Source organism: Rhinolophus ferrumequinum, chromosome 6 (genome assembly GCF_004115265.2).
Source record: "Rhinolophus ferrumequinum isolate MPI-CBG mRhiFer1 chromosome 6, mRhiFer1_v1.p, whole genome shotgun sequence".
Taxonomy (NCBI): domain Eukaryota; kingdom Metazoa; phylum Chordata; class Mammalia; order Chiroptera; family Rhinolophidae; genus Rhinolophus; species Rhinolophus ferrumequinum.
This window is the reverse complement of record NC_046289.1, coordinates 71714715-71857454: the sequence shown is the minus strand read 5'-3', so window position 1 is coordinate 71857454 and position 142740 is coordinate 71714715. Positions and strand designations below refer to the sequence as shown.

At 42.2% G+C, this 142740-nt stretch overlaps 8 protein-coding genes and 6 non-coding genes across 20 annotated transcripts in view; 5 read left to right on the top strand and 9 right to left on the bottom strand.

Moving 5' to 3' along the window:
• The window catches only part of LOC117024074 (non-secretory ribonuclease-like), a 22202-nt gene extending 2829 nt beyond the window's left edge, over nt 1-19373 (bottom strand). The window contains exons 1-2 of the mRNA XM_033109427.1: nt 19249-19373; nt 18508-19040 (exon numbers count right to left, since the gene is read on the bottom strand). Coding sequence (XP_032965318.1) covers nt 18547-19035 — 489 coding nt within the window. The 5' untranslated portion in view covers nt 19036-19040; nt 19249-19373 and the 3' untranslated portion in view covers nt 18508-18546. The remainder of the gene's footprint in view (nt 1-18507; nt 19041-19248) is intronic.
• Nucleotides 19374-36782: 17409 nt separating this feature from the next.
• On the top strand, nt 36783-41582 carry RNASE1 (ribonuclease A family member 1, pancreatic). The gene is made up of 4 exons (XM_033109428.1): nt 36783-36843; nt 37051-37108; nt 40040-40192; nt 40849-41582. Exon 4 carries the CDS (start codon nt 40879-40881, stop codon nt 41347-41349), a length of 471 nt encoding a protein of 156 aa, XP_032965319.1. The 5' UTR covers nt 36783-36843; nt 37051-37108; nt 40040-40192; nt 40849-40878; the 3' UTR covers nt 41350-41582.
• Nucleotides 41583-49594: 8012 nt separating this feature from the next.
• Nucleotides 49595-51651, bottom strand: RNASE6 (ribonuclease A family member k6). The gene is made up of 2 exons (XM_033107025.1): nt 51403-51651; nt 49595-51021 (listed from the first exon to the last, which is right to left on the bottom strand). The coding sequence occupies exon 2, from the start codon at nt 51014-51016 to the stop codon at nt 50552-50554; it is 465 nt and encodes a 154-aa protein (XP_032962916.1). The 5' UTR covers nt 51017-51021; nt 51403-51651; the 3' UTR covers nt 49595-50551.
• Nucleotides 51652-64023: 12372 nt separating this feature from the next.
• EDDM3B (epididymal protein 3B) lies at nt 64024-68030 on the bottom strand. Its single transcript, XM_033108800.1, has 2 exons — nt 67831-68030; nt 64024-64793 (listed from the first exon to the last, which is right to left on the bottom strand). The coding sequence occupies exon 2, from the start codon at nt 64773-64775 to the stop codon at nt 64335-64337; it is 441 nt and encodes a 146-aa protein (XP_032964691.1). The 5' UTR covers nt 64776-64793; nt 67831-68030; the 3' UTR covers nt 64024-64334.
• A 2249-nt stretch (nt 68031-70279) lies between these two features.
• Nucleotides 70280-88569, bottom strand: RNASE4 (ribonuclease A family member 4). Of its 4 annotated transcripts, XM_033108007.1 has the most exons (3): nt 88431-88569; nt 88102-88212; nt 70280-71544 (listed from the first exon to the last, which is right to left on the bottom strand). In XM_033108007.1, the coding sequence occupies exon 3, from the start codon at nt 71525-71527 to the stop codon at nt 71090-71092; it is 438 nt and encodes a 145-aa protein (XP_032963898.1). In that variant the 5' UTR covers nt 71528-71544; nt 88102-88212; nt 88431-88569; the 3' UTR covers nt 70280-71089. The 4 variants fall into 4 exon arrangements, with proteins under 4 accessions (XP_032963898.1, XP_032963897.1, XP_032963896.1 ...); XM_033108006.1 differs by lacking the exon at nt 88102-88212 and having other exon boundaries at nt 88431-88567; XM_033108005.1 differs by lacking the exons at nt 88102-88212; nt 88431-88569 and adding an exon at nt 83607-83689.
• On the bottom strand, nt 77024-83694 carry ANG (angiogenin). Of its 4 annotated transcripts, none has more exons than XM_033108001.1 (2): nt 83607-83694; nt 77024-77678 (listed from the first exon to the last, which is right to left on the bottom strand). In XM_033108001.1, the coding sequence occupies exon 2, from the start codon at nt 77655-77657 to the stop codon at nt 77199-77201; it is 459 nt and encodes a 152-aa protein (XP_032963892.1). In that variant the 5' UTR covers nt 77658-77678; nt 83607-83694; the 3' UTR covers nt 77024-77198. The 4 variants fall into 4 exon arrangements, with proteins under 4 accessions (XP_032963892.1, XP_032963893.1, XP_032963891.1 ...); XM_033108002.1 differs by having other exon boundaries at nt 77024-77675; XM_033108000.1 differs by having other exon boundaries at nt 83585-83676.
• Nucleotides 88570-89773: 1204 nt separating the features above from the next.
• LOC117023367 (olfactory receptor 6S1) lies at nt 89774-114363 on the top strand. The gene is made up of 5 exons (XM_033107998.1): nt 89774-90936; nt 94945-95052; nt 106724-106788; nt 111838-112135; nt 112865-114363. Exon 5 carries the CDS (start codon nt 112877-112879, stop codon nt 113870-113872), a length of 996 nt encoding a protein of 331 aa, XP_032963889.1. The 5' UTR covers nt 89774-90936; nt 94945-95052; nt 106724-106788; nt 111838-112135; nt 112865-112876; the 3' UTR covers nt 113873-114363.
• On the bottom strand, nt 90279-90368 carry TRNAY-GUA (transfer RNA tyrosine (anticodon GUA)). Its single transcript is given in 2 exon segments — nt 90279-90314; nt 90332-90368. It is a non-coding gene; the product is annotated as a tRNA-Tyr (tRNA).
• TRNAT-UGU (transfer RNA threonine (anticodon UGU)) lies at nt 91518-91590 on the bottom strand. Its single transcript has one exon. It is a non-coding gene; the product is annotated as a tRNA-Thr (tRNA).
• LOC117023370 (pterin-4-alpha-carbinolamine dehydratase 2-like) lies at nt 94062-94412 on the bottom strand. Its single transcript, XM_033108008.1, has one exon. The coding sequence runs from the start codon at nt 94374-94376 to the stop codon at nt 94065-94067; it is 312 nt and encodes a 103-aa protein (XP_032963899.1). The 5' UTR covers nt 94377-94412; the 3' UTR covers nt 94062-94064.
• A 5568-nt stretch (nt 114364-119931) lies between the features above and the next one.
• TRNAY-GUA (transfer RNA tyrosine (anticodon GUA)) lies at nt 119932-120023 on the top strand. Its single transcript is given in 2 exon segments — nt 119932-119968; nt 119988-120023. It is a non-coding gene; the product is annotated as a tRNA-Tyr (tRNA).
• An 11993-nt stretch (nt 120024-132016) lies between these two features.
• Nucleotides 132017-132089, top strand: TRNAT-UGU (transfer RNA threonine (anticodon UGU)). Its single transcript has one exon. It is a non-coding gene; the product is annotated as a tRNA-Thr (tRNA).
• Nucleotides 132090-133307: 1218 nt separating this feature from the next.
• Nucleotides 133308-133389, bottom strand: TRNAL-AAG (transfer RNA leucine (anticodon AAG)). The gene has a single exon. It is a non-coding gene; the product is annotated as a tRNA-Leu (tRNA).
• Nucleotides 133390-134295: 906 nt separating this feature from the next.
• Nucleotides 134296-134367, top strand: TRNAP-AGG (transfer RNA proline (anticodon AGG)). Its single transcript has one exon. It is a non-coding gene; the product is annotated as a tRNA-Pro (tRNA).
• The last annotated feature ends 8373 nt before the right edge of the window (nt 134368-142740 follow it).

The following is a 142740-nucleotide window of genomic DNA, read 5'->3' as shown; positions in this document are numbered from 1 at the left end:
TTTAAGTTTCATATAGTCCCGTTCATTTATTTTAGCTTTTACTTCCATTGCCTTTGGAGTCAAATCATAAAATGCTCTTTGAATCCAAGGTCCATAAGTTTAGTACCTATGTTTTCTTCTATGCAGTTTATTGTGTCAGGTCTTATGCTTAAGTCTGATCCATTTTGAATTAATTTTGGTACATGGTGACAGATAGCAATCCAGTTTCATTCTTCTGCACGTGGCTATCCAATTCTCTCAGCACCATTTTTTGAAGAGGCTGTCTTTCCTCCATTCTATGTTTTTAGCTTCTTTGTCAAAAATTATCTGTCCGTATTTATGTGGTTTTATTTCTGGGTTCTCAATTCTATTCCATTGGTCTATGTGTCTGTTTTTCTGCCAATACCATGCTGTTTTGATTATTGTAGCCCTGTAATACAAGCTAAAGTCAAGGAGTGTGATACCTCCAGTATTGTTCTTTTTTTCTTAAGATTGCTTTGGCTATTTGGAGTCTTTTGTGGTTCTAAACAAATCTGATGATTTTTTGTTCTATTTCTTTAAAAAATGCCATTGGGATTTTGATGGGGATTGCATTAAATCTGTATATTGCTTTGGGTAATATGGCCATTTTAACTATGTTGATTCTTCCAATCCATGAGCACGGAATGTCTTTCCATTTCTTTGTGTCTTCTTCAATTTCTTTCAAAAATGTCTTACAGTTTTCAGCATATAGGTCCCTCACATCCTTGGTTAAGTTTATTCCTAGGTATTTTATTCTTTTTGCTGCAATTGCAAAAGGAATTGTTTTTTGTATTTCTTTTTCTGAGATTTCATTGTTAGTATATAGGAATGCAATGGACTTTTGTACGTTGATTTTGTAGCCAGCAACTTTACTGTATTCGTTGATTGTTTCTAATAGCTTTTTGGTGGAGTCTTTAGGGTTTTCTATATATAGCATCATGTCATCTGCAAAGAGTGATAATTTAACTTCTTCATTCCCAATTTGGATGCCTTTTATTTCTTTCTCTTGCCTGATTGCTCTGGCAAGGACTTCCAACACTATGTTGAAAAGCAGAGGTGATAGGGGACAGCCCTGTCGTGTTCCTGAACGTAGAGCAAAGGGCTTCAGTTTTTCACCATTAATTACGAGGTTACCTGAGGGCTTGTCATATATGGCCTTTATTATGTTAAGGGATTTTCCTTCTATACCTATTTTATTAAGTGTTTTAATCATAAATGGATGTTGTATCTTGTCAAATGCTTTTTCTGCATCAATTGATATAATCATATGATTTTTGTCCTTTATTTTGTTTATGTGATGTATCACATTGATGGATTTGCGGATGTTGAAACATCCTTGTGCCCTGGGGATGGACCCCACTTGGTCATGATGAATAATCTTTTTAATGCATTGTTGCATTTGATTTGCTAGAATTTTGTTTAGGATTTTTGCATCTGTATTCATCAGAGATATTGGTCTGTAGTTTTCTTTTTTGTGTTGTCCTTAGCAGGTTTTGGTATCAGGGTAATGTTGGCCTCATAACATGAGTTAGGGAGTACTGTCTCTTTTTCAATTTTTTGGAAGAGTTTGAGCAGGACTGGTATTAGATCCTCTTTGAAGGTTTGGTAGAATTCACTAGTGAAGCCACCTGGTCCCGGACTTTTGCTTTTGGGAAAGTTTTGGATGACTGATTCAATTTCGTTACTGGTGATCGGTCTGTTTAGATTTTCCAGTTCTTCATGGTTCAGCCTTGGAAGGCTATATGTTTCTAAAAACTTGTCCATTTCTTCTAGGTTATTGAATTTGATGGCATATAGTCCTTCATAGTATTCTTGGATGATCCTTTGTATTTCTGTGGTGTCCGTGATAACTTCCCCTTTTTCATTTCTGATTTTGTTAATTAGTGTCTTCTCTCTTTTTATCTTAGTGAGTCTAGCCTAGCGTATGTCAATTTTGTTAATCTTTTCAAAGAACCAGCTCTTTGTCACATGAATTTTTCCTATTGTCTTTTTGTTCTGTATTTCGTTTAGTTCTGCTCTGATTTTTGTTATTTCCTTTTTTCTGCTGACCTTGGGTTTCACTTGTTCTTCTTTTTCTACTTCTTTAAGGTTAACAGGGGGTTATTTATTTGGGATTTTTCTTGTTTCTTGAGATAGGTCTATAATGATATAAATTTCCCTCTTAAAACTGCTTTCACTGCATCCCCCAAATTTTGGTAGGATGTATTTTCATTGTCATTTGTTTCTATATATCTTTTGATCTCTCCTCTAATTTCTTCTTTGACCCAGTTGTTCTTTAAAAGTATGTTGTTTAATCTCCATGTATTTGTGTATTTTCCTGCTTTCTTTTTGTAGTTGATATCCAATTTCAAAGCCTTGTGATCAGAGAATATGCTTGGTATGATTTCAATCTTCTTAAATTTGCTGAGGCTGATTTTATGTCCCAATATATGGTCTATCCTTGAGAATGTTCCATGTACACTAGAAAAGAATGTATAGTCTGATGTTTTAGGATGAAGTGCTCTATATATGTCAATTATGTCCATTTCATCTAATGTGTCATTTAGGGCTGCTATTTCGTTATTTATTTTCTGTTTGGATGATCTATCCATAGCTGTCAATGATGTATTTAAGTCCCCTAGTATAATTGTGTTTTGGTCAATTTCTCCCTTTAGTTCTGTTAGTAGTTGCTTGGTATATTTCGGTGCTCCCTGATTGGGGGCATAAATATTGATGACTGTTATGTCTTCTTGTTGTATAGTCCGCTTTACCATTATGAAATGTCCATCTTTGTCTCTTGTTATCTTTTTCACCCTGAAGTCTGTTTCATCTGATATCATTATGGCTACACCTGATTTTCTCTGGATACCGTTTGCTTGGAGTGTCAATTTCCACCCTTTCCCTTTGCTTGTCCTTGTAGCTGAGATGTGTCTCTTGGAGACAGCATATGGTTGGGTTTAGTTTTTTGATCCAATATGCTACTCTGTGCCTTTTTATTGGTGAGTTCAGTCCATTTACATTTAGGGTGATTATTGATATGTGAGGATTTCCTGTCATTCTATCTTTAGTTTTCTGGTAAGGCTGTGTCTCCATTGTTTCTTTGCCTTTTTGTTGTTCTCTATTATTTCTGTGTGGTGGTATTCTATGATGTTTCCCTCTGTTTCTTCTTTTATTACAGTATATATTTTAGTTCTGGATTTTTTTTTTTGAGTAGTTACCCTTAAGTTTATGTAAAAGAAAGTTTGATATTTAGAGTATTCCATTTTCTTCAGCACGCTTACTTTCTCCATTCCCATATTCCAGTTCAGGCCTTTCTCTCCCCCTTTTTATGTTTTGGTTGCCACAAATTGTCCCTGTTGATGGTGGTTGAATAGCCTCCTTTAGTATTTCTTGTAGTGCAGGTCGTGTATTAGAAAATTCCCTCAGCTTCTGTATGTCTGGAAAGGTCTTTATTCCTCCTTCATATCTAAAGGATATCTTTGCTGGATATATTATTCTTGGCTCATAATTTCTCTCTTTCAATAGTTTGAATATTTGGTTCTACTCCCTCCTGGCTTGCAGAGTTTCTGCTGAAAAGTCTGCTGATAATCTAATGGGCCTTCCTTTGTAGGTTACCATCTTCTTTTCCCTGGCTACTTTGAGGATTCTTTCTTTGTTGTTGATTTTAGACAGCTTCAATACAATGTGCCTTGGAGAAGGTCTGTTGGGATTGAGGTAATTAGGTGTTCTATTTGCTTCTTGGATTCGAGGATCTGGTTCTGTCCACAAGTTTGGGAAGTTCTCATCAACAATTTGTTTGAATATAGTCTCTGTTCCCTTCTCTCTTTCTTCTCCATCTGGTATGCCCATTATTCTTATATTGCTCTTTCTGATGGAGTCAGAAAGTTCTTGTAGAATTCTTTCATTTCTTTTAAGTCTCAAGTCTCTTTCTTCTTCCATCTGTGTAATTTCCAGGTTTCTATCTTTGATGTCACTGATTCTTTCCTCCATCTGGTCAACTCTACTACCTAAGCTGGTTATTTCTTTCTTGATTTCTTCGATTGAGTTCTTAATCTCCAGAAATTCTATTTGGTTCTTATTTAAAATTTCAATCTCTTTCGTAAAATACTCATGTTGTTCTTTGATTGTGTTTCTGAGTTCACTAAACTGCCTTTCTGTGTTTTCTTGCATCTCGTTGAGTTTTTTCAGAACTGTAATCTTGAATTCTCTGTCATTTAAGTCACATATTTCCATATCTTTAAGTTCCTTTTCTGGAGACTTTTCACTTTCTTTCTGAGCTGTCTTGTTGCCTTGGTTATTCATGGCAATTACTGATTTATTATTTCTCTTCCTAGACATCTACAGGAGTGGCTTCTGCAACAGGTTGATAGGAAGAGGTCTTTCTTTTGTTCTTTTGTTTGTTGGTAGAATGTTTTATTTTTTCTCCGACTGCAGCCTTTTTTTCCTCTCTCACACAGTAGTGCTATGTTTTCTCTGCACTATTCCATCTTCTCACACAATGGGGGGATTCCCTGGGAGACGGGCTCCTCCTCTGTTAATAGTTTGCCTGGGTCACAGGGCTCAGTGTCCGTGTGGGTATGCGGAGAGCTTTTGAAGTTCCAAAGCTCTTCCTGCACCAGATTCAGAGCCCGTATGTTTCAGCAGTTCTGTTTATTCCTGCAGGGATCCGCCCAGATAGGTGGGGCCAGGGGCGGGGTGAGTTGTGAGAGGTGGCCCAGAGCAATGGCAGCGACCACCACCACAGCCAGTCCCGCTTCCACAGCTCCCTCCCCTTTGCCGAAACTAGTTGGGCTGGGAATCTGTGTCTGCGATCCACAGTTCTCAGAACAGCAAATATTCTGTTCTTTTGATCTGACACTGCCACTGCTCCGCTTCTAGCACCGGGCAGGTGGGGGCGGGGTGAGCTCTGGAAGGGTAGGAAGGGGGCGGCTAGTCTCAGTGCCTAAGGCTTCCGTTCTCTGCTCGGCAGTGAGGGCTTAAAGCACCGTTTTCAGCCTTCTCCCCTCAGTCTTTTCTCCGAGGTCTCTGCTGTGAGCGTTGGGTTCAGCCGTGTTATATGCTGCCCCCCTCAGCCCTGTGGGCCATAAGTGGAGCCCTAGCAGTCCGAGTTCTTCCCTCCCCTGCAACTGCGGTAGTTCCAGGATGCAGCGAGCTCAGAGCACTGAGCTAGGTCTGCATCCTGCGCCCGCGCGGCTCCGTCTCCGCACTTCTCCCTTCCCTCCTCCGCTCGCGAAATTCGCCCACCTTTAGGTGAATTCAGTAGTGGGCCTCTTCGTCTTGCCTGTCTGCTGTGCAGGGAGTACTTTGTGGAGCTATTATTGTTCGATTAGTTGTAAATTCCAGGGGAGCTTCACAGAGGCTCACCTCACGCTGCCATTTTGATGATGTACTACCAGGGCACTATATTCTTGAGAGTATAGAACTTTAGTATATAGTCTGGAGACATGAAATATACTCTTGGTCTCCAGAAGCAGACAAAAATAATTATAGAGACTTGATTTTGCTACAGTGTGATAGAGGTAATCACACTGTGTGAACATGCTTTTATGGAGAGAATGAAGAGTCCTTCTTGGCCTCCTGGGGCAAGGAAGACTTCCAGAAAAAAAGGTCCATTTGATCATGGTCAAAAGGATAAGCAGAGGTTTGCAGGGATCTGAGGGAAGAGATGAGCATTCTAAGCTGCAGAGATGGTGTGGGACATTGTACAGACGTGGACCTGTATGATGGTGAGGTCCCTTATATCTCTTGTGCTTAGAGATATAAATCTCTGGTTCAGCTTCTAGGTGGAAAAGTCGATTAGATGCTTAAATGGTATACAACCTCTGAACAAAATTAATCCACACATTTCTTACTACCTTTCTATATTCCTGTTGTCTGGAAATATAATAATTTCACCATTGATGTTCTTATGTAAACACAATGGTGATGTGGTCAGAACCCAGCGCAGACCTAATAGCATCATGTCTTGAAATTCTGTTTGACCAAATTACATTAATTTCATTTTCATAAGGGAAGGTATTTTTTTCATGTCTATTGTGTAGAAAGCATTTTTATAGGTGATGAGGACGTAAAAATGAATTATGTATAGGTTAGTCCCTTTGTGATATTGCCCTCCATTTTGGGTGGAAAGACCTGTCCTCAAGTGTCTATAATATGCAGCAAAAACATATACTGTAGTCACGGGGAAGGAGATCTGGTGAAAAACCTGTTCTGTTCAGCTTACACGGTGTTACTTCTAATATTTGGACCTTGATGCTCAGGCTTGAAATTAGGAGAATTGAAGGAGACTATTTGCATTCTGATGGAATCTTTAAAAACCCTAAGATGTTGGCTGGCTCATGGGACCTCCCTTTCCTCAATTTATCAGTTAGCAGAGCTGAGTACAGCTGCCTCTGTTGAAGGGCAATAGCTCAGCGGGTCTTCACTGACTCCCCTCCTCACTTCCGACTCCCAGCCTGTCTGTTCCCTCAGTGATGGCACCTGCTGGCTCCTGTAGACATTTGTTTTATGACCCAGAATGCTTGTGGCAGGTGTCCTGACATTCATCTCAGACAATATCCTGTCTTTTCATAGACATGACACTTTGTGATGATTAAATTCAAAACATATCCTCTAAGGTTTGGTTCTAATTGGTCCTCATGCAGGTTCCTTTTGCACACTGAAAAACTTCTTCAGTGCTGAAGAACTAGTAAATAATGTACAGGAGTTTGATATTTCAGTGTTTGGGAGAGGACCTGCATATACGAAGGAGGAGTGAACGTAAGCTTACAGTAATCATAAAACACTGGAGCATCAGCTTGATTTGGTCTTTAGTTGAAAGAGGTTGCTTCTCCTGGACTCTATCTGTCATTTTCAGCATATCCTGTCTTCTTCTTAGCCAAGAGCTTGGAAAATCTCCTCGATGTAGTCCCCAGACTCCAGTCCAAAACAAATAGGGCCACGGGGAGAACATGATATTTAGAATAAGATACCACCTCACTCCCATCCTGTGACTGGGTCCATTTTCAATAGTTAGTTTATTAATCTATCTGCCCCTTTTCACACAGTTGTCACTTCCTCCTCCTGTGATGACCTGGGAATGAGCCTTCTTGTGACAGAAACAGGGATGAAAAACATGGTGATCTCATGGTACCCTGAAGGCAGATTGTCAGGCTGCCTCTTCGTCTCTAGGACACCACTATCTCCTGGCTTGTCCCCCACCTTACAGAGCTTTCATTCTCAGTATCCTGAGGCAGTATGTCCTCTTCCCCCACCTCTGGTTGTTGGAGCTTCCCAGGGTCAGATACTGGGCCTTTCCTCGATCTCACAAAGCCTCTGAGTGATATGTGGTGGGATGGGGTGTTGAATACCATGAACTCCAACACCCCTTTCCTTATCTTCAGCTGAGCTCTCTCTGTCCTGGTGCCCTGAAGGCAGATAGTCAGGCTGCATCTTGATTCAGGACAAGACTGTCTCCTGGCTTGTCCCCCACCCTACCGGGATTTCATTCTCAGTTTCCTCAGACAGTCCTTCCTCTTACCCGTGGATTTCTGTTGTTGGATCTTCCCATGGTCAGATATTAATACTCGGCCTTCCCTCAATCTGAAGAAACCTCTGAGTGGTGTGTGGTATGATTAAGTGTTAACTATCACGGACTCCAACATCCCTCTCCTTATCTTCAGCAGAGCTCTCTCTGTTGAACTCTAGACTCATACATTCAACTTGCTATTCAGTATCTCCAGATGGATGTCTACTATATGTCCAAACTTTCTATATCCCAAAGGGAAACTCTGATCTTTCCCCCGGCGACCTCCACCTGCTAGCCGCCCCCCCGCCCCAACAGCATCCCCATCTCAGATAAAGACAACGCAATCCTTTCCAATGTTAGGCAAATATGTTTAAGCAATCTTTCATGTTTCTTTCTTTTACTTCTCAGCTAATCCATCATGAAAGTCTGTTGTTTCTACCTTCTACACACATGCTCAAATCTGACCACCTCTTGCTGGTCAAGTGCTACCAGCTAGGGGGAGACACCATCACCTCCCATTGGCATTACTTCAAAAGACAGACAGGCATTACTGCTTCCCCTTCACCACCTATGGAGCCAGAATGTTCTATTGAAAGCATCATTGATACCACGTAACTCTGCTCAGAACCCTCTAGAACGTCTTCATTTCTCTCTGAACAAAAGCTAAAATCACGCGAAGCTGACATGCCCTTACATGATCTATCCTCCCATAACCTTTCCTTTCAAATTTACCCCTCTGCCATTCTTCATCTACTCATGCTTCTCTAGTTCCCCGGCCTCTACTGTTCCCTGACACTCCTGGTACAGTCTATGGCCACCTCAGCCCCACCTCACTCCATATATACATGGCGATTTCCTTATCTTTTAAAATCTTTGCTGAAAAGTCATTTTCACATGGAAACCTAGGTTGACTGCCCTACTTTAAAATGTTAGTAATGTGAAAACAAGTAAATGAAACACATAGTTTTCTAATGTTAAATACACTCTAATGTTCTTTTTGGTTTTCAGTACCTCATAAGCTCCCCTCTCTAGGTCTTTTCTGATGGCTTAAGGACCTTAAGGGACAGTTAAACTGTCCTAAGCAATACAAAATTGTTATGGCTTTAAGGGCAGCTTATCAGAACTCAGATGATGAAAACTGTGCCTAACTTACATCTCTTTCTCCATTTCCCTTTTTCCTCTGTCTATCTTGGTTTACTCTTCAGGCAGACATCTCTCCCACATTGGTAAGGAAACTGCAGCAACTCCAAAACTTCTATTTTCTCAGGAATAAATGTCGTAGAAAAAGCCTTTGCCTTTATCCTTCACCTTGCGTAGCAAGTATCTCTGATTGTGTCAAGGGCCGATGTCAGAAGGAGCCAAGTGACCTGAGAAATAGACTGCACGCACCCAACTCCTTTAGTGTGCTCTCCTCTTGCTGTTCCACAGGGAATAAGAGCTTGATTCTCATCATACTTTCTTGCTCCTTTGAAACCCCATTTCCTCTGTGGAGTCTTGGTTACATCTACAGTTCATCTACTGTCACGGTTTGACAGCTTCTGGTTTTGATTGTTCACACCTCTTCCCCTGGCTCTTTGTCTATCTGAGGAGTTCAATGTTTCTTTATTCATTCGCCCAGTGCAGTTTATTAAGCATGTGCTCAGTGCCAGGCACTATTCTAGGCCCAAGGGTTAGAACAATGTGCCTGAGCCATTTTGTTCCATATAGGGGGCCTCAGCCGAGCCCTTCATATTTTCTTCCTACTTTTAAGTGGACAGTGTTACAATGGCGTGATTGGTCTGTTGTTTATACTTGGGTGTCAATTAAGGGAACAGAAGCCTAATGTGAGGGTATAGATGTTGGGTCAGAGGTGTGTGTAGCTGGCATTGTCTTTGATGCCCAAGCAAATAGTATCCCTCTTCCTCTGCCTTGGCATAGCCCCAATACCAAGACATTCCCTATGTTCATCAAGGCTTCTGCAATTGGGCTCAGATGAAAATGGATCCCAAATTCCAGACTGACAACAGACTGTATCAGAACCACCTGGGGATGGTGTGATGAAGATAGACCGTTGGCATAGAATTTGGATATATCTTGAGGACAGAAACAAACAGGAAACTGTAAGGCATTGCTTATTTAAATTCTCAGGGCTCATACTTTCAACTGTAATGCTTTCTATTCTGACATAAATATTAGGTTAAGTAATGCAATTGCTCAGAATGAGTTATATGTGACAGTTTATCCAAGTCCTCTTACAATGAGGAAATTGGGGAGAACTTCACATCAAGGAATCCTGAGAGCCGGCCTGCACGATTAAGCCTGCCTTAAGCAATAAGTGACGGTTATGGCTTCACGAAGGACTTACGTCTCAGAAGATGAAAACAAAACCTAGGTTTCTGTGTATTTTGTTCCCTTCTCCTTTGTTTTGGCTCTATTTCAGGCAAACTATCTGTAGGATGGGTCCAGTAACTTCAGCCCTTCAATTGTCTCTTGAGGAAATCTAGCACAAACTTGCAATTGTTCCATCCCTCTACATTCCTACTAATATCTCTGATTGGGCCAGTGCTTGAGAATCCAACCCCTGTGGTCCTAGAAATGAGATGCAGGCATTGATTACCTTATGCCTAGAGCTGGGCTGGAGCCAGTTCAGACAAACCACAGCTTATGGTGCAGGGTAGGTTTCAAAGAAAAACAACTTGATACCATTTCAGAAAGAGTGAATGAAATCTGACTCATCCCCAGAAAACACGTACTGCCTACCCTGTACATCCTCAGGCAGTCATAGCGCCCGGCACTTTCCCTACCTCCACACCTGCCAGCCTTCACCTGGCCCACAAGGACCCCTGTACAAAACTGCCTGAGGGCCAGAGCATACCCCTAATAATCTGTGTCCCATCTCACATGCAGCCCCTCCACAGCACTTACTAGGCTTTCATAAGTATGTGTCCCATCAAGGGTGTTGGTGGTCTGTGTCTAAGGGAGTCGATATACCCCTGAGGTGATCCCATACAACTCGCCATTGCCATGACCCTGAACACCCACTGTGTGGTCATCAAGATCCCTCTCAAACGTCATCCAAGCTCTCTCTCCTCCCTAAGAGCTTCCATAGAGGGCACTGAAAACAAGCTCCTGAGAAGGTGTCTGGAGGGGACAACGGCCTGGATACATACAGCCTTCTTTACCAAAACAGTCATGTTAATTTGGATTAATTGTAACATGCGCGGCCAGCCTGGCAAGGATCCTTGTCTGCTAGAGACTGCTTGTGGAGTAGGGCCCACTTGGAGCCCCTCAGAGCCTTTGCCCTTCCAGCCTGGCTCCCGCGGCCACCGCAGCCCTGGCCGGCAGGGGTCGCTGCGCTAAATGGGGCCCGGGAAAGGAGGAACCAGAACTTTCCCTCCTGGAACTTAGTTGACTTGACCTGGAACTTTTCAAAACGCCGTTTGGTAGCTACCAAGGACAAGCTCAGGGGATTAAGCACGGAGGATTTCAGTATCACAAAGCAGCTCAGCTCCAAAGCACAAGGTTCTTACACTTCCTCAGCTAACTGTTCCAAGCTCTGTGTCACTCTATCTGCTGCCCTGGGATAGTCACACTCTTCTCCAGAGTGAGAGGGGCAGAGACGGACAAAATGCTGAGGGCCAGCTGTTCACCAGAAACTCTCCCCCGCCATGTGGCTGAGGTGGAGAAGGAAGAGAGGAGGGTGTGGAGTGAGGGGATATCTGCAGCCATCTCTTATTCTCTGTCGAGGGATGAAGGATGAGGTTTACTCCAACCCTCAGCCTACAGGTCATCAACTGTTGCATTAATGTGACAGTTTCAGTTTACACTTGATGAGTTCCTCACTGTTTCAAGTTTCTCCTATCAGAGATTCTGTTTTTGACATACACACGAAAGATCAGACGATTAAGTTCGCGAACTTTCCAGAGTGCACGTACACGGTGGAAAGTTCGCGAACTTGATTGTCCGACTCGTATAATATATATGTGTACATATGTATATATATTAATAAATATGCATGCGTGGTATGCGTGTACATTCAAGTGGTTATAACAAATTCAAACACAAGGAAAGGTTATCTGGTATAGAGGGTGTCTTCTCTGAATTTTTGTCGATTTGGCCTTTTTTCTTTTTCTAGAAACAATAATTACTCAGGATCTTTTTTTTTTTTTTTTTTGTACCAATCCACAACGTGTGCATACAATGAGACATTCAAACAAAATTTAATGTCTTCACTTGTAAATTTGTGTCTCATTTCTCTTTTATTTCACCACAGATACTGACATTCTATGCACAGTGTTCTTCACCACACTTCTTTCTCACTAACAACATATTTTGGTCATGTTCCATGGTAGTAATATTCAAGGTTCCATGAATCTCATTCCCCTTAATGGGACCATAGAATTCCATTGTTGTTTAAACCATCAGACTTTACCCATTCTATATGGAGGAATAATCTATTTTCAAACCTTATTCCCTAGCAATGCCTAAATGTGTACCCTGAATAAAAGAGCAACAAAACCCCCATGAATTTATCTAGAGTGCATGTGTGGTGACAAACTCACTGCCATGTACTATCAATCTTCCTTGGACCTGCTGTTTTGAAACTCCTATACAGGTGTGGGGTGGTAGGAGTTGTGGTTTGACAACACCAATTACTTGCAGATACACACATGTGTCAGTGGACCCATGGAAGCCTGGGAAAGTAAAAATTGCCTCCACAAAATATCACCCGTAGTGGAAGAATGTGTCCATTTTTTTTTTCTTTTCATATAATGATAATATGGGAACATTGCTCCATGTAGAAATCAGCAATATTGAATAAGCTCCGATTTTTTATAACAAAGGTGAACTTAATACCTATTTTTAAATGTGGACACTGGGAGAAACAAGAAACTGTTTCCTTTACCTTGTAAATATTGTAGAGCAAGTTGAAAGCCAAAACAACTTCTAGGCAACCTCAATGGGGAAATTAGTTAATTTAAAAGGGCTTGTGTAACCCTCACAATTGTCTACAAGGCATTACTATCCCCATTTCTGAGATGAGTACACCAAGGCACATACAGTGAATTAATAGCAAGCAATGGCAGAAATACGAGTGTATCCTTTCGGAGCCTGTGTGCTCTCCTCATTTTGGTCTGTGTCTTATAAGGCACCAGAATGCACGGTAAGTTGAAGGTAAATCTTGTCCATCCTGTTTGCCTGTGATTCCTCATCTCTAAGATGGGGACCACTGTCCAGGGTGACTGATATGCACTAACATGGTTATGGTATTTAGTGCGTAACGTTCTTTTATGAATAAAATATACTCATAAAAGATGTGAGACGGAAGGGGCCTCAATTCTGGTGGCTCTTACCCTTTACATCCATCCCCATGAAACCCATGTTTTAAAACACACCATAGAAACTATATTCAGGAAGTATTAAAATATTTTGCCATTTTTATTGATAACATTGCATATATTGCCAAGTTATGGTTCCAGGTGCCTGAGTTAAGTATTATAACAATAGAACAGATGTTGTTGTGCTGTTTCGTGTGGTGTTGAGCTGTTTCATTGGCCTTTCCTTTTCATTCTTCACAGGGTAAATGTGTGTTTCTATTTAAGTTTTTGGAATCTTATGTAATATTGTGGTCATACCCCACAGAAGCGATTGTCGAATTGCAGTTGCAGGACACTGGTGATCCTGATGACCACTGATGCGTCTGTGAAAACCTCATTTGTCTGAGGCAAGGTATTCTTTCTATAATTCAGCAAAACAACATAGTGCGACTGATGATTGAGTGCAAAAGCAGATGTGAGAATCCAGCTGTCTACTGTGACCTAGTCATGAAAGAATTTTCAAAATGAAACAAATGCTGCTTTGTTGCTAAATTTTCTTTAGAAACAAGGACTATTTTTCATAAAAAGATGATATTTATGTTAATCTATAATAGGTGCATTATTGTTATGACAGAAACTAGTGATAATCTATTCAAGGCTTTTCTGGTTTATTTCTTATACACCTAATAGAGCCAATGTGAAAAGATAACACACAGAGAGAGGAAAGTTCTTTGGGGTTCTCAATAGTTTATATTAGAAAGTGATAAGAGGGCTAATGTGTGATTCCTATGGCTGCAGAATATTTGGCAGAAGTTGGGAGTGTAGATGACGTGGAATTTGTCCCCCACTGACATAAGAGTTCCCACCCACTCAGCAGCTGCCCTTGCATGGACAGGTTGTGAGGCTAGATTTACAAAACAGCCTGCTGGTTCAGGTTGTTATCCCAGGAAGTGGGAGGGAATGTTGGTTGGGGGGGTGATCTATAAATCAAAACATCCATGTTTAGTTACCCCAGGCATGACTCTGCCGGAGTCTCAGAATGGGAACTGTTGTACTGAGACGTCAAATAAAGTTGAATTCAGTGAACACTTTCCACAGTCTCTATTGAGATGCCTTAGAAGAAACGAAGCCCACGTGGGCATCACTGTTATGCCATTCTCGTGTTCCACTGATTCATAGCTAAATCATGCCTGAGCCTTCGTTGCGTGTAGAAAACTTCAGTTTGAGGATAAGGAAGCATGTTCAGTTGTGGCCGTGCCCTCACTGAGAAGGCACAGCAACTGCCTTTATGAAGCACTATTGTTCTGAGAGTCTAGATTTCAACAGTGACAACAGCACCAACCACGACTTCTAAATTTGGAGGGGTCGGTTAGGCCACTGCACAATACATGTGTAGTCATGACAGAAATGTAATTTGTAGGACCCAGTGCAAAAGGAAACTGTCCAAATTGTTTAAAAACCATTCAAATTGATTAATTAATGACTTTAGTTTCTACTTGGTTTGGGTTACCTTTGATTTGACATTACTGCTCATGACTAAAAGGTTGAAGCAAATTGCTCTCTCATGTTAAAAAGCCAATGAAGGATTCATTCTCATTCATTATTAGCGATGCCCTGACTCTTGGCTCCACTCCAGACAAACTTCACTTCACAGGTGAGATTGACTTTCTGGTTCATTCAAAAATGCACTGACCTGGTTTTTGTGGGTCCTGGTGTCTTGTGCCAGATTTGATAATGTCTAGATGCAGAAACATGGGTCACATTTTCTAACTCAGTGGGAATTTGTGATGTGGGTTTAATCTACTCAATGTTTTGGTTTTCATGGTGATCACCCTGCTACCCTTATTTACGAAAGTCTCTCATATCACCCATTTTGAATTCAATATACCTTTGAGGGGCCCACCTGGTGGGTCAGGTGGTTGGAGCGCTGTGCTCCTAACACGGAGGTTGCAGGTTGGATTCCCACATGGGCCAGTGGGCTGTGCCCTCTACAGCTAAGATGATGAACAATCTCAGGGAGCTGAGCAGCCGGAGGTTGGCGTGGGCTGCCTTGGGCTGCTGTGAGCTGCCGTGGACTACTGTGCACCGCCATGAGCGCCTAGTGGCCAGCACGCGCGGCCAGCAGCCGGTGAGAGCTGTCTTAAGCTACTGTGAGTGTCCCACCCACGAGCGGCAACCGACTCCCTCAGCCGGGGGGAGCGCAAGGCTCATAATACCAGCACGGGCCAGGGAGCTGTGTCCTACACAACTAAACTGAGAAACAATGGCTTGAACCAGAGAGGGGGAGAGGTGGAAGAAAGGGGAGAAAAAATATATATATATATACCTTTGAAATGCTGAGAATGTTGAAATAGGCATTAATCTTATGTGATTATTATAACTCAGGTCTGAGACACGAATGACATTTTAATCGGCCATATTTCTATGTGCATTTCAAGAGAGAAACTTATTAACCTAAATAAAATTTTAGATCAGGAAAAAGGCTATTCTCCATAGTTAGTTTGAATTACTGATGGGAACAGAATTTCTGTGGTCCTTTTCTTACTCATTACCTCACTGCATTATGGAATTCAAATGGAAACACAGTTCCTAAACTCTCAATATCAGGCAAAACCCAGTCACAATGATTTGCTTAGATTTCTCTCCTCTAGTGTCCTCTGACCTGATGGTGGTGACTTCTCTCCCTGGTCTGAATGTCAATCTAGACAAGCCCACGCTGCGTGCACAGAGGCAGGTGCCCTGCAATGTTCCTGATATTAAAACATAAAACAAAGTGAAAACAATAGCGATGTTGAGTGAAAACTCTGGTGAGATGAGTCTCTTCCTGGTGAGCTGCCCTTTCACTTTATGCTGGACTTCACGGAATGTGATACAACCATTAACTGCATTTACTCCCCCAAAACTTTCTTGGAGGGTATGGTAGTGTTCTGAGCATTTATAAAGTCAGGAACAGAGGCTTTGGAAGGCAAGTGGACTCCAAAGAATGTGTCCTTGAAATACGCTGACATGACCAATTAACTTCTGTGACAGTGGTCACGATGGTGTTGGCCCCTGGTTCAGTGTAACCAGAAGATCTCTGATGTGTATTGCTCAGGGTGGTGTGAGCCACGTGTTGGATTCCTCATCTCTGAGCACAGAACCCACCTTGCTCTGTTTTGAATCATCGACCTGCCAGGGAGGGAAGAGCGGCCTCTGAGCTCTAGGGCCATCAGATCCCTCTGACCCCAGCCAATTCTTCAGCTGGCTCTTGCAGGACCGGGGAAGAGGAGGAACATGGGATCGGCAAGAGGGTGGGGAAGGCATGGTGTGGCAGGAGGCAGGGTGTGGCCACGGGGAGGCGAATAGGATGGAGCTTAGACTGAGAGAACGACTATGCGCTTTACTGAGATGAGAAGCCTCCTGTGTTTCCCTCTTCTTCCTCTTCTAATTTGTCAGTAAGGCCTGATGATTCAAACTTGAAAACATTTCCTAAATCTGCACCTTCTCTTCTGTTCCATTGTAATTACCCTCATTCAAAGCATCTAGTATCTGTCCTGGATTCTGGGAGCTCCTGACTGTTAGCGTCAATTCCACTCCTGTCTCTCAAATTGTCGCAGCTAGACTGACTTTGGTCACATTATCTACTGTTAGACATGCTCCATTTGTTTCCCATAGGAAATTACTCCATACCTGCGTCTGCACAGGTGTGAAGCATGTGAACCTCATTAACCTTATCATTAACGTCCACAGTTATGATGCTCTTGTTCTGCTAGTTTCACTGTTGTTCTTCTAACATGCCCTGTCTATATTCACGGCAGGACCTTCGATCTCTCCATCTCTCCCTCTGGTTCCCGTCCTCACTCTGGTGAGATGAGTCTCTTCCTGGTCTCTGCATGACCAGCTGCTGCTGTTCATGTTCAGAATTCATTCCCCTACTGGGTCCTTCCTGGTCCCACTTTTCAGAATCACCTTCATGAACTCATGCAGACCTTCTGCATTGCATTGATCTCTGTAATGTTTCTCCTGACACATCACCTGAGAAAATAATTTTATACTTTTATTCTCTTCCTGGTAAAAAAGGCACCATACGGGAGGAATGTGTCCTTTTCACTTAATGTCATGACCACATCAGAAGGTGTGTCTGCAATACAGTATCAGCTCAATAGATCGCTGCTGGATGAATGAATGAATGAATGAATGAATGAGTGATTGAGTGAATGATGAGACAGGGGATGAGGACCCGAGGCAGAGGGAGCTTGGCAGGTGTGTGAGTGATCGCTCTAGCGTGTGGTGTTGGAGATGCTGTGTCCACGTCTGGGAAGAGACATATTATCTGGTAACAGGCCAGGAGCATTCACTGCATCAGTCTTCATAGGACAGGTGGCTCCCACCTCCTCTCTTGCTCCAAGGCTATTGGAAGAGGGAGCTCATTTCATGCCACTCGTCATTAACCTGAAGTCAGTGGATTCTGTGGAGCACCGGAATTTCCCAATCCCAGGGCCCCATGCAACTGTTTGAGTCAACAGATGCACCTAGAGGAGCAAAACCCCGATGACTCCTCCAAAGGAGATGCTGGAATGTAGCTACTGTCCGAAGGAGTACAGAGCAAGAATTTCTAACCATTGGGGATGTGGGAGGGATGGAAATTTCTACACTTTCGGGCCTGGAAGAGGAGTTGAAAAAAGGACATTGGGAATCCTAGAGACGTAGTGTTTGATGACATGCCTGAGTCAGACACTCCTGTCACCCAATCAGTCACTTGAATGCTGGTCCTGACAACGTCAGCAAGGGGCTTTCACTCATGTCCCTCACTGATTCATGGGTGCAGCCTTGTGGTGGAGGTGTTGCAGGAGATCTCATTACCCAGCCCTTCTTTCTGTGGCTCCACAATTCTCTAATATTGGAGCTCGTGCCCTTCCCTGACCTGAGTGTCAATGAGCCACTGACTCCCCCTTGGGGACAGCTGTGGAGGTCAGAATGGGCAAGAACAGCCTCACCCTGATGAGATCCCCATTTCATGCCTCCTCCCTGCCCTTCCAGCATCCCATGACCAGCTGCCCCCTTCTCCAGGACATGGAAATGGCCAGGAAAGATCCCACGTTCTCCAGGCACTATTAGAACCTGCCCATATACACCTGAACAACTGATCTCCTTTCACATTTGACTAAACCCCAGATCCAACTTAGTGTAACCACTAATACCTTCAGACTTGATATACTCATTTACAGGAAAACAAATCTGAGGCCTCAATTTTCTTTGTCTGTTTTGGGCTCATCACATATGGTGTATTTTTCTTTTCCCCTCCTACTTTTTACAACAAAAGTTCACATCTATAATAAAATTTATAATTCATCAATCAGACAGAATCAAAGACATTTGTTTCCCACTTATTCAACGGTGGTCATTGATGACTTGGGATGAAATACGCAGACATCCGTGGAATTCTCAGGTTTTCGACCTGAGGCAGAGAGAAAAGTCTGTGTCGCTTCTTTTTATCAGAGCCCCTTATCCTCATGTCTCTCTGTTTCCCTCAAATCTCATATTAGAGGAAGGAAAAGCTTTCCAGACCAGACTGTGTGTACTTGACAACAGAGGGGCCCAAACAGACACACCAGACTTGTAGGTGATTCTGCAAAGAAGTTTATTGCAGGAGCACAGGAGTTTCAGCTCAGCAAAGCTTAAAGGGGGTTGGGGGCTGGTGATAAGGACTGATGCTGACATCCAAGGTACACGGTAGGATTTGGCCTTGGCACAAGAGCTTGACACAAAGCGCTGACTCAGAGCTTAGATGAGCCAATCCAGGAGAACTGGAACCTGCATGAATGCAGAACTGTCCTGTTGAGTTCTGCAGTCACAGGCAATAATGTAGATCTTCTGTGCTTGGCTTGTGCTGTATATGCAGTTTTTATAACTTGATGAGGGACTTGTGAGGTTGCAGTTGGTTACCGTCACTTGAATTGAGCTATTATGACAATTTGTATAGTGGCTACTAGGGCAGGTTACATTTGGGGTGATACAAAGATTAGCTACAGTAGCATACGTTGTATGGAGGAAAGCATTCGTGGGTTTGCATGTCCCATAAACACTAAAATAAAGACGGTTAATCGACTGCATTGCGACAGTGCATTGAGCGGTGGTCATATTTATGTGCTGAACATAAAACCACTGAGTCGGGGTTAGATTACCGGGTGCTCCATGGAAGGAGATTGCCATCCCCAAGAGCCCCAGCAGGAGAAGCAGGCAAAGCTGGGAATCCCGCTGTGTTGGAATCATGTTTGCTGTAAAAAGAGAAGAATCTCCTGCATCCAGGCCCAGTAGTGACACACCACCTCATCTCTCACCCTGCAGACACTGAGGTCCTATTTCCTTTTCCCTCAGCTTCCCCAAGTCTGTCAAGTACTGGGCATTAACTTCAGCTCAGCCCTCCCTCAGTAGTTGCCCCATCGCCAGCCCTCCTGTCCCGGTTCCAGGGACTCATTGTCTTACCCAGTCTCTGTGCTCTGTCTGCTGTGAGAACAGATCCAGCCGATTGTCCTGGGATTCAGGGGCAACTGGTCTCCCAGTCCTGGGGACTGGATATATAGAGCATGCCTTGTGGGTGGGGCCAGCAGAGCCAAGAGGGGTCCGAGTTTAAAATTAGAAGAAACCCACAGATTGGCCTTTGACCTATTTGTGCAAGGAACCTCTTGTTTTGTCATTTGCTAATGACATTTGCAGACCCAACAACAGACCTCTTCTGCTTCTGCGGCACGACTGTAATTGCAGGCATCCCGTGAGGGCAGAGGTCTGCCAATGCGTCGGGTGTCTATTGATGAAAACTGCACACTGGCTGCAGAATGGCCAGAGAGTTTATAACTGAACTTGTGGCAGGCACTGAGGGACGAAGTACAGAAAGTCAGGCCCAGTCCTTGGAACACATAGAGCCTGGAGGGCTGTCTGCACAGGAGGAATCCGGGTCCCCTTCACTTGTTTGAGCTCCCTGGTTTTCTCTCACCTAAACGTTCTCCATCTCATCAACCTGAGCTCTTGATGCTCAAAATCCTGGAGGTACATAGTGATTTCTTATGTATCTTTGAGGTTTTTTTTCTTGCTCCCTTTGGATTGGATTCACTTTCACTTCTTTTAATACTGGTTTGATTTTCCCTTCACTTTTTGGGAAGTTGCATAACTTGAAAACACCCAGAGGGAAGTCTTTCTGTAAGATCTGCCACAGAATCAACATGTTGTGTCATTTAAAGTCAACTGTGCTTGGGGGGAGGGACAGATATCCCAGTGGGGTAGGCCTCGAACTAAGAGATGTTACATTTCTAGTCCCCCTTCTAGGTTTGAAAACTGGATTAAACCCTTACATGATATCACATGATATCATAAGTTTCCAACAAAAATAATTTACATCATTTTTCACTACATTTCTATATCTCTGTTGTCTGGAAATGTAATAATTTTGCAGTTGATGTCCCTATGTCAACACGGTCACAGTGGTGACCTGGTCAGGACCCAGGTGCAGAGTTAAAAGCACTTTGCCTTGAAATCCTGTTCTTGTTGAAATTCATCAATATCTTTCATCATGAAACAAGTTGTTTTTTAAGTGTCTGCTTTGTGGCAATCATTTTTACAGGTGATGAGGACATAAAAATGAATTAGATGTAGCGTCACTCCTTTGTGCTGCTGACAGCTACACTACGTAGAAAGACCTGTAGTCAAGTGTCTAATACATGAGGTAAAGAAATACTCTGCAGCCACAGGAAGTGTATCTGGTCAAAAAACTGTTCTATCAGCATATGCAGTGTTACTTCCAATATTGGGTTTTGGATGTTAACTTTTCAAATTGGGGTCATTCGCACAAAAATTGCATTCCTATCTTCTTTTTAAAACTCCGGAAATATCGATTGGTGCACTGAATCTCCATTACCATAAGGGATCAATTAGAACTGAATAGCTACTGCCTCTGTCAAAGAGGCAATAGTTCAGGGGGCTCCACTGACTCCACTTCTCTCTACAGATTCATGTCCCATCTGTTCACTCACTGATGGCACTTGCCTGGCTCCTGCAGACGACGTGTTCATGATCTATCAGGCATGTTACAAATGTCCTGAGAAGCATCTCAAATAAACCCTGCCCAGTTTCAAAAAACTCTGCCAGTTGCTTTAAAATTGCACTTAGAGCACACCTTCTAAGATTTTTCTGATTGTTCACTCTATAGATTTCCTCTGTGCATTTCAACTGCCATTCTTTGCCTCTAAGTCTAGGGCAAATTATCCAGTTTGATATTTAAGATTTAAGATTTTTGGAGAAGACTTCTTTATGTAAAGCAGGAATAACTGTACGCCCATGTTAATTAAAATACACTGTAACTTGGGTGTAATTTTGTCTTTCATAGACAAAATAAATTTTTCCTGGGCTCTTTCTCTTTTTTTATGAGCACAACCTCCCTTGCAGACCAATTTAGTGCATATTTCTGGACCTCCTCCATACTTCCACTGAGAGGAATAACAGAATTATGCCCTAGTATTATTAAGTCACTTTTTGAAATCTAGAAACATTGTAAGCTATTGTCCCAGGGAAAGACTTCTGCACTTGTGGTGAAAACCACTGTTGAGAACATTGGCCTCAGCGTTTGTCAACGTCTCCTTTAACATGGGCCTATGTGCAAAGATATGATATTTAACGCTTGCAATTTCATCAGCCCAGGGTATCCTTGCAATGTCTATCCTTAATCTGCTGATAGGAACATTCTAACTGTCAATACCTTCCTGCACATGGTTTTCCTAATGCAGGAGTCATGTATGGGAACAACAATGTACACCGCTTGCTGGTACCGCTGAAAGGACCGTCATAATAACATGGGCCAGGTTAAGTGAACTTCAGTGAACAGAGCGACATTTAACAATTCCTCAGTTTCAAAGACATGTGGTGTGCTGGGCTCTCCCTGGTCTTTTGGAGTCAGCAGGGTGGCCCCAGGCCTGCCTTCTTTTTGTGTAGGAGCTCGTACATATCTTCTCTGAAGTCCATTGAACAACAGCACAACTTGTCCTCTGTCATCAAGTTTCTGGAATGACATAGGAAAAGAATGAACCTTTCTTCTTTTTCTCAACTATAAGAAGTTCTTTCTCTCCGTGGAGAAAGAGAAAACAGAATTATGGACAGGTGTGTCTGAAGAGGGACGATACAAAGTGTTTTCCTGAGGTGGATGGGTGGCTCAGTTGGTTAGAGTGCGAGCTCTGGGCAACAGGGCTGCTGGTTCGATTCCCACATGGGTCAGGGAGCTGCACCCTCTGCAACTAGAATGAAGACAACGAGCTGTCACTGAGCTCTGGGGTGGCCGGGTGGCTCAATCGGTTGGAATGCTCTGCTCTCAACCACAAGGTTGACGGTTCGACTCCTGCAAGGGATGGTAGGCTGCACCCCCTGCAACTAAGATTGAACACAGCACCTTACCTTGAGCTGAGCTGCCGCTGAGCTCCACAAGGTTGCCGGTTCAACTCCCCCAAAGGATGGCTCCCCCAAAGGATGGTGTGCTGCGCCCCCTGCAACTAACAATGACTGCACTTGGAGCTGAGTTGCGCCCTCCACAACTAAGATTGAAAGGACAACTTGACTTGGATGGAGCTGATGGGTCTTGGGAAAAACACACAGTTTCCCAATAAAAAGTCCTGGGAATACACACTGTTCCCCAATAAAGTCCTGTTTCCTTTCCCCCAATAAAATCTTTTAAAAAAAACAACAGTGTTTTCCTAAAAAATGGGAAGGTTGTGTTCTGTTGGATATTTAGCACATGGAGGCATTAACCCTGAGATCTCAGGGCTCACAGAAAATTTATTAATTACGTATGTAGGTTGGCATCTTTGCAAATAAAGTGATAATATAAGTTTTGTGGTACAGTGATGAACAGTGTAGATTCTGAATCACTTTTTCCGGTTTCCAGTAGCGACTCTCTATCTGAAACTCTTACTCTAATAAGAGTTGGTCAGTCACTATTCCTCTCTATGACTCTGTCTTATCCACAAATACTGATAACAGTGATACATAAATAACAGCTCTGTAAGGGGACTTTAATATAGGATATGTGTATGTATGTAAAACATACAACACAGAACATTGTACAAGGAAAAAATTATCTTAATAAGAAATACTGATTCTACTCATCAAAGTGTCAATATGGCACCTAGTTCTGCTCTAACCCCTCTGTAATGTTCACGATGAGACAGAACATGCTTGTTTGTTTTCCTTACTCCCAAAGATGAAGGCGTTAGGATTAGAACTCAGAGTTTCATCTCTTTTTGACCAAGTCCTACTTAGGTGGACAACTCATATTGGAAGCTCCATGTTTTTCAGGGACCCTTCCCCAAACTGAAAGAGAAGAAATCACCTTTGAACATCTTGCTTTACTCATGAAATCAGCACAAAGAGAAATAGGTGAAAGGTGAATTACACCTTTCATCAGTTCAGTGGTAAATTTGAGGAACTATCTGAGTACTCTTTCATAATGCAAATACAGTACCTGCATGATTCAGTCTCTCTTTTGTGTAGAATTTGATGACTATCGCCATTTATTTCACCTTGGACTTCATTTTTCTATTGTCTTTGGGTCCTTTATCCTTCTGTGAAAACATTTTTCCAGGTAGTATTTTTCAAGTTACAGCTCTAGATATTACAGCGTACAAATTAAAAAATCTGTACAGCAGGTGGAAAATGAGATGATTGAAGGCATGCAGATAAATATTTAAGTGTTCGTTGTCATGAGTTTTGTGAGTAATTAACACATTGATCCATAATTTCATGTATATTATTGCTTAGGATCAAGTTGGTAAAAGCATGAGTTGATGAAATGGATAATATTAATTAATAGTACAGGTGAGATGTGACGGTGGTGAGGAATACTTGACGTCTAGAAAACCCTGAGATAAACAGTTGGGTTTGGCCAAGTCTACACTCTACTTTCCTGAATTTCTCAGTTTGTGCAAATCTACTTATTTCTCAACAATAGTCATCACTGCTGATATTTTTGGTAAATGGTGCCTTTCCTTCGGAGGGATCCTTGGCCTCTTACATTGTCAAGTATGTTCTTCCTCCAAAGCCAGGATATTTTCCTGCATGGAGCATCATCCCTTACTCCATCCCAGTCTCCTACTTGCCTCACATCTTTTCCTTAATTGGGACAAATGTGGTTGTCCGTTAAAGTACATGGGCTTAAGAAAGACAGATCAGAGTTTGACTCACAGTTCTGCTAGTTACCAACCAGATGACAAATGTTTGTTTGACTTGGGCGTATTATTAAGTTTATGATATCTAACATGTTCCCAGTGGAAATGCTAATCATGTCTCCTACACTTCCTCCAACCTGCTCCTCCCTCAACATTCCTCATCTCAGCTGAGGGTGACTCCATCCCCTCCAATTTTTGAATACTTTTCCTTTCTTTACAGCCCACATCCAAACTGTTAGCAAAGTCTGTTGATTCTACCTTCACAACACATGCAGAATCTGACCACCTCTCGCTGACTTACTTCACTGCTACCCCCTCACTTCTCACTGGGATTATTGGGCTTCCTGCTTCCACCCTTGACCCCTACTACTCAAGAGCAGCCAGAGTGATGCTTTTAAAACATAACTCAGATCATGCAACTCTGCTCAAAATTCTTCATTTTTCCAGGTAGTATTTTTCAAGTTTCTTCATTTTATTTTAAGTAAAAGTTAAAATCTCTACCAAAGCTCATGTTCTCTTACATGATTTAGCTTCCCACGCCTGTCGCTTTTCAGAATGAGTCCCCTACTGTTCTCCCTCTTATTCAGTCTTCTCAAGTTTCCTGGCCTGTTTGCCATTCCTTGAAAACACCAGGCTAATCCCCATCTGAGAGTCACCCCAGCCCCATCCCAGCCCTATGTGCATGCTAACTTCCTCATTCCCTCTAAGTCTTTGCTTATAAGTCATTTTTCAAGGACACCTACTTTGACTATTTTACTTAAAAATGCTACCCTTGCAGAAATGAATAAATATCATCACCTGGATTTCTAATCTAAAATTCACTATAATCTTCTTTCTGTCACTTAAAGCCACTTAATCCCCTTTCCCTCCAAGTACTTAGTCTTTCTGGTGTCTCAAGAACCTGAATATATGGTTAAACCGTCCTAAGCAATAAAGATAGTTATGGCTTAATGAGAAGCTTATCGGAACTCAGATGGTGCAAATAGAGCCCCGTTTATCAGTTTTTTACGTTTTTCTTTCCTCTATTATAGCTTACTATTGGGCAGACATCCTCATATACGTATAAGATGGCTGCAGCAACTCTAGACCTTGCATTCTCTCAGGATTAAGTCCAGCAGAAAATAGCACCTGCCTTTATCCCCTAATATTCACAGTAAATGTCTCTAACTGGGCCAAGTGCCCATCCTAGAAGCAACCATTGTGTCCTGAGAAATGAAATACAAGCACTAATTAGCTCATCATGGGAGCTGTGGTAGAGCCAGTCTACACAAACCACAGACTAGGGCAGGGTGGAAGGTTAGTTTTCCAAAGAAAACTAGGATAGTTCCCAAAAGAGGAAACGAAGACTGGCCTGTCCCCAAACAATCAATATTCCCCACCCGGCTGCGTGTACTTGGACCATTCTCCATTGGTCACAGCTCTGTACCCTTTTCCCACCTTACATCTGCTATCTTTCCTGTGTGGTACCAGGACCACCGGACTGAAAGTTCCTGAGAGAAAGAGGCTAAATCTTTGTTATCTTTTTGTTCCAACTCCCAGCTCTTCGCTAAGTACAGAGTAGGCTTCCTTAAATGTGTACTCCTGTGGTACTTTTACACTGTCCAGCATGATAGAGGTTCTTCTGGTACTCAATCTCGTTTGAACAGCCACGACCCAATTATCACAGACTTCCTAAGACTCATTTCCAATTCCCACATTCCACTTCTCTGGGCTATAGTTCTAAATATGATATTGTAGGGTAGTATTTTTAATGTGGTTGTTTTCCAATGAGAAAATAGAATGTTTTCAGTCCAGTTTTGAGGTTGACTTTTTTTCTGCTTGTAAGGTTGTTGACACCAGTGTCTGTCACTGATAAGCGTTTGTTAATGTTTCTGGGTTTCATTTAACTAATTTTTGAAGACTCTTTGCGACATCTCTCCCTCTCTACTTTATGTCTTAATTTTACTGCATCTGTTCTTCTTCCATCTTTGAGAAAAATGGAAATCAGCAACACCACATGTATTTCTACCTTCATGGTGGAAACACACTCTTCAACATTCAATTTATTAAAATACATTTTAAGATAAACAGATGTACCTTAAACTAAATTTCCTCATATAAATTTTTGGTGGCTAAGCTATATATTGTCCAGTAATGGCACCTAATCACAACTACTAATTTTAGATAATGTGCTTTTTCTTCTTGGTTGTCTTCCAAGGAATAGGTTAGTCTCACACTACAAAAGTACCTTTCTCCTCGTATAAAGAGGAGTGGTTTAATGGAGGATAAATTTCTAAATCTTTTCTTTTCCTGCTGCCTGCCACATACCCTCTTCAGAAAGTTAAGGTCCGATAAAGGACATTGATGTGAATCAGAGCTCTGCCACTTATGAGCAATGAGGTCCTACACATACTACTCAGCCAAGGGGAACATCCCAGAGGATTGGACACTTTAAGCCTAATAGTCAGTTAGGAAGGGCCATGAACACATGAAATTGTGAAATCTGTAAATATTCACATGCACTTGTTAGAATTGTGTGAATTAAACAAAAATAACTGAGCATAGTAAAGTTCAGAAAGAGGTAGTACCTCTTTTCTTGGCCAATTATAAAGCAGATGGAAGTTAAAGGATTTTGAAATCTAGGTATTATATCTCAACTGAGTTTCTTGCCAGAGATTAGTCAGCCAGAGATTACTCTTGCCAGAGATTTTGTCCAGTTAGACAAAAGGCCTTTGAGGAAAAACTGCACAGAAGGCCTATCAAAGCATATGAAATCTACTTACCTGACAACTTGTTGATTGATTATGTACTCTACCCACCACCTTCATTAGCAGGTTCCCTAACCTAGTTGATTTTGGAGTTCTAGGAAGGCATATGTACTGATTTCTTCCCTTCCCTTACTGAAATGGGGATCCAAGTCTCAGGCAGCTTCTCGCATAATGAGAACACTCAATTTTAATTGTGGAAACAAAACCAATGCAATCTTTACATAAAAGTGATTAGTTTTCTTTTTTCTTTTCTTTTTTTTTGCTTGCCTAAATTCACTAACAATTGCTTTTAAGAAAAATTAGATTCATTGGGTTAACAATTCTCAAATGGAAACCCAATTTGCAAGCAAAATATTTCTCCTTACCTGAACACACACACATACACACCAAATCACGCAAGGAATCATACACACAGGAATGTATAACTAGGGAGTGAAAAACAGAGAATGACAGAGTTGAAAGAGATCTTTAGGCTGATCTTCACTTCAGAGATGAGATGCAGAAGGATGAGGTGACTTGCTGACTTCCAGTTGTAAGCTTGTGACAGACAGGGACAAAACAGCAGGTTTCTTTCCTCATGTTTATAGTGATGTCTTAGGCACTCTGTGTGATCCTGGTAAACACTCTAGATGTGAAATGGTAAACATTAAATTAGTCTTACTCGGCAATCTGTTTAAAATCATTGACAGGCCTGAGAGTTTGATGCTCCTTCCCACACTTCTTCATAGTAAACTTGTGTGATTGATTACAAAGCACTAAAGATAACTGCCACAAATGATTAGATTTAACACACCCACCAGTCATCTAGATCTAGATACTTTTATCGCGTTAAAGAAACATCTCTCTGTTCCTTAGCAAAATATCAATATATTTGGTGACTTTTGTAAGCTAGACACTTTTATGCCCATTATACCCTCTATGTTTATTACCATGCTGTGTTCTCAGTAACCGCAGCAGTCTTTGAAAAGATTCAGCCCTGTTCAGCCTTGCTTGCTAAGAAGAATCAGGTGAAAAGGTTCTAATACCTTCTTGGCCCTCTGGATCCAGGAGGCGTAGCGCCCCCTGCAGGCCAGCGCAGTGGCAGCCTTGGGAATTGATCTGAGCCCACGGAAGGTAGAGTGCACCCTCCCTTCTTGGTAGGGCCTCCTTCCCACAATGTTTTAATTTCCTCCCCCAGACCACCCAGTTTGTTTGTTTTTCCAGGTAATCGTTTTAGAATCCCCCTGCTTAACACCAACCTCTTTTTTGCTTACATTTTTGTGTAGTCCTCTAGTGGAAATCTAGATATCTCTGGCATATGGGAGTCAAGTGTCAAGTATCCAAAACTCTTCAAAGTGAGATACCACATTCATTTCAGAACTCTGGGAAATAAGTCGTCAGAAATATCTGGAATTCCACCTGGCCATGATTTAAACAATGGCTATAAAATAAACGATAAAAAGAAAAAGAAATTCCATTCTTCTCCTCCCTCTGACTCCCCAATCCAGATATTAAAAACCTTCCTCCAGCTGTAAATTTTGAGAAGTGGGATATTTACACAAACCAGGACCAACTGTATTACTTTAAGATGAGTTTGCTTTTTTTCTGAGGATGATGTGATCCTGGGACTTCCTAATCACTTGAAAGAATTCATAGATAATATCTGTTAATCTGGTACTACTTACAGTGTTTTTATCAAAGGGGGAATCTCAGAGAACCTAAGTCATACAGGGTATCATAATACAACCTAGCCCTACCCAGAATACAATTTCAGATACTATTACCAAGCTATTGTTTTGAGGGAGAAGGACAGTGAAAAGCTAGATTGATTTAAACTATGGCTATTGCCAGGTTTAATTGTCTAATGCATCAGTTACCTTGGACTTCTTATCTTTACCATTGAGTTTACAGGCAAACTTCAGTTTAAGCTGACAAAATTTTTTACCTGCTTTGTTCCTAGAACCATATTTGACCCATGTGGGAAATACATAGTTTGGTAGAAGACTTGATTCTTGAGTTCAAATGCAACATAAGTAGCTATATGTCAAGTATGTATAGTAAAATTTCTTTCCAAAAACAAAAAATCATCGGATTTGTATGGAATCAAAAAAGACCTCGAATTGTTACTGGAGAGTGGGCTCTTCTCGGTATGGTGTCCAGGTTCTTGGCATCTCGAGCAAAGAATTGAATGAGACACAGAAATAAAGTGGTGGAAGAGCAATTTATTAGCGGACCTGAGCAGCAGAGAATGGCTAAGGAGGGGAAAAGTACACTCCAAAGCGTTTGGAGTGGGCCCCTGAACAAAGGCAAGGCTCAAAAGGCTCAAAGGGCCTGGACTGGCAAGGACTTAGAGTTTTTATCCTTTTGTTCTTTAGAATGGGCTGTTCCTTTTCGGATATGGGACCCCTTGATTGACACCTGTGATTGACAAGAGGTTATTACCTCATCTTTTTAGACTGCGCATGTTCCTTCCCAGAATTCAGTCTGTTATAATGATATTAATGAGCTTCCGGGCATATGTATAATATTATAATGATGGCATAATGAGGCCCAGGTGAAATGAAGGTCATTTCACAGCTTTATTGCACAGGTGTGAGTGGCCGGTATAATCTACTTGGGTATTTTGTACCCATTCATTCCTCACAGGGATAGATAATTACAATGAAAATGGGAAGTTTTGGGCGGAGAGGGGAGGTCTTTTGGGTAGTCGCATTCTGTGGATTATGCAGGAATGCAGAGACCTGATGTCTATCTCTAACTGCCTGTCTTGTTTTCCCCTTGAGAGACAGGATCCTCATAAAATCTCTACGGGCAGTTGAGGGACAGAAGGTCTTTTCTTCTATGTCTGCTTCCTGCTGGGCAGGGGCGTAGAGTTGTCCCTACCTATTGGGGGATCATGAAACTCTCACCCTATCTGATCTCAGATGAGAGGAAGGGGTCTCAAGATCCACCTGGAAGACTGCATTGTCTTCTTTGGTTGCAACTGGCAATCTTGCTGGGGTATCCTCTGTATTCGCAAGACCCCTAAATGAGGAAAAATAGATTTTAATTAATAAATCCATTAGCTCTGTAGAGCCTGTGGCCATTCAATTAGTCATTCAGGTGTCGTTAGTTGTCCAGGAGTTAGGCCCAGAACGGGTAGGAGAAAACATTAGGCTTCAATGATTATAATCAACAAATATGAATCACAAGTTTTAGGGTAATTATCTAAAGCAGGGGTAGGAGCTAAAAAACTGGAGGAAAGGAAACTTAAGGAGAAAGAAATTTAAAATTCCTATAGGAAAGAAAACGTAAAAGTTTTTCCGTTGGGGGCGGGGTGGGGGCGGGGTTTACTCGTTAGCCCCTATCAGAATAGCCAAAGCAATCCTAGGAAAAAAGAACAAGGCTGGAGGTATCACACTCCCTGACTTCAATTTATACTATAAAGTGACAATAATCAAAACAGCATCGTATTGAGAGAAAAACAGACACACAGACCAATGGAATAGAATTTAAAACCCAGAAATAAACCCACATGTATAAAGGCAGATAACGTTCAACAAAGGAGCCAAAAAAATACAATGGAGAAAAGAAAGCCTCTTCAATAAATGGTGCTGGGATAATTGGAAAGCTGGGAAAATTGTAAAGCCATGTGCAAAAGAATGAAACTAGACTGCTATCTGTCGCCATATTCCAAAATTAACTCAAAATATATCAAAGATATAAACATAAGACCTGAAACAATAAATTGATCAGAAGAAAGCATAAGTTCTAATCTTATGGACCTTGGGTTCAGAGAGCATTTTATGGATTTGACTTCAAAGACAAGGGAAATGAAGCAAAAATAAGTGAGTGGGATTATATCAACCTAAAAAGCTGCACAACAAAAGAAACCATCAACAAAACAAAGAGGCAACCAACTGAATGGGAGAAAATATTTGCAGACAATGCCTCTGATAAGATCTAATACCCAAAATATATAAAGAACTCATACAACTCAACAACAAAAAGACAAACAATCCAATTACAAAATGGACAGAGGACTTGAACAGACACTTCTTCCAAGAAGACATACAAATGACCAACAGATATATGAAAAAATGCTCAACTTTACTAGCTATTAGGGAAATGCAAATCAAAACCACAATGAGATATCACCTCATACCTATTAGAATGGTTATCATCAACAAGACAAGTAATAACAAGTGTTGGAGAAACTGTGGAGAAAAAGGAACCCTCATACATTGTTAGTGGGGAATGTAAATTGGTATAGCTACTATGGAAAACAATATGGTAGTTCCTCAAAAAAATTAAGAATTACCGTACAACCCAGAAATCTCTTTTCTGGGTATCTACCCCAAAAATCTGAAAACATTTATTTGTAAAGATACATGTACCCCTATGTTAATTGCAGCATTATTCATGGTGGCCAAGACATGGAAACAACCAAAGTGTTCTTTGATAGATGATTGGAGAAAGATGTGGTACATATACACAATGGAATATTACTCGGCCATAAGAAAAGATGAAATACTGCCATTGGCCACAATATGGATGGATCTTGAGATTATCATGCTAAGCAAAATAAGTCAGACAGAAAAAGTCAAGAACTGTATGACTTCTCTGATATGTGGGATATAAACTGAAAGCAACAAAGGAACAGGCAAACAAAGAAACAAAAACTCATAGACATAGACAAGAGTTTAGTGGTTACCAGAGGTAAGAAGGGGGAGGTAAAAGAGGGAAAAGGGGGTCAAATTTATGGTGATGGAAGGAGAGCTGACTTTGGATGGTGAACACAATGTGCAATATATAGATGATGTATTGTAGAAATGTATACTTGAAACCTATATAATTTTACTAACCAATGTCACCCCAATGAATTTAATAATAATAAAAAAAGAAATAGTACCCATTAAGAGCTTTGAGTAAGAAAAATACATTTAAATACATTTATTTTTGTCTTGTTCTCACTGGCCATGAATCGTTTTCATTATGAAAGGTCTTTATGCACCACCGAAAACCTGTTTTCAGTCTTTTCTTCCATTAAGCATCACAGCCTCTACTGCTAGTGTCATGGAGTCTTGCATGGTTCTAAGGGGGAAATGCAGACACCTGCTCTGCTGTGGTAAGACACACTAAAGAAAGGAGCTCACTTTTCGCTCACTGAAGTACTCTGGGAGCTAGAACCTTTGTCAGATCTTTCTTCGAAGCGCAGCGTCCAGGTAGCTCTCTAGATCTGGGGAGTTTTCTCATCTTTGCTCATTTAGATTCAGAGAATTATAGAACAAATGAGTTGTAAGAGAATTTAGTGATAATCCATGCTAACATTCTCATTTTATTATTTTATTCCCTCTCTTATTTTATATATGAGGAAATTTAGAGGTAAATTAAGTTGGTTGAAGAGGTTTTCCAATTGTGGCTGAACATTTCGATTATCAGGAGAGATTTAAAAATAATGATTATCAGGTCTACCCAAGGCAAACTATATCAGAATCTCTGGTGGTGGGATGCAGGCATTACTATTTTTAACAAGCATCCAAAGGGATTTATTGAAATATCCCTCAAATTATAAGAGACAAAGCTGGGAAAAAACACTTTTTCACTGACTTCTATATTACCTGAGCTGTTTCTACTACACCATTTCTCTGTTTTTGATAATTCACCCCTCTATAGTGGCAACCACCCATTGTTGCCTCTTTATTGGAGAACTGAGCTTTTCATTTGTTTTTTTATATGATATTATGAATATTAAATATCATGACATCCTCCTCCTCCATGAAAAAGACATTCCATTTCTTCCACATCACCTTTTGATTGTGTCCTTATAGCAGATATCTTTTCTAAGGTATTCTCTCTCTTTCTAGTCAGTGCCCTTATGGCAGATATCTCTGGTCTCTTGAGACCCCCCAGCCCTCTACAATTAATTCATTTAAGATGTATTTATTTGCACAAGGTCACAAGACATAAATATGAATAAGACATGGTTTTTGCCCTTGTAAACACACAGTATAATGGAGGACACTGAGAAGAAAGAATTCCTGTGGAACTTGGGAAGTGTTATAATCGAGGTATGTATGAGATGCTGTGGAATCACAGATAATGGAACGGGCAAGGACATTACAGAACATGTAACATACTGTTTTTTTGCAGAGGAAAAATATGTTCTCTTGATCTACTATTAGAATTGAAATATTCATAACCTTTATAGAGGACAATTGATAATATCTAATGCCTTATCAAAAGCTCATGACCTCTGAACACATCTAGAGATTTATGCCAAGGAAGTAATAGGACAAGGTGTAGTGGATGCTGTGGTGTGTGTTGCAATCCCCCACTTCAGGACCAAGGCACTCATTCCCCAGCTGCTGGAGTGGTAGTGACAGCTCTCAGCCAAGTCCCTCTCAGGGAATCACCCACAGTGGCCTCAGGTAAAGCCTTCTCCCCCCGAGGCAGTCCACATCTCGTGAATGGACAATGAGGGGGTACAAAGGTCTGGCCCCTTTACCTTAATTTGGGACAACTCTGAAGGATCACTCTAGCTCTAGAGCTTCCTGTGGGATTGGCTGAGACCTTCATTGTGACTGCATCAGAATTCAACTGCCCAGTTGTGCCTCCTTTACTCCCTTATTAAGTTTGGTCCCAAGACCACTCTCCAATAAACTTCCTGAATGCAAATCTTTCTCAGTGTCTGTTTGCTGGGGAACCTGACTCATGACATAAGAGTATAAATGCAAATGTGGATTGGTTTTTATTTTAGAATGTGTACATGTAAAAAGTTGTAAATATTATGAATGTCCAACAATAGAGAATTTGTTTAATGTATTAATGATACATCCATAACATGAAATATTATAGAGCCGTTCAGAATAGTGTAGATATTTGTTGACTTGGAATAAATGTTTAGGATGCATTTTTTGAATAAGCTTTTTGGTTGAAATATAACATACATGCAGAAAGATGAACAAATTATGTAAGTATATAGCTCAATAAATTAATCCAAAGTGAACACATCTTTGTTCACCACTATTTAAAATTAGTTTATTTTTAAATAGTCATGACAATTGTTAGTAAAATTACATAGATTTCAGGTGTACAATCCTGTATCACATCATCTATAAATTACATTGTGTGTTCACCACCCAGAGTCAGCTCTCCTTCCATCAACATATGTTTGATTCCTTTAGCCTCATCTAAGATCCCCCCGTCCCCTTTACCCTCTGGTAACCACTAAACTATTGTCTGTGCATTTTAAGAGAAAAGCAGAATCTGAAGCAGTATATATAGTATCCCAAATTATATAAAAACATATACATAGCATTAAAAAAAGTGTGGAGAATTACACACTAAAATGCTAATGTTTTTCTAGATGATGAAGATACAAATAATATATTTCTATTTGTTTATCAGGAATTTTAATAATTTGTATCTTTTTAAATACTTACCATCCACTTGGTAACTTGGAGAAATATATGCTAGAACTTCCTAATGAATAATTACTGACTGTTGAGTTGTTCCCAAAATTCATTAAAATTCATTAGAGTACCCTCTAATTCTATATTATAAATGCTATTACTAGATGTATCTCTAATTTCTGGGTCTCTGATAAGATTATATTCCTGAAACTTTCTATTTACCCAATGAATTGATGATGGAACCACAGAAAGGTCACCATTGTTTTTTCTTACTATAGGAATTAACATATAATAAATTAGTATATTAAATTGCAATGCTTATTCTTTATGCCACCTCAGCGATACAATTAAAAATTTAAACTTCTTCAAATGTGAATACACAGAACACATTTAATTTTTTTCATAGAAAGATAGGAGTTTGTATATTTTATTTAATATGAAAATATACAAAGTCCATATTGGGATAAAAATCCATTTCTTGCTGGTCTTTTGACAGGAATTCAGGAGGGTGGAATGGGGGGAAGATGAGAATTTTTCTCTCCCTTTCTGTGTATCTGTGTGAATGAGTTTGTTTTTTAGTTAAACCAAAGGCACTTAATTGGCGAATACAGCCACAAAAGCAATTTTGTCTATGTGAAAAGGATAAAAGTCTTAAGGAAATAGATCTTATATTAAGATCCAATCTTTCTTCCTGGGAAGTATTGAGAGGAAGATCGTTAGAAGAAGAAACACTGCAAAAAACAAAATGTTTTAACTGGGCGGGATCTTACAAAGCATCTTTCTTCACTCTTTCATTTCTCAAAAAACAATACTAAGGCTCAGAGAGGTCCCATGATTTGGCCACAGTCACTGCATGATCTACTGATGGAGGCCTCATGGCCCAGCTTGGGGAGGGGGCTGGGTTGCCAGATCAGATTGCAGTGCGTGAAGGCATCAGGACTGTTTAATCCAAAACTCAAAGCAGGTCAGCCAGTGGGGTCAGGAAGTTGGACTTTGTGACTCAATAAAAGGCTCCGCTTAAGCAGATGTGAGACTTGTCCCCTAAACTGGGTAAGGCTGGACTCTCTTCACTCGATATGCCTGAATGGACTTCCCCATCCATGTGCTTTGTCCCTTGACAATGTCTCCCAGCTTTGGGAAAAGAAGAACTGTTGTGCTCATTGCAACAGTCCTAATGATTAACACAAGGTGGAAAGCAGGAGATGGAAGACGGAAGATCCAAAAAATTTCAAAGCAAATGACTTTTCTCAAGACCTTGCTTCCTTGATGTGAGGAACTGACATGTGAGGCCTCTTAAAGAGAGGGAGGGATGCTGCTAAACTCCTGGGGGCTTCTTCCTCCTAAACAGGTTCCTCTTCTTCCAGGACCCCCAGTGGAATCAACAAATGTGTCTCAGGGACTAGAGAGCTGGGAGCCTGGACCACTCATCCTTCCTTGCCTTCTGTCTCCTCTGAAAGCTGCTCCAATGGAAGTGCCTCTGATTGTGTCTCAGTATGAGTTCCCAGTTCCTCTAACTCCACAGGTGGGGGAAGCAGCAAAGCCATCCCTGCCTTTTCCCACCACACTTCACAGCAGGAAGAGCGGTGGGAGAACTCTGGGGGAAATGCACAGCTAGAAGAGATCAATTTCACAACAAGATATTGCAGACCTTCGGGAGCACATCCCGGGGGCTGTTCCCTACCTATGGCACACCAGGCAGCATAGTGTAGTTACCACACTATCCTGGAACTCGGGGACCACACTATCCTGGAACTCGGGGACCTGAGGCAGGTTTCTGTTTCTGCTGCCCAGGTGCTGTCTGACCTTGGGCCTGCTGTGGCCCTCAGGCTCCTTCAGGCTCCTTGTGTGTTTATAGTGGGAGGACGAGAGGAAGGTCCCTTACCTTGCTTTTGTCCTTCCATTCCTTGAGTTCAGGGTAATTGACTATCTTTTACACAATGAAGTCTTTTGCAAGGCATTCAAGATACTTCTTTCTCAGGCCTACACTTTTCTCTTCTGTGCCATCCCCCACCTCCTCCTAGTCACATGGAGGAACTTGCTATTTTCTTTTTTTTTTAAAGATTTTATTGGGGAAAGGGAACAGGACTTTTATTGGGGAACAGTGTGTACTGCCAGGACTTATTTCCAAGTCAAGTTGTTGTCCTTTCAATCTTAGTTGTGGAGGGTACCGTTCAGCTTCAAGTGGTCCTTTCAGTCTTAGTTGTGGAGGGAGGGCATAGCTCAGCTCCGGGTCCAGTTGCCATTGCTAGTTGCAGGGGGCGCAGCCCACTATCCCTCGAACCGACAACCTTGTGGTTGAGAGGACGTGCTCCAACCAACTGAGCCATCCAGGAGCTCAGCGGCAGCTCAGCTCAAGATGCCATGTTCAATCTTAGTTGCAGGGGGCGGAGCCCACCATCCCTTGTGGGACTCGAGGAATTGAACTGGCAACCTTGTGGTTGACAGCCCACTGGCCCATGTGGGAATCGAACCGGCAGTCTTCAGAGTTAGGAGGACGGAGCTCCAACCACCTGAGCTACTGGGCTGGCCCGGGCTATTTTCTAAACATAGTGTTCTGCCACCAGTGTTTACTTCTCTTTCTGGACTTTTTCTTCTGTCTGAATTGCCCTCCCCTTACCCCAGTGAAAAAACTATCCTTCAAAGTCCTTCCCAAGGTAATCTTTGCTCTGAAATCTTCCTGATCCCTCCCACTCCACCCCTTTTCTCCCACTGCTTTCTAATAACCCTGTCCTTGTTTGTACCGGAGCTCTTATCAAGGTCTGGTTTGTATTACAACTCTAGGGGCTGCTTCTGTTGGGGAGAATTCTCAGCACTTGGATCTAAAATAAAGTGCTTGATTTAATTGCTTAGCTCTTCTTAGGAGAGGACAAGGTCTGTGGCTCTGATGGAGACTGCAGATTCCAGGCTCCCAGATCGCTTAGGTGCCCTGCCTTCCTCTCTTACCAGCTGTTTTCTTTCACACAGGAGTCCTGGTCAATAATGAATGCTATCAGAAGAGCTGGCACAAATGGACTGCTCTTAGGTAAGGGGTGGGGGCACTGGTGCTTGTCCTAGAAGGGAAGGGTGGGGGACGATCTCCTAAAATGGAGGAAACCAAGAGACCACTGAACCACCCAGGAGGACAAGTAATTAGGTCTTCTCCTGTCAGGAACCGTAGACACCCAAGTCTCTGTCTTTCTTCAGACACCGTGGGCAATATCTGACCTCCACTTAAGAAGACCCAGGGCTTGGAGAAGAATGTGCTCTGTCCTTGGGACTGAAGAAAACAGTTCTAGTGTCAGGAGGCTGGGAGGGGGAGATGGGAGACCAGGGCCATTCTCTGTGTGTTCTGGAGAACAGGCTATTGACTACACCTGGTAAGCTCACACAGACGTCAGGGCTGCCCCCTGGGAAAGTACAATCTGTTCCTGGTTGGCCTCAAACAAGGGCTCAGATGTTGGAACCCCTTTCTTTCCCAGTTAGATGTATGGAGACAAATGGGCTTGGAAAGAGAAATGAGAAGTCTTACAAAATGGGGATCATCAACAGGAGTGATAACCTGCACAGTCTTGAAAGCTTTTTGCCCTTGTGTAGTTGTCATGTGAGATGAAATGTTGGGGTGTGGGCAGGAGGCATAAATTGGGAGAAGATTGTACAATGTTTCGCTGGGGAAGGGGTTTCTCAGTTGAGGCCTATAAATGCATAGCTTGTGACAGGCTTGAGGGGCCATGCTGTTTGTCCCCTAAGAGATGTTTTAGCTTCATAGGATCATAAAGTCTCCCAAGTTACTACAATACAAATTGAACTTGGTCTCCGTGGAGTTAGCTCCAGAGCGTCCAGAGCCTCACTCCTGAAGAGGAGTCAGGGAAACGGTGCTTAACTTGGGAGAGGAGCAGATAGCTGCTTGAGAGAAAATGGGAGGTGTGAGTGGACCCTTGCCACACAGCCTGTCTCTAAGGAGACTCTTTGGGGCTCAGAGCCCACAGATGCAGTGTAGTTCCCATCTTACTGGACTGCCTTTGGCTCTAGGAAGATTTCAGAGATTAATTTCCAGGCATTCTGTGGAGGGGACAAAAATGCACTTCCCTTCACTTTCCTCCACACCTGGGATCAGGCCAGTCACTGATGTGTCTTTGTGATGTGATGCGATGTGATCTTGAGACCCTGCCTTGAACACTCAAGTTTGCCCTCTCTCCACACTCTTGTGCTTCCTCACATGCACATGAACAAACTTTGTCTAGTCTCCTGATCTGTCTTTTGTCAGTTAATTCTCAGGCTCCCTGATATGAACCTAAATGGATAGGAAAAGTTTTCCTCCCAGCACCCCTTAAGATGATAAGAGTACAAGGACTAAGAGACAAACGAAACATACCGTGTTTCCCCCAAAATAAGACCTAGCCAGACAATCAGCTCTAATGTGTCTTTTGGAGCAAAAATTCACGTAAGACCCAGTATAATATAATAATATAATATAATATAATATAATATAATATAATATAATATAATATAATACTGGGTCTTATATTAATTTTTGCTCCAAAAGACACATTAGAACTGATTGTTGGGCTACGTCTTATTTTTTGGAGAAACAGGGTAGGTGGAGGGTAGGGTAGTGGGTGAATTATGGGAACATTAAACTAAAAACTCATGCCATGCTATGTCTTCCTGTGACCCACTTCCACTTCAAAATTCGTACACATCAGCAAATAACATTGACCTGACTAAAGATTTTTTGGATATCATGGGGTAAAACAGTTTTAAAATTTCCTTTTAAAGAATTCTGTTCTTTCTACCAAGGTCCCTCTCTTCTCTCCTCTTCCCCTTTCCTCCCCTCCCCAGGATTTTAAAACTGCCCACTGTTTTCAGCTCAGGTTTTTATCAAAACAAAGGTCTGGAAATTATTTGACTCCACCCCCCTGTAAAAAAAAGATCACCCAGTGTTATTTAAATAGATTCCTTTGGGGGGATCTGAACAGCACCCCATGTGAATAATCACAGAACTACTACCATTTATAGATTCTTTCTAAGCACTACTTTAAGCACTCTGCTCATCTTACCTTATTTCATCCTAATAGTAAATCTAAGAGGTACATATTATCCCCATTTTAGAGACCTGGAAACTGAGGACCAGGGTAATAAATCAAGTTCTGTAACTTGCCCATTTCTTAAGATGCTAAACCAGAATTTGGCCTCAGATAGTCTAAATACAGAGCATGGAGGGAATTTTGATAATTTTCACTCAAGAGGTATCAAAATTGTCACCTAGCAAAAACAGATCTCGCTCTAGGAGGAAATTCTGCTGCTAAGAAATGTGATGCTCTCTATTTTTTCTTCAATAGGGATTTGGGATTTTGGTTTATCTTTAGTTCCTCTACTAAATTCTGACCTACAGGATGAATGGTCACTGTAGATAAGAACTGTCACAAACTTACCTTCAACATCTCAGGAGTATTAAAGTGGCCCAAACAGGGTCAGGTCACATAGAGACTTCCTTCTTCTCGACCTGTTCAAGCACTTGCCCCTTCCTTCTCCAGCTCTGGGAAGCCTTCCAGCTAGAGACGGCTGGGTACCCCTCCCTGCTCCCCCCAGGAGAGGTGCTGTTGGGAGATGTGAAATTCTGGTCAAAGCCACTCCAGGACTCCGGGGGAGGGACAGGACCTCCTTTTCCCTCCACCTCCTGTGATCCATGTTATGTGCCCTTTGCTAACTTCCAAGGGCTATTTGGTGAAAATGAGATAATAAGGAGCTGGTTGGGGTTTGAGCATCAGTGCTGTAGTGGCTCTCTCTGCTGCTCCTTGTGAACCAGCAGACAGATGTGATTCACATGGTAAGACAGGTCCCTATCAACAAAGACTCACCCTCCCCAGCAACCCTGAGAAGAGGGTGGCCAAGGTAACTCCCCACTCCTTCCTCACAATGCCCTTGTTTTCCTCTGGACTGAAACCAAGATGCTCCTCCCACCCTTCCCTTCTAGGAAGCCAAGCCGCTTTGTAATCTCCATAAAGTCCACAGTCCAGGGATCCAGCGACTGCAGAAACTGGCCTTCCACTTGCTCTCTCCTGGAATCCGAGCTAGAGACCCAGGTAGTGGTCCAAGAAGTGGATTCAGGAGCTGCTTTTGCTTGAGGGTTGGAGCGAAGGGAGCTGGGGTGAGCGAGGATAGCACTGAGAAAGCTTGGATTAGGCAAACATCAGCTCGGGCAGAGCTGGAATAGGGGATGGAGTGCTAGGGCTTCGGAGAACCCATGGGGCTGGAGAAGGATGGGGGGAGGCGAACATCTCTCTTTGGACTACAAGGCGTCCCTTTATGATGCCAGTGTCAGGCACTGGGTTGAGTTTCCTTTGTGTTCTACGACAACAGGGCTCTGTCGGCCATGATCCTCTATGTCATGGTGGTGTCAGGGACACAATTTGGCTCATGGTTTATTCAAAAGATCTTCTATTGAGCCACTAGAGCACTGAGTACAAATATATTTTATTTTTTAAATGTATTTTAGATAAAAAAAAAAAAAAACCCTCCAGTATTCAAAGACAGGACTGCCAAAATTTAGGTTACTTCCAAGGTCACCACCCAGAGGGGAGGACCTCCTCTCTGTAGCTAGTGGGAATTAAATGCTCTTGGAGAAGAGTATATGCGAGTATTCATTACTTGGAAAATCTTGCAGGAATAGGGGCATTTTTCTGACTAACCTGAAGGGAGATTGTAAAGCAGGGAGGCCACAGGTAGAGCTGGGGTTCTCTTTCTAACGTGATGCTTTTCCTCCTTTCTCCCTTTCCTGGCTAGGTAGGTTCCTCTTGGGGGAGTGAGGCCACCATGGCTCAGGAGAAGCCCCTCTTCCTGTTCCCACTGCTAGTCCTCGTGCTGCTGGTGCTGGGGTGGGTCCAGCCTTCCCTGGGGAAGGAATCGCGGGCCATGAAGTTCCAACGACAGCACATGGACCCGGACAGCTACCCCAGCAACAACCCTAACTACTGCAACCAAATGATGAGGCGCCGGGAAATGACGAAGGGATCATGCAAGCCGGTAAACACCTTTATCCACGAGCCCATCGTAGATGTCCAGGCCGTTTGCCTCCAGGGAAATGTCACCTGTAAGAATGGTCAGCCCAACTGCCATCGGAGCAGCTCCAGCATGAACATCACGGATTGTCGCCTGACGTCCGGCTCCAAATATCCCAACTGTGTGTACCGGACCAGCCAGAAAGAGAGGCACATCATCGTGGCCTGCGAGGGGAATCCATATGTGCCGGTCCACTTTGATGCTTCAGTAGAAGTCTCCATCTAAGACCAGAACAGCAAGATGCCTCGCCTCATTATTGCGTTACCTGCCTCTCCCTTCTTCCTTCCTTGCCCTAAGAGAAATAATTCAAGTTAGGGCTCCTATCCAACACAACTTGCTTCCTTGGCCTGAGGCTTGCCCCTGTGTGGTTTGGTAGGTGAGGAGTGAGTTGTGAGGTGGGCCCCATGTTAAACCACTTCACCTCTTCTTTCAATAAAACTCAGTTGCAACCACCTGAATTCCTGAAGGTGTCCTTATCCAGGTTACTGTTCATATGATTGCTTTCCTGCCAGGGGTGAGAACTGTAAATCTGGTTAACTTTGGTGAGCTGCAAATGGAATCATTAAATGCCTCCTCTTCTGACCTCAGATCATTCCTTTCCTTGTAGATTCTTTGATGCCAAGTATGAATTTTTAAGTGTTGTGGAGGAGAGACTGTTCCATGATGGGACCTGCAAGCTGGTCCCAGGTCAGAACAGAGATTGCTTCCCACAAGCCCTGCTTAGAAACTGTCTGACCATAATCGAAATTCATTCTGATCCTAATCAATGTTCATTCTGAAATAAATCAGGACCCCCTCACTTGCCTCCTGTGACTTGCTAATTCCTGGAGCGGGCTGTTGTCCTGACCTGGTCAGGCGTGTAAAATAATTTCTGTACCTGGTAGCATTCACGTACTAGTAGTACCTGTGACTACCCCCTCCTTTTACCCTGTATAATTCTTTGGCACCTGTCAAGTGCCGCAGTGATCCATTCTGTCTTGCAGCCACCCAAGGCATGATTTTATGTAAGTGTTCCTTAATGAACTTTATTATTTAAAAACTGGAATGCCCAACCTCTTTCTTTGATCTTTCCCTGCCCTCACCGTAGGGAGGTACATTTTCTGTCCCAGGACCTTTCCATGGGTCTGTGTGTACTAACAAGTACGGGCTGTTTTAGATAAAAGGGAGCTACAGAGGACCTTGTCATCCTGGGTGAACTGATAAAAGGTGAAGCTCAAATCCTAAAATCGCTGACATGGAAGGAAGGACAGCGTGACCTCAGGAGGACCCTGCTCAGCCTCAGTGTGGAGAGGAAGAGTGTATGAAATTGTGATTCTAAATTTCTATTTTGTTTTTGTTTTTTTCTGAGGGAGCTATTATTAAATCAGAAAATTGGTCGTCTCTTACTTGGAAAGTTGAAATCTTCGATTTAGGAGCTAGAAGGGACTTTTGAGGGAGACTGAGTAGACTTCAGCTTGTATATCAACTAATTGGAAACGCCTGCCTAGACTGCTGCAGAAAAACTTGTAAACAGTGATGTGGTTGAAGAGTAGCCTCTACCACAGGCATGAGAGAGGTAAGAGCATATGTGCCACCCATTTGCCACCCTTGACCTAACGTAACCCCCACCCTTTACAGAGGAACAACCTGAATCTCAGAAAGGTTAAGTGACTTCCTCATGGCTACTGTTACCGGTGGTTCCCCGAAAATAAGACCTAGCCAGACAATCAGCTCTAATGGGTCTTTTGGAGCAAAAATTAATATAAGACTAGGTACTTTATCATATAATATAATATTATATTATACTATACTATATTACATTACTTTACATTACATTACATTACATTATATTATGTTATATTAAAAATTACATTACATTATATTATATTAAAGACCCAGTTTTATAGTAAAATAAGAACAGGTCTTATATTAATTTTTGCTCCAAAAGATGCATTAGAACTGATTGTCCAGCTAGGACTTACTTTCCAGGAAACACGGTAGTTAGTGGCACAGCTGGGAGCAGACCCTAGGTCTGTTGGCTTCCGAGTCTTCCTTCTTTCTGCCACTAGAGTCTCCTCAAGAAGAAAATTCCCATCTCCCTGCTTCACTACATGCTGCAGAGTCATGTCTCTCTTTCCTTGAGCGGCTGTCACAGGTTCCCAGACTACTTGGCCTGTGAGTCTGCTCAGTTCTTGGCAACTCGTCCTTACAGCCATAGAAAAGACTAGACTCGTCTTCTGTCATCACTTAATCATTTCACATGACCCTCTATTTACCATTGCATCTGACTCTAGACAAGGTCATAGGAGAGAAAGTTCCTACTTCCAACCAGTTTGACCAGCTCTGTCATTGTCTTTACTACATTGATAAAGGTTGGGAGTGACTTTTTCTTATGTAAAGTGAATTCTTAGTTCTGGGTGCTTCTGTATGAGGAGGAAAGTGTCAATATAAGAAACATCCAAACCTGTAGAGAATTTTATGAGTTTATTTGAACCAAACTGACGACAGTTGCCGGGAAGCAAAATCTCAACAAATTGAGAAAATGCTCTGGAGAATGGCAGTTTTGCAGCTTCTTTACACAGTAGAATTAAAGGAGGAGACATGAAATCCATTGGTGGGAGATTTAGGGGGCGGGAGAAAGCACAGTAGGGAAATCTCTGGGATTGAATAAAAAGTAAAACGGAGAGATACATACTTCTTTTACATTGGGTACGGGATAGTTAATAATTAACATTTACAGGACGTAGAGATGGTATTCAAAGAACAAGGTAACAATGAGGGGTTCTGTGGTCTCCTGCTCTGGTGATGTGGGTGTGCCCTAAAGAGTCTGGAAAAGGAGATTATGCTGACATTTCAAAGATATGTTATCTTAGATGCAAAAAGAAAATAGACAGGCTCACTTAAGGTAAAAAGTGATCTTTGTCCAGGAAGCTAGAGACCAAGCATGTGACTACCCACCATGACCTGCTTTTACTTATGGAATTTCTACAAGTCATACCATCCTGTGTGGTGACTTCTGGTCTCTGAGTTTGTAGGGCCACCATGCTGGCCTCCCCTGAGCTTTTCTATGTGCGCCCTCTTTTGTCCACAAAAGCCTACAGGTGAGAGGGGCCAGATATCCCTGCATTTCTAGGGTAATGGGGATCTCACTCTTTACCACCAGTGAGTATTGAAGAGGAAAAAAGGGAAACTTTTTAGATATGCTTTCTAGATCTGCTTCCTTTTAGCCAGGATTTTTCTCAAGATCATCTCATCCTTGTTCCTAAGCCCAACTTTTCCCTCCTGCTAGTGCTAAGAGAACACTTTAGTGGAGCTTCTGAGAATCCTCACTTGGAGTTTTGCTGCATCTATAATCTGCACATTCACCAGTTCTGGCTTTTGGTTCCCTGCCCTTTCCAGGTGTTAATCGAAAAATAAAAAGCAAAAATGAGAAGCAATAAGCATTTATTTGGGATCCAAAAGAATTGCAATTCGGAAGAACAAATTCAGGCAGTGTCGTGAAAGGGACGTAGCAGTCTCACACACGTTTGTGTCTTTCAACAATGTCAGACTTTATTAGAATAAAGTCTGGATCTAGTCCTACTGACTCCATTTACTACAGTTATTAACCAAGGCTCTGGCCAGAGTATAGCCTCCAATAGTAAAGGTAGAACCGTTTCACGCAAGAGCGTCACAAAGGTTTATTGTAAGCAATAGGGTTAGGCAAGGCGAGCACAGTCATATGAAAGAAGTATGAAAAAGAGAGAGAATCTGGTGTTCAGCCAGAGTCCCTATGGCGCTGGGGTCTGTAGCGTTGGGCGTCAGGCCTGGCTGGTGAGTCCAGGAGGCAGGACTTCACGTGCTCCATCTGGGAGGAGTGCAGGTGCAGCTGTCAGCTCATTAGTTGCAGCCTGATTGATGAGCTGTCAGAGAGCTCTGATTTTATGCTCAAGACTGGGTGCGGTGCACCCAGCTGCACTCCGATAAAGTTCATCTGCAGTCCTATAAAGCCGTCCAGATGGTCACACTCCACCTGCATCTGGAGTTATCTGGTTAGGGCATTCACTAGGTAGGACTTTCACGTGATGCTCTGGCATGGCTGTCACTTTGTGACTGACATAGCTATCAAAATTATTAGAGTCCATTTTGTGTTCATAATTAATGCTCTATACAGGCAGAAACCCAAATAGTGTTTTCCCTTTACAGGAGAGGGGCTCAGGGTTTATAAGTCCCACATATATGGGGAAAAGGGAGGAAGATGAGGTATATTGTACTAAAGAAGAGTTTACTGGTGCTAAATGAGGTAGGGTTAGATTTGTACTTCATGGATTGGTTTGAGATTTGGCTAGAACTGTATTTCATTGATTGGTAAGTGATCAACAAAGTCCAATTTCATCAGTCCTTCCCAACAGGATATTCTCATTTTCACTGGCTTCTTGGAGTGATTGTGGTTTGGTCCAGTTTGGAAAATAAAAATAAGACATGCAGGGCAGTTCCTCTGAAATGGTTATTCCAGATCTATTTTAATATTGCTCCACTCGTGTTATCTTTCACACCATCCCACGGGACCACTGGGAGACTCCATCTGGGAAATACCGTGATAGGTGACAAAGGATGGTCCAGGTGTAAACTTGCACAGCCAGGGAGACAGTGGGGAGGGAAAGTGCTCTGAATAAGAGGAGACTAGGAGAGGAAAGATGGAGTCCTGTCTTGGAGGGGTCAGGCCAGTCAAGGAGAGAAACACTCATCTGGAGAAAAATCAGGGGTCTCTGTTCTGTGGGGAGACTATTGCTACCCCACAAATAAAGCAGGACTAACCCCTCCCAGGAGACTAATACAGGCAGATTAATCTTAAAATGGAGGTAATAACATGAGAAGATGGGTATCTTCTTGAAGGCAGAAATGGCCATATCCAGTGAACTGACTGACGGTTACTGTTGGTGTTACACTGACACAATGACCATTGGTTGACATGAGCTTTCTAACTGTGAAACGAAAGCCTGCTCTTAATCTCCACTCTTGCCTTCGTAGACTGATTCAGACCTCACAGAGCAAGTGGGCACACTAGGAACTCTGAATCTATTCACCCAGGGCAGAAAGCACCTCAATATTGCTTCTGGGAATTGATCATGAATGTGGGATAGCCCTCCACATGCATGATTCAATGATTCATAATGGAGGTCCTACATACAAGATATGTCTTCTCAGCACAATGGTCAACCACTCCCCTTTGCCTACAAAAGAAATGCTGAATGTCTGTGCCTAGCAATTAATGACTATTTGAACAATGAATGACTATTCTTCGCAAAACTGTCATGGCCGTCAAAAACAAGGAAAATTTGAGAAACTATCATAGTCAAGAGGAGCCTAAGGACACATGACAACTAAATGCAATGTGTGGTATCCTGGATGGAACCCTGGAACAGAAATAGGACGTTAGTGAAAACTGAGGAAATATGAATAAAGTATGGATTGTGATTGATAACAATAATAAAAAAATAAATAAAACAACCAAAACACCCCCCTACCTTACTCTGTCCTTGGTAGTGAACACTCCGGGACTCCCTCATGGTGAGCTCCTTTGATTAAAACAGAAGCTGAAACACAGCGTTAGTGGAATTCCAGACACTGACCAGCAGCCTGCACTGAGATCGTGCCTAATGTTAATTTAACAACTGTTGTTCATTAACTGTCTCTAGAGGATCCTATAAACCACAACCACAGAAGGGAGAAGAGAATATTTCTGTATTTGTCGTAAAAAATGGGGCCATAGGCTGTTATATTGCTCAATAGTTTCCTTCCTAGATTTGTATGACAAATTTTCCTCCCTTGGGTATTTTTGTGATAAATGAGGGAAAATTTTGAGTTTTAATTCAACCAATTCTGGTTTTAAATCTTAGGTCTGCCCTTTACTAGTTTTGTAATTTGGGCAAGTTTCTCTCTGAACCTTAGCTTCTTCATCTATAAACTGACAATAATAAGTGTCTTGCAACAACATGGGTTCTTCACATCTCAAATTCAGTAGCATCATTTCCTTAGGAAGTCATCCCTGACCCCTCACATTTACTCAAACTCCTTGCTAACAGAGTCTCATAATATGTCTTGGCAATCCCACATCTATATATACTTTGGCAAAAATTTTATACATGTGCACACAGAAAAATGTACAAAGATATATATTGTAACACTACATGTTAGAGTGAAAATTTGGAACCATCCCAAATATCCATCAACAGAAGACTGATAAATAAATGGTGGTTTATTAATACAAAGGAAACAAACTAACACATCAGTAAAAATAAAGGAACAAGAAATACACATTCTGATGAGTCTTAAAAACACTGTTGAGTGAACAAAAATAGCAAGTTGCAGAATGATTTATACCATATGATAGTATTTATGTAAATTTATTTTAACATTGCACACAGAAACACTCTATTTTGTTTATAAAATATATATATATGATGTAAAAGCGTAAAAGTAGTACTGGATACACTCCAAACTTTTGCCTGACCAACTGGTTACAATTGTCCATAAATCTGAAATATCCATGATCCCCTCCTTGGGTTTGATTAATTTGCTAGAGCAGCTCACAGAACTCAGGGAAACATTTACTTAAGCTTACCAGTTTTATACCCATAAAAGATGTGACAAAGGCGACAGATGTACAGACAGATGAAGAGATAGATAGGGCGAGGTCTGGGAGGATCTGGAGCATTAGGAACTTCTGTCCTGGTGGAGCTGGGGTCCATCACCTTCCTGGTATGTGGATGTGTTCACCACCTGAAAGCTCTCTGAACCCCATACTATTGGGATTTTATGGAGGCTTCCTCATGTAGGCAAGATCAATTATTAACTCCATTTCTAGCCCCTCTCCCCTTTTCGGAGAACGGAGGGTGGGGTTTGAGGCTGAAAATTCCAAGCTTCTAGTCATGGGTTGGTCTTTCTGGTGACCATCTCCCATCCAGGAGCCATCCAGGTGCCCACCCAGAGTCACCTCAGAACAAAGGATGTTCCCAGAGCTCTTATCACTTAGGAATTTACAAGGCTTCCAGGAGCTTTGTGCCAGGAATGGGGGGTGATGGGAGACAGAAACCAATATATATTTTATTTTATCTCACAGGGATCTAGTCCTATATTTTTCTAAAAGCTCCTAGGTGAATTTAATATGAAACCAGCGTTGAGAGCTGCTAGGACATTTGCTGAATTTGTTTCTAAGCTCTGCCTACTTTTGGACCATTCTATCAAGTCTGTCAGGTTATTTAAGCTGATTTAGGGATACAGCTAAATGAACTTCTGACTTATCTTTACTTTACTCTCCCACAATACAAAATAGCATGTAGAGAAAAGCAAACCTGGGAGAGTCTCCATCTCAGTGTAATCCATTTATTTAAAACTAACACCTGCTAAGAGTTTGGGCTTAAGAGATTGTCCCAACATTACCCTCATTCTTACTCCATCCTTGAGTGATGACAAAGTGATTACAATGTTGGAGGAGGGAGGAGTGGGAGAGGGGAGGTGAGGATTAGACATTGTTCTAAGTCTCTAAACGATAGCACTCATATTTTTGTTTTTAATTTTTTGTTGCAAAATATTTGCAGTGGTTTTAAGGTCACAGAAAAAAATGAAATGAAACATATACCTCACATTTAATTTTGCTATTTTTAAGTTATATTTCACGTTCTCTAATGTTTCTCACTATCCAAAATGTCTGTAGCACATATTTCTTCAATGCACGAGTTCCTTTAAATGTGTAAATAACAACAATGTAATTGAGCTGTTTGATTGAAAAAAATTCAGTCTTTTACTAGGTTATTTTCTCAAATAATCTCTGGACATGTCCAGTTAAGGCTTATGTGGTACATAGATCCCTTCTGATTACCACTCAGGTCAACCCATGCCATCTGAAAACCCCTTTTTCCTGCAGATGCTGCTACTTTTTTACACTGGTTCACGCCAAACATGAACACAGATCCTTCCCATCATTCCCCACGGGCTTTACTTTAAGACTCAGAAACTATAAAGTGCAAATGCAGTACATCTTAAAGTTGAATACTATTTGAGAGCAGCTCTAAATTGGAGAACTCAAGTCCTACTATAGCGTGCTGCATACTGGGTACCAACATTCTCAGGTGCCAAGTTGCTATGGCCTGTTTCTCTTCCCAACTGGAGGGCCCTTGAATATCCATCATGCTTGGAATCCAGGCTCCTGAAATCTGAAATGTTGTATGTCATCCTTTGTTTTTAAGACATGACATTAATGTGTGGCGTAAACAAATGTGAGCCCAATAGCCCATCTATTAAAGGAATAGTCTGGTTTGGAAAGAATCATTCTTTCCAAGCACTGGTTTTTGACAAAGGAATAGCACTGGTAATTGACATACTTGTAACTACTTCAATATGTGGCCTTTCCAATATGCATTGTCTTTGGCTGCTACTCAAAGACTGTAACTCTACAGAGCACTTTGACTTATGTTGGCCTTCTAACTCTATAGTATGGTTATTGGCCAGAGGTTGACAAAGAAACTGAAACTCCCTCTGTGAAAGTGACCTATGAAGGGGAACAGAGTATGTCATCCCAAAATATGCCCCTTTGGCATAAGGATTATTTTGAGCTGATTATTTTCAGGAACGGCAGACACAGGAGAAGCTCTGAAAACAGAGTGGAAGTTACCCTTTTATAAGGGAAGTTTACATTAGACAGGAGGCCTGTACCAGGAAGAAAGGCTTTACCAGAGATCACTTCTTCTGGGAGACTTGTCTCCATGGCAGGGCAAACTTTGTTTACCATACATTTATTCTTCTCTCCTTCCTGTGATTGCCTTCCTTCCCTTTGAAGCCCTAGACCCCTATCCTTTTCCTCAGCTCAGGATGGCATATAAGGCTCAATCCTCTGGCCACCTTTTGAGTCCCATATCTTTATGGGGCTCCCGTATATACATACATAATTAAAATAGTTTTCTATTAATCTGTCTTTTTTATTATAGGGGTTCTCAGCCAAGAACCTAGAAGAATAGAGGAAAAATTATTTTTCCTACCCTACACCTAGAGCCAAAATAGTGCTCCTTGGAATACTGGCATAGGCAGGTCTAGATCTCTCCAGGCTGGCAATAGTGTGAAAGAGATCTCAAACAGTCATACTCACACTCATTAGAATGCAGGAGAAAGTGGTTTTATTGCTATGAATACAGTGCAACAAAGATTGATAGGAGTTCCAAGGTTAAAAATATGGAGGTCTGGACCCTTGTTTGCCCTCTTCCCTATTGCTTTCCTTTGAAATACACAGAGCTCAAAAGCAGAAAAGAATCCTATTTCTTTTTGTCCCAACTCTGGTCTTGAATCCTTGGCACGCTAATCCTTCCAACACTTTCCCTTTTTCTTCTATGGGAATCAGGGAAATCAACAAAAGAAAAGGCAGAAGAGATCATAATAGAACCTGTATCAAGTGAGAGGAAAAGTGACGGAAACTTTAAACAATCTTATCTAAGTGTACAGGAACCAGCTGATAGGGAGGGTCGCTCTTTTGAGGGGGGTCACAGGCAATAATGAAGAACTTGTATTGGACAGCACCGTTGTAGCGGCAGTCAGGATACTTCCCTGCAGTGAGATTGCAGTTGGTCATGCTAACAGGCTTTGGACTCTGGTGGCAATTGTTCCAGCCATTCTTGCAAAGCATCTTGGGCAACTCACAGGTAGCAGCCACGCTCTTGAAGGAGTCATGCAGAAAGGTGTTTTGAGGCTTACAGTGCTGAGTATAATTATTAACAACACGCATTGCCTCATTACATTGGAGAGGGTTTGGCTGTATATGCTGAATTTCAAACCAACGAGCCTTGGTAAGATTCTCAGGCAAAGCCCAAAGTGGACACATTGGCCCCCACAATCCCAGCAGCAATAGGAGGACAGGAAAGCCGTCCAGGAGATCTAACACCATCTTTTCTGTGTAGGAAGAGGAAAGATAATGGTAGTAGTAGAAGCAATAAGAACAAAATTATTATTAATAAACACTTAGATTTTTATTGTGCCTTTTAAGATTTCATAGCTCTTTTGTTTTCTAACCATCTTCTTTCCCACTTGAGTCTCACAATTTTATGATGAACCTGAAGCCCAGTGAAGAGCAATATAAGGTAAGAAGACCTTTCTTCTGGTTGGCAGATCCCATTCTTCTCTCTCTCCTGCGTTTGATGGCCTCCATGTCAGAAACTTTGTCTCATCCATCTCTCTTCCCTCCTGAAATATTTACCCTCCATCTATTTGACCTGGACCTCCCAGCCATCTTCACCGCCCTAGTTTCCCCAGCCCTGAGGCTTCTCCTCTTACCAGGTCTCCACACCGGGGCTCCCACTGAGAACAGAAGCAGTAGTTAGGTGCAGGCTCAGAGGCTTTCGTAGGCTGCTCCTCTCCCAGGCATGCCAGAACTGCCTGCTTGCGACAAGGGAAGAGTTCTGAGCCCGTAGGAAAGAGAAACCGAGGGAAGACGAACTTTTTGTGCACAGTGTGGATGAGATGCTCAGACCTTCAAACTCGCTGATTACAATAGTATCGCTCTCACTGAAGACACAGGAAGAGATATTTAAAGAAACAGTATGACTCAAAACTCACAGTTTTGAGGAACTGATCACTTCCTGATCTGGGTTTGTTACCGGAAAGTGGTCTGTTCTCGGCGCGGTGTCCAGGTTCTTGGCGTCTTGAGCAAAGAATTGAACGAGACACAGAAATAAAGTGATGAAAGAATAGTTTATTAGAAGAGATAGTACACTCCAAAGAAATAGCGGACCTGAGCAGCAGAGAGTGGCTAAGGAGGAAAAATACACTCCAAAGGGTTTGGAGTGGTCCCCCGAGCAAAGGCAAGGCTCAAAAGGCTCAAAGGGCCCAAACTGTCAAGAACTTGGAGTTTTTATCCTTTTTTTTCTTTAGAATGGGCTGTTCCTTTTCAGGCATGGGACCACTTGATTGACAAGAGGCTATTACCTCATCTTTTTAGACAGTGCATGTTCCTTCCCAGAATTCAGTCTGTTATAATGATATTGATGAGTTTTTCCAGGCATATGTATGATATTATAATGATGGTATAATGAAGCCCAGGTGAAATGAAGGTTGCTCTGGCCTTTGCACCCATTTGTTTCTCATAGAGGTAGATAATTACAATGAAAAGGGGAAGTTTCAGGTGGAGAGGGGAGGTCTTTTGGGTGGTTGCATTCTGTGTAGGAATGCAGAGACCTGATGCCTATCTCTAACTGCCTGCCTTGTTTTCCCCTTGAGAGACATGATCCCCATAAAATCTCTATGGGAAGTGGAGAGACAGAAGGTCTTTTCTTCTGTATCTGCTTCCTACTGGACAGGGGCTGTCGTGCGGGGTATCAGGCAGGGTCTCAGCTCCCGCTCCCTACACAAGAAAGCAGGACACAGTGAGGCCAAAAAGGAACACCCACGGAGCCATAGGTAGGGAGTAGGAGTCATCTCACTACAGTCTCGCTGGAGGCTGGATTCACACGACGTGTGACCTGCTCTTTGCTTTTCTGCCAACTGACTGACTCCCCTCGCTAGCTGCAATCCGCCGTACTAACTGCAATCCGCTCTTGCTAGCTCAGCCACCATCTTCTTGCTAGCCCCCATTTTCTGCTAGCCTAGCCACAGCAGTTATATTAGTGGCCAATGGCTCACTGGTTACAGCTGACGGCCAACTAGCCACAGCTGATGGCCATCCAATCACAGTTGACGACCATTTACTACCTGAGCCAGCACCTTTCCACATGAGGCCGAGAGCCTGGAAACTGCACTCCTGGCTCTGTCCCCACAGGGGCGTAGAGCTGTCGCTACCTATTGGGGGATGCACAGAATTCTCGCCCTAGCTGATCTTAGATGAGAAGAAGGGATCCTGAGATCTGCCTGGAAGACCGTGTTGGCTTCTTTGGTTGTGACTGGCAATCTTTCTGCTGTATCCTCTGTATCCCCAAGGCCCCCAAATGAGGAAAAATAGATTTTAATTAATAAATCCGTTAGCTCTATAAAGTCTGGCCATTCAATCAGTCATTCAGTTGTTGTCCAGGAGTTAGGCCACGAACGGGTAGGAGAGAACATTAGGCTTCAATGATTACAATCAACAAGTACGAATCACAAGTTTTAGGGTAATTATCTAAAGCAGGGGTAGGAGCTAAAAACCTGGGGGAAAGGAAACTTAGGAAGGAAACTTAAAATTTCTGTAGGAAAGAATACTTAAAAGTTTTTCAGTGGTGAGGGGCTACTCGTTGGCCCATATCAGTTTGAGTGCTTCCTTCCTGAGCTGAAGTTTCAGTTATTTAAAGCTCTATGATTTCAGTTCCTTAAGAGAAAATATACCAGCTAAATCTGATATAACAGCTACCACATACTTGGTAATGTTGTGAGTTCTAACAACAGACTTGGATGAATTATTCATTCATGTGTACATTTATTGGACAAGATAGTGGGCTACTCAGATTCGGGAGCTCATGATCTAATGAAAGAAATAATCAGGTAAATAGACAAATACATTATATTTAATAAATATAAATAGCACTTACGGCTGTGATGGAGAAAACTGCAGGGAACTGTGAGAAGATAGTAGAGAGGGGGATTATTGGAGGGCACAACACCTGAATTGAGTTTTGAGGATAATTAGAAGTTAGGTGAAGAGCATGGTAAGGGCATCCAAAAGAGGAAACCGTGTGTGAACAAGACCCATACACATGAAGGACAAGGGAAAATTTCGAGAGGGGGGGAGGGGGGAGAAAGCGGAAGAAAGGGGAAAGAAAAACAAATAAACAAACAAACAAATAAATAAATGCAGTTTAAACCTCTATCAGAAACATAATCTTAATCAACCAGTATGGAATTTTCAAATCAAGCACCTGTAAGGTAATCTGTTGAGTAAGCCCTCTCCATCCCCCATAGAAAAAAAGGCATTCTACATAATAAAAATCCTTCCCCTTCTTTTCCCCCAAAGAAAAGATGTTCCAGCCCCCAAATAATCCTTTCTTTTCTTTCATTAATAGCTCTTTTGCCCCACCCTGCTTCCTATAAAACTTTCCAAGTTGTACAACTCCTCAGAGCACCCTTCTAGTTGCTATACAGGATGCTTCTTGATTTGCTTAATGAATTGCTTATGAATTGCTTAATAAACCCAATTAGAACTTCAAGTTTATTCAGTTGAATTTTGTTTTTTATCAGATGGGAGGGATCGCTATGAACTGGAGCCTACAGGCTTCTCGATGGCCATGGAACTAAACTGGGATGTAAACATAGGACAGACTTTCACCAAGCAGCAACAAGTAAGAAAGAAGTTTCAATGGCAGTGGCTGGAATATGTATGGTATGTTCCTGTGAGATGGGATACTCCTTTGGACTTGGGCCCAGGGTGGAAGGAATGCTGGATGGTCAGAAAGAATGCCGAATATGCTGACCACAAGAGTGTCACTACCTTATCACCTCCTACACAAAAATGCAGAAGTTGCTGATTATTATCTCACTTCCAACCATTTACTCCCTTGCAGATGCTGGAACCACAGTTCTGCATGTGCGGTTGGTCAAGGTCAAGTTATATGACCTTCCTGGGGTGTTGATAATGAGAGTCTGCCATATTGCCCCCACAGCACAGGTGGTATGGAAGAGCCGCCTCACTGTAGAAACTTTAAATCTCCTTTTCCTTAGTGTCTTAGCTCCATTGCTCTTGGTTATAATCATTTTTCAAATCAGTTTCTTAATCATAAACAATAGATTGTTTTTAACCTGAATCATAGAAATCTCCTACCCCCTGCTTTAGATAATTACCCTAAAGCTTGTGATTTATGCTTGTTGACTATAGTTATTTTAGCACAGCGTTCTTTCCAGGCCTAGCTCCTGGGTGAGCAACAACTGAATAACTGGTTAAACCAGAAGAAAGTCCAGGCTCCATGAAGCTGAATAAAGTTTTCATCACACAGTCACCCTGCATCAGTGGCTTTGAGTCCTGCTTCTTGGGCCACTTGGGCCACTAATTTTATTAACTAAAATCTATCTCTCTTCATCTAGGGGCCTTTAGGATACAAGTGATGTCCCACCAAGACTTCTAGTACATCCTGACCACAGAGGTCAACATGGTCCTCCAGGCGGATCTCGAGATCCTTTCCCCTCATCTAAGATCAGATAGGATGAGAGTCCCGTGAATCCCTAATAGGCAGGGACAATAGTCACATTCAGTAGGACAGGAAGCAGATACAGAAGAGATCTCCTGTCCCTCAACTTCCCATAGCGACTTATGGGGATCATGTTTCTCAAGGGGGACATAAGGCAGGCAGTTAGAGACAGGAATTGGGTCTCTGAGATGCCTGGATACATCAGGTAACGTTCCTACACGTCCAACATTGTCTACGGGAAATGACTGCCCAAAAGACCTCTCCTCTCCGCCAAAACTTGTCCTTGTTTACCATAACCATTAGTCATTGTCAATCACAGGTACCAATCAAGTTGCCCCACACCTAGAGAGGAGTAGCCCATTCTAGAAGAGAAGGAAATAAAAACTCCAAGGCCTCACCAGTCAGCGCCTTTTGAACCACTCTTTTGCGCTGGCTGCTTCTATCTCTTTGGAATGTACTTTACTTCTAATAAACTGCTCTTTCATCACTGTATTTCTGTGTCTCGTTCAATTCTTTGCTCAAGGTGCCAAGGCCTTGGACACCACACCAAGAAGGGTCTGTTCTCCAGTAACATAGGCACAAACATAGTTACCAAGCAACGTAGCCCATAAAGAAAACCTGCCTTTACACGGGAGCCTGCTTTGTCCCCCGCTTATAAAAGCAGCCAAGCAGAGCCATGCCCCCAGGTCAGTTCCTAGGACCGTCCCCTCCGCTGTGCTGCCTCCCTTGTCTTCGAGCACATGCTTAATAAATTCTGGGGTTTCCTCTCGATTTCTAACTTGGAAAACCCAAGAACCCAAATGCCGGTAACATCTGGAACTGTAAGTGGCTAGGTATGACTGCTGTTAAGAGAAAAGTGAAGTGAATGATAGGAGATGAGGCTAGAGAGGTGGGAAGAAGTCAGAATACGGAGGAGATTATGTGCTGTGCTAAAGAAAGGTGATATGCCTTATAGTATAGGCACTTAATTTACATAGTAGATCCCAAAATTTGGATGGCATAATTATGCTGGTGATTTTGAGGATCACAAAAGTTGCAGATAGAATTTATCCATTGAAGTTTTTGGTTGCAAGCAACCCAAACTGTTACGGATTCCAGGACCGGAAAGAACCCAAGTGGCACTCAGAGAGTTAGGAAGGTCAGCTTTATTACACCGGCGGGCTCAGCGGGATCTTTCCCAAAATACTGAGCCCCTAACAAGGTTTTGAGCAGGTTTTTATGGGTTGGGGACTTCCTGGAGTCGGGAAGGGGTAGGTGTCTTTGGTGATTGGCTCGGGGTGTGGCTTGGAGGGGGTTATGCAGAAGTGGGCTGGGGCTTAGGCTGGGGATTTCTCTCTGCTCAGGCCACCATTTTAGGTCAGTTACACGTGGCAGGGAACCATTTTAGGTCAGTTTCTCCGTCATGTCCCCCCTGTTGATGATCGTAAGTAGTAACAACTTGGAGATCATCATATTGGCTAAGAGTATGATAACGCCATAGGGCAAGGATCTGGGCTGTAGCCCGACGGGTGACAGAGGTCTCTATGAAACGTATGACAGCGTTAACTATGCATGGCCCGATGGTAACAAGGAGGAGGATCGTGAGGAGTGGGCCAGCTAGGGGTAGGAGTCAAGAGACCAGCAAATGCTAGAAATAGTAGGAGTCCAATGACAGCAAAAATGGAGGCTGGGCAGACGACGGCGAGGCTCACCCAGGTTTTCTTGAGGGTCAGATGGAGTGGATGGGCCGGGTCAAGCTGGGCGATCCAGGCGACGTCCTCTGGCTGGGCTCTTTTAACCCGAGTGTGATGGATCCACAGAGCGATGCCTGAAACTTTCAGAGCGGAGAGAGTAACAAGCATGACAGCGTGAGGGCCTGTCCGCCGGGGTCGGAGGGGCTCGCGCTTCCAATCTTTGACCCAGACTTGATCTCCCGGGGTAAAGGGGTGTACCGGGCCCCGAGAGACTCATATAAGGGCCGGGCTATTGCCTAAAAGCCAGGAATCCAGATCCGGCAGAAGCTGGTGGCCCCGAGGAACTCACAGAGCACTCCCCAGTTGGTGGGCCGAGGGAGGGAAGTGATGACTTTCTTCTGCTCGGTGCTGAGGGCCCGCTGTTCTTTGGAGATGACAAAGCCCAAGTATTGTACTTGTTCTCTGCAGAGCTGGGTTTTCTTTCAGGAGACTCTATACCCCGTCTCGGCTAAGTGGGACAAGAGTGTCTGTGTCACGGTTTGGCATTCGGTTTCAGTGGCACAGGCTAAAAGCAGATCATCCACATATTGCAATAGAGTGCAGCGGTATTCTTCTCGAGGGAAGGTGGCTAAATCTGAGGCTAGCGCTTCCCCAAAGAGGGTTGGGGAGTTTTTGAAGCCTTGTGGGAGCCAAGTCCATGTCAGCTGGAGTTGCCAGCTGGTATCAGGTTCAGTCCATTTGAAGGCGAACAGTGATTGGCTCTGGGGCACCAACCAAATGCAGAAGAATGCATCTTTCAGGTCCAGGCAGGTGAACCATCTGGCCTCCAGGGGCAGCTGACTGAGGAGAATATACGGATTTGGGACTACGGGGTGTAGGGAGACTGTGGCTTGGTTTACCGCTCTTAAATCTTGTCCTGGCTGGAATTCTCCATTAAGCTTCCTTACTGGCAGGAGGGGCGTATTCCATGGCGACTGACACTCTACGAGTATCCCTGCTGCTCTGGGACGGGCAAGGTGGTTTTGAATCCCTGCCTGAGCTTCCCTGGAGATGGGATATGGGCGTAGCCGTTGGGGTTGAGCTCCGGGTCTCAGTTCCACCAAAACTGGGGCCTTATGTTTTGCTAGCCCAGGTGGGTTATCTTCAGCCCAAATCTCCAGAAAATCGGCCTTGTAGGCTTCTGGGTTCTTTTCTACACTGCCGGTCCCATAGAGCCTCCATTCTTCTTCCCTCGGGGTGGTGATAGACAGAATAAGACCTTCTGACGGGGGCTGAAGTGACATGGTGGCTTGACCTGATGGTTTGAAGGAGATTTGCGCCCCTAACTTGGTAAGGAGGTTACGTCCCAGGAGTGGAATTGGGTAGTCTGGTAAGTAGAGGAACTCGTGTGACATGGTGTGTCCTCCTAATTTACAAGTCCGAGCCTGGCAGAATGGTCGGCACTTAGCTTGATCACCAGTGGCTCCCATTATGGTGATGCTGTGGTCCCCGATCGGTGCCACCAGCGTGGTGACTATCGAGTGTTCTGCTCTGGTATCTACCGTAAGTCACTGTGTGGCCCCCTACATCTAAGTCAAATGTGGTCTCGTTGGGGCCGAGTTCGAAGGAGCCCGGTCCTCTTCAGTCTGACTCGATTCCTGCTAATCCTTTGAAGTCAGGCTCCGGGCTGGTTGGGTTGGGACCACAGGGAGGCCGAGGCTGGAAGTGGCGGGCCGTGCCAGCCATTGGCTGTGGTGTGTAGGGAGGTGGTTGTGGCTCTTCGTTGGGGTCTCCCTGGTAAATGGTCTTAGTCATGTCTTTCTGGGCTCGGCCTTGTGGGTTCCATGCAACAAGGACTCACCCAAGGAGGAAGGGTTTGGACTATTTCCAACCATGAGTCAATGTAAGGGAACTGGTCTGGATGTCCTGGGGTCCCGGTGACAACTATGTAGACTCGGCAAATCATGGGAGGTCAAGAGTGCCTTCTGGGGGCCATCCCACGTCAAAACTTGGCCACTCCAATTCACATAAAGTGCGGAGATGTCCGGGGGTCATTTTGACCCCATAGTCGCCTCCGAAACCTTTCCTGAAATTCTTCAACATACAGCCTAGAACCATGGGCTTCCTGTGACTCCCTCCCATGATGTTCAGTGTCGTGTAGACAAGGGAAGGGTCTTAATCAGGTGGCCGCCTGGCCGTGTCCCTCACGGGAACTTTGGGTACATCTTGGCTAAGGTGTGCCCGTATAAGCTCTTGGCCTGGTCGCACTCCGAGAGTGCGAATCTCCGTTATGCCGCACGACGCTACCACGGAATGCAGTTTGGGGCTCACTCGGGCTCCGTAGCGACAGGCTGTGGATCCACACAGAATCCCGTTTGGGACCAGGCACACACACATATGCATTCAGGGAGGAAAGACACCCTCCCCCAGAACGGCCCTAACAAGAGTTTGAAGTGGGACTCAGCGGGAGGTGATCAGGGTCCCCCTCTGCCCTTAGGCAGGCCTAACTGGGTCCAGGCCCCGGGGTCTTACCGTGTCCGATGTCCTGGTTGACGGTCAGTCCCTTCTCTCTACTGGGGGTCCGGCTGGGAGTCGCAGGCCAGAGCCAGTGGGAGGTCGCCCGTCCCCTGCCTGCCGAAATCAGCAGGGCGCGCCTAGCCCTGTCTCGGCTCTCCCGCCACCCTACGGCCAGCTCTTGCCCAAACCGGTGGCTCAAGGGGCCAGCACGGTTGGGTTTCCCAGTCAGGAAACCAAGAATGTTATGGATACCAGGACCGGAAAGAACCCAAGCCGCACTCAGAGAGTTAGGAGAGTCAGCTTTATTACGCCGGCGGGCTCAGTGGGATCCTTCCCAAAAGACTGAGCCTCTAGCAAGGTTTTGAGCAGGTTTTTATGGGTTGGGGACTTCCTGGAGTCGGGAAGGGGTAGGTGTCTTCTGGTGATTGGCTTGCAGGGGGTTATGCGGACGTGGGCTGGGGCTTAGGCTGGGGACTTCTCTCTTTGCTCGGGCCACCATTTTAGGTCAGTTACACGTGGCAGGGAACCATTTTAGGTCAGTTTCTCCATCAAAACCAATTTGAGCTAACTTAAGGGGAAATTTTTCAAATGGTGGTGGGGACTTATTGGAAGAATCTGGGAGAGATTACAACATGTAAAACTATAGCAGAATGATTGATCTTTGGAAATAGCTGGAACCCAAGAAATTTAGGTGAGCTGGAGATCAGGGCCTAATGAGCATGAATCCCCTTCATTTTTTTTTCTTTTTTTTAATCCTTTCATCACTACTTGAGATTCAGACCCTGAGGCGGGCGGAATCTATTTCTTCTTTCCTTCTAGAGTCTTAGCTAGGGCGTCTGTAACAAAAGGCAGGTTAACAAGAGAAAAAGAAACTGAAGTTATTAGAATGAATACTTCATATTTACATGCGAGAAACTCAGGAATGAGTAATTCAAAGAGATGGCTAGAACTTGGGCTTACATACCATCTATACCTAAAACAAAATATGAGTGAGGCAACTTATTGAAAGGTGGAAAAGCATAGTAAACTAGGATAAGATTTGTTATGCAGATGTAACACTTTACCTTCTCTATTAATAAGAGTTTCTTGTGACTTAAAGTCATCTTTTTCTTCCTGGTCCAGGGAGGGAAACACCCTTACAAATAAAGATTTCCTTTGTAACTGTAAATTTGCACTACAAAAGTGTCAATGTGAGAAACATGTGAACCTGTAGAAAGTTTTTATAAGAGTTTATTTGAGCCAAAATGATGACATATGCCAGAGAGAAAGATCTCAAATGCTCTACAGAATAACAGTTTTGCAGCTTCTTTTGTGCATCTGAAATTAAGGAGGGAAAGTAAGGAAGATTATACAAAGGTTGGAGAAAACAAGGCTTGGATTATAAAATAGTTAACAAGATTATGTGCTCTTTTGAGGGTGGTTACAATTTATTTCAAAGATATGTTAGTTAACCTAGATGCACAAGAACAATGGGCAGGGCTTGCTTAAGGCAAAGGTAAACCTTTGACTAAAGAAGTTGTATGCCTGGGGCGTGACTACCCACCATAACCTTCCCAGTTAGGAATTTAGGATCAGATCACCCTGGGACGTTACTTTCTGTAGAAACCTCCCCCCTCCCCCTTTTTTTAATCCACAAAAGGGTAATTTATACTCTGCTTTCGGAGTTTCTCCTTGTTCTGCTGTTTCTCAAAATAATCCTTAAGTCAGAGAGGCATACTTTAAGGTGGTGATATAGGGATCTGACGAGCCCCCAAATGATATAGGATGCTGGTGTCTGGTGCTTGGAGATCTTGGTATAATGTACCCGAAGAATGAGAACGTGGACTCGAAAGGAGAGGTAGAGGAACAAAGATTTTTACTAAAGCCAAAGTACAGCTCTCTTGCGAGAGGAGGCACTCGAAATTGGGATGCCGGCTGGCTAAAGCAAAAGGCTCTCATTTTATACTTTCTCTGGCATGCTGGGGGAAGGGAGTTGGCGCCTTCTCATGGATTTTGTCTATCAGATTCCCTCTGTTTGTCCAGCCTAAAGGGATTTACGAAATGACCCGTTTATCCCCAGAGTGCAATTGCATTGTTGCCCTGGAGCAAATGAGTCATTTCAGGACCTGGAGTTCCAAGATACGGCTGCCTTTGTTTATTCTACCAGGGACTTCTCTTTACCTAACAACATGCTAGCTGGAGTGTCAGTGGTATATTCCGGTCTCCTACAAGAGAAGGTCCAGTCAGCTTAGCTTAGCTCTCATGGCCATCATTTGGCTCAGTAGAGGAGGCTGGCAAAACCTTGATGGACAGCCTCACCAATATTGCACATGGAAAGGGAAAGGATAATTCCCTAAGGGAAGTGAAGATGCTGCTATTCAAATGTGGGGAAGTGGATATGAGAAAGTCCAAGCAACAATACAAGGTTATTTATACTAAATGCATTTAAATACATTTTCCTCATACTGTTTTGAACCACCATCTTTTAACCCTTTAATAAAAGCAAATTTTAAAGAGTTTTGTTGTTGTTGTTGTTTTATTTTTTTTCCCCATAGGTATTTGTGAAAATTTACTGCAGGAGACCATAATAGACCACCCTAAAATATGACTGTAGGAGATCAAAACATGTCACCTCAAAATATGCCACTACATTTTGAAGCAGCATTTATCAAGTGAAAGATACAATCGGTATTCTCCATATGTAAATTGATCATTGGGGAGGAACTGGTTTAACACCAATGTCTTAAGAGTTTGGTTGGTACTGGTCATCATCTCTCAGGTGTCTGCTCATCCCCAGGTACACTAAAAAATTGCAAAGTTGAGGAGCTGCCCTTGGAACCTGATGACGAAGTTAGATTTATTGGCTACTCATTGAGGCCTGAGTTATAGGAAGGTGTGAAGTCACTTAATTGAACATGTTGATACCATGGCCTTTTCTCTAATTGTTTCAAGGCTGGAGTCATTCAACAGTGCAGGAGACTGAACACAGGTACTGTACTTCATATTTGGTATTTCTCCTCTCCATACCTGCCCGAGGCAAAATTATATAAAGTGAATATTTCTCTTACTCTGTATCTGTCTCCCCCCATTTAGCAAACAGAATTCTAATGGACTCTACTTGTGTCCTCAACATTTTCTCCTCCATTACTTCCTCTTTTTTCCAACAGAATTTAAGTCTTAAGCCCCATTCTTCAAAAGAGGTACATTTTAAAGTCCTCCAACCCTACTCTATTTCTCTCCCAAGTAAAAGTGATTATTATCAGAGAAACTCAGTTGTGCTAATATCTTTTACGTAACATATTATTCCTCAGGAAACATAATGCCTTAACCCATCTAAAATGCATTAGCCTCCTGTGGTCACACAACAGCCTAGACGTCTGTCCCCCATGCCTTTCCCTAGGAAAGGAAGGATTTGTGGAACTGTGCCTCTCTGGGATTGAGTTTGTTACACCTTGTGTCTCTCGGCCTGGTCTTCAGATGAAGGGTTTGCAGTCAAAGACAGGTAAGATTTCTCATGGGAGAAACCACCTCAGCCAGATGGGACCCCGTTGAGACCCCGATGAGCTGTATGAAGATTGATGGGAAGAGGCTTTGTCACTCCTTCTCCCTGCTTGAGAAAAGCTGCTGCTGACTCTTGCCTCTCCCTCTCACCTAAGTGTGAGAGAGGATCATTAGAGCGATAAGATCAAGCTCTTTCTGCTCAGCTCAAGGTGTTGTTTTACCTCGAGAGACTTTCCCCACCCCAGGGAGGTACATACCACACCTTAGTTATCATGGGACTGGATGCCTCGGCTGTTTTGGGACAAATAATTGGATTTTGAGATCATTCTTTCTATGTGGTGTAAGAGTTTCACAGACCTTGCCTTAAATCCTTAAATCCTTAAATCATGTGACTTCTTTGTCTAAAATCAATAAATACCGACAGTTGGCCCGATTCGGGCCGGTCTCTGATATTGCGGGTCCCCTGGTCCTCTGTAATTTAACTGTATTAAGTCTCTGTTTCTTTATTATACCTTAACCCAAAGCCTCCCCTTCTCGTTTCCCTTCAGCCTTTGTTGCGCAGGATGCAACAGCCTCCTTAGAAACATTCTTAACAAATGAGTCCAGGAGGGATCTCTGTTATTCTGTGGCTAGTGGAGAAGGTCCTTTATAATTCTGGGAACTTACAGCTTTCATACAGATGACAGCCTACTGTACTTTCACATTAGAAATCTCTATCTCTGGAGCAAGGGAGAGATGATTAATGGGTACTCATAATGTTGGTTTTACCAAAGTCAAAATTAAAGTACCAAGCTAAACGACGGGAAAGGAAGAAAAATGTTGACTGAGCACCTACTATGAGGCAGGACCATGCTACATGTTTTATACCCAATCAGCTCTGCCAACGCCCCCCAATCTGGGTGGAACTCGCATGTCAACACAATCAATGCCTAGGTAACAGCTATTCCCCAGCTTAGCACATAAACATTTACACTCTCATCAGACATAAGCATATTACACACATATAGCACACACCTTAAACCTACACATGGCACAAACTACATCTAAGCATAATCTGTATCATACAGACCTCTAACACTTATACCAATCACGCAGCACATACTCTACACGTATAACATAAATGTCACACATATTGGAATAATATAATTCATTTAGGGAAGGGAAAATCATTCAGCATTGATAGGCGTAAGGAGTCAATATCAGGAAAATTTCTGACATAGTCAAAAAGAGATGCCCTATGAGCTGAATCTTAAAAAAAAAAAAAAAAAGTAGGAATAAATCTGGTAAACAAGGACAGAAGGATATTCCAGGCAGAGACCCAACAAGAAACAAAGTGATACATAACTCTAGTTGGGAAACATTGACACATAAATGCAAAGTGGGGAGTAGCAATGGCTATTGATGTAGGCAGGGGCCAACACTTGGGAAACACTAAACACTCTACTAAAACCTGGTGGTGTAGGCAGACTTTCTAGTTGCTGATAACCTCTAATAACCGGATGTCCTCTATGCTATCAACAAACCCATTCATGCCACAATGGAATTCAATGTAACTGTAGCTCCTGTGCTCTTTGTAGCTCTTTTTGTTATTCCCCAGGTAGCACTTGAGTATTTTGAAGGGAAACTGGGCCCACATATACACATTCCTGTAGCGATCCCTCCAGTTCCTAAAGCATATATGCTCGATTCTGTGCCATAAGGTATAGATGAAGATGTGATAGTTCTTGTCTTTTGGAGCTTCTCTTTCCCTCATGAGATCATCGCATCTGTACTCACTGAATTCCAAGCTTGAGCTCAGGTGGTGCTGTTTCATGAAGTCCCTCCAGGAAAGGTTCTGGCTTTGGAAAAGGAGCCCACATAGGGTGAGCAGCAGGACCAAGAGAAGGCCTATGACCTTTAGAGAGGATGACATCTCAGTCACCAGGGCCACCTGTGGGTCCACAGGGAAGAGAGAGGAAAGCATTATTGCACCATTGTCCTAGGAGCTGAGTTCCATCTTAAAATTCCTTTCCCTGCCAATGTAGACACTTGGGCCTAGTTTTACCATTTGGTTCCCAGACTAGAAGATAAGTCTCATTAAACAATAAAATTTATAAGAATTGAAAATATGCTAGAGCCCAAGCGAGACAAGTGCAAAATTGTAAAATATAGATAAAGTTTATTATGAGAATTCCAAACATCTCCAGTCTGCCCTCTCTTCTACCCATACCAAGGAACCAATCACCCTCCAGCAAGCTCTGTTTTACAGTCCCTATCAGTTCTCAGAAAAGCCTGTGTCCATGTTCCGAAAGAGAATGGCATTTTAACGGTATCCGTGAAGTAGAAAGAGTTGTCACTTTTTAAGAGAATGTAGAAGATGAGTAAAGACTTGGGAGATATTTCCTAAGCAGAAAGACTTTGGTTCCCTGAAATCCTAGGCTGCAATTAAACGGACTCTGCCAATGGTACTTATCTAATCTTGACTTCCTTAAACATTTCCCCGAAGCCTGTTTGAAACATGTCTCTTCTGACTACCCACTTTCCTTCTGAGAAATCATTTCCCTAATCACCATCATGATAAATGATCTTGATTTGTCATTAAGAATACCATTATAAAGTGTCACTGGGAATGACGTTGTATGGTAGTTCAGCTCTTCGTCTTCTTAAGGGAAAGAATCCAGTCAAGAGACAGTTTTTTTGTGCAGCATAGGATAGCAAGAAGTTTATTAGTACAAGAAAGCACACTCCGAGACATGGGGTGGTCAGACCCAAGAGAGGGAAGCAGTCTCACCTTACAAGGTATAAAGGTTATTGCTATGAGTAGAATTGCCTCCCCCATCCCTTCTCTTATCTTTTGCCCAATGAGCTGCCTAGCTCTCCCTTCTCTGGCATTTAGCAATGCATTGGTTTGATTCAGAAGTATGTGGAAGCCTGGAATTCTGCTGGGCAGCTATTATACAAAGGTTCTTCAAATCCATCTTAATAACACCTCCAGTTCATCCTCTATGTCCAGGGAGGGGGCAAGAGGTAGATGAGGGCTCTAGACAGCCAGGTGCCAAAGAAGGGCACGAAATCTCCAAATCTCTTTGTTCCCAGTTGATCTGTTGACCCCCACGGATCTGAGTTCAGCCCTGAGGCTCCTGCAAATCTTTCATAAACAGTCATTGTTCTGTACTCACTTCCCACCTCTTCAGGAGAGGTCCCTTCTGACAAGGGCCTATTCTACAAAATACTCAAGCAAAATAGCCAAGCCTCAAGCAGAATTTCTCTAGTTAATTAACGTACCTATAGCAGAAGCTACTTAGCCTAAGTCAGAGGTAGGGAAACAGCATTTCACTGTTACAAGGTTAGAGATTCTGTAGGGCCAGGTATACTCCTCAAGGTAACAGAAGACAGAGCTGGTTTAAAGGGAAGACCTTTTCAAACATCTTATACAAGGAGTCTTAACTCAAGTAGGAGTTGCAGCAAGGGGTTTTCTAAGCGGGCTAAGTCTCTCCTCCTGCTCATTTCTATTTACCTACCCTATCAAAAGGAACTCGTTTTGACATATTTTTCTAATCAATCAAGGTACCAAGATTGAAACTGCCCTCACAGGACCTACACTTGTCAAAATCAAGATGTTTGAAAAGGTCTTCCCTTTAAACCAGCTCTCTGTCTTCTGTTACCTTGAGGAGTATACCCGGCCCTACAGAATCTCTAACCTTGTAACAGAGTGAAATGCTGTTTCCCTACCGATGACTTAGGCTAAGTAGCTTCTGCTATAGGTACGTTAATTAACTAGAAGAATTCTGCTTGAGTCTTGGGTATTTTGCTTGAGTATTTTGTAGAATAGGCCCTTGTCAGAAGGGGCCTCTCCTGAAGAGGTGGGAAGGGAGTACAGAACAATGACTGTTTATCAAAGATTTGCAGGAGCCTCAGGGCTGAACTCAAATCCGTGGGGGTCAACAGATCAACTGGGAACAAAGAGATTTGGAGATTTCGTGCCCTTCTTTGGCACCTGGCTGTCTAGAGCCCTCAAGAGGTAGCTCTTGCCCCCTCCCTGGTTATAGAGGATGAACTGGAGGTGCTATTAAGATGGATTTGAAGAACCACTGAGAGCTCCCATGTTATCTAACAGTACCTTCTCGAATAACAAACCTTTCTTTATCCAAATTGATCTATTGAATATTGGCATTTTGAAGTGTAGGCCACATGAACCTTGAACAGGTAACAACTTGATTCTCACCTCTCTCAGCATTGGTGCTCTCAAATGGGCCTAATAATAGCTCCCTCAGACCTGTGAGAGTCAAATGAGATTCGTATGGAGAGCATGTCTGAGAGTATCAAGTGCTTTATCAGGCACAGAACAAGGGGTAGGCACTTTATCTTTTGTGGCACCTTATCCCTAGCTCAGATGGTCTAAACAGGATAAGAAGACCAGGATTCAAGCTGCTTCAATGTATTATGCTTTGAAAGATTAGGGAAGAAGTGGTGTGAGGTGGGGGGGGGGCGGTATCAGTGAGATTAATGCTGAGTTCAATTCAGGTCTTTGCTTCTTACAAGTTGGATCAGTTTCCATTCTTAACCCTTTTGCTGCAATGGTTGGATACATCCAAATGAATATTTCCATCCACTGACTGAGGATGGAAACTTCCAGAAAGGAAATTTAGGAAAGCAGATGTACATTTTTCTATAGTTTTGCGTTTTTCAAGAATGAATAACAATAGGAAATTTTTATACATAAAAATAATGTCATTTATATACAAAGCAGCTCAAATTGTTATTATTAATGCATAAAATAAGTCAAAATATCAACTTCTTGTTTTTTTTGTGTGAATTTCTGACACATTTTATAAAAAGAACTTGAAATCAATTAATGCAGCAAAAGAGTTAACTGTAATCTAGAAATTCAATCATGCCCCTTCCAGTGTTCCTGGGCCTTTTCCCACAAGTGCCCTCAGCACAAACCCTTCTAATTCTGACTGACTCTATTCAGATCTAGTACTCACGTCACTGGTCGTAGCGGCGATCAGTAGTACGTGGATCTGAAGAGTAGAGGGTCTGTGTTCTTCCCCTTTTCATAGAGCCAAGAAGTCTGCTGCAGTGAAGAAAAGGAATAGATGTGGGAGGTACAGCACTCCCACATGGTGGTTGGGGAGAGGGGACAGGCTTACTGTGTGAACCTGTTTTTGTATCTTTTCATCTAGAATATTTGGGTCCACTCTGAGAATAGCCTGGAGCAGAGGTGTCAGATTTCAAAGACTGACTTTTGGGGAAGTCATAATGCATAAAATAAGTAAGGCCCTGGGAACAGGTGTTGAAGAATAAAATCCCACCAAGTAAGTTGGAAAATCTAATTGTCTTTATTAAGCAATTCATGAATCAGGCAATATGCCATCTAGCAACTAGAAGGGTGCTCCTATGAGTTGTACAAAATGGAAGGTTTTTATAGGCAGAAAAAGGGTGGGACTAAGTTCAAAGAGTTTATAATTTCAAGCCAAGACACCTTCTTTTAGGGGAAGGGAAAGGGTCTTATCAGGTAGATTACCTCATTAGTGTTGATCAGGAAATTCCAGACTGGTTGAATATTCCACTTCTAGAAGAAGTTGAAACTGCAGTTCCATTAATTATTAAGTTTTATTTTGGTGTTGTGGCTTAGCAAAAGTGACTCAGATTTTACTTATGATTTTTCGTATTTAGGATTTTTTGACTTTATGATGGTGCGAAAGCGATCTGCATTCAGTAGAAACTGGTGTGGCTAATTTATGATGTTCAATAGTGTTAAAAAAAGAAATAGCTGTCAAAAATGGAGTCACTTTTGGTGACCATGTGAGGTGATAGATATGATAATTAGTTTGATTGTAGTGATTATTTTACAATGCATATCTATGCTAAATCAGGTTGTACATTTTAAATATAAACTATGTATATGTATATAAAAGACCCGGTATTTTTTGTATTATATATTATATTATACTTATACTAAAATAAGACGGGGTCTTATGTTAATTTTTGCTCCAAAAGATGCAGTGGAGCTGATTGTCCGGCTAGGTCTTATTTTCGGGGAAACACAATATATGCTGTAATTCAAATATTTTCAGTTTAGTCCTTTCACACACACAGACACACACACACACGCACACACACACACACTCACAAACATACTTTCCTTCTTTAGCTGCTAGCATCTCTGTTGCCAATTTATTTCTAAATATTCAAAAGGAGAAGGGAGGGCTGTGAGAATTGTCTTTGAGAGGAATCGTTCCCTCTGGAGTAAATGAGACAAAGGCTTTTGTGTTGCAGTCATCAATCTGATAGGCTTTAGTCTTGGACCAGAGTTGATGAGGATATTAAGGTGTATGTGTTACCGTAGGTAGGAAGAATAGTGCCACGAGGGAAAGGGGAGAAAAAGAAGGGGGAGGCAATGTCAGCAGCTAAGGAGAAAGTACTACTACAATCTGGCCAGAATTGGATTTCAGTGGCTGAGAGAGAATCGAGGACGCCATCTTACCACTTTGCATCTTACCATTTTAGTGGATTATAATAGATTATAAGGCTATTACCATGGCACCCAAAAAATATCTGCACCACCTGTGTCACCACGACACTTCCAAGAGAGCCAATAAGGACAAAAACGCTCCCTTCCTTGTTAGGTAGAAGTTAGAAAATGTAGGAGAAGGGGGAAGGATGGAAAGGGATAATGGTACCTACAGGAAAAGCTCATAGATAGCTGTGATTAATTGCCTCAGCCACTATCTGTTTTTACAACAACAGATGACAAAAGGTGGTCTGGAACAAGGTAAGGATCTTAGTCAACAGACCTCCACTCATCTTAAGACGTCACAACCTCCTGTGGAAGAGCATGTACCACCTTTTCCCGCCAAATCAATATGTAACTCCCTTACCCCACCCAGCAAACTATATGTCCTCAGGATAAGGAGACCAGGGGCCTATGCCTCTCTCTCCCACCTTGGCTATGCCTGTTCTCTTCCCTGAGAAGGTATCACTAATAAACCCTGCTTGCATATTAATCAGCTTGCTGACCTTTGAATCTTCACTTTGTCATACGGAAGAACCAAGAGACTCCCGTATCATCCCTCCAGGAAGGAGTGGTCAGCAGAAACCTGTCTAGGATATGCCTACAACACCATCCTTAAATCCTGAATATTTCAGCCCTTCATTTTTAGTGTAATAAACTGCCAAACCCCACTTCTCTTCGGGGCAGCTGCTCTTCTCCAAGGCTGCCCATTTTCGCCATCTTGAGAGAATACTATCCTTTCCTCATAAGTCTACTTGCTTGGCTAACTCGATGTGTCCTTGAATTCTTTCCTGCAACTAACACCAAAAACCCATTTTCTGGCAACATACGCATGTTTATAAACTAGAGAAGAATTAAAAGAAGATAGAGGAAAAGATAATCCCTCACGCAAGAACCAAAGCACAGTCTTCACAGATACCTGAAGTTTGAGTTCTTTATTATAAGAAATACATGAAAAATCTTGCAGTCTGGAAGACTGAGTGAGTCTTAATGATCTAGTACATTCTTAATATTGTGATTTACTACAGTGATTCAAAAGTCTGAGAAGCAAATAAGAAAATTCCTTGTATAGTTTCTTGATCTTATTAGACCCAATCATAAAAAAGTTGCCAAATTATACAGATAGAGTTCCCATTTTACCAGTATATATTTCCAAATTTTTAATGCTTCCCCCAACAACTGACTTTTGGGGATCACAAAAAGCAGATACTTTTGAAACACTCCTTGTGACGCAGTGGGAAAAGCCCTGGATTAGTAGTAGCTAGTTGAAGTGGAATTTTGCCTCAGCTTTTCCACTAACTTCATGGTTTTCAGCAAATCCCTTAACTTTGGGCTCCTGTGTATAACAACATCAGCATCACACGGGTGCTGTAGTTTTAAAATGAGATAACTGAGATGAAAGAACTTTGAAATGCTTGAAGTGCTATAGAAATACATATAATGACTAAATTTCAGAGGCTAGGATCTGAGAAAGCTAAGCTGACCAGTATTATAAAAGGAAGCAGGAGAGTTTACAGAAAAGTTTATTACAGAAAAGCCCAGTCTCATTATAGGTTTATGTCTCCATTTCTCTTTGATGCAATGTATGTAACAAAATGGGTTTATAGAGAAAAAAAATAAGAAATAAGCAGAGGAGACAGAGCCTGGGACAGCTCAAATGCATTACTCATTGCTATTTAAAAAGTAAGTTAAAGGCCAACCACTGAGCCATAACACCTGCAGGGTGGCATCTATCTGTCAAAGTGCACAGGCACCTCTGGATCACCCTCACAGGCAATAACAACACGCCGAGTTCTGGCTATAGCTCGGTATCTGCAGTTGGGGGCCCTGGAACTTCCTGTATCCCTGCAGTCTGTGACATTCACTACACCCTCATGGCAGTTCATGTTGCCATTCTTGCACGGGATACTGGTGGTGCTGCAGATACTACGAATGTTCCAGATGTCTTCATGGATGAAGGTGTTGAATTGCTTGCAATTATACGTGGTCATCCTCCGTCTTTGCATCATTAGGTTGCAGTAGCCATCATTGCCACCTGTCACTGAAGGGTCCACGTGTTGCCGCAGGAATCGTTGGTACATGCGACTCTGGCCATATGAGGGCTGCACCAGCCCCAGCAGGGTCAGCAGTAAGAGCAGAAGCAACGAAAGGGTCCTCTGGAGAGCCATCTCTACCCTGGAGGTGCCTAGAGAGAAACCAAGGGACAGGAGAAAGGAAGGTAACAATTGGGCACCAGAGAGAGGTGTTGAGAATGGCAAGCTGATATTTCCTGAACTCTATAGTCTCCTCATACCTCCTTGTTATATATACCATCTCTTCACTCTTCTCTGCTCACAACTGCTCTCAACACTGCTTCTCCAAGAGTAAACAGTTTGCAAACATGATCTTCTCTGAAAGCAAGAGTCTTTCTCTTTTATGGAGAGAAGTTGCTGTAGTCAGTACAATGACTCAGGGTAGAGACTGATTGGGTGGCTGTCCAGGTAGATATGGCCTTTATGGTCAGGGTGTGAAGAGAGAAAAAAGGCAGACCTAAATGAAATGGGACTTGTCTGTCTCTTGAGGGAATTCTCTAGTCGTGTGATCTTTGGAGAGTGCTTGGTTCCCTGCAGACTCTGATTCCCAAAAGTTTGGATAGACTCAGGATATGTAAAAAAAAGTTTATGAACTGATTTTAATTCCTGACATGCGGGAATTGAGGAAGGTGCAGAAAAAGTATAGAGTAACATTTAGGTTTAGTCTTTCCTCTCAATGTGTCTATTCTTTGAAAAAATTAAAAATTTTTTTCAATTACAGTTGACATATAATATTAGTTTCAGATGTACAACTTAGTGATTAGACATTTATATACCTTATGAAGTCAGTCTAGTACCTATTTGACACCATACATAGTTATTACAATGCTATTGACTATATTCCTTATGCTGTAACTTTACATCCCTGTGACTATTTTTATAACTGGCAATTTGTACTTCTTAATTCCTTCACCTTTTTCACCCATGTGGCTATCCTTCCTTCAAATGGTATTAAAATCAGATCCTTTTGGAAATCATGTTAATCCTATAAAAAACAAAGTCAAAAACAGAATACTCAGCCACCGAGCTGGGAAGATAGTAAATATTGGTTAAATGAACAAATAAACAAAATGAGCGAGGTAATGAACAAATGAAATGAAATGGGTATAGAGAATGAAGGTGTTTCTCAGGCTTGTGAAGTTGACTGACAAGAAAAGACATGGGGGTGGCCGGTTAGCTCAGTTGGTTAGAGCATGGTGCTGCTGGCTATAAGGTGCTGGTTCGATCCGCACATGGGCCACCATGAGCTGCACTCTCCTCAAAAAAACAAAACAAAACTATGAAACACTTAAAATATAAATCTAAACAGCACAATCTCCACAAAAGAGGACTTGGATGGTGTCTTTTTTCCTTGCTGTTTCTATGCACAACCGGAAAAACTAGGCGCTGGTGGTATATTCTATTGTCATGCATCTATCCTTGATGCTCTATATTGTCAATAGCTGTTGGTAGTTGTTGGTCTTCTCTAGTTGCAGAGTCATTTTGTTGGCACTTTTGGCAGTGGAGAATAAACGTGTTTTACAGACTTAAAAAATAAACAAACACAAATCTCCAGAGCTACAATAAAGAAAGCATTGCCTCGTAGTTTCAGAACATTGCTTTTGTTGACTGAGTGAGGGAAGGAATCCAGACCTATCTGACCCTAAAATTTGTGCTCTTTCCACATCCTCTACTCCCTCTCTCATTTCACTCCCCAAATATTCGGAATATTAAAAACATTTATGTTCAGAGTTGCATCTCCCTAGCAACAGAGTTTAATCAGGGCTGGAACAGGGTGGGAGTAGAGGTGGGAAGTCACTCACCAATACTAACTAGCTAGATGCTGCCATCTGGCCGTCACTCCTGGGATTGGCATGAACTCATGAACTGTGAATCTACTTGACCCTGGCACTGAGGCAGGGCTGACTCACTAGAGCAAAGAAAAATCATCTCTGCTTCAACAGGAAGTGACCAACCAAAAATAGAAAGGACAATTTTTTGAGTGTCAGGCAGGTCCATTTCTACATCTGCAATCTAAGGGCTGACCCCAGCTGATCTCCTGGTTTGGTGTATAGGGGTACTACTGTCCATTGTTTTAAAAAATGCTGCTTCATGATGGCAGATCACACTGAGTGACTGAAATGCCTGATAAAGGACCTACATACCAGTATCAAACCTAACTTCATCCTTTTAAATCTACCTCCTATATTTACAGCCACTTTTTGCTCATTCACAGAAAAATAGAAAGCTCTATGTCACATTTCAGTTCACACAGCTATAGATATGAGATATGGAGTTAGGAAGAGACAGAAGTGGATGGGTTGTGGGAAGGCTAGCAGGGAGAAATGATGCTTGATTTACTTCTCACCTGTCATGCAGGGACTCTATTCCTGCTCCCCGCAGAGGAGCACAGGATGTGGTGAGGCCAAAAAGGAACACCCACGGAGCCATAGATAGGGGACTCATACCATTATATTCTCACAGGTGGCTGGGTTGGAGACACAGGAAGCAGGAGCCACAGGATCTGTAGCCTGCCATCGGCTTCTCTACCAACCAACCAAACCCTTGTTAACTGCAATCCACGCTTGCTAGCGCAGCCACGGCAGTTATATCAGTGGCCAATGGCTAACTGGTTACAGCTGATGGCCAACTAGCCACAGCTGATGGCCATCTACTACCCGAGCCAGCACCTTTTCATGTGAGGCTGAGAGCCTGGAAACTGTTCTTTGGGACTCTGTCCTCACATCACCCCAAGACCAGTGGCTATAACTTATGAAAGTACACTTAGTATTTGGGTAATAGCTTCATCACAACAATGTTCTTTGGATTATTTTTGCCAAATCTAATCTTGCACCTCTAATTTTGCACATTCTGCCTACTTTTTCTCATTGTGCTTCTTTGTGTCCAAGAATATGGTTTGGAAAGATAATTAGCTACAAAGAATACCTAAACTATTCATGCAACAGCAAACCCACAACCTCAGCCACACTAACCAACTGATTTAACAAGACATGGAAAAATATTTTCAAACAGAAGTCCAATGTAGACATCAAATGGGTGTATCTCAAGGCTCTGGCTACAACAGAAAATGAAATGATCCCCAAATCATCCCAACACATACTCTTTGGTCAGAGCTTGCCCCAAAGGCTTTTCCACTGCACCACATTGATTCTCAACAAGAACTTCTTTTGATACTGTGATCCCAGAGCTCTGCCACACTAACTACCCTGTTTCCCTGAAAATAAGACCTAGTCGGACAATCAGTTCTAATACGTCTTTTGGAGCAAAAATTAATGTAAGATCCAATATTATATTATATATTATATTATATTATATATTGTATTATATTATATTATATTATATTATATTATATTATATTATATTATATTAAAGACTGGGCCTTATATTATAGTAAAATAAGACCAGGTCTTATATTAATTTTTGCTCCAAAAGACGCATTAGAGCTGATTGTCCGGCTAGGTCTTATTTTGGGGGAAACACTGTATATGACCTTGGGGAAATTACTTAACCTCTCTCAGCATATTTCCTCATAAGTAAATGAGTACAATAATAATACCTACCTATTAGGGATGTTATGAAGAATAATGATAAAATCAATGTTTGTGCTTATCACAATGCCTAGCATATGGTAAGTGCTCAGTAAATGTTGGCAATTACCATGTTTACAGTTTCCAATTTTCTTGGTTTCCTTTGCTTCCTTCAATCTGGATAAAGTAATGAATGACTACACCTAGTTGCATATATTATTGACCCCTTCCCCTTTATTTTGTAGAGTACCCATATTCCCACCCTCCACCCCCATTAGAAGGCTGTTTTTAAGCTGAACTACCTCCTCTACTAGAATTTATGCTGTGTCCCTAGAGAAAATTTTCCTCTCTACATTGCTTGGAATTTTCTTCTGTGCATGTCATCATTCTTCAAAGGACTTGATATTTTGAGGTTTTTCTTCTCTTTTTCTTTGCAAAGTTAACAAAGCACAGCTGACCAGGACTTGCATTCCTCACATGATTTTCTTGAGATAAAGACTGACGTGCCTACCACTTGATATTTCATTCTAAACAGCTTTTGTTTGTGAGAAAACAAGAGACCCACAGCAAAAGGTACTACTTTCAGCTACCCAGCTGCTGACTCTATCAGCAGGTCAGGAAACACCCCCGTCAGATTGCCATGTCATTTCCTAGGAAAGGCATTTGCCCTAACACCAGAGCAGGGCATGCAATGGTAATACTCTAAGCAGATGTTTGGAGAAAACACGAGTTTTCACAGTTATGGCATGCTTAATATAATAATGGTCCATGCCTTTGACCTTCGCCATCAAAATCTTGAGTGGGGCGATGATCTGTATGGAAGTCACCTTGTCTAATAACAATGAGATGGTTGGTACTGGCTGGAGAACCTGGGTCCAAATATCCTACCAAAAACTGGACATTTCTCACTTCCTAAAAGGTTTTTGAGATTTTAGAATGAAGCAAATTTTGTAGCAAGATAGGTTTGGGAAACTCTTCTCCCTACTTTCTTAGGAAATGACAGTGATTTCAATTTTTAAATAAATTAACTCAAAGTGAGGAGATTCATGTGCTGAGTATGCACCAATAACCTACTTCTCCACCCCTTCCTCCATAAATTTAGACACTTTCAGTGATGCGGGATTCTCCCAAGTGGCACCTGGACACTGCTCTGTAACCTGGGTATTGAGGAATCAGGCCTTTTGACCCATTTCAGGGCAATGTAGGCAGCAGGAGAGGCCACCATCGGGAATATATAGTCATATATTCATAAGACAGCAAAACTAATGATTTATAACTGTAATTTATTAACAACTACTTTGTAAATAAAATATCCAGGCACCCATTGATAGAAATTAGGTAACAAAATTAACAACTAAACCTGTGAATTGATTAGTGTATTTTACAAAGAGAGTGTCTGTTTACCTAAGTTTGTGTTTACTTGAAAACAAATGTAGTCAAAGGATAAGGAATAAGCTTGGAATCTTGCTATGAATTCCCTAAGACTTCACAGTTGTCAGACATCAGTTGATAAAGTAAAAGATTAAAGAGAAAATAATGTAATCAATTTTAATCTTTATATAAAATAACCATGAGAATATCCTGGGAGAATTCCATTCAAAGCAACATCAAAATTACCTCCTGCCTAAGACAAGAGGTGGCTACCAGGAATGAATTTGGGTATTCATGCAGGATTACACACAGTATTTGTATGTGTGTGTGTGTGTGTGTGTGTGTGTGTGTGAGAGAGAGAAAGTTTAATTAATCTGTTGGTATTTAGTCCTACACTCTTCTCCTCAAGGTTTAACATTTGTAAAATATTGGCTTATATGACAGCAAAATAATTTGGCCCTCCTGAAAATTCTGCCCCGAAGCCATGAGCCCTGGAATTCCCAATTCCCTCTGTGAGATGAATTTAACATCCTTACTTTCACAGAAAAGTAAAGTCCACCTCCCTGCTTACTAAGAAGGAATTAACTGATAGGGAAAGACATATTTTTATTCCATCCAGTCCTCTCAGGGCTCTGCTGAGTAGAGAAAATGGCCAAAATAGGCTAACAATCGCTGAGAAGACTTTTGATTCTTATTGATTTCAGAGGCATTTTTATTTATTAATCATATTATAAAACAGGAAACATAAGATCCAGGCAGCTCATTTTTCTGGGCCCCTGGCAAGGAATGTTGCCACCACTATTCTAGAGTGGACAGGGGAAATGCAAGGAAAGGAGAGCAGAGCTAACTCTGGGCCAGTGGCCTGCTGGTTATGTACGGAAAATGGATTCATCAAAGTGGACAGGCCAGCCATTTTCACAGCCAACAACAATGTTTCTGAACCCTCGTGTGGCTCTGTACCGGCAGGGAGGCTTGGGGGACCCTCCTGCATGCTTGCAAATGGTGACCTGAAAGCGAGATTTGCTTATTCTTAAAGTTTCTTTGTAAGGCTCTCCATTGTTATCACAGATGGCCTTGATGTTGTTCTCGGTGCCATGAATAAAGGTGTTGATGTCTTTGCAGGGTTTCGTCAGGCGTCGTCTCGCCATTATGGTTTCACAGTATCTGCCATTCCGGCCACTTGGTTGGGCATCATAATGCTGGCTCAGGAAGTGGTTGTACCTGTCTTTATTCTGAGCCACGGTCGGTGGGATCTGAGCCACAGTCGGTGGGATCAGACCCAGACCCAGCATGAAGACCAACACCAGGGGACCCAGGCCCAGCATCATCTCTTCCAACAAAGGCTCCTGCTAAGGGCAAAAGGAGGTGTGGTAGAGCAAATCAGGCTAAAAGGACAGAGACTTTTCTCTCTGACAGGGCATCAGCCGTCAGGTATCTTCAGTCACCTAATTATATCTTTCTTTTCTCTTCCTTATTAATTTCACATTTCTTGTCAATCCATTCCTTTGGAAATTCGATCTAATTTTCCTGAACATAACTTTCATCCCCAACCATTCTTTCCTGTCCCTTAAGGATCACTGAGTACTCACCTTTTTTTTTTTTTATCAGTTGTAGCATTACAAAATCCATTCACACTCTTTAATTCATTTATTAATTACTTTAATAACAAACATTACATAAGCTCCTACTGGGTACAAGGCACTGGGCTAGGTCCTGGAACCATTAAGACACACCAAACGCCTCCCTAAAAGGCAATGTGGCATCCTTAGGGAAGGGATGGGAGCTCGAGTTCACTGAGATGAGACAGTAAGACAGTAGGTGAGAGCTATAAAGAAGAGGGATTTTTATGTTTCTGAACCCTCGCGTGGCTCTGTACCGGCAGGGAGGCTTGGGGGACCCTCCTGCATGCTTGCAAATGGTGACCTGAAACATTATTAACAACTACTTACAGCAAAAGGTACTACTTTCAGCTACCCAGCTGCTGACTCTATCAGCAGGTCAGGAAACACCCCCGTCAGATTGCCATGTCATTTCCTAGGAAAGGCATTTGCCCTAACACCAGAGCAGAACCCTGAGCCCAGGGAAGGGTCAATCAGAGGATTGTTGAAGACAGGATTCCAGGTACTGAAATCAGTAAGTCAGCTGGCTGTGAGGAGAGCAGCTGAAAACAGTTTTATCCTGAGGTGAAGGGAGACAGACCTAATTCCCCAAGAAGTAGATGGTTCATGGCCAAAGGTGGAATTATTGTGTACTATTATATATAGAAAAAACAGTGAAGAGCATGGAAGAATCCATGTAATGCTTGGAAGTGGGTCTGAGGTCAACTTTTACGGAAGACTGGAGGAAGAGGAATTCAAGCTTATTCTTAGGAGCTTCTCTCATTGGCAACAATGTGGATTATTCTTAGAGAATATTTTCTAGTTTCCCCTGCAGATGTACAAAGACTGTTACACAACAGGCAAATAATGTTACCAAGTGGAAAAAAGAAAAACAAACAAAACAACTTAGATCTTTTCATGAAATCAAAGGGCTTACAAATTGTTTTAATTTCTTAACATCTTCCTCAAAAGAAGAAGAAGAAAAAAAGAAGAGGATTGCTGTCATCGTCTCTCAAGTGCTATCAATCTCAAACTGTAAAACTCACACACCACAGGGGTGGTGTGTCACAGACACTCAAACACACCCATAAAGTAAATATAGTGTTTCTTCCTGGAGCACGATTAAAAAATAAAATCAAACAAATATAGATAATAACAAAGTAGAAAACAAATTTCTTATGAACTTTTAAGATTTTATTTCTTCAGAAATTTGCAGATTTGAGAATTGAAAAATATTTGGTGTTTATAGCAGGTACCATGTTTCCCCGAAAATAAGACCTAGCTGGACAATCAACTCTAATGCGTCTTTTGGAGCAAAAATTAATATAAGACCCAGTATTTTATTATATTATATTATACCCGGTCTTATAGTAAAATAAGACTGGGTCTTATATTAATTTTTGCTCCAAAAGACGTATTATAGCTGATGGTCCGACTAGGTCTTATTTTCGGGGAAACAGGGTAGTTTCTGACTATACTTTTAATTCGCTGGAGAAAATCTTAAAACACATTCAGAGCCTTTAAAAACCATCAGAGTCCTTCCCCATTGTATCAAATATATGTGAATGTCCCCACATACAATAATAAAAATGACTTTACACTATAAACTTGAAAATGATTTTTATAATTTTGCTTTTCAAATTGTTTGTCTATGAGTAACTCATTTACTTTATAATTGGCTATGATTTCTTGGCAATCATCACACATACTGAGAAATTCTTACAATTGGAGAAAAATTTGACCTTCAAATTATTCTTAAATGTAATTCATATAAATTGTAAATTTAAAAACACATGATATATTTTCATAGACATTAAATTAATTCTGAATTTTTATTTTGCGCTTTTCTTGTGTGTAAGTCAATAAACATTATTTTCATATCCAATTCTTTATAGCCCTTAAAGATGCCACAGGTCCTAGCACTAAGCCTGTAGTGTTACTAAACAGCTCTGGGAGTATGACTGTAAATCTAGAAAGACAAGGGAATCCAGGGTTCTGATGGTACATGAGAAGGCATGTAACAGAATGAGCAATGTGAGCTCTTTCTCAACAGCATTTGGCATTGATCCACCCTGTCTGTTTCATAATAACTATAGACAAAATTGGCACACTGCTGAATACCAAATTATACACTAAGAAAATTTTGGGTCATTCCACAATACTGAAATAAATTGCAGCTGAAAAAGTTGCCATTTAGCACACAGATTATAATTGGTAATAAAATCAAGCAAAAGCGTGGTCTTGGGCGTTTAGCAAGAAAGTGGTACATGATTGCAGAGGGGAGAGCCACCACTAAAGGAAAAACGAGTATTCATACATGGCCACTGCTTCAACAGAGCTGCTGGCTTGCCATGCACCCCATTTACCAAACCCTTTACATTTACATTGTGCTTTTTAGTCTTTTGGGTGTGTTTTCTCTTTCTAGTTTTTTTTGGAAGATCTCATCAAAGTTTTATTGATTTGGATTCAATTAGGTCTCTTGCTCTGCGATGGACAAATATTGCCTTCTAACGTCAAAGGTAACTGTAGAATCACGGGCTCCCAAGATCGAATAGGACCTCAGAGGTCACAGAGTCAACGCCTCTTTGCCTGGGACCAGAATCCCAGAGTTCAAAATTAGGAAGAACCAAGAGCTGGTAGTACTCAAAAGAGTCATTAGGTGGCAGTGATGGATAGAAATGTTGCCAATGTCTTCCACACTGTAGAGGACATACAGGGTCCTTGTAAAAGGTGCCCGCACCATACAGGTTGTGGAGATACTGTTGTTCATAGAAGGGAGTCTGAGGTGGCAGGCCTGTCTAGAGTCTCTGTCCAAACACTTTATGCTTTAGATATTAAGACCAAGGCCATCCCACTAGAGACAAGCGTCAAAGCAAAAGTCACAAAGCTCAGTATCTGTCCAGAGGAACAGAGCAAAATAGATACCGTATTTTCCCCCAAAATAAGACCTAACCGGAAAATAAGCCCCAGCATGATTTTTTTAGGATGTTCATAATAGTACAAGCCCTCCCCCAAAATAAGCCCCAGTTAAGATCGTCAGCCAGATGGATGCATTTAGTACGTCCGTTGCAACACACGATGGATGTATTGAATTATAAAATAATAATATTAATACATAATTAATATAAATAAATAATATTTTTGACATTAATACTTAAAATAAATGATAATATAAATTATAATTAAGTAAATACCCAAGCGGGCGCCTCTAGATGAGAGGTAATTGCCTATGTAAACAGATGATCTCCAGACTTATTGCCGAATGACCAATCAGATTACAGACACAACGCATGAATAACATGCGCACTTGATAACGAACGGACATGGTTGTGTCTAATATGAATCTTCATAATTCAATACATCGTGTATTGTAACGGACGTACTTAATGTACTCATTTGAAATAAAGAAACATTTTCTGAATTTTGGTGCCTGCAATTTTTCGTCGCTTTTGTGTGGACTATTATTCTTAACTGTCATCATTTTTGTTGCCACTCTTGTCTCCTAAGCCTTCAATTAACACTTGACATAATGGTAGATTTAAAGGGAATGATATTTTGACCCCCAGACTAGATGAGTGCAAAAAGAAAGAGCTATTCCATGGAGTACAAGAAAGGAATCGTGGAGGATTCCCAGGGCAAGAATCTTATGGCTTTCTGCAAAGAGAAGAAGTTGGATCTCCGAATGGTCCGAAAATGGCCAGCAGAGACCATAACCTCAGTCAACAGGTGGACGAGGGAAATGCTAAGAAGCGTAAGTGTGGATCAGGTCGGCAACCATTATTTCCTGAGTTGAAAAAATAAGACATCCCCTGAAAATAAGCCCTAATGCATCTTTTGGAGCAAAAATTAATGTAAGACCCGGTCTTATTTTGGGGGAAATACGGTACCTATTGCCAGTTTTCATGGGTGCTATTTCCAAGTCTTTATACATGTACTCTTGGACGGACAATTACCTGTTGACTTGTCAGTGTTTCCCACTGGTGTATAAGCAGAGCCCATATTATTCACTTTGAGTCACACTGCCTGCCTCATAGTAGACCCTCAATAACTTTTTTTTTTAAATAATTGACTTCATTTTCCTCTCCAGACCTAAGTTTGTTCATTTATAAAATGAGAAAGTTGCTAACTCTAAATTCTGAAATTCCATAGTTCTCATTAAGCGTAAGAGAATCGTGTCTAGTTTCACTAGCAAAAGTAGAGTGACTGTAGAATTACAGAGACAAGTTTGTATAAGTTTAGTTGGTGGCACAGGGCACCGGGTGGAAGATGATCGGATGACCTGTGGCCCAGTCTCACTGAGATGCATCATTTCTCAAGGCTCAGCATGTAAGCCAAGCCCATGGACCACCTCTAGTGAAGGCACTGGACTGACGCTGCACAGGGCTTCACATCCTACACAGCCACTTGCTGGTTGGAGGTTGAACCCTCACATCCCACTCTGGAGAGGTAAAGGAGAATTTTTGGTTCTAATTTGTAGAATTGCACATTCCTTCCATAACAACTTAGCTAAATTTTGCTCAGGCTTTTTATAATCTTGACTCCCTAAGTCATGCAGAAACCAAATCCCAGCCAGTACACAGCACGGCCACCAGTATCTAACATCTGCTCCCCTACTCACATCCTCATCCATGTATTCAGTTATACATTTCCAAAATAAAGAGGTCCAATGGAATTGGGAGAAAACAAGTACGAGACAGACTATTTGTAGTGCAGAAGTGAATCTGCCTAGGCCAAGTGTGCACAGCCTTACATTTGGTGGTCAAACTCATTCACACATATCCTCCCATATACAAGCACATAACTGTCAGTCAGCTTTTTGTCCGTGCAATTCGTCCCAACTGTTCTTTATATGAACTTGATCCTCTATCTCAAACCAAGCCCTTAGTCTTCACAAGAATCAATATTCTCTTTCTCTCTCCACTGACAATGTTTTATACTCAAGAGATCCATCCAACTTTACACACCAGGGAGCTAACTTGACAGTCTATGACGAGTAACTGTGGTTATAATTTCCATAAATGTAGTTTCACACTTTTTATATATTCTAGGGCAATGTCCCCCAAAGCGAAAGCATAACACTCTTTATCTCCTTTCCTTCTTTCTTCCCTTCGACCTGCAAGTGTACCTTCTTTTGATCTTGGGATGTGTACCACTTTGCTCTCACAGAGCAATCAAAACTTTTTTAAGGAAAAAAATTAGTAGGGAAGGTTAGAAGAAAACAGCTAAAAGCATGCTTTCTGTTTCTTTCCTTGTTCCATCACATATAATGCCTGTGCTCAGGGGGGCTCCAATGCTCTTCAGCAAATGGCTTCCCCAGGTCTTTGAAGATTTTATCACAGTTCAGGAATCTCTCTGCAACCTCCACTTACTCCCGGTCTCACTAAATGTCCCTTTATCCACATATATGCTAGCCCCAAAGAAATCTGTTTTCATTTTAAACTTTAGAATCTGATTCATTTTCTCCTTAATTCATTAGCTTGGGCCCAGAGGCTTTAAAAAGGAGGGCAATGGCCTCATTGCAATGGATAGATGGCTAGAAATAATATATATATATATATATGTATATATATATATATATATATATATATATATATATATATATATATACATATATATATATATATATATATATATAAACAAAGAGAACAATAGATTACCCAGGGGTGAGAATAATCTTACAAAAATCTGGAAATTTCCCTCCAACTGAAGGTGGCTTCCAGCTGTTTGTTCCAGGAGATGGGTTCCAGCTGCGTGAACCTAGAGGCCCCTATGGTTCTGATTATATAGTGATCAGATGAAATGGGTGGGGAGACTAGTTCCAAAGATCCTCAATCCTGGCAGAGACAGGAAAACCAAGGACACTTCTCTTGGACAAACAAGAAAAGTCATTCACCTTTTCTCTGGGTATGACTGGGTCAAATATTCACCCACTGGAATGGATTAGTGGATAAACATGGCCTCTTGTGCCAAAGCTGCTCTTTTTCCGATGTGCGTGGTTCTTACTCTTACCCATGACAAGACCGAGGTTTCGTTGTTCACACACACAATGATCTGGATCCAGAAGATGTTCCTGATCTCTGGACCAACTCCAAGAACTGCCTTGAAACTGGCAGAGCAAATGTGGTCTCCTAGCAGAACTGCAGAGCAAATGTGATCTCCTAGCAGAATGCTGTTCCAGTGTACTTTGTATTTACCCACATAATTTGGTTTAATGAAAGGATGCAATGCCAATAAGTAGGTTATTCCATAGATTTCACAGAACCAGGAAAGCACTTCTAGAGAAGGTTATGTGATAGCTATTAGTACCCTGCCCCTGACCTCAACCTCCCAGCTACTAACTAACCCTCTGAAATATCCTGGCTATATTTCCTGGACTTCTTCTTCCTTTCATCCTTAGCTGTGCACTAGATACTAACCCTGAGGCACTCAGTTTTCTATGCTTGTAGCTCAGTTGCAAAACTGGTGATCTCCATCATCATTGCAACACTGATAACCATCACTCCTTTGGTGGTTAATTGATCTTCTTGTCTCTCTATTAGATAGAACCCTTTGAGAGAAGAATAATTGTCTTATTCATCTCTACAGTCTTAGTTTCTAAAACAGTGATTGACTTCTAGGGCCCAAGGTCTTTTTGTTATCCCTCATGGTTTAGCAATGCTCTCTCTCTGATCTCACTGTGGAGACTCCAACCATACAAACTCTCCTGGCTTCTCTTAACCTTTTCACTGCATTAATTGATTTCAAATTTGTTCTCCAAAAGGTGTCAGAAATCCACAAAAAATAATTACAGTATTTATATTTTTAAGTAGATACAGTTAAGGTGCTACATTTTATTAAATAATTACTTTAAAGTATAAAAATTTCCTATTATTATTCATTCTTGAAAAACACAAAAATATAGGAAAATGTATATCTGCTTTCCTAAACTTCCTTTCTGGAACACTGAACTCGTGGGGTAAAGTCAAACGCCGCAATCAGTGCGAAAACGTTAAGGCTCACCAACACAATTGGGTTTGGTAGCAGTTACCAAACAAGGCAGGACTGATTCCCAGGTAGAACAAGGTGGCTTCCAAGGGTCCCAGGAACGCTCTGCTTTTAGCTTACTGATAAATCCTGAAAGCCCATGTTTATCTTTGTTTTTGAGGTATTGGTCCCTGTCCCAGTGCAAAAATCCCTAGCAGAGATTAACTCTTTAAACAGCTGTCAGTGAGTCCACACCCTTGGGCATGTGCTCTACAGCCTATCTTAAGAACAGCTTTGGGTAACTGGAAGGGCCTGAGGCTTTGAGGAAGAAAAGTGGGCAGCATGGAGAACCTGAAAAAGAACAAACTTCACCTGCTTTTCAGTTGTGTTGGGACACAGTCCTGCCTGAGCTTCACGTTTTACCCCTGTCCTCCCCTTTCTTCCCTGCATCCCCAACCGAATCCTGAGCTAAAGGGAAAATGTTGGAGGTAGTGAGAATACCAAGCAAAGTGCCACAAATTGCCTTTCCTTCAGTACCTGGTGCCCCAGGGTTACTGAAGTCTCTGGAAGGGAAGGGACAGGCCTGTCTCTGATCAGTTGTTCTGCCAAACACCCAAGTTCAAAGTCTTTTAGGAGCAAAAAGAAATAATAGGACATGGGGACCATAGAGTGAGGCCCCTACTGGCATTTAGCAGAGTGCCCAAATGCTCATTTTCCTTTTGTGGGCAGACAAACTATTTGATAGCAGTGCCTATTTTAAGTTAATCACATATCACTTTTTAAAGAGACACTGAAGAAATGAGTTCTAAAAAGCTATCAACCAGTTATTTGTTAGAGAAGCCAGCTGCCAGGCCCATTGCAACACCCCACGATTGCCTCAGCAGTCCCAAAAGACAGAATAAGCAGTCAACTCCCACAGCCTGTGGGGAGCAAGATGACTTGATCAACACAACCCTTTTCTGATAAATGACCTAAAAGCAGAGATAAAGTACCCCACTCCAACATCACACACACACACACACACACACACAAAACCACACACACACAACCACACACACACAGTCCCATGGCCTGAAACACTAGTTCAAGCACCAACTCACACAAACAGATCAGTCTCTGATTTTGGAGTTACGCAATGGTGCTGAGTAGCAGCTTCCAGCCTCTGAACACAGCCACATCCCTTCTGTGCCTCTAGGATTTCACTGGACAACCTTGGGAGAATTCACAACCTGTCTACATAGTTGACAATGTAAAGAGTCAGGGTGAATGGGGAATGGTTGCTTTCATTCTAATTGTTTTTATTCTCAGCTTGGCACAATGAAGTTATGATGAAACAGAAAATAAAGTTTTTTAGGGAAAAAAGTTTTATGACTTCATTAAAATGCAGCTTAGTGCTTACTCCTTTGTATTTCAAAATACGAAGAATTATAGTCTACGATTAATGAACATTATATCTTTGTCAGTAATTTTAATAGGTGTGAAGCAATTGCCAATTGAAAAACATACTCATATATTTAAAAAATGTTCTGACAGCTTCAACTTGAAAGTTATTCCCCTTCTTCCGAAATGTTTTTCTATGTCTCTACTTCAAGCCAATAGTTTCCTTGCACACAGATACAGGAAGCATGGGTTCTCCTTCTAAGGACTCTCGCGCTGGTGTACTTTCCCCCTTTAGACAAAGTACATATGTTTACTTCTGTCCTAAAGACTAATTGTAAAATTAGGTAATGGAGGGAAGGGGTTAGTTTTTAAGTTCCTTTATAATTCTTACATATTTTAGGTCTATGAGCATGGAACTTATTTAGTAACAGAAGTAATGGTTAAAAGAGGAGGAAGTTCACATAAGAAGGAAGGATCATGCCTCCACCTCCAGGAAGGGGAAACACTATTGACAGAGGGAGAATGAGGACAAAGTCCTGCTGACATGGCTCTATTTCCAAACAAACAACAATTAATCATTCACTTTTCAACAAACTCTGGGCTTTGTGCCCATTCTCTCTTTCCCTGCTATTTCAAAATGTTCTTCTGAGAATAACTGTTTACAGAGATTGTTCTTTGCTCAAATGCAGTATAATGAAAACTTCTAAAGAAGGGTTTTGCTGGCCTGCTTTGGTCCACTTTCTTAGTCATCTACTTTAATTTATGAATCACACTGGAAAATGCTTCCAGCAATAACTGCACGATAACCTGCTTATAACCTGGCATCTGCACTTTTGACAATAGCCAGAGCCATTCCTCTTTTCCTGGAATGGTTTTCCCCATTCTCTCTGCCAAATGAGAGTTCTTCTCCTCATTACTAGAGTATCTTCTTTTTTTATAAGAGTCCTGTTATAATACCTGGCCACTCGATGCAGTCATAGAATAAGAAAGAGAGGGACCTCAGAGACCATCTGTTAACTCCTCATTTTACAGATGTGGAATCTGAAGAATAGAGAAAGAGAAAATGTGTTGCTCAAGGAACATCTATCATTCCCAGGACTAGAGGCTTTCCAATGCACCACATAGCTTTCATATTCTATACTAGTAATTCTAGAAAATCAAGGCTAATTTTAAAAGTGCTCATGAAATTTGCCGTTTAAGAGAAAACTACTTTGAATATTTCCATAAATTCCAAAAATGCTTTTACTCCCCCTTTATCTGTTAACAAAAATTTTGCTTGAAATAAAGTGTCTGTAACACAATTATCCTCTGCACTAACTAGTTAGTAGCTGTATAGCTAAGTAGCTCTTTGAATACTTGAGGCTGCTTCTAGGAAGTTGGCCATGTGCTGTTTAGCTAATTGTGTCACTTGGGTTTCTGGTGGTTACATTTATGATTTGATTATAAGGTTCTTAATGACACAGAGGGAAGGTCTTGGCTCATTTTAGATTTCCCTAATCCCTAGAATGGTGCTGAAACTGTTTTTACTGTCCTTCCTAAATAAAGATGTCCTGTTTATGCCCATGTGCTGTTATCACTTGATGTGTTGTCTCAGAGTAAGAAAGCTGAAGATCCCAATGTTCCACTAAGAAAGCTTCAAGAAGAGGCTGTTGTCAGTGTCTGCAAGAACTTCACACACTGGCTGAAGGTGGGTTAAGGGTGAGGAGACAGCGGTGAGCAGACAGAAAATGAAAACACCAGTCCCCAAATGTCAGTTCCGCTTGCAAAAACTGGACAAGGCCTGCTTCGTAAATCTGCCGATCAATCTGGGTACCAAGCAAAGAATCCTTACTAGTTTGAGCTAGTGCAGGCCTCCCCGGTCTCCCTGGGCTTCACCAACGCGGTGATCCCCTCCAAGCTTACGTTCTAGGCAATAGGCATTTGTGCTGCCATCTCTGCCCAGCTGCAGAAAGTAAACATGTGGTGTGAATGTAGAATCGCTAACTCTACAAGTACAGCACTTTTATCTTCCTTCCCATTTCTCAGCTCCTCCAGTCCGGTTCCAAAAACTTCTCTCGGAGGAGCCCCCCAACTGCCTCTGCTAAGAAGAGAATCCCTCGGCCAAAACACCCCTGGTAAAGCTACAGACGAGGAGAAGGAGGAGCAGAAATGTGAACCCACTTAGGAACAAAGCTGCAGAAACGCGCAGGACAGTGGAAAGAGAAGTTTTTGTTTCTCACCCGCTTCTCCTTTGTATGATGGTGGGGAGCTGGTAGAAAACGCAAAAATGATGTTTTGAGTCCTGCTTTGGATCTGCGTCGGCTGAGCGTTAGTACACTGACGAGACGCGGGTGCAGCGAGGAGGTTGGGGTCGGCTGGCTAGGTCCCGGGTAGTTGGGACCGCACCCTGTTTCTCAGAAGAGACCCCTTAGCGCCTGGACCCGCCTCCCGAGAAGGCTCCACAGCAGCTCCCGCCCCATGCACAGCGGGGCGGGTCCCTGCTTATGGTCTGGCTCATGTCGCGCTATTCCAGACTGGAGAGAGCCTGTAGCTGAGTACGAGACGCAGCGGCCTCGAAGACGCGGGCTGCCGGGACAACCCGCAGACCGCGCCACAACCGCCCCGGAGCCAAGGCACGACACGGGCCCCTGCTCCCAGGAGCTATCAGGCCCCTAAAGTTCAGGAAGCCAGGCAATTTCGTCCCTCTCAGGCCATCAGTCTCATCTACCCTGTGTTTGTTAAGTGTACCTCTTTTGCAGAACAGTTCGGAACGCGTGCAAGTTTGCACGGAACTTTTGGGAAAGTTCCCAAAGGGGGCGCAAAAGAAATTCAGAAAGTCAGGGCTTGTCCGCGATTTGAAAGTGGGACTTCTATGCACCCAAAGCAAGAATCCTACCGCTAGGCCAACGAGCCACAGCCAGCCATCCTGCACCACTGTTTACCCTGGATTTCATTTTCCGGTCAGCAACTGGCCACCAGGCTATTCTAGAGTTTTGTTTTCGGTTGTGAAATTACTTTTTGCCTTGCCTAGTTTTTCCTTCCATCTTCATGAAGTCTCACGTCTAACTCTAGCTCTGGCCTCGCTTATTCTCCCAGATTTACGTCCTGGACCCTCCTTCCAGACGCTAGATGGGGTGAGGAGAGGCAGCTTTTTCAGACTTCAGCCCACATTGCTGAGTTCCACCAAACCCCGTCCGAACGGGTGTAGCCACGTGCTCGACTCTCGAGGGAACCGGATTGGAGCCCGAGGGCCGGAGCGCGGTTCGGTGGCAACACTGTAGGGTCCTGAGCCCCAGGACAGACGCACAGGAAGTGTATCGGTCCCATGCTACCAGTACCTCGTGCGAGCAGAAGATCCTAGGGCAGGACTGGTCGGCAACAAAATACCGGGAGCTGGAGTCAGTTGGAGGTGAGCCAGTCTGGCGCGTTTTGGGCTATTCCAGACCCCTCGCAGTTTTCCTGAATGAGAGTCGAGTTTTCCATCTCCCCAAATTTGCCTAAATTGTTTGCTGGGTCTGGAATTCTCTGCCCAGTCTCATCCCAATTCACGTCAAATCCTGTCCCTCCCTCCTGATCTGGCTCGAAATCTTTTTTCATGCAACTATAAAAATATATAAACAGCTAAATACATTTTTAGACCTCCTTTTGCATGGATGTGGGTATAGTGTGGGTCAGACACTCGGGCTGAAAGTCCTAGTTAAGGGGTTTGTCCCACAAATTAGTCCCGAAGGCCGCAGAACACACACGAGTACGTACATGTATACAATAGTCTATACCAACGAATGGTCTTGAGTCTCCGACCTTTGAAACCTCAGGCAGCTGGGTTGCCAACCAGACACCAGAACAAATAACGTCTTAGAGAAGGAATCAAAACCTTGCCACTTGGTTAGGGGAATTGTTGCACACTTTAACAACCATCACCGACCGGATCAATTTTTCATGAGGTGATGTAGGATCTGGAGAAAGCGACTCCGAAAGATAGAGAATGAAAGAAACCGAGTGCAACAGCTAATCCAAAACGTTAGCTCCTCCTTCGAGCCGGAATCGAACCAGCGACCTAAGGATAACTAGACAGGAATGTGCTACAGTCCTCCGCTCTACCAGCTGAGCTATCGAAGGGAGAACTGAGGCTTGCGTTGTGTAATCTCCTATTCAGGATATCGATAAACAGAGGCGTGTATGACATAGCCCTGTGATTATTGGCAAGTGGACAGAGTAACCATGTCGTGAGAACGTCCTGCATTCGCAGTTCACTCGCAGTTCTGGAGACAGCCCTTCTAGAGGCGGATTCTCCTGTTTCACCGAGGGGCTTCCAAGCCGAGCCAACACGTGGGCTCTTCACAGGCGCCGCGAGAGCGGGTGGATCCCGAGGCAGCCCGCGGAGAGTGGGTGTGGGGGGGTCTGTTCGACCCGCGGGCTATTGTCCTCACCGAGCTTGCAGACCCGGGGCCTCCCTGGCATGATGTGTGTCTAGACTGGGAGCGGCCACCCAGGCATCAGAGAACTGGGGGCTGGGGCTGTGGGACAATTTTGACCGCGCAACTCGGAGCCCAGGGAGAAGGGCGCGGGCCCCCCTCATTTCCTCACTTCCTGCGCTCGCCTCCGAACCCCGGCCAGCCGCAGCTCCCTTCCGCTCACACATCGGCAGACTCGGGGACCCAGAGCATGTGGACTAGAGTCTATACCGGTAAGCCCAGTGTTTCTGTGAGAACTGACTTCTGGTGAAAATATTTTTAAGGTTTTCCAAACAGGAAGCCACAGTTTCTTTGAGTCAATAACAAATTTAGTGACCCAACCTGAATTTTCCCCGCTGAGATCCTGAATTGTTGGAAAACCCACAGAAACATGAAACCTTGCCAGATTGCCCACGTTCTGCCGGACGGCTGACGCCCGCAGGAGAATCTCGTTCTGGGCTGCACGCCTGCCCAGAGCGGGCGTTGGGGGCTCGATCCCATTCTCTTAGCCCACTGTCCTCCTCCCGGCTCCGGTTCCGGCCGCGCTGCGGGTTCTCGCAGCGCGCGGGTCCACACAGGCCAGCAGCGATTCCCTGAGCTTGTAATGTACTCGGTTACAACCCAGGTAGCAAAGCACCCCTTGCACACTGGCACAGGAACAAGAGAGGAAGCCGTTCTACTCAGTGGTGTTTATTGAGGAGGTCTGGAGTGCGGAGAGAAGATACAAAGAGCAGAATTTCCACAGAAGTGAAGGTTACCGGAGAAAGGAAGGCGGGGGGTGAGAAGAATATTAAAATAATAAAGAACACTGACAAGGCCCCAGCGAGATTTGAACTCGCGACCCCTGGTTTACAAGACCAGTGCTCTAACCCCTGAGCTATAGGGCCTGACGGCTAGCGCCCTCGATTCTCCCCTGAAAAGGAAGACTTTCATGCTGGGCTTTCATTAGTGTTTCTGAGTGTTGGAATCCAACAAAGCCCGAATGTCATTTCAGTCTGTTTCTCAACTATTGGAATTCAGTCTGCAGGTTCTTGCTGGGGATCGCACAATATTGGGGTCAGTGACAGAACCACCGCTATTTTAAGATTAGAGAAATCTACCCAACCCAACACAGTCTAACAAAGTGAAAGACCTTTTTTTTGCGCTCCCAGCAGCTGTTTGTGAAAACTAAGCGAAACCCGGTACAGAGAAAGTTGCCTACCACAGTTCTCTGCCTTAAATTCCTTAGACAGAGGGACCTTTCTCACAGCTCAAGTCTCAGCGCCAGACCAGGCATTCATTAACTAGCTGTTTAATTCATCCCTTTATTCATCAGACACTGAATTCTAATTCTGTGCTAGGCTCTGAAGTAGAAACACGGCATCCATATAGGGTTTTTACCTTGAAGTCATTGTCATGGTTTTGTGGAATACAAGAACTTTAGTTTTCATGAAGAGAACAAAAGTAGCTGTGCCAGGTGTGAGGGGACGGTGGACAGTGCCAAGATTTACAAATTTACAGAGTGAGCGATGATAGACACAGGCCTTCAGGGGAGGATGGGCTTGAGCGGCACTTTGAAGGGAGGTTAAGACTTACACAAGTTTGAGGGCAGTGTGATCTCTGGTAGGAGAAAAGTTATGAGCAAAGTTTGAGAAAAAGACTGAAGCATTAAAGGGGCCAAGGCAGAGAGCACTGGCTGGGGCAGATAACTGCCCTCCTGAAAGCGAGAGAAGGTAAGAACACAGGCTAGTAGGAGACAGAGAGATTTCTGGAATGAAATTTTGTCCTTTTAAAAAGTGAAAATGGAAATTCACCAAGCATAGATATACAGAATGAATTGAAGGGACGAGACACTAGAGTCAAGGGAACACCAGAGATTGGCCATGGTGCAAACGCTCAAACGTAAAGCTGCAAGAGGGCAACAGTTACGGACTGGAAAGGAAAAAAATGAATGGAGGAGACACAGCGAAGACAGATTCTGCTGAAGTTAGACATGAATAAAGAAGAAATAAGAGACAATAAAGAGGAAAGAGCCAGGGAGGACTCTAAAATATCAACGCTTGAAGAAACAAGAACATAGATGCAGAGGAAAAAAAAAGTCTAAAGGAGACATGGGTATCTGGAGAGGGCAGAGGGATAGGAGGATTTAAGTAGGCTGAATCTGAGGTGACTGTTTTTCCCAATGGTTAAGGTGTCAGATTCTTGGCTATGGGATTTCATAAATCTGTAGATTGTTGTCCTTTCTTCAGTTCTGGAAAATACCCAGCCATGTTTTCAAACGTTGTTGCTCTATTTTTTTCCCTCCATTTATAAAACTGATATTAAACCTATATTAGACCTTCACACCCTGTCCTCCATTTCTTTTAACCTCTCTTCCACATTTTCTATCTCTTTGTCTTTCAATGTTGCATTCTGGATTACATGTTCTTACCCATAATCTATCAATTCTCCCTACAGCTGTTAAATCTACCCACTGACTCAATTATAATTATAAATTATAATTTTCAATTCTAGAAGTTCAATTTAATTCCTTTTTAAAACTACTAGGCCAATTTTTTTCTGGTTTTATTGAGATATAGTTGACATACATCACTATATAAGCTTAAGGTATACAGCATAATGGTTTGACTTACATATATTGTGAAATGATTACCACTTTAAATTTGGTTAGCATCCATCATCTCATATAGATACAATAAAAAGAGAAAGAAAAAATTTTTCCTTATGATAAGAACACTTTGGATTTGCTCTCTTAATTATTTTCAAATATATCATGCAGCATTGTTAACAATTTTCATAGTAATTATGCTGTACATTACATGTACTTAAAAACTTATTTATCTAATAACTGGAAGCTTGTATTTCTTGACCATCTTTCTCCTATTTCCCCCTCCCAACACCCTTCACCTTTGATAACCACAAATCAGATCCCATTTTTCTATGAGCTTGGGTTTTATTTTAGATCTCACATATAAGTAAGATCTTACAGTATTAGTTTTTCTCTTTCTGACTTATTTTACATAGCATAATGCCCTCAAGGTCCATCTATGTTGTTGCAAATTGCAGGATTTCCTCTTTTCTATGGCCGAATATTATTCCATTGTATACACATACCACAACTTCTTTATCCATTAATCTTTATCCACTTAGGTTGCTTCTATGTCTTGGCTGCTGTAAATAATAAATAATGCTGCTTGTGAACATGAGGTTGTAGATCATCTTTTTTTTCTCAAATTTAAATCATTTTGTATTTAAGCACTGATTTTACAAAACGTGGTATAAAGGTGAACTAAATTTACAACTTAATTTGTTCATGTAAATTGCCTTCAAAATACATTGCATCTAAGATATGTATAAGATTTCACATGCATTTTGGAAGAAATCACACAGAAACAGCTACTTTTTCAATAAACTTGGCCAGTTTCACATCTCTTTTGGTCAGTCCACCACTGTTATGTGAGGTGAGAGTTATCTGGACCTTGTTGTACACATTGAACCATTCTGGGTGATGATTCATCTTCTCTGCTTGTAGGGCAACTTGTGACATAAAGAGAAATGTCTGATTAAAATTTTTGAAGGAGAACTTTTTGTAGATGGCATCTCTCTCACTTAATTCCGACCATGGTGTTGCTTTAAGGTCAAGTGTAACTTGTTTCCTCTCCTCTGCTGTCAACCAATGGGCATCCGCTGACATGGTCAGGAGACCTGGGGTCCAGCCCCGCAGCTCCACCAGCAAACACCATGTCACCCCGCCCTGCCCTCCCCCAACTCCTATGCCCCCAGAGCTGCCGCCATGGCCGCATGCCAAGGGCTGCCCCTAGATAATCTTTTTGAATTAATGTTTTCATTTCCTTTGGATATATTCCCAGAAGACGGATTGCTAGATCATATGGTAGTTCTATTTTTAATTTTTTGAGGATTCTCCATACTGTTTTCCATAGTGGCTACACCAGTTTGCAATCCCACCAACAGGCCAAATTGTAATTTTCTATTCCTCGCAAATATTTGCCAGCTTATCTGTTATTTCTTTAAACATGGCAATTATAGCTGTTTTAACATCTATAACTGATAATCCCAATGTTATTTTATCTGTTGTTTTAATTGATTCTTACTCATGTCACTTTGTTTCCTTGTGTAATTGGTCATCTTTGAATGTCTACTGCTCAATATCTTTGCAAAATTAGATACAGTGAATTTTTGAGGCCAGGATGAAGCTCTCTTCCCGAAAAAAGAAATCTGTATATTTCTTTTATTTTTCATAGGCACCTGGAGCACTATCAACCCAGAAGGACCCTAAAAAAAAAGTTCATGACCAGACATTACGTGGGCTTCCAAAATGATGTAAACCCAAGATGCAAATCAGGGAGAAGGTAAACCTGTGGTCATAGCTTCTCAGGAAAAGTTGAAAGCTTATCCTTTCTATTTTCCCTTGCTACACTCAGATGATTTCTGCTGCACTTCACAACAATTACTGGAAATGGGAGGATAGCAGTAGGTTTGCTTCTTGTTCACCTGTATTTTATAGGAATAGCTCTTTGGATTTTCAACCTAATGTTTGGGAAAGTGTCTTACTAGACTTTCTACCTTTGGTGGTTGCTGGTCATGACATCTGTCCCTCTTGTTTCTCCCACCCAAAGAGGCTGCCAAAACTGTACCCCAGTTTTGCAGTAATTGCAAATGTCTTCAGTGCTACAAAGGTCAATGCTCCCCTTACCTCTTGGATTCCATATTTTCCTTAGATTCTGGCCTATTAGTTGTTTGCTATCATATCAGTATCTTGATGCTTTTAAGGAGATATGGTAAAATTGTATCCAATATTTTTATCACTTTTCCTCCAGGAGGTTGGTCCAAATAATTAGCCCAAAATTACTAGAAAGGAAATTGGAGTTGTAGTAGCTGTTATGGTTTGGGGTGATAATAACATGTCAATTGTTGGTTTATAGATTGTAACAAATGTATCACTCTGGTGTGGTATGTTAATCAATCACATTCTACCACGTGGACTGAGAAGCAGAGAAAGCATTACTCCAGAAAGCGTGTAAGTGAGAGAATGCCAAGGCACATGAAAGAGGAGAGGTGATAGCGAGAAAGGGAGCCTAGATACTTTCCAAGTTCCTAGCTATGGCCCACTCCAGAGGGAGACCTCACTGCATTCCACTCTTGGAATCTATGAGACTTCCCTGAATCCTTACAGAAACACCCCTTTTTATTTTAGCAAAAATTATTTTCAACTTAAAGACTCTTAATTAACATTGAAGATACTTTCAGTATGTGCCTCTTTACCTTACTGCTTTTGTCTTCTAATATTTAAACCAACACTTATCAAATAACAGTTGAGGATGGGGCCCTCCTGATGAGATTGGAGCCCTTATAAGAAGAGACACCAGAGAGCTTGCTTTCTCTGTCTATTTCTCTGCCATGTGAGGACACAGTGAGAAAGTGTCTATCTGCAAGCTGGGAAGAAAGGTCTCACCAGACCCCACCATGTTGGCACCCTGATGTTGGACTTCCAGCCCCCAGAACTGTGAGAAAATAAAGTTTTGTTGTTTAAGTCACCCAGTCAATGGTATTATGTATGGCAGTCCAAACTGACTATGACAAAAAACTTAAATGCATATTACTAAGTGAAATCTGAAAAGGCTACATACTGTATGATTCCAACTATATGACATTCTGGACAAAGGAAAATCTATGGACAAAGTGAAAAAATCCATGTTTGCCAGGGGTTGGGAGAGACAGGGATGATATGCAAAGTACAGAAGTTTTTTTAGAGCAGTGAAACTATTCCATTTGATACAGTGGATATATGTCATTATATATTTGTGAAAACCCATAGAATGTGCAACACCAAGAGTGAACTTTAGTATAAATTATGATTTGGGGTGATAATAATATGTCAATGTTGGTTCATCAAGTGTAGCAAATGTACAACTCTGGTGTAGAGTGTTGACGGTGAAAGAGGCTGGGGGTGGGGGGGGCAGGAGGTATATGGGAGTTCTGTACTTTTTACTCAATTTTTCCGTGAACCTAAAACTGCTCTAAAAAATAAATTCTATTTAAAGACCCCACAATATTTCTGAATTTATATGTACCTAATAATATAACTTGAAGATATAAAAAGCAAAAGTTGACAGAACTAAGAGGAGAAATCAAAAAATACATAATCATCATTGGATATTTGAACAATCTTCTCTCTTAGTAAGTGATAAACAAGTAGTCAAAAAATCAGTAAAGACATTGAACATTGGACCAACACAGTAACCCAAAACTGGTATTAAGTGATAATTGGATAGATTTCTAAAAACAGACATTTTGCATAAAGTTTACTATCCATCCTTTGATAGCTCAGTTGACAGAGTGGAGGACAGGAAGATGTATACCCTGGAAGACATCCTCAGTCCTCTGATTAAGGCTCAAAGGAAAATACAGGTATCTTGCATACTCCTATCAAGGGTGTAGACTTCACTTTGTCTAAGTTCATAAAATGGACACAATAAAAAATACACATGGACTTAGAAGATCAAGTGAGATAGACTGTAAATATAAACTGTGTTTATAATTTATTTGGTTTCTCTGAATACTGAGCACAGTTGTTGCAGGATCTATGCTGCCAGAGTCATGCAGAGGTCTATAGTAAGTTTCTGAAATTGGGAGACAAAGTATTCTACATTTGAGAGTCAAACAAGAAAGAAGGCAAAAAATAGTGGATGAGATTCCCTATTCTTGGGCTGACATCTTGCAGGTGCATTGTTCCTGGACCTCAGACTCCCCAGGTTTCAAGTCTCAAGTTCTGTCACAGATGAGAAAGATCCCTGGCAGCGAGGGTCCCAGTGAGCTCAGGTAGTTATTTTGGACACGTGCAGAGGTTTCCATGTGGCCCAGGAGAGGGTTAGGTTGCAAAAGCATTTCTCCTAGCTTCTCCTGAATACTCATTTGACATTATGTCATGCCCAACATAGCCAGAGACCTCAGAAGATAGCATAGTTTGATTCCATTTTTGTGCAGTTCATCTGAGACCTCAGTGTTTATACAGCTGGCATCCTAGGGTCGACTGTCTTATACATGTCCTATGGGTAGTAAAGTGGCCACTACGGTTCCCCAGTATCGGAAGGCCCATTTCCCTGTCCTTAACAGTAGGCTTCACTATTTTGCCAGGCTTTTCCTTGTCATTTGTAAATGAGGCCTCTTGTTTATTCCCAGTGCTACCACACTGAGCACAAATCTCTTCCCTGATACTACTCTCAAGAGGTCTGTAGGTCTTTGACTCCTCCAATTCTCCTTCCTCACTTCTATAAGAATTCCAAAATACAACACTGATCTTTACTGCAGTGGTTCTCAAAGCATGGTCCCTGGATTAGTAGCACCAGCATCACCTAGCAACATACTAGAAATGAAACTTCTCAGGTACCAGGTTTACTGAATCAGAAATTCCAGGAGTTGACTCCAGCAATCTGTCTTTTTTATTAGAACAAGCCCTGCAGGTGATTGTGATGCATGCTAGGTTGAGAACCACTGCTGCTTAAAACTTGGCATCCTTCTCTCCAGTAATCTCTCTCCATACCAGAAGGGAGCTCCAGCTCCAATATGCTTACACCGCGACCTTTGAAAATGCATTGCAATTCTTGTTCAGAGATCCCACAGATTTCAGAGTTAGCAATCTTCCTTCCATGCCTGCTTCCTCCACTTTTATGTTGAAACTTATGGGATTTCAGGAGGAGATCTGAGTCCAAATTTCCTCCCTTTTTAAGGACACCAGTCGTATTGGATTAGGGCCTATATTAAGGACCTCATTTTAACTTGATTACCTCTGTAAAGACCCTATTTCCAAATAAGGTCACATTTTGAGGTACTGAGAATTAGAACTTCTATATATTTTTTTTTGGGGAAAACATTCCATCCATAACAAAGACCCTAGAATTTTGTGGGAGGCTTTTCTGAATATACCCTTTATGTGTCCTGAAAACCTCCGGTACCATCATGGGATTAATTTTCCCGTCTCTTGGGAAGCATAAGTGATTAAGAGACAATGACTATTGTCTACTTTAAAAAGTTAAGCCAGATCTGGGGGCTTCTTCCGTAATGTAGACTGTATATTTGCAAGGGAGAGTGAAACATAGAACCTGAACATACAGAACATCCCTGTTTAAAGCCTCTTTGTGGAAATTTGCCCCCAAATATTATTAATTTTATCAAATGAAGGATGTAATTGGATGTCACCAGGGAGCCACAATTTCTGCCCTTGGAAGGCAGAAAACTGCTCCAAACATCCCCGAGCTTTTGGTGAGACAGTCACCTGTTTTTCTCTGCAAGTCTAGGCAGTAGTCGTGAATTAAATCCTCTGCTACTGCCACACACTAGCAAAAGAGACACATTTCTGCCTATTGGTGTTCTGTAATTTCCACCTCGTTGTAATCAAAAGGAGCAAGAGTCCCTTTTCACATAGGGACCATGGAAATTCGAGTTGGGTGGACCCTAAGACAGAAGCTCTAACGTTTGAGGTGAGGCTCAGACTGACGTGTGGCTATTCTTCCCTGTGTCAAGAGGAGTGGGAATGTGAATCTATTTTTCTCGCCCATTCTGGCCCTGCTTCCATGCTCCTGACACGAGGCCTGAAGGAGAGGATGAGGAGCAGAAGCACACTGAGTTCTCAGGCATTAGAGCACCAGCCAGGGCTCAGAATCTGGGCTCAGTCCCTAGGGAAGGGTGGGGGCGGGGATCCCGTCATCTCCTTCCCGATTAGCCAGTAACCACAGCCGTCTCGTGGCGGACCGCGCCCCTAAGACAGCGCAGGGGAAAGGGACCCCTCTCTGGGAGACGCAGAGATTTACGTTCCAAAGAAAAGCACCGGAGGCTTCCCAGCTGCAGGAACCGATCCAACTTGAAAGGCACGCAGAACTGGGGGAGGAAGACGGCAGACTCGGCTCAGGCCTAATGAAGGAGCTGGCATGCTTTAGCCCTGACTGCCTGCACGTTAGGTCTCAGGGAGTAAAAGGCAACTAGGAGACAGGAATTTTTCTTGGTTGTTTAACGCACAGCGTACGCCTTCAAGAGATGCGAAGACTCATCTCCCGGTTTCAGAACCGAAAAGTATCAAACTCAAAAAGTAGCCAAGAACTGAAGTCCAGGCGCGAGGTAGAGCCAGCGAAAGACAGCTTTGCTGTTCTTCGTTGCACACCACAATCTTCAGCACTACCCCCAAGCAATCTGGAGCCTAAACCAGGGAGTTCACTGGTCCGTTGCATAAATAAATGAACCTTTGGGTGCTTACTGGGCTTCAGGCCGATGCTGACGCGATCCCTGCCTTTCTGAAGACAATACGGTCTAGATCCCAAGAGATTTGCTTCCTTCCGGAGCAGCCAGTTTGTTTTGAAGATCTCTCCTGGGATGAGAAGAGCTGTTCAAGGTGGGAGGATGTCGGTTCGAGTCCTCGTGGAGCGGAAGAGAGAATAATTTACTTAGCGTCCTTCATTGATATTTAGAATCAGAGTTTAGAGTTGGAAGTATAGAAGACTGAAAATTTCTGGCAAAATGATATAATTGCTAATTATAGAGAAAACCACTTTGTAGTCTTGGTGGTGTGGCCGAGCGGCCTAAGGCGCTGGATTTAGGCTCCAGTCTCTTTGGAGGCGTGTGTTTGAATCCCACCGCTACCCGTGACTTGTTTTTAACTAGATGATAACTGTTGATGTTATCACTCCGGTTAAACGTTCTGTAAATTCACGCAGGGGGTCCCCTAGTATCTGACTTTTTTGAACACTGACCTCTGGACTGGGAGGATGAGACCAGTGAATGAATGATTCACACATAGCTTCCCGCAAGGCAGCTCACAGGTCAGTCTGATACTTGGACCACCAAAAGAACCACTTCTTCCGATCTACGTGTTCTGTTTGGAAGGGATCCCATAAGGTCTTGCCAAAGGGATGACATTTAAGCTAGGGCGTTCAAGTCAAGAGAGGAGAGGTAGAGAGTCTTGGAACCTTGAAAGTGCAGGGTGTGTCCTATAAAGTGGGGCACAGAGGCAGCAAGAAGTGAAGTGAGCCTTTGACTCGTCATATGTTCCTAAGTGATCACTCGGAATACTTTCCCAAGTATTCACTCAGAATACATTCGTAAGTATTCACTCAGAAAAAAACGTCCCACGCAGAGCTGAAGAAGATATTTGGTCAGTTGCACACAGCACCAAAAGTGTCCCTGTTGCTATCTTTCAGAACCCTACTGTGTTTCCCACAAGATGTTCTCTTATTTCTCCACCTGCCGCTGGTCTCCCCACTACAAGGGCACTCCCCCCACCCCACCACTGTCACCCACCCTCTCTTTTCATCTCTCTCTCCAGGCCCACCTCCAGCAAAGGAGATGGTTAATCAGGAAGTGAATCATCAAGGGAGGTAACTGCTCGTCAACTCAGAGAAGTGATTCAACCCCCAGACTTGAGCCAGCCAAGGAAGGCCATTCTGACCCCCACCTAGCCGACAAAGAGTGCTAGGATGGGTTCAAAGTTAGAATTTGAACTTAAAAAGGAACATTCTCACTTTTTGACCCTTGAGGGCAGCGCCCTTCCGGCCTGGTGTGCATGGCCTTTGATACCTAGAGAGTACTTTGGGCTCCACTGCACCCAGGTTTGAATCCAAACATTGTTCCTTCCTCTGGGCTTTGAGAAGGAGTCACTGGTTAATTTTAGTAGGTGGTAATGGAACCTGACTGGCCTGTGGTCTAAAAGAGGCAAGAGTTAAGTTTGTTTATGTGGCTTGTTACTTTAGTTAACCTTGACGATAGTAACATTTTGTACTGGATAATTCTTTACTGTGAGGGTCTGTTATGTATTTTATAGGGTGTTTAGCAGCATTCCTGGCCTTTACCCACTAGATACCAGTAGTACTATCCCAGCTGTGACAACCAAAAACATCTCCAGACATTGTCAAATGTCCCCTAGGAGAAAAGACTAAAGGTGCAACTATTATCTCCTGTGTGTATTTGTCTTTCCAGTCTATTAACAGTGTCTTTTGAAAGGCAGAGATTCTTAATTTTGATGAAATATAATTAATCATGTTTTTCTTTTATGGGTCATGCTTTTGATGTTGCATCGAAGACATCTTTCCCCAACACAACTTGACAAAGATTGAATTCTAAATATTTTACAGTTTTGGTTTATGATCCATTTTGAGTTAATTTTTGTATACGGTGTGACAGAGAGACCTAGAGGGACTAGGAAAGAGCCCTTTCTATATTTGTGGTTTCTCATTTTAATCTATGAACAACCTCACTTTATTCTGGTACACCATCCCTGGCAATCCACATGCAGTGGTTTGTGGTCTGGCAATGGCAAACAAGTAGTATCTGGTGACTGCCATCCAGGCATTAACCCCACACTGAACTTTATTGGCTGCGATGCAGCAGGCATATGGAGAACAAGCTGCTGGCCCAAGCAGATTTTGAATTAACAGGCAGGACAAGTAAGATGTCCTTAAAAGAAGTAGAATGGCTTATTGGAATATCCTCAGGCACTGGAGATATGTTGGCTGCACTTGGGAAACGTGACAAAATATTGATACTCCAATACAACCCATAGAGATTCTGACGTCATTGGTCTAGGGTGTGGCCTCGAGGTCACAAGTTCCACACGTGATTCTAAAGAACAGCCAGGGTTGAGAACTACTGCTCTAGGGATATAATTCTTATTTTAGATGCGATGTGCCAAGTTAAAACCTGATTGAGCCCTAATTCTCTTTTGAAAAAATGGTGTCAGCCATCAAATGAAAGTTATGTGTAAAGGAGGACAGACACTTTTGTGATAGTAAAAATTGCCTGATGGGAGAGGGTAGCTGCAGGTATTGGAAGCCCAAGTCTGGCCTCTGTATAGCTGCAGGACTTTCTCCTATCACTTCTCACCAAAACGTTTTCCTTGGGAAAATGAGCATACTCGTATTGTGTCACTGGGCTAGGAGGAAGGCCTAGAGATGGTGTTCCTTCTGGGGCCTGGGCATAACTTTGCAGGGGTGTATTGATGGCTCTGCTGGGGGAGACACTGAGTTTGTCAGCAGGGAGCTTTAGCGCTGTCCTCTGTTCTTGACATTTCCCTGCAAAGTTCCAGAACAACAAGAACCGGACTCAAAGGATCAATTTGCAATGTTGAGATGCCCTGGGAGACCCTTAAACTGTCAAATTAAAATGGTGTTATCATCTGCGCTCTCTCTGTCTGTCTGTCTGTCTCTCTCTCTCAACAGAAAGAAGACATCTCCAAGTGTCTTAGGAACAGAGTGTAAAACCATGTGAGGGCTTTCACCTTCTCTGAAGAAATAATTTGGCGGAGCCTGTGTGCATGCTTTGCTATCTCAGTTGGTAAAAGGGAGGGCTGTAGAGTTCCATTGGCATCTTTAGTTTGTTGGTTAGATTCCAGCACTAAGTAGGTGCTCAATCATTTGCAAATCCTTAAAACTCTGTTATGAGTCATACTCCTTCGAAGCTAGGATTTTGTGGCCTTAACTAGCTTCAACCTTTGTTTATCTTCCTAAGAAATTTGTGGCAAGTTTGAAAGGAAGCCAACCAACAAGAATTAAACAATCAACACGTGCAAAAGGCAGGCAGCCCCAGTGTGTGATACAGATTTCATAGGCCCTGCCCCTCTGCTGAGTGACTGGGCTTCCCTCACATCTGTGGGGATTCGAGGGCTCAGGGTGACACAGAATTCAGCGATTGTGACTTTGTGATGCAGGAATTGGGGGTTGTGGTCCTGTTTCCAAGAGGGTGGGTCAGAGAGGGCAATGTCTGGGCATGCAGCTATCCTGCCAATCCTCGGTCCTCGCCAGGTCAGGTGTAAGTCCTTGAAGCAGGAACAGCTGAAGGAAGGGATGAGGGTCATAAACTGGTACCTGGAAACTCCTAGTCTGGTACCCACAAGGCATTTCTGGATCATCTGGAAATGGCTGTTGAATGGGACCTGTTTCATCAGAATCTCTGAATGGTGTGGACCGAGATATACAGATACAGATATCTTTAATTCCCCAGGTGATTGATTCTAAGGCTGTTTGGACTCCATTGACTTCAAGATTTTCAGAACTTCATAAGGGCAGGTGGAACAGCTACCTTCCCAGGTGGTTCCAAAAACTCGATTTCTCCACTTTGTCTTCTAAAATAAAATGCCTTATTTGGTGTTTACATCACCACTAAGAAACAAATCCTAGTCAATTGACATGCTGTCTGACATATATGGTAGATCGGAAGACATTCTAGATCACCAGTTCGATTCCAGCTCGAAGGAGATGTTCAAGTTTTCTGTATATCAGTGGTACTCAACCATGGGTGATTTTACCTGCCCCTTTCCAAAGAGGAAAAAAATAGCAAGTTGTAAAGTATTGAGAACCATATAGGCTTAGGATTTTTCAGTAGCAACTCTGGAAGCTTGCAGACAAGGAAGAAAATGCTTCAAAATAGTGAAGGAAGATGTTTTCTAACAATTCTATAACCAGTCACATTATCAGTTAAGCAGTAGTGTAGAATGCATTTTCAGACAGTCTAAAAGATCTGAAAGGCTTCAGGTTTCAAAAATTACATTTTTTGGGGGGAGGGGTAACAAATTACAAAAAGATTACCACAAAATTTATAAGGTCTCAAAAATTTACTTCCTACACATTCTCATGAAATTGTTGCGTGATCTAAACAAAGAGAAAGACAGAAAACAGGGATAGTACACTCTGATATAAGAGAGATGAAGAGAATTCCTGAAACTATGGTGAAACGGGATTCTACCATGCATGAGGGCTTGTATCACTCAAGATGCTTTCTCTCATCATATTCTCTTAAACGTTAGGAAGACAATTCATATTTAGAGAAAAAAATCACTTTGGACAACAAAATCAGACCCTAAAAAATAAGTGAATGCTTTATATATTAAAAACTTATCTTCTGTCTTCATATTTGGAATCAAAAGGTCTATCCTGGGGTGAATTTTTTGGTATCTGTCCTGATGGTGTCCCTTCAACAGTGTCTCTATGTGAGGTTTGACCTCTTATTAAAAAAATCTGACATAACACACTGTTTTCTTCTAGAGAGGTATTAGTGTCAGAAGCTCTAAGGAAGAAATGTAGAGAGTTCTGGACAATGCTAAAAAAATGGTTAACTTTATTAAATAAAGATCGGTTCATTTGAAAAAAATTTTTAAACTATGTGAAAACATGGACAAAGAGCATGTAAATATCCTGTTACATAATGAAATCTTGTAGCTTAGTAAAGTTCTAACAGTATTTGAACTAAAAGGTGAATTGCCAGAAAAATTTCAAGAAAATACTGTCTGAATTTGTTGTGTGATTCAAAAATGAAGGGAAAAGGAAGCCTACTTAGCAGATCTTTTTCATCACATGAGTCTGTTGAACAACTCTGTTGTACAGGATCTTGAAACGTTTCCATTGCTACTTGGGCTTGAGATTGAGTAAGATGATCATCATTTATTTGAAACCATCTGGATGAACTGTAGAAAAAATTTAACTATTTTCTTTCCCTTTCTAAAAAAGTGATTGAATGAGGGACACTTTCTCTGAAGCTTCTGTTCAGTCTATGAATTTGACTTTGAGCCAATGTCAGATCGTACACACAAGATGAGATTTACTGATTTGCCCCTAGAAAAGTTTTGGATTTTTCGCATTTAGAGGAAATTCATCAATATTTTGTTGCACTTTTCGATTTCTTACATGTGTGAGCAGGCTTATTCTGCTTAAGTATAAGTATCAAGGACAAAAACCATCTCATCTCAGTTGAAAATGAAATTTATGTATGCTTATCTCAAGTTTGACTCATAATTGAGTATTTATGCAGCAAACTCAAGTACAGGCTTCACATTAAAAGTTAAATTTCATTAAAAATTTTTTTTTAATTAAAAAAGTTACGTTGTAAAACCTAACACATGTATAGTAATTTTATAATTGTTAGAGATATATTTGAACTTGATCATGTCATTCAGTAAGTAATTTTTTTTCAAAGTGTTGTATAAAATCATGTCATTTAAAATGTATGAATTTGTGTGTCAGTTAAAATGTATGAATCAAGGACTATGGAGTAGGTATCTCCTGTTTGTATTTTAGATTTGCATTGTATTTCTCTGTTCTTTTTAATTCAGTTCTAGCTGCTATTTGTTTTCTCTTGGAAGCTCCCTTTATGTAAATATTTGGTCATGGTATTCTGTCTTGTTTTTCTATGTTATGTACTTCCCTTTTAAAACACGGAAAGGGAAGAAAAGAAGAAAGAGAAAAACTTTGTTCATTTGAAGGAATTTGTCATAATGAAAAAGATAGGCTTTTGCATTCAATGTATTATTTTGAATCCCATTTCCTTAGTTTGAACTGTGATTCTCTGTGTTTGTTGTGGGGTGGCGGGGGGTGGGGGTAAAAACACAGAGACTCCACTACTTTAGGATCAGAAAGCAGGTTGTTGCTGAGAGGGTTGAATTCCTGTTGGAGCAGGTAGCTCATTATTTACACTTCCTCGCTCTAAGTAGCCCACATGGTATTTGACATTCCCCAGTGGCTGGTTTGTTAATTTTGTGGAATTAGAGTTGTTATCTTCAGGGAAGTATTTTAACATTCATTAAATTTTACTGAAGAAATTGTGTATCCCTAAAAACTTAGAGTGTTTAAATAGATACCTGATTGTCACTACATATTTCTGAGTCTTTTTTAGGATGAAAAATTTCAAACATACTAAAAATAGAATAGTATAAGGAATCACAGTGTAATCAATGCATAGTTCCATGAATTACCAATTCATGGCCAAGCTAATTTTATCTAAACCCCCACTCACTTTATTTTGAAGCAAAGTGATACCATACCATTTTGCTGTAACTTGTTTTACTTACAAATTGATACTTAAATATTTTGATATGATTTCTACCACAATAGGATTTTTACTGATGAGGAAAACTGAAGTCAAAGAGATATCAAACAATAATTAAAGCAGAAGTATAATTCAAGAATGTTGCAATTCACTCATTCAACAGATTTGTCAAGCTAATAGTCACCTTAGTTTAAATATTTTCCTTCTGCTCTCTATGTACAGACAAAGTTTTCCAGGGTATCTTGTAAGCAAGAAACAAGGTGAAGAACAGCATAAGAAGGTCACAGGTAAATAAATAAGCATTTTGACACACATATATATTGATATATATATATCTATATATATATATATATCTATATATATAGATATATATATATCACTGGGAAAATGCACAATAAAATAATGAAAATGGTTAATTAGGGAAGGGGATTATGGTATGGATGGGGATGGGGGACTAGGAGTTTTTAATCTATAACTTGTTATGTTTTTATTTTTGAGCCATGTATGTTTTATATTTAAAAATAAATGCAATATATAAATGCAATATTTTCTTCTAACACATTCTATTTAATGCAAAAACTAGGATAGTCCTATGATCAAGTCCATTTGAAAGTATTATAAGCTAAATACCAAAACAATTGTCAATTGGATAATAAGCTATGTAATTTTAAAAAAATTACCTGACTTTGATCTCATCTCTTTCTGCTGTAGCCTTAATCGTTATAGTTCAATTAAAAACTTAAAAACATTTTTTATTTTTTAAAATTTATTTAAATTGCAAGCAAAAACAGTTCATCCATTTCTCCCACCACCTGTCTGTTCTCTGTATCTATGAACATTATTTATTTATTTAGATTCCACATACAAGAGAGATCATATGGTGTTTGTCTTTCTCTGACTTCTTTCACTTAGCATAATGCCCTCAAGTTTCATTCATGTTGCAAATGGTAGGATTTCATTCTTTTTTATGTCTAAATAATATTTCATTGTATTTGTCTATCTATCTATCTATCTATCTATCTATCTATCTATCTATCTATCTATCTCACATTTTCTTTATCCATTCATCCATTGATGGATACTTAGGTTGTTTCCATATCTTGGCTCTTGTAAATAATGCTGCAATGAACATGGGGGTGCATATATCTTTTTGAGCTAGGTTTTCATTTTTGTCAGGTAAATACCCAGCAGTGGAATTTCTGTGTCATATGGTGGTTCTATTCTTAGTTTTTTTTTAGGAATCTCCATACTGTTTTCCATAGTGGCTGTACCAATTTACACTCCCACCAACAGTGCACAAGTGTTCCCTTTTCTCCACATCCTTGCCAACACTATTATTTCTAGTCTTTTTGATAATAGTCATTCTAACAGGCATGAGGTGATATCCCATTGTGGTTTTGACTTGCATTTCCCAGATAATTATTGATATAGAGCAAAAAATTCTCATGTACCTGTTGGCCATCTGTATGTCTCATTTGGAAAAATGTTTATTCAGATCTTCTGCCTATTTTTTTTTTTAATTTTATTGGGGAATATTGGGAAACTGTGTTTCTCCAGGGCCCATCAGTTCCAAGTTGCTGTCCCTCATTCCAGCCGTGGAGGGTGCAGCCCAGCTCCAAGTCCAGTTGCCGTTTTCAATCTTTAGTTGAAGGGGGCACAGCCCACCATCCCATGTGGGAACCGAACTGGCAACCTTGCTGTTCAAAGCTTGTGCTCTAACCAACTGAGCCATCCAGCCGCCCCTCTTCTGCCCATTTTTTAATCAGATGGTTTTCTTTTTGCTATTGAGTTGTATGAATTCTTTATATATTTTGGATATTAGTCCCTTATCTGCTATAAGATTTGCAAATATTTTCTCCCATTCACTAGGTTGCCTTTTCATCTGTTGATGGTTTCCTTTGCTGTACAGAAGCTTTATAGTTTGATGTAGTCCCACTTGTTGATTTTTGCTTTTGTTATTTTTGCTTTTGGTGTCAGATTAAAAAAATCACCACCAAGACCTATGTCGAGGAGCTTACCACCTATGTTTTCTCTAGGAGTTTTATGGTTTCAGGTCCTATGTTCAAGTTTTTAATCAATTTTGAGTTAATTTTGTGTATGGTATAAGATAGTGGTCCTGTTTTATTCTTTTGCATGTGACTGTCCAATTTTCCCATTGTATATTCTTGGGTCCTTTGTCATAAATTAATTGACCATATGTGAGTGGATTTTTTTCCATTCTGTTCCATTGATCTTTGTATCTGTTTTTATGCCAATACCATACTGTTTTAATTACTATAATTTTGAAATATAATTTAAAATCAGGGAGTGTCATGCCTCTGGCTTTGATCTTCTTTCTCAAGATTACTTTGGCTATTCAGGGTCTTTTATGCTTCCATACGGATTTTAGCATTGTTTGTTCTATTTCTGTGAAAAATGTCTTTGGAATTTTGATAAGGATTGTATTGAATCTATATACTGCTTTGGATAGTATGGAATTTTAACAATATTTGTTCTTCCAATCTGTAAGTATGGAATATCTTTTTATTTATTTGTGTGTTTAATTTCTTTCTTAAATATCTTATGGCTTTCAGTGTGCAGGTCTTTCACCTTATTGGTTATATTTATTTCTAGGTATTTTATTCTTTTTGATGTAATTGTTAATGGGATTGTTTTCTTAATTCCTCTTTCTGAGAGTTAATTATTAATGCATAGAAACACAACTGATTTTTGTGTATTGATTTTTATCCTTCAGATTTACTGAATTTATTACTTCTAAGAGTTTTTTAATGGAGTCTTTAGGGTTTTCTATATATAATATCTTGTCATCTATAAATAATGACAGTTTTACTTCTTTCTTTCCAATTTGAAAAGCCTTTTGTTTATTTATTTATTTATTTATTTTGCTTAATTGCTCTGGCTAGGACTTCCAACGCTATGTTGAATAAAAGTGGTGAGAGTGAGCAGCCTAGTCTTTTTCCTGATATTAAATGAAAAGCTTTTCACCACTGAGTATGATGTTAGTTGTGGGTGTTTCATTTATGGCCTTTATTATGTTGAAGTACATTCCCTCTATCCCTGCTTTGTTGAGAGTTTTTGTCATAAATGGATTTTGAATTTTTGTCAAATGCCTTTTTTTTGCATCTACTGAGGTGATCATATGATTTTTATCATTCATTTTGTTAATGTGCTGTATCACATTGACTATTTACAGATTTTGAACCACCCTTGCATTCCCTAGAACAAATCCCACTCGATCATGGTGTTTGATCCTTTTAATGTGTTGTCCAATTTCGTTGGCTAATCTTTTATTGAGGATTTTGCATCCACGTTCATGAGGGATATTGGCCTATAATTTTTTTTTTCTTGTGGCCTCCTTGTCTGGTTTTGGTTTCAGGGTAGTACTGGCCTTGTAAAATTAGTTTGAAAGAGTTCCCTTATCTTCAATTTTTTTGGAAGAGTTTGAGTATTAATTCTTTTAAGAATGTTTGGTAGAATTCACCAGTGAAGCCACCTTGTCCTGGTTTTTTGTTTGTTCGGAGATTTTTGATTACTGATTTGATCTTCTTACTAGTAATTGGTCAGTTCACATTTTCTATTTTATCACTATTCAGTTTTGGTAGGTTGTATGTTTCTAGGAATTTATCCATTCTTTCTATGCTGTCCAATTTGTTGGCATATAATTGTTCATGTTCATAATAGTCTCATATGATCCTTTGTATTACTATGGTATCAGTTGTAACTTCTCTTTGAGTTCTGATTTTATTTATTTGGGTCCTCTTTCTTGGTGAGTCTAGATAAAAATTTGTCAGTTTTGTTCATTTTTTTCAAAGAACTAGCTCTTAGTTTTACTGATCTTTTTTATTGTTGTTTTGGTTTCTATTTTTATTTATTTCTGCTCTAATCTTTGCTATTTCCTTTCTTCTACTAACTTTGGGCTTCATTTGTTATTTTTCTAGTTCCTTGAGGTGTAAAGTTAAGTTGTTTATTTGAGACTTTTCTTGTCTTTTGAGATAGGCATTTACCTCTATGAATTTCCCTCTTTGAGCTGCTTTTGCTGCCTTTTGCTTTAAAATTTAAAAACATGTATGGCTCAAATGTGATTTACTAGCTCTTAGACCTTATGGTCTCTCTTTTTGCTTAGACTTTTCTTTCCCACAGCTCAACAAACAAGAGCATCAGTTTCTAGTTTAATTTTTTTCAGCTTAGCTCATCCAATTCTACCAGTTTTTAGCTCCACTCCTTCCTCAGAATATAAAGTGATGGCACTTCTCATACCTCATCCATGCTTCATTTAGGTATTTTCTTTTCTCTAAAAAGGAGTATGTCTAGAAAGAATGGAATTCAGCCAAATTGAATTCCAGGGGGACCTGTATACTGTTCCTCTCAGCTCAAGATTTCACTGGTGTTCATCTCACAAGAGCAGCTAGTCCTTAAGTCGGGATTCAGAGAATTTTAGCTCACATAATTTATTAAGCACCTAATGTGTGCCAGGGACTGTGCTTTGTGCTGGATATACAGAGATCAAAATATAATTTCTGCCTTAGGAGTGCAGAGTCTGGCAGGGGACACAGATGAAAATGCAGAGTTACAATACAATGGATTAAGTATTGAGACTGAGACCAACAGAATGTGCCACAGTTCAGGTCGGAGAATGGGAAGAGTGATGGGATTGAGAGGGGTGGATGGGGGAAGTTACTCAGAAGAAGTCATATGCACCAGAGTAAATTGAGTTTGAACAGGAGTTAGTCAAGTTTTTAGTCAGGGGCATATATGGAATACAAATGGAAAAATGTTAACGTTGGTTCAGAATTCTAAATAAAGTTTTGAGTGTATGGTATAGTATATGGTATTACTAGAGAATAAAATACAAGGCTGAGAGAAGCAGAAGAAACTGGAGATAATGCAGGGAATCTTCTCCTATCTTATCACACCCTTGGGGTTCCTATCACTTCCCAACCTAGAAGCCAGGGAAGGAATTCCCAATACCATTTTAAGTCTTCAGGGAGAAGATACTATGTCTGTGTTACCTGAGAAATAAACATTTCCTCTGAGTGCCATGTAGGAGAAAATTGGATGATGATTGTGGCCTTCCATAGCTGGTTAAACTCGATTCTTTCTCTTATTCCCACTTTGTTGCCCCAGTACTTTTGCAGGGCTCTGGCTTGTGGTGGTTGACAGATAAAGGCAGAAACATTCCCAGTCATTCACTGTTGAATGAAGTTTCAGCCTCCTTTACAGATTTATCAGTCAATTTCCATTGAATCACAGATCTCCCTTGGTTCTTTTAAGAATTATTTTCTCTTTGTCTTTCTTACTCTCTTATGGTTTTATAGACTCACCATTTTTTCTAGCAGGCACTACTGCTGGCTGGGCTCCTGATGTCTGGATCAACCAATCTCTGTTTTGGAGCATCTCCATTGGAAGCTCAAGTTATGCATGAAGGATCCTACCTTCCAATAGAGGGATTGGTTAGAAGCCAATGACTTCTTTAACCATATCCTTCCCTACACTCCAGCTAATGCCAGGGACCAGGGAAGATAGGTTCTAAAATAGGAAAACGGAGAGTTCATACATAAAACACATCAGCAAAACAGTGAAGACCTGGCTTTGAATGGAACATTTTTTAATCATTAGAGATGAAAAGAACTGTAGGTAAGTGCATTATGTCCTTTCATAGATAGATGAATGGTTTAACACCTTCCTATTCAGCCCTTGCCTTTCAGTCCCATGTTGTTCTTATAGTGACATAGCTTGTGGCATAGTGAGATCATTGTCCTGCACTGGAAGTGTGCCTGTTCAAGCCTAAGGCAGTGATCACATTGCCAAAGACACTCTTTCTAAGGGAAGAGAAAGATGGGCCCCGATGGTTGACTTGCCCATGACCTGAAGAAGGGGCAGCATGATGCAGCCGCCTTAGAATCAGAAAGCCCCTTTGTTTAAAAGGCAGAACAGGAGCATCTGAGGAATTATACCTGGAAGAAAAGCACAAAAGAAGCAGATTATCCCATTGCTGCCTGTTTTCCTGGTCCTCATTGAATGGGAATCATATTCTTCATAAAATCATTTCTCTGAATTTTTTTCCCCCTTGGATGCACAGTGATACAGTTATAATAATGAAGTATCACCATTTAAGATCTGAGAATAGGAGATGTGAAGATGGAGGCTCTTGGCATTTTCATACCTAACTTTTAACTACCCTTTGTGGAAAATCTTTACCAGCTCCAAATTCAATTAGATGAGAACCTCAGATCTTTCAAATCTTAGGAGGATTTGTGATTGGAGAAAGTGGGGATATGTGTGCCCTATCATGATTAAGTAGGTTTCAGGATTGTTCTGGAGAAGACCTGTCCTCACCAAAATTACGTTCATTTTGTTGCACAGGAGGGGAAGGTAATGGCTCCTGCTGGGAACCAGAGCAGTGCTGTGACAGAGTTCATCCTGGCAGGTGTCCCGAATCTCAACAGCACAAAAGCAGAACTGTTTTCTGTCTTCCTTCTTGTCTATCTGGTGACTCTAACAGGCAACATGTTGATTGTTGGGGTGGTAGGAGCTGATACTCGCCTGCAGACTCCCATGTACTTCTTTCTGGGTAACCTGTCCTGCTTAGAGATCTTACTCACTTCCATCATCATTCCCAAGATGCTGAGCAATTTCCTCTCAAGACAACACACTATTTCCTTTGCTGCATGTATTACCCAATTCTATTTCTACTTCTTTCTTGGGGCCTCTGAGTTCTTGCTTTTGGCCGTCATGTCTGTGGATCGCTACCTGGCCATCTGTCACCCTCTGCACTACCCCTGGCTCATGAATGGTACTGTGTGCTTTCAAGTGGCCTTGGCTTGCTGGCTCGGGGGACTTCTGTCAGTGCTTGGCCCCACAGTGGCTGTGTCCTTGCTTCCTTTCTGTGAACAGGATGCTGTGGTGCAGCACTTCTTCTGTGACAGTGGCCCACTGCTCCGCCTGGCATGCACCAACACCAAGAAACTGGAGGAAACTGACTTTATCCTGGCTTCTCTTGTCATTGTGTCCTCACTTATGATTACTGCTGTGTCCTATGGTCACATCATCCTGGCTGTCCTGCGCATCTCCTCTGCTTCAGGCCGTCAGAAAGCCTTCTCTACCTGTACCTCCCACTTGATGGTGGTGACCCTCTTCTATGGAAGTGCCATTTTTCTCTATGTGCGGCCATCACAGAGTGACTCTGTGGATGCTAACTGGGCAGTGACAGTGGTAACGACATTTGTGACACCACTGCTGAATCCATTCATCTATGCCTTTCGCAATGAGCAAGTCAAGGAAGCTTTGAAGGATCTGTTAAGGAAGGTGGTAGCAGGCTTTTGGGGGGATTTTTTACTTGCTAAGAGTTTCAACAAGAAAACAATGAGGTGAAAGTGAATGGATGTAATAACTAGTCTTAACTCTAAGTTTTCTCCATTGTCACTCTCTTTCTTATTGTCATCATGGACATCACCAAATGACTGAGTCCTGGAACTGCTACAGAACTAGAGTCATCAAGTCTATCGTTCTCTTTCAGGCAAAATTCCTTGATTTTATCTCATACATAGATCCATATTATTATTGATATATCATAATCAATACCATCATTACATCATAAGACCCTCCAACCTGTGAAATCTTAACCTAAAAGTCCATGGTCACTAGGGAGTCTGAGGATGGACTTCAGAAAATTTATAAGCCCCATTGGTATGTGAATTTATGTGTTTGAGCTTATATGTATTTGTCTGGGAAGGGACTCTATAGCTCTAATCCAATTCTCAGAGCGATCTATATGTGACCTTCGCCGGAAGTAAAAATGACTAAAATTCTCGGTAGAGTCTTCCAATTGTTCATGAAAATCAAGAATTAAAAAAAATCCTTATAGGGCCAGCCTGGTGGCTCAGGCGGTTGGAGCTCTGTGCTCCTAACTCCGAAGGCTGCCGGTTCAGTTCCCATGTGGGCCAGTGGGCTCTCAACTACAAGGTTGCTGGTTTAGCTCCTTGACTCCTGCAAGGCACGGTGGGCTGCACCCCCTGCAACTAAGATTGAACACAGCACCTTGAGCTGAGCTGCCGCTGAGCTCCCTGATGGCTCAGTCGGTTGGAGCGCATCCTCTCAACCACAAGGTTGCCTGTTTGACTCCTGCAACGGATGATAGGATGTGACCCCTGTAACTAACAACGTCAACTGGACGTGGAGCTGAGCTGTGCCCTCCACAACTAAGATTGAAAAGACAACAACTTGACTTGGAAAAAGACCTGGATGGAAGTACACACTGTTCCCCAATAAAGTCCTGTTCCCTTTCCCCAATAAAAAAAAAAATATTTAAAAAAGTTTATAATCAAAAATGAATAAAAACAAAACTTAGAGATTATCTGGATATTTTTGTGTATACTTTCTCAAAAAAATGCATTTACTGCCAGGTGGGAAAAAGGTAAAACAAATATTAATAAGTGACTTATTCACTTCTCCACAGAAATCCAAGGTGCCTTTGGAAAAGCAGATCAAAGAGAAATTTCATGAATAGTAGCATTTAATATGTTTTTCTAATTTGCACTTTATTACAAAGATGAATTAAAGATATCTCTACTCGTTTGTCACTGGATTGTGTTCCTTTCATTTGTCCATATTTTTACATTCTTATATATCTGTTGTTGTTAATCTCTTTTTGTTTTTGATAAAATTGGGATTGGGATGAAGACTTTTAATATCAAAAAGCTAAGCATTACAGATGTCTGAAATAATTCAAGATCTGACAATACAAAAAAGTATAGGGGAGTTCTGTACCCCCTAATATTCCCTAGTTGATGAAGATGAACTGGTGGTTCTCAGCCCCAAGAAGTAACAAAATTACTTATTAGAAATGTCAGCAGCAGGACAGTGGGATGGCTCAATTGGTTACAGCATGGTGCTCTTAACAAGGTTGCCAGTTTGATTCCCACATGGGCCAGTGAACTGTACCCCCCACAACTAGATTGAAAAACAACGACTTGATCAAGTCCCAATTCCTGCCACTAAATATGCCTGCTGAATATGCCTGCTGAATCTTCAGCCAAATGCCCTCTTTCTGGTTCCCAATGGTCATGATTTTTTTTAAGGTCAAAAGAGCTTATTTTGGGTTTTGAAACCCTCACCCCTCTACTACGTAAGATTATCCTAAACTTATTTCTGCTTTTCAGAACTAGTTTTCCTTCTTTCACCTTCCTTCTCAAAACACAAGATATTTATTGCCCCTTTAATTTGCTCCTCTGTGCCTTTGTTCAATTGCTGCCAAATTGTTCCGGTCTTGATTGTAGAGCCTAGCCAGTATTTCTGCTTTTAATAGAACAAGGTAATAGAACCTCGTGGTAATAGAACGAGGAATGGCACCACTTTTCTCTGCAGTGGTGATAAAAGACCTTAAGAGTCAGAACATATGTAGGCCAACGAGCTCACTCTTGGTAACCCAACACACCCTTGCCCAGGTTTCAGGGCAGAGAAAGAAAGGATCCATTAAATAATTCTGGAGCTACCCAATGACCTCAGAGCCAAACATATGTACTGACCAAATCCTGCCCCTCACAGGCAAGCTCCTAAAAAAGAATGATTTATTATGTTCCACACCTTCCCCTTATTCTTCAACCCACTATCATCTTCCCTAAATTTTCTTCTTTAAATGCTGGTAATGATTGTCGATAGTGCCTGGGTAACCAAATCAGGGCCTATCCTTCAATTCATCAGAGCGTAATCCTTAAATTCTTTCTCCGTGAATGCTTTTCCATGTGGGTTCTTATCCAAACCAGTATTAACCACTGCCCTGTGTTTTTCTTAAAAGTCCTGTCTTTAATTTGGATCTTTCTCATGAAGCCCAGGACTCTACATCCAGCTTCCTACTGTGCATCTCCGCCAGTAGACAGTCATTCAGCAAACACATCAGAGCCCAGGCTAGGTATATCACCTTTCTGATGGAACAACCAGCCTGGAAGTCAGGTCATCCTGACAGATTCTACCCTCTCTCTTCCCTTCCTCCAATCACCAATTACAAAGCTATTCTTGCCTGGCCACATAACTTTTCCAAGAGAGGAACCTCGAAAAGGACAAATATGATGGAGTCAGACAAATTCTGTGAAAGACTCCCTGTGTATAAGTAGTTTAGGAAGATAAGCAAGTTTGAAGGCCTTATCCCAGCAGTTCATAAGTTTGGGCAACCTCTATTATACAAACCAGAATCAACCACACTCTATGGTTACAGGTAGACCCTTCATACTACACCCGGCTGTTTTTTCCAGGTGAGTAATGAAAGAGCACTCAAGTGGATTCTTAGAGCTACCCTAAGACCTCAGAACCAAATCTCAGAGTCTAGTGGATTCTTGCCAGAAATGGCAAGACGATTGTCACTATGTTATATGGCGTTTTGGAAAATTATGCCTGGAAATAATTCAATTACTCTCCCTTTGGAGGGAATGAATGTCCACCGTTTGAGCCCGAGGGTTCCCAGAACCCAAACTTCGCATTAGAAAGACTGGTACAGCATTTGCGACGGTGGCGTAGACGGACTAGGGCCTCATAAAGAGAGTTCTGTCCCTGCTTTGCGACCCCAACACACTCCAGGTACCACTCTTTTCCGTGTGAAATGCCCTACTGAGAAGTGCACTTGTATTTTCAGCGCGAAGTGCTAGGGTAAGAACTACTGGAACAAGGTTTTTTTTGTTGTTGTTATTTTTTTTTTGAGCGTATATTTGCATGCTACACACTTAAAGTACATGTTCCTGTTTGCTGATATAGTCATTTGGGCTTGTGCCAGTCAAAGGCTGCCCGATTATTTGACCTGGTAACATCACTTTAAAATAGTTCTACAGTGTAACTTTCCCTCTAAGTTTCAACTAATAGTTCTACAGTGTAACTTTCCCTCTAAGTTTCAACTAAAATGACGTTACAGTAGGGTATTCTCCAACTCTCTGCCACATCTTTTCTTCCATTTTAGTCATTGTTTCAGCATTGCTTTATATGTTGCATATGCAATGATCCAGGTTTTACTTCTTAGGAACGGTACAACAGAGATGGGGGCACAGGCTTTCTTGTGCACCGTTAGGAAAATACTTTGCGATGAGCTTTTCTTTGTACGCCCTAGAAAATGTCAAATTTCATTTTCCATTGTAAACTCAAACTTCTTCCCCAAATATTCAGAGCAGAAGTGTTACCATCTGAAGCCTGCAAGATGCCTCCCTGAGGTCTGGGGAGTCTGAAATCGCGTTTGCAGCCCCGGAGAGGCCCCAGCGAGAGACATTCGAGAGGAACCCAGAATATCTGCGGTGTCGGGTAAAGAGGCGGTTCGGGAACCGGCGCCGGGGATTCGAGTCCCCTCGGGAAGCTGCCGGCGAGGGACCGCATACCCAGAGTCCCAACGTTAGCGTTCACTAGGGCCTTGCGGGGAGGTGGAGTTCAACCGCCCGCCGGCGCCCGCACCCGTGTCCGGGAGGCGGAGCCCAATCCCTCCTGGGCCGGAGGGAGGAGGGAGGACGAGAAGGGCGGGTGCGCGGGGTCCCCGGAATAAGTTATTATTCACAACAAAAGCCTGTCAGAGCCGCACTAAGGGCCCCGATCTCCAACGAAGCCTTTGGCCCACAGTAGCATCTTCGTTGTCCCTGAGTGGGACAGAAGAAGCCAACTTACAGCCTGGGTGGACCTAGGCTTGGTGGTGGCGTTGGCTTTTATAGAAAGAGGGGCTCCTCTGGGATTTGAACCCTGGATCTCTCTCACCTAAAGCGAAATGAAACCATACCACTAGATCAACCAGTTAGTCACCAACACAATTCCTTTCTTTTGAGTATATGGCTGTTGAATGTATGGCTGAATCTCACGGACAAGGCGCCAGACTCCCGGGCGGGCTGAGACCCGAGGAGAGAAAAGGGGAAGAGGAGCTCTCCCTTTCCAACCCTCCTATGTGTGGCCACCTTCTATTTGTTCTGGTCTTAAGGTTGAACATATAGAAGAGTCCAGAGGTCCAGACAGAGAAAGCTGCTGCTCAGACTCCCAGTTATTAGCAAAGTATGTTAAAGGACCAAGGAAAGGGTCAGTCCCCTTCTAGTCAGCTTCTGCTTCAGGAAATCTGGAGGAATCTCAGGCTTAGATTGGCTGTGACTGAGACCGACTGTGCTGAAAGGGCAGGGGGTGGAGGTGGGGGGAAGTCTGGATGCCTTCACGCCCACACTGTCTTATCCTCCAAGTTCTGAGGGTTCCAGGAGTACATCCTGTGCTTGGAGAAAGCTGCCTCTCTTTAAAAACAAAACAAAATAACAAAACACAATCCCAGTCTTAGTCTGAGACAGCTGTGGCACTTTTATGGGTCAGAGTAGATTGGTGACAGTGACACTAATGACGTGTCTTGCATCCTTCACTTCTGTAAGACAGCCACACCCTACCCTGACCTTACCCTAGGGCTCCACTCGTGGCCCTGGTGTTGCCGGAGCTCGGGTCTGAGGCTGACAAGCATGTACTGAAGGCGCTAGTCTTCCAGCGACTTACATTCCAGTTTGGTCCTGATCAGGAATGTTTCTTTCTCATATATAAGGAGGTACTTTTTTCAAAACAAATTTATTTTAATTATTTGTTAAATTTTGTTTGGACATATACACTATTTAACTGAAATTTTAAAAATGTAGGTGATTCAAAGTTAAAGAGCAGCCTATTATTTGATCCTGTAGTCCAGGGGTTACCGCATTGGCCCCAGAAAGCAGCTATCGCGAGTTCAAATCTCACTTGTAACTTGAGGAGAGTGCCTCGGTTTCCCCTAGGCTTACAAAGAAAGCAGTGTACTATATATTTTGGTCCATGCGTTGAAGCAGTCTTGAAGAAAAGAAACACTGTGTGATCTTTCCGGGAAAATCAGGTCCTGGAGCTTTGGGACGAACAACCATAGAATCGGGGCTCCTATAATCCCGGAAAAGAAAGTAGGTGTTTTTGCCTTTCAGTAAATAGGAGAGAAACTAGATTTCTCAGATCCCTGCGACAGGACTCCGCGATTTGGTGGAGTCCAGGGACCTCTGCGGAAGAGATCAAATTAGCCTCGGCTCACTGATAGTCATGACCTCCCACCCCCACACCTGGCAGACACCAGAGCTTGGAGTCCAGAGCGCTTTCCTGCTTTGCAGCCTGCCTGGTGCCTCAGGTTCTACTGCGCTCCGGGAGCGACAATTGGATGATCTTCCTCTGGGGGAGCCTAGTCCAGAAGCTACGCAGATACGACCCAAACGGGGTGGTTTCTGCTCTGAGATTTCGTCCTCAATTCCTCAGACTCAGACTGTGCGTCCTGTGCCCCAGGCTCCCGGGAGCCTGGGGCACAGGACGATTTACTATGATTTCGAAAATTCTCAAGTTCCAATCGGAGTTCAAGCCTCAAACACAAAGAAGTCAAGCCCCGAGTAGCTGTTATTATATACACAATAATCCCTACTAAGTCTTACAGGTCGTACCCTTCGATAGCTCAGCTGGTAGAGCGGAGGACTGTAGAGTATAGTTGACTACTGGTATCCTTAGGTCGCTGGTTCGATTCCGGCTCGAAGGAAGTGCTTGGGTTTTGCTGTTGTCCCCTACCTACTCAATCTCCAGAAGATTTTATCCAATTAAACCAACGACTGTGAAACATTTGTTTCAATTCTGTGCTCAGGCAATAACAGAATAGATTTTTGCCGACCATAAAACTTGATTTTACGTGTCCTGTTTGTGATTATACAAATGTGGTTTTGTTTACTCAAATGTGAATTGATGGCTTTCATTTTAGATTTGAATGTTAACTCCTAATCTTTAAGACCAGCTAGCGCTAACTGAATATTGGGTAACAACCCTCAACCCCACCTCCGTCCATACACTTTTTCATTACCTTGAATAATTCATACTGGGCAATTTAGGGTTTAAAGAGAAACACTGTAGAGGCCCACCTTTGGAAACAATACAGAGAATAAGCAATGCAAAAGACCAAATATACATATGGAAATGTTCCTTTATTAATAAGAAAGAAATACACATTAAAACAAGGAGAAATTGATAAATGATAAAAATGTTAATATTTAATACTGGCAAGAATACAATGAGGACATTCTTGTAGAATGTCACTACTTTCTGGAGGACAGTTGGGCATTAAAAATCAGGAAACTTAAAAATACGTTGTGTTTGATTAAGTATTCTGTTTCTATTTTTAGAAATTTATTATTCATATATGAAAAAAGGAGATATGGCAAAAAATGTTTATCTGTTGTGATTTGTATTCTTCAAACTTTTATGCATTTTTTCAAAATATGCCAATATGCTTTACACTAAAGAAATAACAACAGTGTTTTAACCTTACAAAATAAAGTTTAAAAAACTCTGTGTCACTATGGAAGACATTTTGGCAGTTTCTTACAAAACTAAACATACTATTACCACATAATCCAGGAATCATGTTCCTAGGTACTTACCCAAATGAATTGAAAACATATGTCCACGTAAAAACCTGCCCATTAATGTTTATAGCAGCTTTATATATAATTGCCAAAATTTGAAAGCAATCAAGATGCCCTTCAATAGGTGAATAGAAAAAACAAAATTGTAGTGCATCCATACAGTGCAATATTATTCAGCACTAAGAAGAAATACCAAGTTATGAAGTGATATGGAGGAACATGCAATGCATATTACTAAGTGAAAGAAGCCAATTGAAAAAAGCTACATACTGTATGATTCTAAATATATGACATTCTAGAAAAGGCAAACGTATGGAGACAGTAATAAGATCAGTGGTTGGAGTGGGTATGGGGTAGAGGGGAGGGAGGGATGCATTGGTGAAGCACAGAGGAATTTTAGGGCAGTGAAACTATTCTGTATGATACCATAATGATGGATGCGAGGTGTGACAATTAAGTTCGCGAACTTGTTGCAATGATGTTGCTAATCTTTTTTGATATCAGAGGGATTGTTCATTACGAATTTGTATCAACTGGACAGTTAACCAAGTTTACTATTTGGAAGTACTGAAAAGGCTGCGTGAAAAAGTTAGACGACCTGAACTTTCCGTCAACAGTTCATGGCCATTCCAGAAAATGAGTTTCAAAATTGCTTTGAAGGGTGGACTAGGTGCTGGCATCCAAGGGGAGTACTTCGAAGGTGACTGTAGTGATATTCAGCAATGAGATATGTAACCCTTTTTCTAGGATGAGTTCACGGACTTAATATCTGACTTTCATATATGTCTTTATACGTTTGTCAAAACCTTTTGAATGTACAACACAAAGAGTAAGCCCTAATGTAAACTATGGGCTTTGGTTGATAATGATTTATCAGTGTTGGTTCATTGAGTGTAATACATGTGTGACCGTAGTACAGATGTTAGTGGTTGGAAGGTTGTGGGGTGGGGGAGGAGGGTATGTAGGGCCTCTGTACGTTCCACTCAATTTTGCTGTAAACCTAAAACTACTTGTCTTAGTTTAGGCTGCTGTAACAAAAGTACCACAGACTGGGTGGCTTGAACCAAACATTTATTTCTCACAGTTCTGGAAGCTGGAAGGTCCAAAATCAAGGTGCCAGCAGATTCAGTGTCTGATGAGAGCCTAATTCCTGGACAGCCAGGAAGTGGCTTCTCTCTGTATTCTCACATGGCACAGAGAGAAATCTCTCATCTCTCTTTTTATAAGGGCAGTGATACCATCCATGAGGGCTCCACCCTTATTACCTCCCAAAGGCTCCATCTCCAAACACTATCACTTTGGGGATTAAGGCTTCAACATACGAATCTTTGGTGGGGGGTGGGTACATTGAAATTGAGTCCACAGCACTGCTCTGAAAGAAGGTCTATTAATTAAAAAACAAACAAACAGTGACTCAGTAATTCACAGTTCAGTTGAACGAACAAAATAGATAATACTGTATTGATATATTGATTGTATTAGTGAACATTTACAAAACAATATGGGAGCACATTCAGGACAATGAAAAGGAGTGATCAGAATGGAAGGAAAGAGACTAACCAAAGAAAGCTTTCTTAAGTTGACTTTTAAGCTAGAATTTGACAGAACTATTGATTGAGTGAGGGTGCTTTTAGGTATGTATGTATGGTGAAATGACAAAAAAAGCTAACAAAAGAGACAGGTGTATCAGGAGGGGTGGCAGGATGAGTGCTAGAAAAGGGGGGGAGGAGGTATGGCAGGTGTGGCCGGGTGTGGCTGAAGGAGTGGCAGAGGATGTCCAGAGAAATTAGAGGAGTAGCAAGGGGATAGAAGGGAGGATGGGGTTCAGTTTGGTGGCAGCAGAGGTGATGGGGCAGAAAAGGGGTAGCGGGTGGCGTGAGTGAATGGTGATAGAAGCAAGCCACTTTCCATCAACAAGGAGATGGAATTGACTGGAACTAAGGGCCTATGAAGGTGCTACAGGTGCAAGAGGCAAAGGAGTAAAACAGTGCAAATGAAAACCCTCCAGGGTGGAGCTCTAGCAAACCTGGGAAATGCTAGTGTCATTGGTGAATGTAGAGAATGCTGGGAAATGGTTTGATTGGGGCGGAGCTAAGTAGGAGACCAGTGGGAGGGGATTTCAGGCTAACTCTCTTTTGATTGGGATGATGACCCAACTGGAGACATTCTCTAGGTAGCTGAAAATATACAACTAGAGAGATCAGGTTTCTGGGAGTCATTAGAGGGAGATAAACAGAAGTACAAAAATTAAATGAATCTTGGAATAATGCACGGAATTAAATTTCAGGAACAAGGAAAAACAAACATTGAAGGAGACGTAACAATTGCCCTGTAAAGAAAAGGACAGTATATGGTAATACAAAGTGGGAATTTATAGAAATGTCAGCAAGTCCAATTTATCCACAGGTATAGAGACTTTTCTCCCCTACAAAGCACTGGGAGCAAAACAAGCCTGATTTCTCAATTTCTGAGAAAAATATGACCTCTTTTGTGAAGAGCTCCAGAGCCCAAGATACTTCTTGGTGAGAGGTGAGTGGAAAGGAAGGGAACTGGTCTGGAGGAGTCATCAAAGTGAAATGGTCGGGGGCCTGGGAGAACATGGAAGAGAATTTTGAATTAGGGGTAAAGACAGTAAAAGGAACGAGTAATCAAAAAACGACATGAAAAACCCCAAGACCTTGATTCTTGCACAGTCTTAGTTCTTTGCTCCTTTTCTTTCATTCATTCCTCATGGCACTACAGGTAAATTCTCTGTCTTCTTGAGGGAGCTGCCCAGCCAAATCCATTAGTACTACTGCAGGTAACAGTAGACTGAAAAGACCAGTGGGACTAGCCTTCGGAGAGTACAGAGTACACCACTAAATAGACCTGGAGTGTATCTTCTCCTCTTTTCTGCACTAAGTTAGATATGCACAGGCATTGCAGTTGGGTGGTTCAGAGGCCTGGACGATCTCCAAGGTAAGTAGATTCAATTGGAAGGAACAGAAGAGTGGCTAAACCAACAACATTCACAGCTCACTTTTCCGGGCCTAACGAACCGAGTCAGCCAAGAATGAACTTGGAAGTGTTTGGAATCACAAACCCACCTGCAAAGTCAAATTTAAAATAACTGTCTACCAACCTCTGCACCTTTCCACCTGAGGCAATACTGCCTGTGAGAGCTTGATGCCTGGTAAGTACTGGCTTCATTCATTCATTCATTCATTCATTCATTCATTCATTCATTCATTTATTATATTCAACTACAAAAGTAATGTAATTGAATCCCAAATCGGGTCTGCGCAGTTATTTCGCCAGTTCCAGTGCTGACGGTGGGCTAATGGGGGCAGCGGGGCACTTTCTGGGAAGTCTTCTGGACCGGATGATGCCTAAACCAGGTCAAGGGAACGATTCAACGTGAGCATGGATTTTTAGAAGGGGAGGACAAGGAGCATTCTCCATTGCACCAACACAAAAGCCAGGCAAAAGCTCGGACATAAGTGAAGTTGGGTGCAAATAGTAAAGAGCAAGGAGGGGGATGTCAGGTGAGAAGCAGGAGGATTTTAACCAGAAAACCCATGTGACTTGATTTACAAATAGGGAATTTTGAAGAGGAACTGAGAAGCCCAGTGACCAGGAAAGAGGATTTCTAGGGTTCTTATACATACACACCCTAAAACTCCTCTCTTAATCAGAAATTTAATGCTTCGGACTTGTACCTAGAGTAAAACACATTGCTGGCGGTGGTGGGATCCAGAGAGAGACTGGAGCCTAAATCCATCGCCTTAGATCGCTTGGCCACACTACATAAAATGCAGACGCATTTTATATTTGAGCTATTTTCCTCAGAGGTTCCCAGTAGCGTTTCCGTTCATTCCTAGGAATCTGAGCAAATCCGGGGAGAGGAGGAATCATCGCATTCTCACACGCCTGAGAAGTGAGCTAGAAGGCAGTCAACATCTTTGAAAGACTTCTATCTGTTTTTTAACCCAGGCAATTAGAGCCAGAAACAAAAATAAATAATCCCACTAGCGATTTATTGCAAGGGATTACAGAAGACTGAAGAAGGAGTTCCTTGCTGTCGGGTCGTTGATTTGTGGCTGTGACTCTTACTCAGAGTGCGAATGGGGCGGAATTCAGTATGCGGTGCCCTTTCCTTCACAGATGTGACAGATCTGGCAAACCTGTCGTCGTGTTCAAGGACTTTACCGGGTCTCCCCCTCCAGCAGGTTCAGTCAGAACGGGGAGGTTGGATTTAATTGCTAGCCTTCTTGGTGAGTAACTGAGAAAGAAGCACTGTAGGGTAGAAGGACGCACACCTGAGCCATTTCCCTTACATAGGGACCAAAGTGATTCTTTGGGGTGCTGCATTCCAAGAGCATCCTCAACCCACAAAGCAGTGGGTCCCCGACTTCCCTTGTGTCCCAGCGCCACTAGCTCCATTCCGTTTCTTTCGAAGGGAGTAGAGGGAAAGCTAGGGAAAAGTTTCAGAAGAGATACCCGGGCTTTCCAGCACCCAAAGTAGGATCTCGTACCTGTCCACGAGCGCTACTCGGCGCAAAACCCTGGGTGATGTTATATCTGTAGTCGTTTTTACTGCTCCTGATTGGCCATTTCTGGGTCTCTGCATCCAGAAATTCTCCTAGCAGTCGAATTAAAGTTTACCAACTTACGGTGCCCGCTCCTCCTCCCTCCTCGATCACTCCAAAAACCACAGCACCCCCCTTTTGCCTGCCTTGTCCAAGGGCTCTCCGACGTCTTCCCCACGTCCTGAGTAATCGGGGTCGGGAGGTGCGCAGACAGAGACAAAATTGTCTTTCACTGGCTGTTCACTGGGCGAAGGAAGGTCCTGCTAGTTCCCTGTCATCGATGCCAGGGGTGGGGGACGATGAACACAAGTTCTAGAAAAGCTGCTATGAAATAGGGTTCAGAGAGCCAGGGGTGAATGTAGACCAAGGCAGGGAAGTTGGGGCGGAGAAGGCTGGGGTCGGCGTGGGAAGGGGACCCAACAGTCCCAGGCCCGAGGTGGGGTCTCCTCAGAAGCCCCATCTGCACCCCACCCCTACCCTCCACCCCTACCTCATCTCACCCCGACCCCAACACCTCGCGGACACCGTGTTATGGGTCCCCTGGTCGCTCCTGTTCGCCCTCTGGTTTCCTCACTCTTGTCCCAGTTCACGGGTGGATCTCCCCGTGAGGAGCAGGGTGTCCACCCGTAGGCTCCAACCAAGTTCTCTTTCTCTCCAAGAGCTACCGGAGCCAGGAGAGGCCAGCGAGTGTGGAGGAAAGGTCAAAGGTGTGTGTGGCTTCCACGCCACTGGAGGCGGAGGGATTCAAAAACTTGGTGCCAGCCGCTTGGGCTGAAGGGTATGACTTCTAAGAAACTTCACTTGGCGTTTTTGCGCTTTTTGAGAATCCTCAGAAAAAATCGAGCCTAAGCTTATTGCCTTTGCAGTACAACAAGTCTTTGCCACATGCCACAGCACTGGAAAGACTGATGTTAATATCAAGTTGGAGACAACCTAGAAATCATGTACAACCACCTTAGTGTGTCAGATGAGGAAACAACAGTTTGAAAGGGAGAAAAGAGCCTAGGAGACTCTATTACTTGATAGGACCAGGGGAAAGGGAGTATTAGACCGAAGGGGAGAGAACAAATATTTAAATTATCTATTGAGCTATTATGTCTAGTATATGTATAGATAGTATAGTATAGTATGGTATAGTATCATACAGTATAATATGCTTAGTATATGCCTGGTATTGAACTATTATGCCAAACAAGAGTCTCATAGTCTATGGCTAGGTCTTGGGAAACCTCATGTTGAGGGTTTTGATGAGATCACCAAATGAGATTATACAGTCTTTATGTTTCTGTGTGTTTGTGCTAATTTAGTAAACATACCCCTTTAAATAAACCACAGTTTCTGTAACTATGTTTTAACTTCTTTTTAAAAATCCAGAGACCTTATAAGATGGAAGAGACCTGAGCTCTTCTTGATCTTTTCTAGTGCTAGATCAGGCAATAAAAGGAACCAGTCAACAGGAGAGAACCTGATCATTATAGCAGTGCTCCTTTTGAGCCTGGGGTGCTTCATGTTCCCCTTCCCCAAACTGACAGACTTCAAAGCACTTTCTTCTCAGGAGAGAAAGTACCACACTCACTGGCTGAAGTTCCTTTCCTAACCAGTGGGCCTGGGTTCCCCTATTCAATCACAGGGTGTTGCTTGAGCACTCATTGCCTGCCTTGAACTCATTGACTCCTTCAATGGAGGAAGGACCTTTGGTTTATTCTCAAGAAGCAGATCACCTATTGGATTGCAGTTCATATGAGACGTGCCCTGAACCAGCAAGCCAAGTATCTCAGCTTTACTAGTGGAGCGCCAACTTTGCCAAACACTTAATTGTCCAGTAACCTAAGCAAATAGATACCCATCCCTTTGGAAAGATACTTAATACAGATAAATGCAATATGTTTGTTTGGCACATGCCTGCTCCTTCAGTCTTCAGTGAGAAATGCTAGTATTATAGGCTCTAGCATTCTGCAGTATTGCTGGAGAAATTAGTCTTGGCTTTTGTGCTATCTATGCCTTGTTAATAGTCCAGGTGATGAAAATGTATATAGAAGCAGGAAATTTACTTGAAGGCCTTGATACTCACAGTGTGATCCAGGGACCAGCAACATCAAAATCTGGTAACTTATTAGAAATGCAGAATCTTGGGCCTATTGAATCAGAATCTTAACAAGCTCCCCAAATGCTCTATGCTCAATTTAGGGCATTTGAAAGTTCCCATCTGAATCTTTCTGAATCAACAGAAGACTTGCACTACATTGCAATGAAAAGTGCTGTCCCAAGCTCCAGGAGAGAGCCATCCACATATTGATTGGCCTGTGGCCTCCTTCTACATGTGCTATCAAATTTTTGCTGAAAATTAAATACTATGTTAAGTAATATGTTCCTTTTGATGGATGTATCAGATAGTCCTTTCTGCATTTATTAAGCTCCTACTTAAATATTGAGCTCCCATATCGTCTCATATGTTTATCACATTGACCATTAGGTAATTCAAAGTACTGTGATGTAGTGATATTTACAAATTTTCTAAAGTAAATATTCAAAGAACATTTCTTGATTCAAATGTCGGTCAGCTTCTCAATGAACACACAAGTGTTTATAATGGATTTAGGCACTTAGGGTTAGGCTGTGGGGAGCATCTGCCAGGAGGCCTTCGGGGACTGGGAAATAGGATCTTCCTTTGGCACTTCAAGGCAGCACACAACCCATTTTCACGCCACCAAATAAATCTGTGCTGATCATTTGGTCATGTTTTGGGAGAAAACAAACAAGGTTATTGTCTCTGCTTGTTGGGAGCTTGTAGTTGAATAAAAGAAAATATCTTCTTCTCCTTTTGTAATACACACAATGTAAACCAAAGAGAGTGAACACAGACACACATACACACACAGTACAGTTAGGTGACAACACATGTAGTAACTGATAATCATTAGAGTGAGTGCAGCCTCAGTTTCCCAAAGGTGAGAAGTCTGTAGAAACTAAAGAAAATAAATTTGAGAAAGCACAAATTGAGGCAAGCACTTTTTTTTATTTTTGGTTAAAGTTTTGCAAAGACATGTACCTTCATATTCTAGATAAATAGTCCATGTACCTTAGAAACCAGTCTGCTTATCCTTAGGTGTCCTTGGATGTTGCTAAGATATATAATTGATTGGACTCTGGTAACTGTGCCTAATTTTCTGAGATATAAATGCCTGGCCTTTTAAGGTACTTTATAGTCAACAAATCTGAAAAATACATGGTCTCCTCCCAAGGAGATTAAGAAGTCTCCTTTGTGAACAAAAGCTTCTTGAATGGTAAGTAATGCATTTCCATGCAAATAGATAAAAGAATCTCATTAGACTTCATTCTTTTTCTGCTTGGTTACTAGAAAGTAAAATATTCCTAGAGCTTAGACAATTTATCCTGGAAAATTATTGGGTTCTTCAGACTATGTAGCCTAAAACCTGTGTAGTAGTGTTCTTGACAAAAATATTTAACCTGAATCTAATCAAGAGAAAATAACCGTGTTAAACTGAATCTAATATGAGGAAATAATCAGACAAATCCAGAATGTGAGACTTCTTATAAGACAACTGCCGTGGAAGAGGAAAGGCTGAGAGGAGGGAAGTTTTCTAGATTAAAAGAGAGTAAAGAGACTCTCTTGAAGAAACACTGTGTGAATCTAGATTTTTGTTTTATTTGGAGGAAGCTAATTGGGGAAATTTGAAAATATGGACTATATATCTATTAGGTTACATAAAATTATTGTAAATGTTCTTAGGTGTGATATAGTACTGAAGTTATACTTTTATTCTCAGTTCTTCTTTTAGGAGATGCATGTTGAGGTATTTATGTGTGAAAGGTCATGGATATGAGATATACATATGAGATTATTATTCTTGTTTGTTGGAAGGTTGCACTTGAATAAAAGAAAATATCTTCTCCTTTTGTCATACATACAATATAAACCTAGAAGAAGGAATATGCACACACACACACACACACACACACATTCTATGGTTAGGTGGCAACACAAGTAGAAAATGTGGCAAGTGTTAATAATGAATGATTCCAGATAAGGCGTATATAGGTATGATTGTACTATTTTTTCAACTTTTCTCTAGTGAGAAATGGACAGTGATCAGACCATATATAACAATAGGACTCTGACCTAAAACATACAGCAACCAGCTCAGGAAACCAACCCATTATCTACAGTAAACAGCCCAGGATGCCAGGCTACTATCTTTAATTCAGACTTACAGGAACTCAGAAGCCAAACAATAACCCCTGTAACAATCAGCCCCAAATAGCCAGGACTTGATTAGTAACTGATAGTTTTCCTAATACTTACTACTTAGGACCAACCAGAGAAAATCAAATATGCATCCTAAGCAATGACATAGGATGCCTGGCTTCTAATTAGCTCACTTACAGCTTTCCCAGGCCAACAGCCTCCTATCAGTTGTAGGCTTCCCTTTTTTCCACTCTAAAGCTTTCCCACTCCTCTGTCTGCCTTTGAATCGCTGCCAAAACTCAATCATTGCTGACTCCTTGCTACAGCAAGCTCTGAATATATAGAATTTGCTTATTCTTCTTTAGTTGGTCTTAATTTATTTTAAATTAGGATTAAAATTTTGCAAAATAGAAAGTTGAGGGAAAAATGATAGAAACACAGACAAACAAAAAAGTAATTAAAAATATTCCTAAGATCCCTAATAGGGGCCAAGTTATTTGAAAGAAGAGCTTCAGATGGGCCAGAGCACACTGGAACATACTCGTTTTTGATATTGCTCACTGGGTATAATAAACTACAGTTGACCCTTGAACAACTTGGGTTTGAACTGCACCGGTCCACTTATATGCCGATTTTTTTTCAATAAATACTGTAAATGTATTTTCACTCCCTTATGATTTTCTTAATAACATTTCCTTTTTTTAAGAATACAGGGTACAATACACGTAATATACAAAATATGAATTAACCAACTGTTTATGTTATTGGTAAGGCTTCCTGTCAACAGTAGGCTGTTAGTAGTTAAATTTTGGAGGAGTCAAAGTTATATGTGGATTTTTGACTGCATATGGGTCTGCACCCTTAACTTCTGCACTATTCAAGAGCCAACTGTAGTGGAAAGGGCACTTGGAACTTCCTGGAGTTGAAAGACCAACCAAAGTGTCCTGTGGGCAGTTTGTGGCTGGAAGAATGAAAGGGATTGACATAAGGTCTTGGGATAACCTTCGGGGATGGAGGTAGGTGGAATGTAGATAAGGTCTATTGGTTAAAAATTTATTTGTCTTGGTAGAGGATGGAGGACCCTGCCTTTTTTTTCTGTCTCCAACAGACAAAAAACATCACACCCTTGGTTGTTGCCCTGCCTTCTCTTCGTGGTACACTCCTTTGAGCATTTTAAATTCCTTTTAGATGGGTAACAAGCTGTCTATGGTTAAAAGAGAAGAAATCAGTCCATGTAGGGAATAAAAGTGAGCTTGCTGAATTGTGACAGGGTCCAGATAAGGGAACAGATTCTAGGAAAAGGTAAGAGGAGCCAAGAATACAACCAGAGAATAGCTATTGGAGAGACAGTTTCCACTGTTTAGTAATTTTGCCTAAGGGCTGTCTCCCTGAAAGTCATAACAATAATAAAGATGATAACAACAATGATGATAATAATGAATTCTCACTCATTTCCTAAACTAGGACACTGGGATTCTCCAAGTTTGACCACTATACTACATACTTAGTGTCTACACACACCAACATGACACGTAACTTATGATTCAAAGTTTGTTTTGATTTGATTTTCCTGTCCCAGAAAAAAAGTCGGGAACCCTGATCCTTCCTTAAGAATTATGATGCCTATCCGTAGGTCCAAAAAGATTACCCTACTGATTCCTTGGAGGTTTCCTTTAGTGAAATGCCTCACAGAGGCAAATGGGGTACAGAGACCTGATTCTTGATTCTGGCAGTCAGGGAAGTCAGTTAAAACAGAGTCTGGTAGTTCTCTTGGGGGTATGAAAGATATTGTCTGGTGTAGAAAGACTGAAGTTTGAACACCAGGGTAGTATTAGGAGAGGCAGCTCTTGTCAAGCCACAGAAGATGCTATTATCTTCTTCACCCTTATACATGTTCATCACACCTTAAGACAACATTGGGAGGCTTCTCCATGACTCATCCCTGAACGAAAGATATCTGCCACGAATGCCTTCTTTTGCCTATCTAAATAGAGAATTTCTCTTCCTTAGAATTGTGTAAGGTCAGTGGCACTATGTATTACATTTACACAGTGAAAATTAAAGGACACAATGAATCGTATATCTGTATTCTTTCTGGGCACTAGAGGCACAGGAGGCAATGTCTCAGGAAAGCATCAAGATGGGGGATGAGAAGACAGCTTGGTAATGGCTCTGCTCAAAGCACTCTTTTTGAAGGGTTGAGAGGACATGGAAAGTTTCCAATTTTATAAGAGAATGTTCTGATTTTTGCTCACGTTAAAATTCTGTTTGATGCCTCTGGATAGTAGGTTTACTGTATATATCTGTAAGGCAAGACATGCAGCATAACGTCTCAAGTAAGGGCTCCATAGCTCAGGGGTTAGAGCACTGGTCTTGTAAACCAGGGGTCGCGAGTTCAAATCTCGCTGGGGCCTGTGGTTTCCTTTTCTCCGGACTCGAGGGAGTCACGCAGCGGTGCACGGCAGATCTCCCTCATCCTTGGCACCACCTGAAAAAACGTTCAGGCAATGTGGCTGTACTGCACGTTGGGTCTGAATTCACAAGCTCAGCTGAGACATGACTCGCACTTTGAGCCTTTGCTTCATGGATAAACAAACATAAATTCCTGTCCATAGAAACGACTCAAATAAACAATTATTTAGGAAAAGACTAGTGACATGAGTAAACCTTGGGACAAGTTAAAAGCGTGTTGTGTATTGTGTTGGTCTAGGAGTATGATTCTTGCTTAAGGTGCGAAAAGTCCCGGGTTTCAAACCCGTGACAATCCCTTGTTTTTGCCTCCAAGAAGTGGTTTAAATGTTTCTGTTACTACATTTTGTTCTCTACTCCGCTTTGAAAACTTGCAACCAAAGACCCCCAGAGATGTGAAATAGTAACGTAGGGACAGTCCCAAGTTATCGTTTGAATTCTGCCTGACAGTGTTTTCCCTCTCCCCCCGGGCAGGCGGGCAGGCAGGTCGGAGAGCAGATAATTCTCTTGGCCTCTCAGTGCATCTGTGCCCTTTCCCTACCTACTTCTAGGAATCCTGTTCAGCCAAATAAAATAACATATGGGGAATTTGCTTGGAAACTAGTGCTAAACATGAGGAGCTGTTTTCTTTTCTGGGAGCTGACGCATACTACTAACATTAATCGCCATTTTGTAAGAGCGTTATGTGTTATTCGCCTACTTGATGTCTTACAATGTTTCAAGACCGTTTTATACGGCTTCCTTTTCCAGTTTGGTCTGCGAGCCTGCCTCGTGGGCAAGCATTACGTTTTGTTCATCTTTTCTGTATTCCTCAACAGTAGAATAGTGCCAACAACAAGTGCTCAAAATACGCTCTTCGGCTGAGTGAAAGCAGGCAAGCAAAGCTCATAGGTTTATGGTATTAAAGTCCTAGCGCTTTACCTTTGGGAAACTATGGGTTCAAAGGCATCATAGCGATCTTGCTATGGTGTTACTGTTTTTCATGAAGAGCTTTGAATTACGAAATGCTCAAAAATACGAGGAGCCGCTAAACAGTGCGGTGCGTACGCAGATTCTAACTAGAGACGAATGGTTGGGCGCGTAAGGATAGGTGGGGATTTGACGTCTTCGCTTGGCATGACTAGTGCAACCAGTGCATTCCTCGCGGTCTGATCAAAAATATGTGGCAGCGGTGGGATTCGAACCCACGCCCCCGAAGAGACTGGAGCCTTAATCCAGCGCCTTAGACCGCTCGGCCACGCTACCGTTCGTGACAAAGCACCGGAACATGTTCTGTATCCTTTACTCTCTCGCACTTTCACCCATCCTATAGTTTACATATTTGTAATTTTATGGGGTTCATTATATCTCTTCCTCCCCCCGTTTCTTCCTGGTTTGTTTTGCTTCCTTTCTTCTTTTGAGCCACAATGCTTGAGATTGGTGGAAAGAGCTGATGCACATCTTGCGTGCATCTTGCGTCTCGAGAGACAGGACTACTTTTGTTAGGTCAAACGTGTACGGAGCGCCTGCCCAGGCTGGTCACCCCGGAGATCCCGGCCCTCTCCTGCCTCGGACGGCTCCCCACGGAGGCAGCCACGCAGCGAGAGCTTTCGCTACGCGTAGGATGCTGAGTCTGGGGTCGTACCGGAGGAGAAGCGGAAAGTTTCCGGGAGGTGAGAATCTAAGGCAGGGCCAAGCCGAGCCCAGGAACGGGTCGATCAGTCTTGTGCCCAGGCTTAGAAGAAGCCTCTCCACACCGCCCCTGCTCTCCCGCCGGCCACGGGCAAAGCGATCGGTACCGGTCCTGGAGACGCTCTCTGCGAAGGTGCGTCCTCTCCCCTCCCCACAGCCACGGAATCACCCCGCAACCCGTGACTGTCCATGATGCGATTGCCTTCCACCATGCCCGCAGCATCTTTGGCCCACTCGGAATCGAAAACGTGCAGCGAAATTATTCTCTTTCGTCCTGACAATTTTTTCCTAAAAGATATCTGTAGTCTAAGGGAATCGCCTTCTGGAATTTGAGCAAAGGAGACTGTAGTGATTTGTTCGTCCACTAGGCGGTACTCCACACCCATAATTATTAAAAAAATTAAAAAAATTTACAGCCAACTAGGAACATGGCTAAAAGTTTCTTTAGTAAAGTTTGAAGAAGAAAGCATAAGTAACGCTGGCTCGTTGGTCTAGGGGTATGATTCTCGCTTAGGGTGCGAGAGGTCCCGGGTTCAAATCCCGGACGAGCCCTACTTTTGATTCAGAATCAGTTGTTTTCCCACTATCAGTAAAACCGCACGTGTGTTGATGTTAAGCACCATCACAAAGCAAACACCTTTTGGAGGTATTATTACTGTATGAACACCATTTTATTCTCCACCATTTCAGATTTGTACACTTAATCGTTAGACAAATGCAATTGTGTTAGTAAATCACCAGGATAAATAGACGTTATTATTACCCGTGACTTATATTTCTTTTACAAAATCATTATTTCTAAAATCAACCATCTTTTGTGCTTTTTGTACATCTTTTGTATTTTTCGATTATCCAGAAATTGTTCATTTAGGACTTAGGGAGGCATATTTTATGTCAATAGTTTCACATACCCTCAGTTTTCCACCACTTGTAGGCATGAGGGACCTCCACTAATCAGTAAATGTGGCAGGTGTCTTGTCACACAAAGCCAGTCTGGACTCCCTCCCTCATTCGAGCCTAACATTCCAGGGCCAGTGTGTGTGTGTGTGTGTGTGTGTGTGTGTGTGTGTGTGTGTGTGTTGGTGTGTGTTGGTGTGGGGGTGGGGGGACTCAGGTGGTGTAGCACCTTGGGAATGAACTTCTCAACAGGGATACTCTAGCCTGCCTGCATATTAGACTCACCTTGAAGCTTTTAAATCATTCACTGTGGGGTCCAGCCCCAGGCCAATTAAATTGGATTATTTTAGGATGCAGCGTCACATGGTTGTTTTTTTAAAAGATCCCCAGGTGTAATTAGGTTTGGCCTGGGAGCTACAGCTGCTACCCAGTTGTTTACAGGCCACAGCTGGAGACCATGCTAGTGTTCCAGTAACTAGGCATTCTGTATCCCACTCCACCTTCCTGAGAATCACCCTCTTCCAGCTGCTACTTCATCTTACACAGTTAAGTTTAGTTCTGGGTACAACCATGAGCTAAACTTAGGTTCTCCCTGTGATCCTCCTTACTTCCCCAAGCCACAGAAACAGATTGTGCTAAGAGAAGGAAACTCCAAGGGAAAAAAGACAGCCTAATGTTTCAGCCTACTTTGAGGATGTGTGTGTGGATATGGGCATGGAGAGGGTGGCTTTCATTCCCTACACAGATCACACTCTTCACCCCCATTCCCTCCCTTCCTCCTTGCTGGGTATTCAGTGCTCACATTCTCCTCTTTCAGTCAGATGTGCCCTGACTCACCAGATGAAGAGCCAGAAACCACACTGAGGAATTTTTGACCTCACTCTTAGCTATGCTGCTATTTAACTTCCAGTATCTCTACAGATATTTGGAAGAACCGTGAAACGAATAACCTTAGATTCGTCCTATAGTCCTCTTTCTTACAACCCACATTCAATCCTTTAACAAATGATGTTGACTGCACGTTTAGACTATTTCCGAAATCCAAACACTTCTCACCATCTCCACCACCACCCCTGTAGGTGGTGCACCGAGGCACTACCATTTCTCACCTGCACCATTGCAGTAGCCCCTTAGCAGGTCTCCCTGGTTGGCCCTTGTGCCCCTGTAGTCTATCCTCAACAGGGAAGACAGAATGATCCTGTTAAAACCTCAGTCAGAGTTGATCATTGTTCTGCTTAAAACCCTTTGTGCATTTCCATTTCATTCAGCATAAAATCAAAATTCCTTGCCATGGCTATAAAAGTCCCTATGTGAATCTGCCACTTCTTGGGTTCCCCTCACTTCTCCCACCTCATCTCCTTACCACCCTCTCCGTTTGCTGGCTGCATTAGCCTCTAGTGAGCCTCAGAAATTCCCACCTCCATGCCTTTGGATGTGTTCTTCTCTCTGCTTTGGGTCTTCTCTCCCTCATACCTGCATTGCTCAATCCCTCACTGCTGTTAAGATTTCTGCTCAGCTGTTGCCTATCAGAGATGACTTCTCTGACCACTCTGTATGAAACGGCACCCACTCCCTTTGCTCTTTATTCCCCTTCTCTAATTTCCTTCTTTGAACGTACCACACCCTCACTTTTGCTGCTGCTGCTATTTTTGTTCATTCTTCCTCCCCCACCACTAAGTTGGAAGCACTGTGAGAATAGGTTGTTTTTTACTGCTGAAGTCTCAGAGCCTGGAACTGTGCTTAGCATCTAATAGATAATAAATATTTGGTTAATGAATTGTGTGAATTGTTGTTTTAAATCGAAAAGTTATACAATCTTTTTAGGAATACCCGATCCTGTGACACTGGCAGAGATAAGGAGCATGGAGGTATTTGGAGGCTTGACTAGAGGGCTCTTGTAGTGTGGGGAATGTGTAATCCTCTAGGAAAGACTGAGGGGGGCCCATGCCTGAAAAATATTCTGTAGCAGCTCTCCCTTTGGGCCACAGTATGGTTCTATAAATGCTTTACAGAAGCATTGAAAGGTTCTTCCAACTGGACATAAAGCAAGACACCAACTAAACTCTCAGGAGCTATAAGGAGCATCAGTGTGCCATTGGCTCCTTTGCAAACTTGCTTCAGGCACAGCTGCTTAAGTGCAGGGCTGCTTCAGGCTTTCATGGCTTTGAGCAAATTCAGAACCACATGATGTTTGGGGTCACATTGTAGGATTGCACATAGCAGAGCTATCCATCCTGTAAAAGTCTGTAAAATAACTGATTCCATAAGCTGAGGAACAAGAGTCCCCAATAGGGAGACAAGAGAGGAAAAGGAAAACAGGTTAGGAAAGGACCTGTATAACCAACAGGACTTCATCAACCTAACTTGACCAGGTTTTGTAATGAGGGATCACTGTGAATATGAGCCCTAAGGAAGCATTGCTGGCATGTGGGGAGGATGCCTGGAGGACGATATGGAACAGGGGGTAAGAACCTCTGCTGGTCACAAAATATTTATAAACAGGCAGTGTCTCTGCTCCCAGAAGCTAGGAGGGCAAACTGCCCCCTTGTGGACAAGACGAGAACTGTCATGGATTTTACCTTCACGGTCTTACTGAGAGAATGTAGATTAAAAGTTAATTTCTAGGGACCCCACTACTTTTTGCTGATCCTTCTGCGTGCATGATATGGAGGTGGAACTAATAGGGGAGAGAGCTGTGTTATTGTCCAGGGAGATGGTGTTCATGGGATTAAGTTAAACTACTTATTAAGGTAGATGGCCTCCTGTGGATATGGAGAGAAAGCAGAAAACAGAGGTAGCACCCATTAGCAAACCTCTTGAGTTGGTCTTTAACAGCTGAAGTGAGGGGTTCAGAGGGACAATCATAGATTAAGGCCTTGAGTAGTAATTAGAGATGAATCAACATTTTCTTTCATTGTCTTTCTGATCTTACGCCCACATGATGCTGCAGGGTCCCACCAAAGAAACCCTTAAAAAGGATTCTTGAGTTTTACAAAAAATAGCTTTTATACTATGGTTAAAAAGCAAAATATAATTCTTTTATATCATTCACTTATGCATTCTTCCATTCAATTAATGTTTACTGAATATCAATTGTGCAAACGTGTTGAACATCTATTGTATTCCAGGCATTGTGCTTAAACAGAGATTACTGCGGGGAACAAGACAGATGAGGTTTCTCCCTCATGAAACAATCAGATAATTTTTTAAAACCAAGAAATACAATGATTATTATGCTAGTGACAAGGACCACAAAGGAAAAGTACAGAGTGTTACGCAAGCAAAACAGAGGCTATTCACTCCCCCTGGAGGTTCTGGGAAGGCTTGTCTAAGGAAATGAGAAACACACAGGATTTAACCAGGCAGAATGGGCAGGGGTGAGTGGAGTAAGGAACTTTCCATAATGAGAAAATTAGATGTTAAAAACCTCGAGTTGGAAGGAAGCCTGATCAGTTGGAACTGAAAGGAGGAGTGTATGGAGGGATAGAGAGAGAAGAGAGTGGTTGGAGGTGAGGCTCTCTAAGCAAGGCTTGGTAGGCAGAGGTAAGGATTGTGGTCATTATTTTAAGACTTACGTAAAGCCATTGACACATTTTAGGTGGGGATGGGGTGGACAGCACAGGCACAGAACTAGATTCATGTTTTAGAAAGATTACTGTGGTCCAGTATGGTTGACAAAAAGCCCCGGGGAGTCCTGTTTCAACTTTCTAATAAGCAAGCATAGCCTGGCATCAGGGTGTGTTTTATCAATTCTCAGTTGTTACTTGTTTTCACCTCGTGTCTTCCACTACTCTGCCAGTTCCCAGCCACTTGAAAAGGAGGTCAGTGAGGCTCCTGGAATTAAGCTCAGGGTCACAGAGCTAGTTAGTGGCAGAGCCAGTGTCAAGACAGGAACCTAGCTTTCACGACTACTGGGCCACTGCTCATTCTGCTCTAGCTGGGTGATTCCAAGAAAAGGAAGGGTTTGTTTTGTTTTTAATGCATCTGGAATCTTTAGAGCCTCTGTGATTATTTGGGGTCAGGGGACAGTCATTTACCTTCTTTTAAGGAATTTTATCTGACTTTCAGGGAAGCTGGAACCCAGAGAGGAGAGCAGAGCCTGTGAGTGGTATGACAGATCCGAATGTCCTTGGAGGTGCTTCAGGAGAAGGCTGGATTAGTGGTCCTGCCTCAATGAGGATTCAAAGGAAACTGTTGAAGGCTCAGCCTGGGGACACACATGAGAAGACAGATATGCTATGATCAAAGCATTCTCAGAAGTAGAAAACTGAAGGAACAGGGGCCTACTAAAATAGCTATTAGAAAGACTTGCTTAGGGCAACCTCCCCTCAACCTTGCCTCCCCTGGGTTATCACCTGGTGGCAGTCATTCCTGGGATACAAGTAAAATTACAAAACAAGAAATGGCTTGGTTTGCCCCCAGGGGAGAATTGGACCTTCCTCCCGTGGTCATAGCCTGGGGTTGTAACTGCAAGGCTGAGACAAGCTCCAGTCTGATTCTAAACATGTTCTGCCCAAATCAGGAGCAGCTTGTTCTTGTATATTTGCAAGCTCCAATCTGTCCACCTCACCGAACAAAGGGACAAGTGAGGTCATGGGATGGCAGTTGGCAAAGTGACTGGAGACTTGAAGGAGTTGTATAAATCCTGCAGTTAATAGCTTGTCTAGCTCTGCAGTTGCCAAAGGTAGCCAACGAACCCTTCCAGAGGAGGGGTGCTTTGTGCCCTTTTTTGTTTTTCCAATAGTAAGTGTTCTTGATTTAGGGAGGTGTCCCTTTTACCAGAATGCCAATTCCCTAGGCCATTTCACAGGGCTGCTCCACCATACTCTTGAAACAGGCCTCCACCACCCACTTCTGAGTCTGGTGCCCAGGATCCAGCTCCCATTTCCCCATTGTTCACCCTGACTCCAGGCTGGGAGGCAGACGCAACGGTCCTACTTCGCTCCCCACCCCCACTCCCACAGTGTCAGGGGAAATAGAAGTGGTAACCAGAGAATTGTCATCTTAAGGGACTAGCCATTGGAGTCACTTTAATTTAGCTCAGAACCTTAGTTTGTGACAGCAGAAAGGAACCTTAGAGAAAGTCCAATTCTTCCCTTATTCTTTCCTACCACCTCCAGTTTAGAGATGAAGAAACTGAGACTCTGAGAAATGCCATGGCTTTCTAGGATCACACAGCTAGTTAGCAGCAGAAGAATGAGATCTGAAGTGTTTCACCCTTTCGTTCACCACAAACACTTTTTGTTCTCCTGTGAAGTACCAGGCAGTGTGCTAAAGCAAACGAGTACATTGTTCTGGCTCCCCAGAAGCACACAGCATGTGAGTGAGAAGGCCAAATAAACTCTTTGCTGCACCTCATGGTAACTGTTAAGACTAAATCATGTACAGGAAGCTTGGAGGAGGGCTTTTTACGGAATCTCAAAAAAGGAGATGGAGGTGGTTCATTTAAAGAAGGATTCCTGGAGGAGTTGATAAAGTCTCATGCCCTTTGCCCTGCGCTTAGAGATATTTTTTGATATGTGGGCTTACATCGGATGCCTGAGAGTTTGTGAGAACCAGCATAGATTTCCTCATGGGCAAGGCCCACTTTCAAGGTTAGAAAGAAACTCGAGATATCATCTGACTGTTCTCCATTCCAGGATATTAAGTGAAAATGGTTTGGGAGGGCTCCTTAGTGAAAATGAACAGGAGGAAAGAAATGGACCCCGACTCAAAAGTAAAAGACTAAGACAGGTGCTAAGAGATGGCATCAGAGTGACAGGGAAGTAGGAAGCGAAGGTTAGAGAATGGTGGGGGGAAAAGAATACCTTCTGCTTTCAATGACCTTCCTGAATCTAAGGTGTGCCCAGCGTTTTCACTGCCAGTCTTCCCTGCCTTGGCTACTGCCACACCACAGACATATTCTCATTTCTCCTTCGCCCCTGCCTGGCCCTGCGACCTCTCCTCCTGGTGGAACCCAGTTCCCTCTGCTCTTCTCTAGCATCCCCTATGCACTGTTTTCCAGAATTGCTGAAAGAACACAGGTCATTAAGGACTATAAATAAGAAATATAGACCAATCCTTCCTCCTCCAGTGGTGTGTATGGGAGGCAGGCCCTCCCAGTGTCCAGAGAGGGAGCGTTCTGTTTTAGTCACGTGATGTGAGGCAAACACACACCTTCACCTTGTGGAAGCTGTGAGCCACGGCAGTCATCAGATGCAGGGTTTCACACGGGGTATTGAGTATTCCACACAATAATGTAAAAGTTGGTTTTGTTGTGGGGTGGGTGCAATTCTTTAGAAATTATTATACTTTGTGTGGTATATAAATGTCTAATGCTATGTTGTTTTTTACACCTGAAATGAATTTTTTAAAAAAAAAGAAAAGAGGGAAAAAAAAGAATGCAAGTAAAAATGAAAAAAAAAGAAATTGTTATGCTGTTTACCAATTCAGGGCTCATCTATTGTGGTGATCCCTAAACATCAGTGTACATTATAATCACCAGAGTCGTGTTACTGGTTACAAATGCAGGTTCCAGGGCCTCATCCCCAGAGTCTTTGATCAATAGGTCTGGGGTAAGGCCCAGGTTTCTGTATTTTTATTTAGTAGCCAAAAGACTCTGATGGATTTCATTTAGAAACCACCTCCCACTACGTTAAAAAAAAAAAAAAAATCTGTAGGAGCCAGGCAGCGGCAGACTAAGGAGTGGTTGAGGGCTGGTGGTGAGGTCTTTCGTCGTCCCCAATATGCTCTGCACTCTGCTTCCACTCCCAGCCTTTGATACGGGCAATTCACGTTTCCTCAGTTGTGTGTAAAGGACTCAGAAAGTGCATCTTCAAGAAGAGTAGCCCAACCCCCTCTTGAGAATGGTCATCGTTTCCTGGGGCCCAAGACGTAAGGAAAAGGGGATATAAAGCAGAGGGTGATAGGGAGAAGAAACACAAGCAGGCCCCACAGCCAAATGGCCAAGGAAAGGGACAATTTGAAAGGGAGTCCTTGTGAGGGGCTGCTACGCGTAGTAAATATGTGAATTGGCGTTAAGATTTTTTTCTCTCCTGTAATTAATATTTTTCAGAAAGTCTGTTAAGCCTCATATCCTGTGTTAAGTGTGCATTAGCGTATCCAGGCTTTGGGAGGAGCTTGAAGCAAACCACAGACTACCGCCGCATTGTGGAGAAGCACTGATCAGAAACCAGGATGAGCAGAGAGGAAGTCTGGAGGACTGGCTGTGGACAAGAGATAAAAGCACTTCTCAGAGAGCACCTGAAACATTTCAGGAAAAGAACTAGAATCCTACTAATAGTGAAGGATAGGCTTGAATTGTTAGCATACGGATTTTAAAGGGAGGGCAGTCACCATCGTCTTAAAAATCTGGGCCTATTTAGACTCCATTCCCTTTTGCTTGTTGTTGCCTTTGTTCCCACGCAGGTGCCTGGGTCCGAGGTTACCATTTATGGCTCCTAGTCACTTGCAGCGTTTCCCAAACTGGTGTTCCGTAGAACCCTGCTCCTTAGGATGGACATACTGGTGTCCCTCAAATGAAGTTCCATGCTCAAATCAATTTGTAAAATTCTGAGTCAAATGAAATTAGTTAAGCTTCTCTATTGCTGGGTTTCTCAGAATCTTGTGCTTTGTGGATCTTTTGACTCTTCAAGGGCAGAAATATAATTAACAATATTTCTCAAACTTTTGATCATGAAACTTTTTTCTTGAAGCACACACATTAACATTTTCCAGAACAACGTTTGTCTGAAGGCAAGTAGAAAAAATGCTGCTATATAGTTGCCCTCCAGTGTTTATTCTCCCCTTCTTCCTTTGTAATTGGAAACCAGAATTTAGCTGAGTACGTGCCCACCCAGAATAAGCCTTACATTTCCCAGTGTTCCTTGCAGTTGAATGCGACTATGTAACCAAATTATTTCCCGCGAGATGTAAATGGAAACAGAGTGTGAAACTTTGGAATGTGTCCTTAGAAGGCAGTGCCATGCCCTTTTTGTGCCTTTCTTCTCCCTGCTGACTGGAATGCACATATGATGGCTAGGGTCAGAG

What these genes read in the sequence shown, in the direction of transcription:
- RNASE1 (XM_033109428.1), top strand. Translation starts at nt 40,879, where the DNA reads ATGGCTCAGGAGAAGCCCCTCTTCCTGTTCCCACTGCTAGTCCTCGTG.
- RNASE6 (XM_033107025.1), bottom strand. Translation starts at nt 51,016, where the DNA reads ATGGTGTTAGATCTCCTGGACGGCTTTCCTGTCCTCCTATTGCTGCTG.
- EDDM3B (XM_033108800.1), bottom strand. Translation starts at nt 64,775, where the DNA reads ATGTCATCCTCTCTAAAGGTCATAGGCCTTCTCTTGGTCCTGCTGCTC.
- RNASE4 (XM_033108007.1), bottom strand. Translation starts at nt 71,527, where the DNA reads ATGGCTCTCCAGAGGACCCTTTCGTTGCTTCTGCTCTTACTGCTGACC.
- ANG (XM_033108001.1), bottom strand. Translation starts at nt 77,657, where the DNA reads ATGATGCTGGGCCTGGGTCCCCTGGTGTTGGTCTTCATGCTGGGTCTG.
- LOC117023370 (XM_033108008.1), bottom strand. Translation starts at nt 94,376, where the DNA reads ATGTCAGCGGATGCCCATTGGTTGACAGCAGAGGAGAGGAAACAAGTT.
- LOC117023367 (XM_033107998.1), top strand. Translation starts at nt 112,877, where the DNA reads ATGGCTCCTGCTGGGAACCAGAGCAGTGCTGTGACAGAGTTCATCCTG.